This window comes from Papilio machaon, chromosome 10 (genome assembly GCF_912999745.1).
Source record: "Papilio machaon chromosome 10, ilPapMach1.1, whole genome shotgun sequence".
NCBI lineage: Eukaryota > Metazoa > Arthropoda > Insecta > Lepidoptera > Papilionidae > Papilio > Papilio machaon.
Genome location: NC_059995.1, coordinates 7808329 through 7920662, shown reverse-complemented (window position 1 = coordinate 7920662; position 112334 = coordinate 7808329). Strand labels below are relative to the sequence as shown.

Below are 112334 nucleotides of genomic sequence, written 5' to 3'. Positions count from 1 at the left end.
GTCAACGATAAGAAAAGAATACATTGTTTCCAAACGTCCAATAATTTTCATTATAAAAACAATTCAATATTTCTATTAAGTATTATATTTCAAGTGTAATTATTACATGTAATATCAATGATCATAACAGTAACAGAGTAAATGTTCAATCATTTAGCAATAAACTCGCTAAACTGCGATCTCGGGCATAGCTGGCGTGCTCCTTGCTTGGATGCGCACGCGCGTCAATGAAAATATCAGTTGCTTAGGTCAGCTCATAACGATCGCTTGTCTTAAGAATACCGCGCGAAATCGAAATATTTAAATTCAGTTTGAAAATCGAATGCATTATAACGTTAGAAGAAACGATTTTATGGTGTGTTTTGTTTTATAAAACAGTGCTTTGGATTGTGATCCCAAAATTATAATACGAAGACAGTTTTTACAGGTATCTTTGCATTATATGCTTTCTTTTATATACATATTAAGGTTGTGTTATTGTCGCTATGTATTGAATATTGTATACAAATTCATGATAACATTTTCAAGAACAAAATGGTTATATTTTCATATGTTATTTGTAGCGGGTATTTAAGGATAAATACAACAAAGCCAAGGTTTAGGATTTATTTGACTCAAAATTCGTTTATAGTGAAAAAGAATAATAATTAATTATAAAAGAAAAAACAGAGTAATTAACAATGATAGACGTATCTATGGTTATTCATGTTATATTAATATCTTAGTAGCAGTTGCCTGCCACTTCGTCCATGCGGAATTAAAAACATGCGATAATTAGTATAGTCTACTAGCTGTCGCCCGCGATTCCGTCCTCGCTCAGTTAAAAAAAAAAAACTTAATAGGGGTATGAAAAATAGATGTTGTCCGATTCTCAGACCTACTGAATATGCTCACAAAATTTCATGAGAATCGGTCAAGCCGTTTCGGAGGAGTACGGGAACGAACATTGTGACACGAGAATTTTGTATATTAGATGTCATCCGAGGATAGTGTAGCTTCCCAACATTGAAATATTATTATGGCTTTTCGGGATAATAATCAAATAGTATTTATAACATATGTTTTTCTAATGGCTAAAGATTAATTGAAATTGCTTCATTAGTTTCGAAGTCGATGCAAAATTAACATACAGATCTTTCTTCTTTGGAATGTAAATAAATCTCCATTGCCGCAACAACTGTACAAAATGTATTGTTTTCCCTTACATTCTCTTAAAAAAAAACATAGGTTACATAAACCCAAGGTTAGATGTAACTAAATGAAACGGGAATATCGATTACTGTCCTCATCTTATGTTACACAAGAACGTACTGTAGGATACAAGACGTCCTTTAGTAACTTGTAATATAATCTTGTAAATTGAAAAAAAAAACGTCGCCGTTTTTCGTTTGTTTTTTTTTTTTTCTTTTAATTTACCAAGAACGGAAATACTTATCATTGCTGAAATCGCATATATTTAATTTGTTATTTTATTTGTAATGAACGAATTTTACTTGTGTTATAAATATATGTGACCTTAAAGATCTCTAATCTGTTAAGTTGCGTACACATAATTTTATAAAATTAATATTACTAATATTATAAATGCGAATATGTAGATGGATGGATGGATGGATGGATGTTTGTTTGAAGGTATCTCCGTAACGGCTAAATAGATCTTGATGAAATTTAGTACAGACGTAGAACATTGTCTGGAAGAACACATAGACTACTCATTAAGTTTTTTTAATTCCGCGCGGACGGAGTCGCGGGCGACAGCTAGTAATAAATAAATTAAAAATCAAATTCTGTAAAAAAATATGAAACACGGAGTAAAACATTATAAATAATAGAACTAAAATAGGTTAATCGTTTTCTTTAAATTATAAGCTTCATTATATATTTATAATAATTCAACACTAAATTAAACTTTTGACGCTTTGCACTTGAATAAGTAAACAAATTGACCTAGAAATTGTGCCTGTCTAATGTAAAGGAAAATCGCCATAACAAAATTATAATTACAATTTCTCAGTATTGAACTTTATAATTCAGACCTACTTATTTTTCGAGGTCTTTTTATCGAAAGTCCAGTTTCATCTATGTAATATTAGAAATGGGAAAGTTTAGATGGATGTTTGTTCCAAGGTATCTCCGAAATGGCTCAACGAATCTTGATGAAATTTGCCACAGGTGTAGAACATAGTTTGAAAATACTTAGGCTACTTATTAAGTTTTTACCTAACTGACTATCTCTTTAGGTTATGGCCGTGATTTTTTTTTCATTTCAAGTTAAACCTATTTTTTTCTATTCAAACTTATTACTAACTTTAAGTTAAAATTTGATAGCTGATTAATAAAATTAAAGTTATCAATTCAAAGCTGAAATTTAATACGTAAACTTTAAATACGTAACCATTTCCATGCAAATCTTGTTGAGTTAACGTAATAAATTCTAACTCTATGACATCTTGAAATGCGGCGCCTTCAAGATTTGTGTTGAACTTTAACACTGGCTTTGCAATGAATCGAGCGAAGATTTGCATTTTGATTTCATATAAAGGAAAATAATTCTACAGAACACTATATTTCAAATATTAGGTCCTTACATATGAAATTGGCGTTTTTCGTACTGGCCACTTTAATCACGAATTTCTCCTCTTTGGTAAGGAATTCCAAATTCAAATTTGTACAGCTATAGACTCATGTATTTGTGGTTCGATGACCGTCATTCATTTGTTTTTTTTCTTCTGTTTTTTTCTGTTTGCGTCACTCATTTTACAAAATGGAAAACTTAAAATATCGCATTATTTACGAGTACGAGTTCCGCCGTGGCACTAGTGCTGCGGAAACGACTCGAAGGGTGAATGATGTGTATGGCGGTCGTGTTGCAAAAGAAAACACAGTTCGTTTTTGGTTCCAACGTTTTCGTTCTGGAAATCTCGATCTGCAGAACAAGCCCCGTGGACGGCCTGAGACTCAAGTTGATAATGAAGAGTTGAAGGCTATTGTGGAAGCGGATCCATCGCAAACCACGTCCGAGTTAGCTGCAGGCTGCGATGTTAGTGATAAAACTGTTTAAATTCACTTAAAGCAAATTGGGAAGATTAAAAACCTTTCAGGTGGGTACCTCACGAATTGACTGAAGCAAACCGGCAAACGCGCGTCGACTGTTGCGTTACATTACTAAACCGGCACAATAATGAAGGTATTTTAAACCACATCATTACCTGTGATGAAAAATGGGTTCTTTTCGATAATCGGAAGCGCTCAGCGCAATGGTTGGATCCTGGCCAGCCAGCCAAATCCTGCCCCAAGCGAAAATTAACCCCAAAAAAGTTACTTGTAAGCGTTCGGTGGACTAGTGCCGGTATTGTTCATTACAGTTTTCTCAAATCTGGCCAGACTATTACGGCTGATGTCTATTGTCAGCAATTGCAAACCATGATGGAAAAGCTAGCGGCTAAACAACCTAGGCTGGTCAATCGCTCCACGCCACTGCTGCTTCACGACAACGCTAGACCACACACTGCGCAACAGACGGCTACTAAATTAGAAGAGCTTCAATTGGAAAGTCTAAGACATCCTCCGTACTCCCCGGACCTTGCTCCAACAGATTACCATTTTTTTCGAAATTTGGATAACTTCTTGCAAGGGAAAAAATTCAACTCCGATGGGGCAGTCCAAATCGCCTTCAAAGATTTTATTGATTCCCGTCCGACTGGTTTTTTTAGTAAAGGGATCAATGAACTACCTATGAGATGGCAAAAGTGTATAGAAAATAATGGTTTATACTTTGATTAATTAAATATATTATATTAAAAAATATTCGACTTTTTGTTCCTCCCATACAAAACGCCAATTTCATATGTAAGGACCTAATATATACTTCCAAATAATTTAAAAATTAAAATTTAATAAACAAGAAACTCTAATCTTAAGGTGGGTATGGACTAGAGCATTTACTTGTAACAAAACAACGAGCCGCTCTTTGATATGTTGTGTATCCCCTTTCACGAACCAGACGTGCTTTGGAAACTATGCTTTTACCTGTATCATATCATTCGTTAAAACGTTACATTACATAGAAATGCTTATGAAAATGCTCTAGTGTATATTCACCTTTACTTCAATATCGATTCGAGAATAATACGAATTGAAAATATTTAAGCTACATTCGGTTACAATAATACGGATATTCATACAGACATGCATGCGTATAAAAAAATAAATTCGCTTCCCATTTAGGATTGTATACAATAAGATCTATGCCATCTATGATGCTATGACAATTTTTCGACCAAATTGCATTATAAGCATCATTTCCAATGACTTTTCATTAAAGAATAGGGCTAACGAGCGGCGGGAACAGAGACATGCCCATGGACAACGACAACACCAAAGACATTTAACTGGATAGGAAATAAACGTCCTCGACTGTATATATGTACAAATATACTAAAACCCTTTATATCGTAAAATTCAAAGTAGAGTAATAGTATATGCTTAAATCGCATTTGCAGTAAAACCTAAGTGCAAACCCAATCATGTTTTATGAGGTGCCCCGACGCGAGTCGCTGTACGTATAGGTATAATGTTGTTAGTGTAGGAATTATAGGTTAAAGCCTAGTCTAGACAGTATTAGGTTCGTGCTATATCTAGATCGATAATTATATTTTACTAATATTATAAATGCAAATGTTTAGATCGATGGATGGATGGATGGATGGATGGATGTTACAAGGTAACTTCCGAACGGCTGCATGGATCTCGATGAAATTTGGTATAGATGTAGAACACAGTCTGAAAAAACAAATACGCTTTTATTTTTCATCCCTGTTTTAAGCGGAGATTTTCGTCTTAGAAAACCAAGATTAATCCTTTTCAGATAATATGAATATTGAATAACTCAAAATTTATCTTTATTACTATAGTAATAAGTACTGGTTTTATCTCTGATTACTTTCAGATTCTAAGTCAGGCCTTCACTAATCCTACGCACTGACTTTCAAAACATAACCTTTTAGTAACCAGATAATTCTATTAAGAAATTAACGAGCAGTTTGTGTTTTTCACTGTCTTAACCACCGGAGACAACAACACACAGAAAGAGAATATTTTCCCTTTCCTATGCGTTTCCTCCTACAAATCCACTTCTCCTTCACTATTATAAAATTACGAATTACAAAGTTAGCGTATTCTAATTATATTAAAAATTAAATCCAGTCTGGGAAAATGATGGCCAATTACAACAATAACATTATAAACTAACTAGCTTTTAACACTTGTACTAGTAAAGTTGTATAAGATTTTATTCGAGTAGTTTCAGGCCAATTTACGTTTTGTACAAAAGTTCTGTGTACAAGTTTAGAACTCCAAAGTTTTACGATACACGTCTTCAACGTAGGAGAGTTGACATTGTTTCGTGATCTGTTCCTTCAAGTTTTCTTGAATCTACACCGTGGAATTTGTTATTAGAGAAATTTCTTACATCTGGCATATTCAACGTTGAAACTTGTTAACGAATAAAATTAACATTATTAATAAATCATGCAGAATTTTGTATATGATTTTTAATTAATTATAGAACTAATCAGTTCTATCTTACCAAATTAACTTCGAATCTTAAAATGTTTTTTAATTATAATTAACTAGCTATTCCATTAATTTGTCACACAGAAACACTTTGTTTTACTGTCTATATTGCTTGAAATTCTCAACAGTAAATGTCAAAATTCAAATGTTCAAATGACAACGATGGTCTTCGGCATTGGCTGAGAATTACCGTTACAACTGCAACCATCTTTGAAACATTTCTCCATTTCTCGCAAAAAAAATCGTTTTCACTTTACTCTTCTCCTTAAATTTAATCGCGTTTAAATATATAGCCTAAAGCATATCGTAAGTATAGGGTGTTTTATTACAAAAGTAATACTTCAAAAATATACCGTGATTTTTTTTATAAGAATCGTTTATTAAGGCAACAAAAGTATGGTAATTACGAAGTAATAGTGCGCCTGGTTCCTAAACTAGGTTCTAGACCCGTATTATAGGAGCCAGGACTCTTTCGTCTTAGTGGTACAGTTTGAATAATATACTATTCAGAATAGTAACATTATAAAAAGTACTTAAATGCCTAATTGCACGATTATCTAGACTTAGAAAGAGAATAAAATCAAAACTATTTACAATTAAAAGGCTTAATTAAATGTATCTGCAATGATTGCTACGATCATGCGTTATAAAGAAGTGTATTTTTAATATTTATTATATTTATATAGATAATCTGATTGGCAAAATATTAAATTGGAACTAAACAAACCAAAACAAGATGTAAAACTGTGTACGGACAGTTTGGTCACACAATTTAACTACCCATACAATAGTAATAACACATCTATAGCAATTTCGATTGTTTAGAATACAAAATAAACAAATGCTATACGATTGTGTTCGTAGAATTATGTGACAGAAAATACTACTAACTAGAGTATCGATCTAAAATAGGCCTTAGCCTACGAAAATAAGAACCCTTTTTCACAATCCCGCATCACCTTGGCCCAGTTTAAGAAGCAGAGATCTCTCAACCTCATCTTACAGAAAACTGTAGCATTATCTTACTAATATTATAAATGCGAATGATTAGATGGATGGATGTTTGAAGGTATCTCTGAAATGGCGGATCTTGACGAAATTTAGGACAAATGTGGAACATAGTCTGGAAGAACACGTAGGCTACTTATTACGTTTTTTATAACTCCGTGCGGTCGGAGTTGCCACGATATTAAAATATACCCGATAATCTCTATAGAGTTTAAAAGACGCCCCTTTTTCTATTACCTCAACGGTAGTCTTTTTGTCAGCGAAAACGGTTACAATAACTGTTTGCTTGATGACAAAGTTTTAACCGTTATATGATAGAAGTGTTAATGAACATATAATAACTATACTATGTTTTTCTTACTACACAACAACGTTCAGCCGTTCGGTGAACGCCATCAGATGTAATCTCGACAAAACATGGAGTAATTTTCTTACATAAATCTATTAGCTGAGGACTTGAGATTAACTAAACATAAATTGTTTTTGTATCCTCAGGTGGCTTGTCAAAGTGATGTGTTATTTTGAACCTTAAAATTATTATTACAAAAACATTATTAATTAAAAATTATTTAATAGTACATGATATTAAATTTTCGCGTCACAACGTTAGTTACCATACTCCCCCGAAACAACTTGACCGATTTTTATAAAAAATTGTACACGTATTCAGTAGGTCTGAGAATAGGATACTATCTATTTTTCATACCTCTAATAATGGTTGTAAATTTGCCACAAATGTATAACATAGTCTGGAAGAACACATAGGCTAATTATTAGGTTTTTTTGACTGCGTTCGGACGGAGTCGGCGGCGACAGCTATTAATATATAATAACTTTACGTTTCTTACATTTAGTACTTAACAAGTTTTCAAAAATTTGAAATGAATTAAACATCTTATAACAAGCGAAATATACTTTAAAACTTTCTTCAAAAGACAAAAGCTGTGTTTAGCGGAAACTGATTTTGAAAAACGATTCCAGATAACAATGAAAACCAAGCAATAGTTTACGTTTGTCTTGAAACCGGTACACAAAAAGTAATGTATCAGAAGTATTACAATTCAACGGAACCATTAAAACATATTTAAATATACTTTAATAGAAACACGAGTACAGCAATTATTTTACACTAGACTTGCATTACTCTGTGGAATGCATTAGCAACTTTGTAGTTACACTGTAAATGGGCGGCGAACCTGGAATTTGCGTCTCTCTGCCGGACAAGTAATGGGCTCGTAGTTTTTTATAGGAATGAAATTGTTTACGACTTTTAACAGTTTGTTAAATTCTTTCACTTTTACTGCACGTTTTAAATCTCTAAATATGGTAATATTAAGTCCATTATCTATGCGTTCCCTCATCAATCAAATTTCCTGTCCTTGTAAGAAAAGGGTGGGAAGATAAAGGGGACTAAAATTAGGCCATAAGATGTACCGTGAAATTACTTCATCTTCACGCCTGCCTTCTGTGTAAACCATTGTTAAAACTGTTATTATTTTACCGTCCATGATCACCTTTATCCACTAAGCGTCGGATGCATCTGTAAAATTCACCATCTTCACCACTTGCTCGTTTGCCACTTTGTATTAAAAAAATATTTGATAATATCGTTTTTGTTCCAAGTATTTTAGACGCTATAAGCTGATTTGAAATCCCTAATCTTAATCCATTATACCATCGTATTATATCAATCTTAAAAAAAAAGCTTGTTTCTTGCTTGATAATTTTATTATGATTCAAATCACCTATTCTTTTGATAATAAAACTTAGCCTCATTTCCTCAAGCTTTAGTTTCCTACTATCAATTTGTTATCCACTATTAGTGCACTTGCTATTGTTCCGTATATGTAACGAAAAGGAAGTCTCGAGACAGTCGCCTGTCCGTTTTGTGGACGCCACTTACATAACTAATGACCTAACTGCTGTGTGACGTCATTACTTGGCAAATGGGTCACAAATATAACAAAGCTTTCATTTATTATCCGGAACTAGCTTCTTAAGAATAGCAGCATGCGCTTGAATGAAGATAACTGTGATACAGCTTCATTTTCTTATAAACATCACAGTGAATACAAAACATAGTGAATCTCTCGTGAGTCTAACTCAGAAGGGTAGACAGAGATTCACTAACGTATTGAAAATATTAAAATTCGTCTTCAAGGTTTTTGTAGTTGTATTTTTTCACTGCCAAAAACCTTCACATTTTTTTTTACATTACCAGGTGGCAAACGAGTGAACGGTCACTGAGTTCGCCAAAATAGCGAAGCTATAATTGCCCATAGATATCTACAATTGCAGATGCATTGTCTTACCTTTAATCAACGGAGGAGGACGGGTATATAGAAAGGAATATATCTTTCTATGAGTCCTTTTTCAAATTCACTTCTTCTTACCATCCTTTTCTCACGAGAAAAGGATAGGAAGGGAAAGGGGACTAAAATTAGGCTTCCAGCACACAACTTTTATTAATATTATAAAGAGGAAAGATTTGATTGTTTGTTTGTGTTGATTAGACTCCGAAACTACTAAACCGATTTGAAAAATTTCACTATGACATAGGCTATATTTATTACTAGATTTATTTGTTGTTCCGCGCGGACGAAGTCGCTGGCAACTGCTAGTATCTGTTTAAAGTACAGACAAATTTGCAGCAAGTTATATCAATAATAGAGCAGTTTTAGTATAAATATGTAACTTTCACATAAACACTTTGTACGGACTAAAAAAAGTATCATTTTGCGTTCTCTAGACCGTAATATTCGTAACTTCCTTGTCACGGTAATCGAAGCGCAAAAAACTGTTTATTCGGCCTCCCGAGGTTTCTTTTCATCTCTCAACAAATGCGTAAAGGTTAGTTTATTCTTCAATAGTTCACTGAAGTGGAAATAATTCTTTTGTCTTTAACGACAAATGAAAGAAATTTGCCCTGGTTTCAATTATTACGAGTATAAAGCAATTTCCGTGATTATTTAGATTTCTATGTTTGCTGCTGTAAATATTATTAATACTACATTTGATACCGTTTCAAAAAGTAGATTAATCAACTATTAAATGAATAAATTCAACTGTGACAATTCTATGCTTTTACAAGGTACATTTTCGAAAGTAACTGGGGAAAGAAAATGTATTGACCTGCCTAAAACAAAGGCGTTATTGTTCGTTTTTAAACGGTTAACCGTTTTAACGTTTATCCTTGACACTAGTTGGGCAATAGCCTAAAATTATTGATGCCTAACTTACCAAAAATAACTTGTGTTAACAGCACATTTAATCTTAAAAAAATATTCGTTTTTTATTGTAATTAAACAGTTAATTTTTAATAATTCGAGTTTCGTTGATGAAAGTTTGAAAAATTTTTTTTTTCTTTGAATTGTAATTAATTTAAAGGTGGCCAAAGTTAAAAGAAAATGACGTCACGTGCAAACGCTCCGCGAACGGCTCTTTTCGTTTTATAGGCCGAACTATTTATCAAAATTGTAATAAGCTCAATTTTGTAAAGTAGTTTTATTATTGTATCTATATGAGTAAATAAAATTTCTAACATTTACCGTGGGTTTCTGAGAACAACATTTCTGTATAAAACATATAGTTATTGGTACAAAACAAACAGAGATAACAATATGTTTTAAAATGTGACTTCGGTCTCAGAAACCCACGGTTACTCTGTCTCTTATACGTCGTCTTTGTCGACAACGTGTTATTCAATAAATATCCGGTGTATAAAAACCTGTGTTTATCGAAGTCTGTTATTATCAAGGTAGAATGGATATGTGTGGCGATCTCGATGTGTTTTGCATTTACTTGGTAGCGAGAGAAAACACATTCAACACAATTGTAACTAATGCATTTCAATATTATATCTTTAATCAATTAAATTAATTTGAATAGGAATTATTTTCATCAATTTAATGTATAATTTTATGAATATTTATTGAAATTCATATATCATTCAGTCATCAAACTTTAATATTAACATTTGTGAGACATATTACTCTGAGGTACAGTCAAAAGGAACTAGTTACACGAGCAAAACTATAGAAAAGTGGTTAATTTATTATTACGTTCACTAGTCATATATCCTACAAACATATCTGACCCGGTGGATATAAATAAAACAAAGCGCTCAGTGGCGCCCCCAAGACTCTCTGCCTATAGCTGTCTGGTTTTTCTAATAGCAGGCTATTCTCATCGGGCCGCATATATATCTGTCGTACTATAGGCAAGTTATTGTTCGTGACTGTACCTTATAGAGAACTATCAGAGAACTGAACACAATATGTTTGCATTCGTCGCGGTACTAACAAAAGCCCGACTAAATGCATACCAGTACGCCAATTGAACAGGTCGGTGTTTGAACTAAATACAGTAACTTACTCTGAACTCAACAGTAAGATCCGTTAGAATCTTATATGACTAGCATTACTAACATGCTCTTACCTATTACTAGGTTAATTACCTAATAATAGGAAAGTTTAGTTACAACTTTAGTGATAAATACTATAGTAAACACTAAAATAAGATCATAATATACGTTAAAGATTTCCTTTAAAAAATACACAAATCTACTTGAGTATTTTTTTAAAGAAATTTCTGAATTCGCCAAAATGGCGAAGCGACTGCTGTTTGGAGACATCTGCAATTACAAATGTATTGCCTGCAATCGACAGAGGAGGGACAGAAAGAGAATATTTCCCCTTTCTACGTGTCCCCTCTACCAAATCCATCCATAAGAAATGGATGGGAAGAGAAAGAGGACTAAAATTAGGTTTCCGGAACACACACTCATCAAACAAAACGTAGTATTACTTCCACTTGACGCCTGTCTTCTATATGGGCGTGGTATTTCACCGGGCGATCAGACAAATGTCGTTGTTGTTAGTGTCTACCATTGTTAAAATACGTTTTTAAAAGTTGACTCGATAAAATATAGTAAATTTCATAATTAAATATGCATAAAGTTTACATAACGTTGATGATTATCGTATTATTTATTTATTCATATAATATTATATTTATTATTTGATGAATTAAAAGTTTAAAAGTCATGAATTTGTAGTAAACTATTTTGATTCGTATTGATATGAGTACGTCTTACATCTATATTTGAAATTCCTTTAACTAAAATTGCACTGTGATTTATCGTCCGTATAAATATTGTACGGAAGCCAAAGTGCGTCTTGTTATTTTCTTGGCGCATACGTAATATTGTATTTTCACTTCCACATCCAAGAAATCTAATTTTCACCCTATTTCCATATTAAATACAGAAAAAAATATGTAAATGTTTACCGAGAAATAGCAGCGATTGGACGCAATATCCTCAGGCAACTTTATCTCGTACTAGCTTTTACCCGCGACTCCGTCCGCGCGGAGTAAAAAATAGAATACGGGGTAAAAATTATCCTATGTCCTTTTCCTGGTTCTAAGCTACCTGCCCACCAATTTTCAGTCAAATCGATTCAGCCGTTCTTGAGTTATAAATAGTGTAACTAACACGACTTTCTTTTATATATATAGATATCAAATTCCTTATAACACTGTTTTCAAGGAATATTAAATGAGAATTATTTGAGTTCAAGATGACGTACATATTAACGAATTTATGTTCTAATGAATAAAAAAATCATGTGAAATAAGCACGTTATAAAATTCTCACCACGTAATGATGACGCAATCATAATATTAATTAGATTTTAATAATTATTTTAATAACAAAACACTAGCATTTGGATGCAGTCACTTTGTCAGCGCGTTGACATCAGACAAAATATCAATGCTACAGAAGGTTAGAATAAATATAATACGAGTACGTACTTTTTGTAACATTATGCTCACAATTATTCAGGTAAAAATTTAAAAACATTTTCCTATCTATACTAATGACATGACATACAAATAAATATTAAGTCCAACCATAAAAAAACAAATGACAACTTTCATTTTAGACAAAGAATAATTTTACCGCGATATCATTTTTTCGCAATGTTATTTTCGTATAATTTGATCTTGTTTTCTTTGCGCCGCTCTTTGCGAATTCTTTCTCACGATGTGTCGCATGCCGGCTAAATAATTAGGACGACAATAAAATGTCAATTAACGGATAATTATTTTATAATTTACTGGCTTATTTTTCATGCTCTCTGTTGGTATATTAATATTACGTGATAATAATAAAATAATATTACGTTACTTAAAACAACTTTCTAAAGCGTTATTAAAATTTTTACAGACTACTTCCTAAGTAAAATTAATAATTATAAAATGGCGAATTTAAATTAAAAATTTTTCAAAAAGTTCCCTAATAAGTTTTAATACTTGAAAAATAATCTTTACGCGATAATATTAAGGTTTTAACAATATTCGTTGTCAATTAACTTCATGGCTTATTTCAAGTATCGAGATGTGGTGGTTTTATGCAAATATTTCGATATAAAACTAACTGTTAGTCTGTTCGCACTATCTATGAGTTACAGCTATACCACGCTCCGCGGGGTTTTGATTCAAGCATATTTGAATTTTATTATTTTATAGATTCTAATATGCATTTCATTTAATTAATCGTACAGGAAAATTTATACATATAAAATCTTTTTTAGTATTCAACTATTTTGGTATTCATATACTTAACAACTCTAAATTCTTTCTCGTATCCCACATTTCTGTACAATTTCAAGTATGTATTCGTTAAAAAGTTCTACTCGTACAACTATAACAATGAGTGTTTTTAAAAAACGAGACGTCGATATTGTCATGTCAAATTTTAAACCCGCTACATACTTTCAATTTAAACTGAACTGTAGATTTAAAACTTATGAGTATCTGAAAAATTGAGAACTGTGCAGATTAAGTTTTTAACAGTGATAGACGCCAGTAACTACATCATCTGTTCCACGAATTATCTCGCCCGATGTAAAATCATGACCAAGTGGAAGCAATTCCGCGTTTCGTTTGATAAGTGTGGTGCCGATGGCCTAATTTTAGTCCTCTTTCCATTCCCACCCTCTTCTTATAAGGACAAGATGGGAAGGGGACAGTTATAAGGACAAGATGGGAAGGGGACATAAATTTGACGGTTAAGGGGATGCATAGGTAGGGGAAATATTCTCTTTCTGTGCATCCCCTCCTCCGTCGATTACAGGTAGGCAATTGCAGATGGCCATGGGTAGCAGTCGCTTCGCTATTTCAGCGAATTCAGGTGGCCGCTCGCTTATTTGCTAACTTATGTTATAAAAAAAACTAAGAATTCATTGCCTACACGACTCAGTTTTATATGCACAGTTCGACTATTCAGTCAAAATTGTCTAGTTAACACCAAAGGTTATATGACGCTTAAAAATAAAAACATTTAAAATTATAAGAAGCTATTTCGTTTTCTTATATACGTTCGTACTTCAATGGTCTCTTATATATAGAACAAATTAATATTTAAAGGTAATAAAAACCTATATAAGAGCTTTATTGCTTCTAAATATTCATTCGTATCAAATTTAATAAATCTTGTGAGACGTATTTCTGAATTAAATTGCTTTTATACATCTGAAACGGCATTGAGATATACAAATAGGCAAAATATTTTTCAAGTCCATTTACCAATGTTATTTATCATATGTACTTATTTCGTACAGAAATATTTTATAATTCATATAGAAATGTATTTTATATACGATTTTATTTCACTTTATTTAATAATCAATGACGTTATTTATTTCAATTAATGAAATATACATCTTAATATATATAAATCTCGTGTCACAATGTTTGTCCTCAATGGACTCCTAAACCACTTAACCGATTATAATAAAATTCGCACACCATGTGCAGTTCGATCCAACTTGAGAGATAGGATAGTTTAAATCTCAAATTTAGTTTTTTTTTTTTTTTTTTAACTGCGCGCGGACGGAGTCGCGGGCGACAGCTAGTAGATTATATATTTTAATTCAATTGTGAATATTGAATGAGAGTTTTCAATTGCAACTCTTTCATTTTCCTTTGACATGATTTTATATTTATAATATTTTATAACTCATTTTTATTATTAGTGTATTTTTATAAGTAACTTGAATATGTTTTTAATTAGCTATTTAAGTATAATTATATAGTTCATATTATATTTATTTTAAGATATTCCTCCCAAGTAGGGTTGGTGACAGACAGGCGGCTAACCGTAAAAAATTAAGTCAAAACTTTAAGGTTTATAAAACCTTGTGAACCAACCCCACGTGAGTGGTAAAATGCCAGAGAGTTTATTAACGAAGTTTCTCCGCTTGTTAAATTGATAAAATAATGCTCAGCAAGTAACAGACCTACAAAAGTTTTAGACAGTTATGTCTTTTATTTTATTTATAATGAATAGACACGGCATAGTCGTAAAACCACATCGATCAGTCATAAAAAAGAAAATTTATAAAATTTAGCGCTTCCGTGTGAAATTAACGAATAAAAATTATTTAAGTCTATGTTAGAAAGTACTAACTGTTGCCGATGACTTTGGCTGCATGTAATTAAAAAAATAACTAAGTTAAATAAATTATTTCTATTCAGTCGTTGTGGAGTTATGTTGTTACAAAAATCCTTACAACTAAATTTCTACATTTATAATATTAGTAAGAACTATGACAATTAATTTAGAAATTCTAGTAAATGCACGTTTATATGGATTTGTAGTTGAATTAAATTGTTCAAATAAATCTCCCTTAGCACTACTATTTTATTTTATGAGCATTCAATGCACACCCCAACCACCCTTCTAAGGGGTGTTAGAGCGAACCTGGCAGCAAAATAGCAAGCGTCAAACGTCTTGAAAACATTTTTATTTACTTTTCAAATATAAGATTTTTCCTTTTAGACACTGAGTTTATTCAACGTGTTAACTTTGCTTTGCAGTTTTCAAATGTGTATTAAATCAACCTGTATATAAATTATTTAAGAATATAAACTGTATTTGAAATTATAAAATACTAGCATTTACCCGCGACTCCGTCCGCGCGGAATAAAAAAAAAAAAAAGAAAAAGAAAACGGGGTAAAAATTATCCTATGTCCGTTTCCTGGTTCTAAGCTATCTGCCCACCAATTTTCAGTCAAATCGATTCAGCCGTTCTTGAGTTATAAATGGTGTAACTAACACGACTTTCTTTTATATATATAGATTATAATATTTTTTTTATAAATAAAGTATTTTTAGTTATGAAATAAATTACGATAATTTTTTTTATAATTTCAAATATTTTTTTTTCCATAATTTTTATTTAACATTACTAAGTACTAGTACACTGTAACACTTATATGTGGATATTTTCAAATCAACTGTATATCAAAACTTTCTCGATATCAAAGGTAATAAATCAACATACTAGTGGGTTTCATTAACAACAACGATAGAAATTATTAATTTTTTGCGCACGTCACGAGATCGTCAACAAAATCGATATCACATTTATGTATAAGAATATTCATGTAAATACATAATCGATTTTTGCACGCAATTTTTAATCGAATAATATTGATACTATTATAAAATGTTGAAGTTCAGGATTAAGAGGCTATGTAAACGGTAAAAAAAACTTGAGAGGTGTCAAGGGACACCCGGATGGAACGAAGTTCCTTTCTATTAATTAGTGAAGGAACCAATGTTTATCCTATGAATGAAAAACTTAAGTCTTCACAAGAAGTACATTTTATTTCTATGAATTTTCGTTATATATTATCACGTCGTTGCCATAGTGAAGTAGCGCTCATTCGTCGTTAACATACTTACTATAGAAAAAAGTGTCGTGACAACTTTACGAAAGAATTTTTTCCGTCTAGCCCCCTTTCACAACGCGCGATAAGGAACTTCGTTCTAATACAACGTAAATTTAATTGCATCTTATTTATTTCTATATGAATAAGAGAGATAACGATATGTTTTATACTAGTATTTCAGCAACGAAATCCCAAGGTTAAAAGTTATATTTGTGTAATTAATCCGAGTAGAGCCATGTTTCTTAATCGCTTTGAATCTCCCTAAATTGCCTCTTTTCTCAACATAATTAATTTGAACTTGGAATAATCCGCCCGTTCTAGTGTTGATGTAAATAATTTCAAGCCTCGAAGGGCTGTTTTGTTTTTAAATTTATTTGAAACAAGATAACGATTTAACAAGGTTTTACTTAATTAAAATTATTTGTATTTTGAACTTCTATTATTTCGTTGTATTTTTATTTTCATGTTACGGTGTAGTAATTATTGCATTTTTATACGACAGTTTAAATATTTTCTTTTTTTTTTAAATAATTATAGTGATGCAAGTAAATTTCAATATATCCCTAATTTTTTGTTACCTGTATTTTTAAATCAAAATTCGTAAAATTAATTTATGCACTCTCAAAATAAACTTCAATTTCCTATTTCAGAATCAGACGTCCATCGTTCGCCGTCGTCCCAATAAAAATGACAAAGTAATTCTAAATTCAAACGTGCCGGAAACATGGGCAGCGGACAGAGCAGCGCCACCAGCCGGAAATGGTCGGGAAAAAGGGAACCTCCGCCGCAAGCGGAATCTTCGAGAATCCTATTCCTACTTTATTTGATTCACAGAACTTGGAACATTGTCGTCGAACACGTTGATTCTAAAAGCTCGAGGCAAGTATATTTATTAAAAAAAAAGTGTGTTTACCTTCGATATTAAAAAGAAAGAAATCGATTAAAATTTCTTTTTAACATAGGACATATTTAATTATAATAGCTTTTTTGTTCATGCAAAGTGCAAGTGCAATTTTTCTACTTCATGTAAACCGAAATTTCAGTTTAAGTAATAGCAAAATATTCCCTTTTGAAAAAGCATCGCAAAGTTTATAATAAAACTAATTGCTATTATATTTCAGATGGCGCGGCTCCCACACAGTGCCGAGTTCGGGTGAAGGTCTAGGTCAAAGATTCGACTCCGTGAGCATCGAGGAGTCCGACCCTGGATCCTGTTACTCCACTTGCAGCTGCAGTTATTGCCGCCTTCGAGAATGTGCACAGGATTGTGTTAGGTGTGTTATTTAATTTAGTGTATTTGCAAAAAACCTCCGTTTGATTAAATGTAAATGTTAACTTAATATTATTAATTTACGAAATCATATTTAGTAATCCCATTACGTAGTTAACTCATGTTATATATTATTAGATGGCGCTATATACTTTCAAAATTTAGTTACAGTGAAACAATTAATGATTTCTTTTTTTATTTCAGGTAAGCAAATCTCGTGTTCGAATAATGCAGTCTCTGGAAGATGCATATACTAGCGAGCACCTAAGACTGTTTGGAGTTAAATAAGACTATATATAACCATTCTTAATAATTAAAAATAACATAAGAATACGTGACAGATAATACTTATAAATAATTGAATATTCCCCATAAATAAGACAAGTTTTATAAACACCTCTTCATTTACACTTCAACTTAATTTTTCATTTAGAAAAGGCCTTCTTTGAAAGTACATCGCCGACCCAGATATCTATCTGCTCGTAGTTATCTCGCCTTGATTTGCCAAAGAAATTCTGGACCTAATTCAAATTTCAACATCTATACCTTCGCTAACTTGAAAAGAGCAACGCTGTGTCACAGAGTAGGAGAATTTAGTTAATTTAAAAATATATATAATATTTTAATTCGCATTTAAAGATTCTTTTCAGCACATTTAAGTAAAACAAAGGACCGGAACGCTTCCCCAATTTCGAATTTTGATGCGAATACCTATGGGCGTCATTGATCACCTCGGTGTACCCACCTCTTGTTTGCTCCCTTCTCTCATAATAATTAATTTCGGTGTTATCAAAGTTATGTCTCCATCTTAATGCCATCCTCTTATATAATAATAATTGCTACATTTAACAACAGATTCTAAACAGTTGTTTCTACGTTTATCTGATAATACTAAACTTGTAACAGTTATGAATTGAAACGGCAAAAGCATTTGTAAAAAATAAAAATAAAAATTATAAGTGGTTCTTCTGTATTTTAATACGCTGTGGTACTGCAGTATCATCATTTGAACGCTAAGCACATTCAGATGCACAGTTCATGTAGTTACCTCTGCAATGTTCTAATTGATTAATGCATTGCAACTTCAGATATTGCGAGTTTCAGCCGATGTAAAACCACACACGTAAAACTTAAGAGGATGTTTTAAAGTTTAAAATAAGCTTTCCTAGAATACAAAGTGGTTTTCTTTTTAAAAAAAATTTTCTGGGCTGTAAGGGATTTGATATATTAGAAAAAGAGGCAACTAGTCGACAAAGGATTTAGTCTAGATCAAGTAAAACCTATTTTTATTAACAAATAGCAAGCTTTCGTAGTATCGATGTTTTAGCCCTATTACCTAGTTAAAACAAATTATTTTACTAATATTATAAATGCGAATATTTCTATGTATGTTGTATAGATGAATGGATGTTTGTTAAAAGGTATCTCTAGAACGGCTGAATGGATCTCGCTGAAATTTAGCACAGATGTAGAACATAACCTGGAAGATCTCATAGGCTACTTATCGAGTATTTTTTTTAATTCCGCGCGGTTTTTTAATTATTACAATAGTAACATAATTCACAGCCGTAACCAAGAGGGTAGGCAGAGACCACAAACTTCCGTTTATCGCGGTCCTGACACACTTCTCTTGCTTATTCTACAATTAATATTGGATCTTTCATAATGACTTGGTAATAAATAACTTGAGAAGTGTTAAACTTGTACCAAAAAGCTTTCTTTCTTATTTGAACTTAACAGTCATTATTACGTTAAACCTTTAAATATACCTATAACTTAAGTACCAAGATTGAGATAAGTGACCAACGAGCTGTCTAAGTTTACGACGATGCTACTTAACGACTTTGTCACTTAAGTTCAACAGAGTTTAGAGGTCACAGCAAATATTTTATAGACCTGATTAATATCGACTCGGCTTTGTACTTTATGGACAGTCTAATCGATTATAATTGTAAGGTTATTGACCTTGAAACAAAAGCACTTTAGATAAAGCGAACACCGTCAAAACTTCCTTTATCTTACAATTAGTGAAATTGTAAATGTTTGAAATTACCTTTCAGGAATTTATAATATTAAAATATATTCATTTAAACAACAACTAAATTCACAAACTTTTTAAAAGTATTCAAAAAGTATTTTAGTTTTATAACTTTGTTATTTTAATGTTACAGAAAAATTTTTACTTATGCAGAAATTTTTATACTTCGTTCATATTCAGATTGTAATTGTCTGATTGTTATTATAATGATATAGCTAAAGTAAACCTATTAAAATTATTATAGCCTTATTAGATCAACATAAGCTACGCCATTTCGTAAACATTTAAGTATAACTCATTTAAGTTGAACTTTTTACGCAGAGAACAATCCATACTTAGCAAACAACTGCATTCGAATTTAAAAAAATCAATTCAAGCGTGAAATATAGTCAAGAGTATTCAAGTATTTCCAGAGGTCAGGATTGAACCCATCCTTCATTGGAGTGGTCTGTATTCTTTTATTCTACACCCTCTTGTCCGTTTGCAGGATTTAACAAACCATTATTTAAAGGCTTAGAAAGGCTCGTAAAGACGTCGGAGGTATTACTCTTGAAACGTTATCGGCATCTGAAGCGGTTCTTTTCTACAATTCGATACGAGAGCTGGCCCTTAATCAGGGATACGTCGAAAATAATAAAATACTCGATGTGTGGTTTCCAATAACTACTATAATACCATTGGATACGTAGGTTTTGGTTGGTTTTATATTTTTATTAATAATGATGTATATGTTGATTTTAACTACATATTTCAGAAAACATTTTACAAATCTTTCTAGAAACAAATTGAATTCTCGTCTAGCAGCATTTACATCTTACTAATATTATGCGAAAGTTTAGATGGATGAATGTTTATTTGAAGTTATTTCCGGGACGGCTCAACAGATCTTGATGAAATTTGGCACAGATGTAGAACATAGTCTGGAAGAACACATAGGCTATTTATTTTTATTTTTTTTAATTCCGCGCGGACGGAGTCGCGGGTAACAGTTAGTCTAAGATAAATTAGCAGAACGATTCATTATTGGTTTAAAAATACAACAATAAATCAGTTATTCCTTACAGACTTTCATGTCTACCAAACACCAGGCTCGATTTCCTAAATATATTTGATCCCATCAATTTATATAAAAGACGCACAGAATTCGTTTGGTTTGTGATTGTACTTCAGTTTATATGAAACGAAATCTCGGCATTTGACCGAACAGGCGTGAACTTTTTTTATGTCACAGGAATAAAAAAGTTTCAGAATAATCTACAGGCGAGCTTGAAAGACTCTCTCGGGAAAATATTGCTTTTGAAATCGAAAGTCATAGGGTAAAAAAATAAGTGGTACCATTTGAAACGAACGAGATGAAGAAATTAAAACAAAATAAAAGCGCAGTTTGCGAAATTATCCCATTCGGTCAGAGAAGAAATTGTTACATTTTTGTTTTAAATCTAGAAACGATCAACAAGCAAAAAAAAATTCAACTTTAAATCAACTAATCATTTCATGACATTGTATTTACGTCCGGCATTTGCTTCGATTACTTAGAACTTACTTGCAAATACAACTTTTTCAGCTGACTTTTATATACTGTAACAATATTTATAAGTATTCGTGTCGAGTATTTTTGATATAAATGTTTTATGATCATCGCAGACAGACTTTCATAATTTAACTTTTTGATTTAAAAATTTTCCAAATGAAGTTTTTACCAAATGAAGCTATTTGTAAAATATGGTTTGAACTTTGTACGAATTCAAGTTATTTATCTAGTAATTTTCCGGCATCTTTGTAACGGTATATAGCAATACAAAAACGAAATCTTTATAAAACTGGTATCACCTTATAAAGTTAAAGATTAAATTCATAGATTTACTGCATGCTTTAATAAGGTTATGATAGATAATATAATGTTAACATTTTATAAGTATATCTTACTAATATTATAAATGCGCAAGTTTAGATAAATTAATGGATGGAAGGATGAATTAATATTTGTTACAAGGTATCTCCAAAATGGGTCAATGGATCTTGGTGAAATTTGGCACAGATGTAGAGAATAGTCTAATAGTCTAACTCATCATAAGCTACTTAATATGTTTTTTTTTTTAATTCTGCACGGTCAGAGTCGCGGGCGACAGCTAGTTTTATAGTATCGATTAAAATTTTTTTAGGAACTTTCAGCTATTTCTTTTACAATTCAACGCCATCTATCGCCATTATAACGCATCAAGAACGAGACGAAAGCGCGGCTTCTCTTGGATGAAAGTACGATTGTAGAGAGATGGTGTTATCGTAAATTCAGTGATAGTTAAATTTTTCTTGTTTCTTTTTTTTCAATAGAATAAATTATATTTCTACTTTATATCTGTCTAACTTCTATCTATCTACTGTGCTAATTAAATAAATTTAAACCTTTATTAAAAGTAATCTATGAGGTTTTAAAATGTTACCACACAATAAGCGATGGAAAAATTTTATGTATAGAAAATTAATTTATAAAAACTTGGCAAAAAGAAATATTACGATATATTTGTTACATTTTTATATGGTATAGTATAATCAGAAATAATTCTGGGGCCACAGCAATGCCGCGCAATTTATTGTCCAATATGGCTTATTTCAATAATATATATGGCTTACAACTCGTAAGTCATTTCGTCGGTCGTCAAAGAAATTAATTAAGTTATCATAAGACGAGATATTTTTAAAATAAAACACACTTGTGATATTATTACTAGAATAACAATAATTACAACAATAAATAATACCCGGAAAGTCTATTGCAATAGCCATAAACAAAATCTGTTGACAAAACGACGCCGCCAACAGGCAAAACAAGAAAGGGACGCTCTTGAAAATTCCAAGTTCAGCACGCCGTCTGCGCCAGTGTCGCTACGACTGCCCACGCGTGCGCACATGTCTACGATAAAATAGTACCCCATACAAAAGACATCAACGCACTAGATCTAAGATCGAAAGATGTGTTTGTAATTTAAATTCGTGTTTTTTTTTATTATTGCATTGTGAATGTGACTGTGTTCTTTTATGGCAGTGTAATTTTTGTATTTTTTAGACTTTAGTAAGAATAAGGTAAGTTCTTGAATGTTTATTTTTTATTTATTTATACAGTCATTAAACATCATTTAAATAGTTGATTATTTTTATATGTATCATATATGTATGTATTATAATATTTAATTAAGCAATTTTAACCAACGTATCCTTCATTATATTTAGTGACTTAGTGTGATTAAATTTGTTTAATTTTGTTTAATTCAAAACTCGATAGAATTTTCTTGTGAAAACTTATACAATTGGACTTAAGTTAAAGAAATGTGGTAATTAATAACGGCGTGAAAGATCTGTTATTAGTTAATTCGTAACTGCGGTTAGAATATACACCTCAATGCGGCTATCAATTCGTGCATATTAAAATTCAATCTGAAACCCAGTACTTAATTGAAATTAGTTCACCTAGATATAAAGCAACATTTTATGTTTATTTAACTTTAATTTGGTGCTTAAAATCTCAGTAATATTTAAGGGGGAAATGAGATAATTAAATATTAAATTATCTTAATAAATAAAATAAATAGCAGCTTGGAAGGAGTAAGAAATACTTATATTTGAGGTTTCGAAATACGCGTACTTAGTGAGTGACAGTACACTGAAATCTTTGAAGCCTCGTCAAGGCAAACAACAGCCATCGGTTAAAAAAAGTATAGCTCAATAATCAAATCGTCTACACTTCAAGGTTATTATTACACCATTCAAACATATACTTATGTAAGCCATCATTTTACTAATATTATAAATGCGAATGTTCGGATGGATGGATGGATACCAATCCATCATGTTTATTTGAAGGTATCTCCAGAACGGCTCAACGGATCTCGATGAAATTTGGCATAGGTGTAGATCATAGTCTGGAACACATAGGCTACTTATTATGTTTATTTTTAATTCCGCACGGACGGAGTCGCGGTTGACAGCTAGTATTATGTAAAAACGATTACTAAATGTAAAAAATCATTAAAATTAATAAATAATCATTCTTGTTAAAACGATTCATGTTGGAGTTTAATATATAGTCACCCGGCGTTAGCATAGCTTCCCAACAGTGTAAGAATTTTTAAATCGGTTCAGTAGTTTCGGAGTCTGTTCAATGCAAAACAATCAAATCTTTCCACTATTATATTATTGCTATCGTACGCGACTCCGTCCGTACGGAATTTAAAAAAAACGCTATGCCTATGTGTTTTTCCAGACTATGTTCTACATCTATGCCAAATTTCTCTTAGTTAGCTCTTCTGGAAATACCTAACAACAAACATCCATACATTCATACATCTAAACACTTGCAATTGCACATTACTAGTAAGATGAGTGAGAAAGTAAGATTATGGATAGGCAAAATTTTAATTTATTCTATATAATTTAAGGAATTAATTGGGAAGCGGCATAAAAAAATGAAAAACATATATTCACAGTAGGCTAGAATATAAATAGCTTAACCGGTAAAATAGTTGCAGACAGTTGAAAGCGGAAATTATAACGTATGTTCAATTTAAAAGCGTACGATTTTATGTATGCGAATAAAATATTTATGCAAAGCCGAACGTTTACGTTACTGAAACCTCTGTACAAAGCACATTGTTGTTTGTTCCAAAGAGAGTAATAGAGATAACAATATGTTTTTGTACAAATGTTTCGAAGGTGAAAACTTACGATTATTGAAGTTTTTTTTCTACTAAACATTATTTGAAAATATAAATATAAAGTGAATGAATTAAAACATTAATATAAAATTGAAAACAAACGCATAAAATTAATGGACTATATTAATGCATTTAGTATTTTCAATGTCGTAGCTCGTAAAATATTTATTATGACTGGTTTCACCGACAGATATAAACATCGGTTGACGCGAATCCACGCGATTGTGAAAGCACGCGAATTACGGTAGATCACTTTCTTAGCGTCTTCATATTGTACAATGGTATTATTAAAATGGGCCGTAAAATACGAGAGAAAACCGCTACTGACGTTGACAATTTGTAGAAGTACTTCGACGTATCTGACGAAATGAGTTACGACTTTTATATAGGGTCCATGACTAGCGATAATAATACAATAGGACTTTCTCTAAGCAAATGATTTGGCAAAATTTAAGAAGATACTTAACTCAAACTTTTGACCATGTGATAATTCACATTCTAATAAAGTTAACATAAATAAAGATAACGTTAAAACTAAAATTAACAACCTCTCCATAACAAAACTATTTAACATCCTACGCCTTACTGAAAAAATCTTCAGGCTACACCAGTCACTTATCACGTGAAGTGATTTAGTATTTTCGTTCCTGATTTAAATATATTATCATTACACTTAATTTGACGACATAAAGTTTACAGTCGATTGATCATCGAATTAACTTATTTACTTCGTTTTATTGTCAATAAAATTTTGAGACATAAAATAATTGTTTCCTTCATCAATAAATCGTTTGTAATCACGTTACAATAATTTTGAATATAGCAATAACACTTAACGCATGCATCGAGTCTTTCGAATATCGTTTCCATTCGACTAAAAACATCCAAGCACGCAGTCTTGCGTATAACTTTATGCATAACAACTTTAACGGTACGCTCTTAATTTATTGACCATAAATTAAATAAGTTGCATTTATTTATTCGATTACTTTCTTATACGGATTTTTAATCTATAGCAACCTACTAAATTAAGAAACATAAACACAAATAGTACCTAGATTTTGTTATGTAGGAGATTAGATTACAATACTATTAAGATGCCACACTAATGTAACTAAAAAAATAAACTTTAATAGTAGCTTATGTGTTCTTCCAGACTAAGCTCTACATCTATGCCAAATATATCCTTTGAGCCGTTCCGGAGATACCTTCAAACAAACATCAATCCATCCATCGAAACATTCGCATTTATAATACTAGTAAAATTAAAGTATGTTTTAAGAAATAAATCTATTAATTTTAATTTTAACCGAGGTAACGCAATATACTGGTTATCCTAATTTACAAGCATATACGAATATAGACTATAAAAAAGTACTAAAACTGACTCTCAGCCTTAATGTGAAGGCGTAATCATTTTAAGAGTGAATATAAAAACGCAGGTGTTTAATAGACTACTTTGAATTCTCTATTCAAGTTTTATTTACCTACGCTTGAATTTAAAAATAGCATTTAATGTACAGGTGAAGTTATAGAGCGAGACAGACTATGCTTCATTGCATTCCTGATGTGCGGTGCCCATTGTTCTTTGTGAAGGACCATATAAAGCCTGATTAAGTAATACAACTGTACTGTATTGCTTATACACGTATTAAGCTTATTTAAAATTGAAAATATCATCTCATGTCAGTCTTGTTAAAAAATATATAAAGCGATGAAAAATAAAATTTTTGTCAAATTTCACTATTGCTTTTTTTTGAGGAAAGCCAAAGGCTCCAAGACGAAGACCAAGAAGTTTAATTTTTTCAAGTTTAGTAATAAGTAAATTAATTGATTATATTATGTAATTTGTTTATATATTAAAACTTATATGTACTTAGTACAAACTTTATTCAAAGCATTTTAAATTAGATTCAACTTAATAAATAACAATCTTTAAAACTAGTTCGTAGTTGCGTAAGGTTTGTTAACATCACATGTAATTTAGTGCAACGGTTAGTCTGCATTAGCATGAATTCTTTAACTTATTTCCGGTTAACAGTATTCGACTTAACGGTCACAAGTTTATTCGTAACTTAAGATAACTTATACGGGGACTTGTGTCGGCACAACTGCGTTCACAAGACTAACAGACAGACAAACGGAAATCTTAAAACTAAGTTTTCATTATGCAAAAATACCATGTACGCGATATGTGAATTTTTTTAGATATTACAAACAGACACTCCAATTTTATTTATTATATAGATGGTTTGATAAAAGTAAAGAAAAAAATAAAATTTGAATGTAAAATCAACATGCATACATTACACTATACGACACATGACAAACAGATGTATGGATAACGATGTATGATATCGGCAGACAATCATACTGTTTTTATACAAGTGTTTTAACAATGGAAACCCACAGACAAATTTGCCTACGAAATAAAATAGTAATCTTACTAATATTATAAATGAGAATGTTTAGATGGATGGATGTTTGTTTGTTCCGGAACGGCTCAATGGATATTAAAGAAATTTGGCACAGATATAGAACATAGTCTGGAAGAACACATAGGAACACACACATATTACATATTTTTTTTAATTCCGCGCGGACAGAGTCGCGGGCGACAGCAAGTGTTTAGATAAATTTCAGGAAGTATTTTTAAAGCAGCATAGTTTTGCTTTGAATCTGTTACGAAATTATTCCTTTCTCGATAAATTATGTCTGATGAAATCATAAATTACAGTCTGCATTCAAAGAACTTGTCAATTTTTACATGTTATGAAACTCGATATGTTCAAACAAACAAGCATATTGAACTGAATCTTTGAACAAAAAACTTTTATTGATGTTATGTGCAAATATATGTAAATTTTATGTGGAAAAATATCCGTCAAGTAATAGAATATGTTGAATAATATCGTTATTCAATATTATAAACATATGTATAACGCTTTAAGTTTTTATTTATTATGCGATATAATACTTCCAGTTTTGTTACAATCTTACTAATTTTACATACGAAAGTTTAGATGGATGGATGTTTATTAGAAGGTATCTTCAGAACGGTTTGAAATTTGGCACAGATGTAGAACATAATCTGAAAGAACACATAGGCTACCAATTAAGTTTTTTGTTATTTGTTTTTGACATTTTTATAGATGACATTTATGTATTAGATTTTACCGAAAAAATTTAACTTTCATGAATTCGATATTTCAAATACTCTAATTCAATAACGCTTTATAATATTAAAATCTAAATAAAAATGTAGAACTTATATGATAGCCACAACTGATATTTGATGATACAAAGGATTAACAAAACGTACAACAATATGTTCAGATATCAATCAACATAAAAACGACCACGGCCCATTCGCACACCCAACAAATGATGTTGACCCAAAAAATAATTTTGTTGAATCTATATACATAAAAGAAAGTCGTGTTATAATAATAATAATAATAATAATAATAATGTTTATTTAATTCAGACTACAAAGATCCATATTATTATACTAGGGTTAGTAAAGACTTAATAAGTAATGTTAGTAACAAAAATAAAGAGAAAAAATAAATAAAACAAAATAAAATAAACTATAGACTATTCGTGACCGGGATATGGTTGTTACTCAGTGATACAAGAATACGCTAGTCTACATGTATATTTATCCAGCGAGCCAGCATCACTGAGTCCCACCTATCCAACAAAGCATTCAGGATAACGTTATGGCTGTCACGCATTCGGCGCAGTAAGGAGGCGCAGCGCTTTCGCATGATGGCATCGAACCCATCTGTACGAGCCTCCGCGAACATGCCGGAGGCGCTGCAGTAACGTGGCAGCCCCATTAACACCCTGAACGCGTTGTTATACTGAACCCGCAGATCGCTGTATGCCCTCCGCGTATAGTCAACCCACAGACCGCAGGCATAGAAAGATTGACAGTATGCCTTAAAAAGAGTCAACTTAACATGTTTGGTACATTTGGCAAATCTGCGGGCCAACATATTGCAGCGAACAGACAGCGATCTACGTTCTTTTTCAATATCTAGATTATCTTTCATATCCTCAGTGATCCAGTGACCCAAATACTTAAATTTGTCCACCTTTTTTAATTGAGTTCCACAGAGTAAAATGTTTGGCACGTTAGTGTAGCGTTTACGATCCGGACAGAAAATCATAAATTCGCTTTTCACTGCATTATATTTGAGTCCATGTGACACCGCATAGGATTCACAGATCTTAATAAGCTGTTTCAAGGCCCCTATCGATGGGCTCAGCAGTACCATATCATCGGCGTAACTAATATTATTAAGACAAACTCCGTCAATATGACAACCGATTCCCGTACTGCTAAGCTCATCGATCAATTTGTTCATGTACAGATTGAAGAGCGTGGGTGAGGTCAAACCGCCCTGCCGCACTCCACACTCCAATCTATACCCTTCCGAGAATGCACCTGCCCATCTAACTTTATTATTTTGATTATTGTACCAAAACTTAAAAAGTAGTGTTACATCATCTGTCAGATTTGTTTCGGTTCTCATTTTATTCCAAAGAACATCATAAGCTACAAGATCAAACGCCTTCGACAGGTCAAGATAACAGGCATATACTGGCGTTTTCCGTGCAGTATAGTATTGGACAGTCTGCTTGAGGCACATGATGGCACTCTCAGTAGACAGACCTGGCCTGAAACCGAACTGCGCGTCGTTGAGCGAGAAGGTACCATCCATGCGCTGGCCAAGCAGACTGTCCAACACCTTTGCAATAACTGTAGCAAGTGATATTAGCCTGTAATTGGACAAATCGGATGCATCGCCAGTTTTGTTTTTTATGATGGGTACAACAACAGTACGCATAAGTTTCTCTGGTAGGTATGAATGACCCACACATAAGTTAAAAAACAATGACAAACATTCCGGCAGTTGCACGCCAGCATGCTGCAAATGTTCAATGCTGAGACTATCAAAACCAGGTGATTTACCTCTCACCATCCCCTTTATTATTTTCTCAACTTCTGTAGAAGAAAAAATCACACTTCGTTTTGGAAAAGTTAGTTAGACTATTTATAACTCAAGAACGGCTGAATCGATTTGACTGAAAATTGGTGGGCAGGTAGCTTAGTACCAGGAAACGGACATAGGATAATTTTTACCCCGTTTTCAATTTTTTTATTCCGCGCGGACGGAGTCGCGGGTAAAAGCTAGTTTAATATAATTAAACTAATATTAAATTAGTAGTTAGAGCGTCGGTGGCTCAGTGCTTAAGCACTTGATTAGCAATCTGCAGTTCCTGGGTTCGAATCCCGCCATGTACCAATGTGTTTTTCGAGTTTTGATCTACACATGTACATTTCCGACGTTCTTACGGTGAAGGAAAACATCGTGATGCAACCTGTACATATCTGAGAAGAAATTCAAAGATATGTGTGAAGTCAACCAACCCGCACTTGGCCAGCGTGACTGGCCTAGTCACCCTTAACTTAGGGAAGGAGTCGAGCCCGTCAGCGGGGACATATAGTGAGCTGATGTTGAATGTTCACGTTATTCATCAATCTCTAGTAATTCATTCATTCGTTCATTCATTCACATTCATAAGAAGAACACGTTATTCTAGTTCCAACGTTCTTTATCAAACTCTAAACATGTATGTAACTAAATTTTAAAACTATAGTTAGGTATGTTGAAGTAAAACCGTAGCCGTTGAGGCAATTACAATATGTAACGAACAATCCGTGCACGCTTTTTCGATCTCCAGTCATCTGTGACGTAGAATGTGAGATACAGTAACCACGAACGCATGCCATCTCATGCTAATTATAATGATCTTTATTACTAAAGTAATTAGAAACAATGTCAAATAACATGAATGAGTTAATAATTAAAACTAAGAGAAAAATCATTTAAATTTTTGTCTTTCCACAGCATGCAAATTAAGTTGAATTGTTTGTTAAAATATCTTAGCAAAGGTGAAATTTACTTTTCATGTATACGTCATTTGTTTGTTTGATCCATTTATTTTATTTAAAGTGTACCGCTAACGAAATTCGGAATTAAAAAAAGCTTACAATAACCTCTTCCTTATGAAAATTTTAGAGTGAAACTATAATTAAGAAAACATAATAAAACTTTCGAATACATAGAAATTTCTATTTCGGTTAAAAACATCTAAAAGAACATGTTTTTATAAAATCACAAATTGATAGAAATATAAAAAAAATACTTTAAATATCTCACTCATTACGAGTATAATTAACATTTTTAACAAATCACATTAATCCAGCATAAAACTAAAAAAAAACACAATAACATTCCTTCAGTACTTCTCATCTAATCTTGTCTCAGTTCAGTACAAAGACATCCACGAAGTAAAACGGAAATAACTAATAAAGGACCTCCTTGCAGGCAAGCTGCGTACTCAGTATTTTAATTGGATATAAAATTGTCCGAGCCATTTATATCAGCAGTACGATAGAGCATCTTTTAATTAATTGATAAACATCGACTTTTATTTTCACAGATGGTAATTTACGTTCATAAAAATATGTGATGCTATTTTATATTGCATTCACCCAACAATTATAAACTTTGTTGGTTTGTAAACCGACTAGATAATATGAACTGACTGAGTCTTAGACTTGAACCAGTGGAATACGTTCTTATTATACCGTCACTAAAGACTAAAGTTCTGCATTCTTCCATTCAAACTAGCATCTCGACAATCACCAAGCCCACCTATTTTTTACTGATCAACAATATTATTTTGGTCTTTTATCTCTTTCAATAACGAAAATAGCTGTTAAAATTAAATAACGAACAAGACTTTACTCATCACCCTCAATTCTCTGTTAGTGTACGTTTATTTTCTTAAGCTTATGCTAGTAGCTTTATAATACCAAACGATGCCATATAATAATTAAAAAAACACACCTGTACACAATTTGAAATAAGAACAGTAATTTCAAACGCACACGTTTTAGCAATTTTTTTTTCTTGCCGAGGCACAGGAATGCTACGCTCGTCCTGTCTCCTTTCATGTGTAAAAAACTAAGATCTTAACGGGTAACACCTGCCTAATAAGACCTCTTAAGAGTTATAAATACTAAGGCGTACTTTATTTTTAATTATGGCCACACATACTTACGTCTGAAGCGACAGAGCTTGCAACTTGAAACGGGTATGTTTTGTTTTTATAGGTTTGAATAAAAAAAATTAACGAATATACTTAGAATATTATCCATAAAACTGTTAACATTTTCTAAAGCTCCTAATTAATACTTAAATAGAATTAAGGTTTCTATAGTTTATGGTATATACGAACAATTAACAATGAATGTCGTCTTTTTATTCTTGTTTTCGAGAAAATTAATTTTGTCGTATTGAGCGCTTAACACTTTAGTTTAATCATGTTAATATGTTCGACTCCATAGACTTGTGACTATGAAAATGGTTGATACGTAGCTCCTCTACACAGCAAAACTGGATTTAATGTGACGTAATTGCAGTAATTACAAGTCAAGTCTTATATCACGAGTAAGCAGAAAACCTTTCTTAGATTTTTATTAAAGCATTTCAGATTAATAATTGCTACTAGTCTAGACATGACTTGATTCCAAAATAGACAATCGACATCAGTATACGTGAAGACTTTCTGTCTCAATCTAATTCAATTCAAGATACGTAACATGAAAAAGAGCACTTAGCTTTAATCTAAAGATACTTTGTTGTAGATTGCAGACAGCCAAAGCATTCATTACTTACTTACTCGTAACATGTCTAATATGTATTTAAGAGTATGCATCTTATTTTTATTAAAAACTATTTATTAAAATTGTTAGTAACTAAAAGGTTTTTTAGTTACTATAGGATCACTTGTAAACCGAATCGTTGGGCTGGCGACGCTTGCCGTGGCGACGGGTCGCCAAGCTATACTGAGGTATACATATATATATTTTATGTGTTTAGTTTAATAATATTGAATATTTAATATTACTATTATTATTATTATTATTCCACATATTTATTAATTTTCTGATTTAAACAGTTTTCTTAATATTATTATTATTATAATTACTATCATTAAAAGTAATGAGATTGAATGTGGATGGCTATAAAGGTAGAGGAAGACCAAAAAAAGTATGGATGGATTGTGTGAAAGAGGATATGCGTAAGAAGGGGGTAAATTCAGATATGACGGCTGATAGAGATGTATGGAGGAGTAGTACATACTGTGCCGACCCTCCATAGGGATAAGGGCAGGTTGATGATGATGAACTAAAAGATTTTTTTAATGAAAGTAAGATGTATACTGACTAGACTAGAAAATCGTGTAATCTGTGTACATAAAAACAGAGATTTATTGGATCATTTCATCGTTAAATTTTATTCTTATAAAATTATACTGTACTTCAATATAGAGAAGGAATACCAACACATTTTTCTAAGCTCGAATGCCATGTTTACAGAACTCTTACTGTCATGTTCTCTCCCTAATTGGTCCCAACAAACCGCTAAGACTCCCAGGTGAGGCCGGTTTAAGGGATGTGCAACAGAATTATCGATAATTTCAAATAAATGAAATAAAATACGATAATGATTTTATTACCTATGAAAAATCACTATAATAAATAAACAAAATTAAAAAATTATTTTTATTTTATTATTAATCATTTAAAAGTAGTTGCTTTGATTTATTATAGCAAAACAAGACACTATAAAAAATAAAGGGACTTATCTTTGGTTTCTGAGATCATAAGCTCTGTGTAAAAGATATGGTTGTCTCAGTAATTATCTTTGACAAAGCAAAGATAAAAATATGTTTTGAACGGAGATTTGGGTTTCAATATATCTAATTTTGTGCCTTGGATTTAAAACTTTGTCCCTACCCCATCATATTTAAAAGGCATAAAATTACTGTACAATTTTCGTCAGAATACCGGAAGTACTTCCAAAAACTGTTATTAGAAGAGAAAGTTTTATAACTCTAAAGTTTTTATTTTATTTTATATTATACTACAGCGCGTTCCGCCTAGCCATCACTAGCGATGCGACGCAGTTAAAACGGTATCGCCGCTACTGGCGAAGTCGGCACGTATAAAACTATACGACCGCTTCAAGGAATAAATGTTTTAAGATACAGTTTATCTAAATACATTTTTATTATATTGAATTTTATTGTGTTTTAATAATAATTTAGTATAATATTATTAATGAAGTCTGCTTAATTTGTCTCCAAAGTTCTGTAGGTATTATAATTTAAACTCAAATTTATTTACATTTAAATATAAAAAATAATCGAACATATTATTAATCTTTGTGAAGAATAAAAAATGATAAATAAAATTAAATAAATTCGAATAGGGTAGTAAAAATGAGAAAAAAACCGCAGTAGACTAACAAAGATTGCAATCTTTCATCCAAGCGAAATTACTCTGTGTAATGGATCACAATGATCGAGTGGCAGAGGCAATCTACATCGAGGATTGGTATAATTGAATAAAGTGGTCCCTTGACCGCAAAGGTATGAGTTCATCTCAGATTATTTACGATATCTTCAGTTAAACATTGAACTGTTAATCCATCATTGTTGATTACTTGAAATTAAATTTTAAAGAAGAAAAAATAGCTCATGAAAGCCACTTCTACTATTATTTGATATTTACGAATACAACTGATGATAATACAATATTAATGCTTGCAGTTTGTAGCTATTAAGTTCTACTTAACAAAATAGTTAATAGACCTGTTAGTTAATAACTAGATGTATCAATGGAAGATATACCACTTGTTAAATATCTTCCATAGCTAATAAATAACATAACACAAACAGATGTAACCATGTCGCTTTAGAAGTAACCATCAATCACGCATGCACGGACACTCGGTGCATCTTTGACTAGCTTAACCCATGACTTCGTTCACATTGATTTTTTAAATATCGCGTTAATATAGTAACTTGTAAAATATAAAAATTTATTAAGTTCTTAAAATTTCCGAAACCTTTTTATGGGATAAAAAAACATCCTGTATCATCTATACTAATATTATAAAGAGGATAGATTTTATTGTACGTTTGCATTGAAGAGGCTCAGAAACTAATGAACCAATTTGAAAAAATCTTTTACTGTTGGGAAGCTACACTATCCTCGAGTGACATGCGCAATAAAAAATAGTAATAAATAACTAATTTTTTTTTGGAGGCAACGTCGCGGGCAATTGTCAGTTTTCTATACAATTGAAAATCTTCAAAATTTTAAGTGGTTAGAAGGTAGGCTTTCACCATTCATCTCAAGAAATTATAATAGCGTGACCACAAATTTAAAAAAACGTCACCATATTGCGGAAAAATGGAATACTAAATGCTTCGTGTACTTTTAGAAGGTATAAGGAAGGAAAAGATAAGAGCTCGGCCTAGACAGGTTTTCGATTTTCTGGTCAAGGTTTTTTCAAATCCAATTAGAGAGATGACAGTGAACACATTTTCGTAAATGTATTTCGTTAATGAAAATCCTACGGATACAAACATACAAAGTAACTTATTTTATTATCATATAGATATCGTTAATATCTATAGTCGCCAGGCAGTCCGCTATCTGAGCAATCTCGTAAAGTATCCTCGGCTAGCGCTGAAGGCATTTTACATTTTACTGATCGCCACTACATTTTACTATCTACGATAACACGCAGTGATGACGAATGAATATATGTAGACGGGGAAGATGGAAACATTATTTTATACCTATGCATTTTAGTTAGAATAATTTTAAATTAATATCTAATATATAAAATTCTCGTGTCACAATGTTCGTTCCCGTACTCCTCCGAAACGTCTTGACCGATTTTCATGAAATTTTGTGAGCATATTCAGTAGGTCTGAGAATCGGCCAACATCAATTTTTCATAACCCCCCCCCCCATTTTTTAACTGCGCGCGGACGGAGTCGCGGGTGACAGCTAGTTTATTTATAAATTCTAGGTATGCTTTTGTTTTCGTATGATTACCGTGAGTTTCCACTGTTGAAATAACTGTGCAAATACATGAAAGTGTTTGACTAATCTCTTGAGTTTTTGCAGTGGAAATATAAACTTATTGGACTCTATACTATTTCACTATCTTTATCTGTTTGATGGAATCAATAATGGTTTTAATTAAATCTGTTAAGGCTTTTGATGAATAATAAATCGAAAATTATTCTGCAAAACGTCAATAGGCAAAACAACGTTTTCCGTGACAGTTTAGGTAACCTTATACAATATAAAACTTATGTCAATAGTTTTTTTTAAACAATAATTTTCAATTGTAATGCAGACGTCGCAAGCACGCAGCTGTACTCCAACAGTATGCATCCGACGCGTTTTATCGCTAAAGGAATTCCTTGGGAATAATATGCAACAGGAATGTGATAATCTTTTTTATTCAATACAATGTATATGAAAAATAATACCTTTATAGATAGTATTTAATATTAGTCATCGGTGGACTGAACATAAATATTTGTAACAACCGCCATCGTAGCGTGATCGACAAATTTCGTATTAATTGTGCAGCGCCCCCTATCAGGTTTAAAGTACACTAAAATTCGTATACTAATTTCGACATGAATAATGATGAAGATACGAAGGCGCTTGTCGCAAATATCGTGTTAGGCCCACTATTCAAAATTCTTCTATATGTAAATGTTATTATTTGATTGCTTTGTTCTTGCTATAATTTCATCTGTATCGTTCGAATCACTTAGAATAAATTAATATGTTAAATATCTAACAATAGTTTTATCAAAGATAATGTCAGGGATGACGATATGTTTCATAGAGAGATTTTGATTTCAAAAACCGCTCATTTCCATTCCAAAATAAATGACGACACAGCTTGTAACGGACTCAATGTGCATTCCTAATTTGAATATAATAGAAAATTTCAAGATGGCTGACATTCTGACGGACGGACAATTTAAATGCAAAGGGACGCATCTGCTGTCTTTAAGGAAATAATTGCATTGGACGTTGGTTTTATGCATGCATGGAATTATGCAAAAATAACGTATAAAGTTTCTATGAATATTCCAAGCTTATTTTAAGAACTGGCAGCAAAGATACGTATTCGTAATTTATTTAAATTAACCTTTTAATTACTATGCTCGAGGGAACAGTAAAGAATTCTGCGTTGGGAGGAAAATTTGTTTTATTTAATAAGAAAAATTAATATAGACTTATTTTATAATTTAAGAAATTGTGTAAAATAATATAAGAGTATTTTAAGATTTGCAAATATTATTTAAAATTAACTTTTAATTTAAATCCTTTGCGAATCATAATTTTTAAATAGGTTTTCTTGTCACTAAAATAAAAAAATTATGAATACAATATTTCCTAATTTTCTGTACTTTTAAATTGCTGTAAGTGACGTTTCTATCCTCTTCGAATACTTTCTCATACTCTCCATTGAGAAAGTGTAAAGTAACAAAACCAATACAAAACCAAAGATTTTTAACGAGTCGTTAATCATCACATTTTGTATTGAATCTTCAGTATACAAATTATACAATAGCCAGCAACGTAGAAAACGAAAATCATTTCCCATCTCACTCTCACTTATAAATGTCTAATTAGATTCGTCTCTTTCTAAGGTCATCTTTTTACAAAGAGTAATGAGTCGTCAGATTTTTACTGTCAGAATACGTCGCCAGATGGCGCTGATTAGACGACAAACAAAATACGAATTATCAGATTTCTAATAGAAAATGTATTTAGATAAGAAAGATTTGGCTGGACATCTGCGATTGCTGATTCGTTAACTACCTTTAATCAATGGAGGAGGGGACGCACAGAAAGAGAGCATTCATCAGATCTGCTGAGCTGCATCAAATCTTCTGCCACTTCCGATCCTTTACTTATAACAAAAGGGTGGGAAGGGAAAGAGGAACAAAATTAAGCAGAGTCAAATCGTTACAAATTATGTAAAGGAAAAAAATGCTACAGTATTAACTTTTGGTGCACTCAAAAAGCTTTTGTTCACATAAAAAGCGAATTCATAACGATAATAGTCTGAAGTAATTTTACACATTCCTATGTTTTGGTTTCTAAAAAATTGAATCGTACGCAAAAGATGACTTGCCAATATAAAAATAGTTGATAGAAAGTGAAGTGATCAAATAACTCATCGGCCTTAAAGACGTATAGTATTATAAAATACCAAAGAATCATTCGAACATGTTGATACATATCTGTATATATATATCTATTTAATATTAGTTTTTCGGTGCATGATATTTTTGATTGCTTTCTTAATGTTTATATTAAATTTATTCATAGCAAAAAAAATATAATTAAAATCGAAAAGCACAACCGATATGAGTGAAAGCTATAAATAATGTTGTATATAACAAAACTCTTCTATCATAAATATACGATAAAATAGTTCTTATTCCGTTTGATGTAATAAATATTATTTGTTTTTAAATTCGAAACTGGTATAAGAATTATGTATGAATTGATATAGGAAATAATATCAATATAAATAACAAATATTGACGTTAAATAGGATAATAAACATATTTAGTACCATTGAAAACACTTTCTCTGACAAATTTGAATAAAATGTTTACGAAAACTATTTTACTTTCGAGATACTATTACGTTAAAGGACAAATGACAAATGATAGTGACATGATATACTTAATATTGAAATATGTGATACTGGATTGAAAAAAATACGTTTTCTATCTTACCAATATTATAAATACAGTCAAAATCTGTTATAACGACATCGAAGGGACTACTCATATTGAGTCGTAAAAACCGATAGTTGTAACAACCGGTGACAGGTATTAATAGGAAAGATATGTATATAACATTCAGCCAGGACCTTTGATTTTGGTAAATTTAACCGGTATGTTGTTCTAAACGATGTCGCTATAAACGGTTTTGACTGTATGTATTACAAATGTTTGGATATTTGTTTGAAAGTAACTAAGGAACCACTCAACGGATCTTGATGTAATTTGGCACAGATGTAGAACATAGTCTGGAAGAACACATAGGCTACTTGTTATGTTTATTTTTAATTTCGCGCGGACAGAGTCGCGAGCTAAAGCGAGCATTTTCTATTTTCACTTTTTATACCTCACTCTAAATATTCTTCAATAAAATTTATTCCGAAATATTTGTTCAATATTTACTGTTATGCATTGTTATATTTAATTACTATCTGTCGCCCGAAATTAAAGAAAAAAAAGTAACCTACGTGATCTTCCAGACTATGTTCTACATCTGTGACAAATTTCATCAAGATCTGTTGAGTCGTTCTGAAGATACCTTCTAACAAACATCCATCCATCTATACATTCTCATTTATAGTATTAGTAAGATTTTAATGATGATTTAAAATTCGCTAAAGCAAATTACAATAATCAAGTTCCAAATGAACTAAGTAGATAATTATGCAAAATAAAGACAGTTTATCGGAGTTAGAATAGTACAGTAATTTTGTTTAAAAGATGAGTAAACCTTATAAATGGCTACCATCTACGTGACCAAAATTAAGGCAGGATAGTCTCTTGTTGATTCGAAATACGAAGAATTTAGAGCTGCAGTTGCAAGTATTGAGATCGAATACTCACGGGCTAATTTAAAAACAACACATGTTTGTAACGACGATTTAATGTGAGATCCATTGTAAGTTCTTTATTTACGATTTGTTTTATTGTGTAGCGATCGTAGGGCTTTATTACATTTCTTTCTAGCAATGTTGATACTAATAAAAAAAATTACTTAGTCTTGTTAGGTTAGGACGCAATTTTATTAGTCGATAAAATGGTCGTAATTCAGCATGCGGGGAGTACACGCGCATGCTAAATTAAAATGATTGATCGATATAAAGAAAGCTTCGTGTGGAGACACAGTTAATGAGTATTATACGCGATAAGAAAAAGTAAGGACTATAGCCCAACGTGGGCCCTAACGACTAATGAAAACGGTTCTCGCATGACAGCACTGCATGCGTTAACAGGAAATCTCTCGCACCACAAATAACAAAACCTGCGCTCTAAAAGTATAAAAATGCAGCTTTAGATAACCGTCTGTTTTATTGTTTTCTAATCCCCAGAGAAAATGGGAACAAACATTTCACTAACTATTGAATTCAAAATTTTGACAAAACAGAGATAACATCTATATATATATAAAAGAAAGTCGTGTTAGTTACACCATTTATAACTCAAGAACGGCTGAATCGATTTGACTGAAAATTGGTGGGCAGGTAGCTTAGAACCAGGAATAGGACATAGGATAATTTTTACCCCGTTTTTTTTTTTTATTCCGCGCGGACGGAGTCGCGGGTAAAAGCTAGTATGTTTTAAAGAAGGATTGAGGTGACAGAAACACACAGTTAGTGACTTATGTCAACTATGACTAACTGAAAGCATTGTCATTTGATAATTTTATTTCTTAAGCAACAAACGCGTCACACTTATAATTCTCTTGCACACGATAGTGTATGGATCGTGTGAAGGAGTTTTCTCACACATTAATATCGTACCGGTGCTTGTTATAAATATTCACTGGAGCGCAGTTGACTGGACGCATGTCAATTGCACCTTACTTATATAACTAGCTTTTACCCGCGACTCCGTCCACGCGGAATAAAAATTATAAAACGGGGTAAAAATTATCCTATGTCCGTTTCCTGGATCTAAGCTACCTGCCCAACAATTTTCAGTCAAATTGATTCAGCCGTTCTTGAGTTATAAATGGTGTAACTAACACAACTTTCTTTTATATATATAAGATTATTTTTGACAACATTAAAGTTTGTTACAAAAGCTCTTTGAAAAACGACGATCACAAAAGATTATGGAAGATGCGTAGACTAACGAAGATCCGTAAATTAATACAAAAGTACAAAATACTTTAAAAGTGTAAGTACTTCTAAAGTGTAGAAAAGTTTTTTCATATCATCAGCAAGCGAGCAAGCGGTCACCTATGTCCGCCTAAACAGCGAAGCGACCGCTGCCCATTGTCGTCCGCAATTTTAGATGCGTTGCCTACCTTTAATAGACAGAGGAAGGAATGCACAGACAGAGGATATATCCTCTTCCTATGCGTCCCCTCTCCTGTCAAATCTACTTCCCCTTCCCATCCTTTACTTATAAGAAAAGAGTGGAAAAGGAACGTTGACTAAAATTAGACCTAATATTGGAAGTAAAATATATATCTTTTCCAGTGTTTTTATATATGTGACTATTCAACTAAAAAACTACTCCACCGATTTAAAAAAAATAACAACATCCCATAGTAACTTAAAAGTATATATGTCCAAAAAATACTTGATGTAGTTATAAATATAAGCCTTTGTAATATTAACTATATATTTCACATACAAAGCACTGAGATGTTAAAGTGAAGTGGGCTAACTTAGGTTCCGATGCGAACTGAATTCGAATTTCCGTTCCGACAAACGAATTCTGAATGAATTCAAAAGAGTAAACAACATGCGACCTTGATAGTGCGTGGTAAGAATATTATCAAGATTTGCAATTTTATTTTTAGAACATAGTCAAAATTAATGTTAAATGTTTTGTAATTAAAGAAAAGAGTAATTTAAGAAAACAACGCGAAACTAATCGCTTTAAATTAAAAAAAAAAAAATCTTAATTCCAATAAATATAACGATTCGTGAAGGAGGTTTTATGCATATTTCATTTTTTTAATACCAATACGGAAATAAGATATGAATATCTGTACAATTTGCAACAAAGAAAAGTTTAGGAAGTTCGCTTCCTTATCATTTGGTTTTTGTAGTGTTATTGTGTAAGAGGAAGTTTGAATATCAACAATTATATGGATTCTTACCGTACCAACCAGTACCAACGATTATGATGCTCTCTTTATTTTTGGGCTCAATATCTATTAGAGTTTAATGATATTAAGTCATCTATATTAAGATACGAATGTACATTTATTCTACATTATTGCCTCAAATATTTCTACAGATTTCACTTTATAAGAAGAAGCGAAAAAAGAACGCCATAATAGGAAATGGAACTTATAATCTATACTTTCCACATGGAATTATGCTTCAAATATATTTTTTTCTCCCAAAGATGGTACTGAAATGATCTATACGCCTTTGTTAATGTAACTAACTTTATATTATACTAGCTTTTTCCCGCGACTCTGTCCGCGCGGAATAAAAAATAGAAAACGGGGTAAAAATTATCCTATGTCCGTTTCCTGGTTCTAAGCTACCTGCCCACCAATTTTCAGTCAAATCGATTGAGCCGTTCTTGAGTTATAAATAGTGTAACTAACACGACTTTCTTTTATATATATACTAGCTTTTACCCGCGACTCCGTCCGCGCGGAATAAAAAAAATAGAAAACGGGGTAAAAATTATCCTATGTCCGTTTCCTGGTTCTAAGCTACCTGCCCACCAATTTTCAGTCAAATCGATTCAGCCGTTCTTGAGTTATAAATGGTGTAACTAACACGACTTTCTTTTATATATATAATAGATATAGATTATTCATAGTATCATTACGATTACAAAGTAATCAATCTGTTAAACTAAAGTTAAACTTTAGTTTAAATTGTTTTGTTAAAACAATGTCAGTGTTCCAATTAAAATAAAAAACATTGGCACCTCGAGAAATTTAATGTAATACGTTTTCACCAATTCCGCATACGAACACGCGATACGCCAAACATGAAATACCTTTAATTGAAACAAATCACTAGACAATATCACGCATTATACATCGCTGTTTTGAAACACAATTATTTTAAATACGGCGAAGAAAACACGCCGTGGATTTGTATAAGGAAATAGGATTGGAATTTAATTTTAATTAATTCAAGGCTTTTCTTATCTCGTGTATTTTTTATTGTTTTATTATCCAAAGCCAAAATAATTCAGAAATGCATCTGTAATTATATTACGTTTTCATTATTCAATACAACAACCATACCAATACACAAAATGAAACCCAATGCACAAATTACTAATTACTGTTGATACCAAATGAAGTCATTAACACACTTTATAAATAGCCGTCTAGACTATATAATAGATTCTAGACTTTAATGGATTTAACAATCACATTTAAATATAGTATTCTTACAATTTAATAAAGCGTTAGCCGTCACTATCAAGAACTATTGAAATGGTACGGACTTTCCTTTGATAATTAAAAAAAAACGGAATAACGGAACAATATGAAAGGTTCGCATGAAAGTGATCGCTAGAATTGTTAATTATACCAGATTGCCTTTTGTTTCTTTATAATTCTCATCACAAGCTGAATATGGTATTTGATGATTGATTCTTTTTTATGCTTTTGAATTTAAAAAAAGTATAGGAACTATAGATAATTATGTTTGACTAATGTAGTATGTGAATAAATGAATCTAATTATAAATAATATGGAAGTGTACGACATTATTACGTCATGTCATGTCATGTTATGTCATGAAATGGCATGGCATGTCATGTCATGACAAACTATAAGTTTCATATCTAAAAACTACGAAACTAATATATAAGCATTAGATCGGTGATTTTATTACGTTTAAATAAGAATCCTTGCAAACTAAATGAATAAACCTTAAACTTTCCACCCCTTTTTCGTCTATTATTATATTCTATTTTTAGCAAATCATAGAACAGAGTTAACGCACGACTTTTGGGCTTTTTAACATCCCTTAAAAGTGTTGTGGTAGGAATTCTGTTTTTCGTACAATAGATTTCTTATACATAAATCTGTAGAAGTTCCTTTTTCTACAGCCTCGTAATGTCAATTTATGAACTTGCAGTAGTGTTTATACTCTAGGACTTGTATACGATTTCTGGCTGCGATTGCTGATACGGCGCGCCTGCGTGCGGTCCCCGACGTGCGGAATAAGTGGACACGATAACGTTTTAATGGCAGACTAGTTGACAACTTCTTGGAGATTTATGATTTCTACCTACACTTGTTTTTTTAGTTTTATTTTATTCAAGATAACTAGACATTATAACTTATAACAGGGAGAAACAACTATAAAATTATACACTTACATTCATGCATGTTAACTTTGAAATCTTTTACAGAGCAGTTTTTAATCATCTTAAATATAAGGCTCGTTCTTCAACGCTCTTATTTAATTCTTATCTTAGTCCGTGTCAAAAACTTTATGAAACTTAAATAAATGTAGTTTTTAGATACTACAATCTTTTCTATTTGGATACGATAAAAATTAAACAAATGAAACCAGATGTGAAAACAAAAGCATGTTCCATTGTAAAAGACGATAAAGATGTTGCAATGAAGATATTAAGAAACATGTTTTGACGATGTAGCAGTTTTTAGATAAAACAAAACTGGAAGCAATAAGACATTTAGATAATAAGATAGACAGTAAAGATACTGTAGAACGGGTTATTTCCGAGTAGTATAACAGTCACCGACTAATTGTGAATTATTTAGACAAGTTATAAAAAGTCGACTGCATATCGAATGAATTTATTCACAAAGTGATATATTACATTTCGGTACTTTGGGGAAATTACTTCAGATAATAATTGCAGCTACTAATCTTCACATATCGTCGAAGTGCGAAACGTCACTTTGTGTCTTTTCGTTCGATATGCAATGCCGACTCTACAAATTGCTCAGTCAAATGTCGAACGAGCTGCATTCACAATCGTTCGGTGACACGTATGTTGACATAACTTTGCGTAGCATACTGACCGGTACTTCACTGAGGTCAGCCGTAGAAATATTAACTGAATAACTACTTATCTCAATGGTATGAAAAGATCTTCTTATCTTCTAAGAAAATAACTTTACCTTAGAAGATGCTGCAAATAATTTAACGTTTTAAATGTAAGATTTTTGTTCGCTATTTCTAAGTAATTTAATAAATTAATTATACTGATATTTTAAATGCGAATGTTTAGATGGATGAATGGATCTGTTTGAAGGTATCTCCAAAACGGCTTAACGGATCTTGACGAATTTTGGCACAGATGTAGAACATAGTCTGGAAGATCACATAGGCTACTTATTACATTTTTTTTAATTCCACGTGGACGGAGTACGGGCGACAGCTAGTAACTGCATATTTTAAGGAATGTAGCATTGTCATCAGAACTGAAGATTTGTATCAAATTTTTAAAAAAAGGTTATCAACTGATAGTGGAACCAAACAAATATAGCTCTACTAGCAGTCGACCGCGACTCCGTCCGCGCGCAGTTAAAAAAACTAAATGGGGGGGTTTATGAAAAATAGATGTTGGCCGATTCTCAGACCTACTGAATATGCTCACAAAATTTCATGAGAATTGGTGAAGCCGTTTCGGAGGAGTGACGACGAAAACTGTGACACGAGAATTTTATATATTAGATTTGGTAAAATAAAACTGTTTAAAAATATGTATTTATACTTCTTATAGACAGAATGAATGTAAGAGTATAAATAATACATTAAAAAATCAAATTTACATAACTATTATATAATTAAAAGTATCAAAACCATGTTAAGTGATATATTTAGCACAAACTTGTTTTAGGAACTCGATGAGACGTGAATAATTACTTGCATTTAATTGACCTAGTGTCATTTGTTTTAAAACCTAATCAAACTACTTCTTACTAATATTATAAATGCGAAAGTTTAGATGGATGTTTGTTTGTTTGAAAGTATATCCGGAACGGCTCAATGGAAAGTTGATGGAATTTGGCAGAAATGTATAGAACACTAGCTGTCGTCCGCGACTCCGTCCGCGCGCCGTTAAAAAAAACTTATTAGGTGTATGAAAAATAGATATTGGCCGATTCTCAGACCTACTCAATATGCTCACAAAATTTCATGAGAATCGGTCAAGCCGTTTCGGAGGAGTACGGTGACGAAAACTGTGACACGAGAATTTTATATATTAGATTTACTGGATGAACGTTTAGGTTACTTAATAAGTTTTTTTAAATCTCCGCACGGACGGAGTCGCGGACGAGAGCTAGTTTTTAAATATTTTAATTAATACAGCTCAATTAGTAATAAATTTTACTTCCAAACTTAGAGTCGCACGGTGGTCTCAAATCGGATTTGAGGGACTTAGGGTCAAAGTGTTCGTTACCAGTTTTTTCTTTATGGAAATGAGTAGAGGACATCAACCCAAATAATAGTTGTCATGTACATTTTTTGCCTAAAGGTTGTAGTTTGGACAGAAAAAAATAATCATCGTTTTTTTTGTATGAAACGCATCAAAAAATGTTAAATTGTAGCTAAGCCCTGTTTGATCCCGCCTTCAAACCTTTTTTTTCTTAATCCCTGTCTAGTCTACTATCGTTACACATAGTAAACTTGCGCAACTAGCTGCTACTCTTCGAGATTAAACGATTTAAAAATTTGCAAAATCAGGATTATTTTTAAAATATTTATTTTGTATTTACATATTTTATTTGCACCTACTTTATAAAGAACTGAATAAAAATGTATTTAAACTATGATTATAATGTCAATATCAAACATAATATCAAAAACTAGTGTCTAAACTTACTCACTATTGCTATCACCATGTTGCAATTGCAATGTATCTACATCTTGAAATTTGATTTCTGACTCTCTCGAAAAAGGTAGCAGCTCTTTGGCTCTTGGCGATAGAACCATTGCATTTTGATTTCTCATACGAGGTCTTAGCGCTGAAATCTTCGGATCAGACGACAACCTTTATTTACTTCAACCTTCTTGAATTTTGATGGCTCCGAGTGTTTCTATTTCACCTCTTATACTAGTTCTTATAGCTGCCACTGTTGATTTTGTTTCTTTTGTAAATAAAAAAAAAAAATAGGACGACAATAGAACGTTGAAGACGGTCGGTCATTTTCCCAAACAATACTTCCATCAGATTTCTGCAGCCTTATTGGAACTAGACTAGCCATAAAAATACTAGTCATCAAATTCTTCATCTGACTTCTGTTTGTAGTTACTTTGACGGGAAGCTCCATCTAAGCCCCATTTACTAATAAGCTGTAATTCTGCAGTAGAGTCCAAGTCAAAAGCAAGTACATCCAGAAGTCATGATACTGTCAAGTTCAGCAGGGGCTTGAAGTTTAATGGATGCTCCTTCATTAGTAATTGTCTTGTCTTCTTTGTCTGGATAACACTGTAATTTGGCTTGCTTAAGCTTAATAATATGACGGATACAGCTCAGAGCCAGTTTCGCCCACTGCCTCTCTAAAATTGATGTATTGCCACTTCGATAGTTTTAGGGAAACAAACAATGCTTAGATGGAGCTTCCCGTCAAAGTAACAGGAAACAGGAGTCAGATGAAGAATTTGATGACTAGTATTTTTATGGCTAGTCTAGTTCCAATAAGGCTGCAGAAACCTGATGGAACTATTGTTTGGGAAAATGACGGACCGTCTTCAACGTTCTATTGTCGTCCTATTTTTTTTTTAATTAACAAAAGAAACAAAATCAACAGTGGCAGCTATAAGAACTAGTATAAGAGGTGAAATAGAAACACTCGGAGCCATCAAAATTCAAAAAGGTTGAAGTAAATAAAGGTTGTCGTCTGATCCGAAGATTTCAGCGCTAAGACCTTGTATGAGAAATCAAAATGCAATGGTTCTATCGCCAAGAGCCAAAGAGCTGCTACCTTTTTCGACAGAGTCAGAAATCAAATTTGGCAGCTATAAGAACTAGTATAAGAGGTGAAATAGAAACACTCGGAGCCATCAAAATTCAAAAAGGTTGAAGTAAATAAAGGTTGTCGTCTGATCCGAAGATTTCAGCGCTAAGACCTCGTATGAGAAATCAAAATGCAATGGTTCTATCGCCAAGAGCCAAAGAGCTGCTACCTTTTTCGAGAGAGTCAGAAATCAAATTTCAAGATGTAGATACATTGCAATTGCAACATGGTGATAGCAATAGTGAGTAAGTTTAGACACTAGTTTTTGATATTATGTTTGATATTGACATTATAATCATAGTTTAAATACATTTTTATTCAGTTCTTTATAAAGTAGGTGCAAATAAAATATGTAAATACAAAATAAATATTTTAAAAATAATCCTGATTTTGCAAATTTTTAAATCGTTTAATCTCGAAGAGTAGCAGCTAGTTGCGCAAGTTTACTATGTGTAACGATAGTAGACTAGACAGGGATTAAGAAAAAAAAGGTTTGAAGGCGGGATCAAACAGGGCTTAGCTACAATTTAACATTTTTTGATGCGTTTCATACAAAAAAAACGATGATTATTTTTTTCTGTCCAAACTACAACCTTTAGGCAAAAAATGTACATGACAACTATTATTTGGGTTGATGTCCTCTACTCATTTCCATAAAGAAAAAACTGGTAACGAACACTTTGACCCTAAGTCCCTCAAATCCGATTTGAGACCACCGTGAGTCGGTCACTGAGGGAATCTTCTAGTGAAGAAAACTGCACTAACTGCTTAAGTAACAATTTGACGACTGTGAGTGTGGTTCTTCCGGTTTATTATCTAATAGTGTAGTGTATTTATTACTATACTGGTTTGTCACAAAATCAATGCACATGATTATGCCAGTTAGAATCTTGCGTGGATCGTCAATAAAGTTTGTTCAAGTAAAACCTTTACTATAGTTCTTTTTCACTCAGAATCAATATTAAACGGTATTATAGATCAAACGTTGTCTTAAACAGTGTAAAGAAAATATAATAAATATCAAATAGAAGCATTTTATAATAAAAAAAACTTTCAATCTTTCTAGAAGACTTTATTTGTCCAAATTATTCAATATCAACTTAAAAGATACTGGTACTACGCGGACAGAAAAACTCACAAACTAGATTATGCTGACTAATTCACTCTTATGTTATAGTAATAAATTCTATATTTGCTTAGCAAATGACTGTATAAGTTGGTTGGAATAGCGGTCAACCACCTCTTTTAGCGTTATGATAGCCTGGTAACGGACATTGTTGACTCGACAAAAAAACTCATGTCGGAGGCGTAATGATCGTCACGGCTCTTCAACTATGCACGTCTGTTAACTAGAAATAGTTCATGTACTTTCCTTACACGTTTAAATTGATTTTAAAGCAGAGATGCCCATTTTTTTTTCTTAGACCACTTTTAAAATTTTACCGATTTCAATTAACTTTTTTTTTGTAACTTTTGAAGCGTTAATTTTATTTCCAGCCATCATACAACCCTTCCAATTTCTTCACGGATCCGAGGGGTGAACCTGAGTCACTTTGGACGATAATAATATTGTTGTCTGTAATTGTTTCCGCAGTGAAAACCCGTTACTAAACAAATAAGTGTAACATGTTACGTAAAATAGTTGTTTTTATTACAAATAATAATGCAGTGTAAACGCAGCAACGTATACAATTTTGACAATTGCTATAATGACATAGGTAACATAAAAACAACATTAGAAAGTTAACATCTGGAGCAGATTAATTTGAAAATAAACGAATTAAATGATAATTTCGTAACCATCATTGATGCAATGTTGGAGGTAACAATCACGAATACGTGTTGGGTTAATATTTAAAATCAGACTTTTTCAAAATAGTTTGCAATTTTTTTTTTAGTAAAATTAAAAAAAACGTTTTAACAATGGTAGACGCAAGCAACAACATTTGTTGCACGAATTGGCCTGAGCAACTGGTGAAATATCACGACCACAAAGAAGACAGGAGTTAAGTGAAGGAATTTTGTGCGTCCCTCCATTAGAGGTAGGCAACGCATCTAAAATTGCGTCTATGGGCGTCGGTCATTTCGCTATTTCAGCGAAATCATGTGGCCGATAACCACCTTATTTTTAGTAAAAGAGAACCTATAACTATCCATTACTATATTTTTAAAAGGCTGAATTTCATGTGGTTTCCTGTGATCGTTTAAAAAATAATAACCGTTGGGAAAGTTTTTTAAATTGCTAGTTTTCTATATTTCAAAGCAACCAATAAATATGTTTCGATCAATGGAATTCTTAAATGTATTATTAGCGTACTTAGTTTCCCTCCTATATAAAATACCCTGACTTTCTATAACTTTCCTTTCACAGGAGTTAGTAGGTCTTAATGTTAAACATATAATTCTAACGGGAGATCGATATTTACTGTAAATTATGTATATTCTACACCGCAATCATTATTAGCCTATATTTTCAATATATAAACCAGTGATTATCATTTTTTTTTTACTTTTGCTCAATATTTATATTGAAATAAAACTAAAAGATGTTTAAATTATTACATAATAGCAAAATTTAATTCGTATAAATATTTAGAAGAATTAAATAATATCACAAATTCAAAATACAACTATATATTGTATTTAAAATTCCTTGAATTTAACCTTTCAATAATATTCCCATACAATCGAGTACACAAGAGCTTTAACCAAAAATACAATTTAAAATCTTTTCAACAAGATCTCACAATAGAAGACTCTTTTATATTTAATTATGTAAAAAATATTTTCTTTATGTTTGAACTCCTTATTCTACAATACAAAAAATATATTAAAAGCATATACAAAGTAGGAATTTCTTTTTATATTTTGTCTGTATCGGATTGTTCTCACACTGTGTCAACGTTAAAGCTTTTAGTTTTATAGTCGCGCTAAGAGCATTCCTAGTTCCTAGTTCCAACACAAGTATGGTGTATGTATGTTGGAACTAACACAAGTATTGGATTCACTACCGAGTGGAAATGCGTGTGAATGTTTAATTTGTAATTTAACATCAGAGTACATTGGCCATTGCAAATACTTAATTGATAGAGTCCTGATATAAAATAGATTACATTTAAAACATATTTTAGTGGTTGAAAAGCTCCTTAACATTGTTTTATATTTTCTTATCACCAATTATATTCTTCCGATCTGGAACTCGCTAAAAGACTAAGATCCACTCCTCAATTAAAAGCAATTTTTTTCATGAAGTATTTTGATATCATATAGCATAAACACTTATGATAGGGACGATACATGTAAGAAGCAAACGCGACCATCAACCGTGTGATAGTTTGACAAAGCGCCATTGTTTGATGTTTAGCCGGTTAAACTTTACTGAGGTCATCGGTAGCTTGTAATATGCTATCACCAAATCGATCTCAATGTTGCAAGTTAACAATAACAATGAAATAAGCTTGTACTATAAATAAACATTCAACAACACACACTTATTTATGTATATGAAATTGAGGGAATACTCAAAAGTATTTCTAACATTCATAAAGATTCAAATAACATCATCAAAGCAGTCATAAAATGTAACTTAAGGTAAATAAAAAAAATGGACAACACATTTTTTTTTCAGCCAATTCATATATTGGTTACTATACAACTTTACAATACACAGTGGCAGTACAAAGTAGAAACGAAACAAAAACAACTTTAATGTTACTCCGGAAAAATTATAACTTATGATACTATAAGTAGAAGTTCCGTATAATATTTTTAAAGTAAACAAAACCACTTGGAATAAGACGTGTTTAGTTTTCATTATTATTACCACTCATTATAATTTTTAATTGACATATTTTTAATAATATTAAAGATGTTAAATTTTATTAAAGGCTCAACGTCAGTTAAAGGACATTGAAGAAAATGCCAACACTGCTACCAAGCCTGAATTTAAAACTAAAATTTTTACATTTAAAAAAAACTATGTATCTTAAAAAATTTAACAATTTAATCACTGCCAAATACATATTACATAACATATAAAATTGTAACAATAACATAAAAAATAATAATTTAATAAATATTAATATTTTTATAACGAACCCTACAACCAGAAATCTTGTTTTAATTTCTGACACGTATTAACTTGATGCCGGAACGGTACATTTTGTTGGGTCAGTTATGTTGCTCTTAATGTGGGAATGAGTACCTCCTTCATTCCAATCTCAAACTTAACTTATTATTATTATTACATCCGCTAGTTAAACTCTTCGATGTTCATATTGAAGGCCCATATGCAAAACAAAATGGCAGCAAATTCATATTAATTTCGATTTCAGGTCTTGTTTCAATTGTAATGTTAAATGCTAAAAAACGTACCAAAAAAAATTCTTAGAAGACCTATAGAATTTTTGCTACATTTTTGCTCTTCTACTAAAGCACTCAGAGTGATTAAGGATCACTAAGGTCGATAGCTAATTGTGAATAATATAAAGCTTAAACTGAACACCGTTTTTCTAAGAACATAGCTTTGGAATATGAACTAAATTATTTTTTAAATTAACAGTTATAACAGTTAATTTCGAAACAGCTTATCATATGGCCGACATCAAATCATCGCATACATAACGGCCTCCGATTACGTTACAGATCCAAACATTCATTAACTAGAACAATACGGATGTACAATCAGAGAATTAAATTCGCTTCCCACTCTACAGCAACTGCCATTAGAGTTATAACAGCACGAATGTATATTGCTATGACAATGACAATTGCAATAGCGTCGAATGTTATTTCATCGAAGTGGGTAGGTAATAAAATTCCTCGACAGTTTTATGTAGACATAGGAAGCATCGATTCGTTGAAAGTTGAACAATGACGCCCCGTGTCATGTAACGCGTTCGGACACAATGAAACAATGATGAAAAATAATGCCTTGTTATCGAAACCAGTATCTGGAAATGAAATTATGTCAACAAGTTTGATTGTGTTGATTGTTTATATATATTACTAGTTGACACCCGCGACTCTGTCCGCATGGAATTAAAAAAAACAAATAAAAAGGCTATGTGTTCTTCCAGACTATGTTTTACATGTATGCCAAATTTCATCAAGCCCCGTGGATTGGTCTAAAAACAAACACACATCCATCTAAACATTCGCATTTATAATATTAGTAACATGTACATATTTAGAAAAACCTATATTATATAATAATAATAATAAAGGGGATAGATAGGATTGTCTATTAGTTTGTATTGAATAGATTTCGAAACTACTAAACCGATTTGAAAAATTCTTTCACTGAGACCCTACATTATCCCCGAGTCACATGAGCTATATTTTTAACAAACGGTCAAACGGTCTGATCTTTCTCAATAAAATTATTGAAATGAAGTAAAGGACGTCTGTAATATTGTTAATTTGTTGATTTTAAAAACTAACTAACCAACCGGTGTGTACACTTACTGTGGGTTTTTGTACTGCTGACTTATCTAAATTACATATGTTTCTAAATTGTTTTTTTGTACAGTAAATTTAAAAAAAAAAAATAAGTATATTATTAGTCCAAAAACAAAACATTTTTATAAGATTGCAAATGAACGACCACCTGAATTCGTAGAAACAGCGAATGCTGAGATGTTATTCTATTCGATTTTTGAATCATATAATTTGTGAATAATTGCCAATGCTATTATTAGTAAATTTAATTTGTAACGTGTAAAAACGTAATACTGGCAGATATAATCATTAGAGAAAACACTTCAGTTACTCTTCCCTACTGATATAATGCTAACAATAGTATGAAGTAAAAAACATTCCAAGAAATCTAAATAAAAAGATCACAACGAACATGTTGCCACTAATCAAGATCTATTATAAAAATATGTTACAATGTACTGGGAAATTTTTCTACAATGTGAAGGAGAAAAACAAGGAAACATGCAACAATTAATTTAATGTAACACCAGATGTGAAAATGTTGCTAAAAATAGTTACAACGAAATGGACAGACCCTTGGACCAGAGATGGTTTGGAATATAGGTTAAGGCGAGTTTTCACGTTGAGCGATCCCAAACTCGTTGCTTTTGTCTTTTAAATTAGACATCTATTGAAATTACTCCATAATATTAATCAACTACATTGAAATAATCTAGTATCACTCAAGCGAGTAGCAAGCTATATGAATATTTAATAATCTTCAGAAGTATCTAGTAATATTCCCAAGTAGGTTTGATGACAGGCCGGCAGACGTAAAAAATGAAGCCAAAACTTTAAGGTTTGTAAAACCTTGTGCGCCGACCACGTGAATGGGATAAGGCCAAAGAGATCAGTAATATTCAGAAATAACATATCGACGCTGGAAAGCATAAACGCTGTAACCCTTGAAATCGCGAATTTGTTTTTCACACGTTAATAATTTCAACCATTATCAAACGATAATGATTTTATTATAGGTTAGCACAAACTAAACAACATTGCTAAATACCGCATGCTTGTAGGCCGTATGATTTTTTGGCTCTCCTGTAAAGTTCATACTTTCCGGGTTACAGCGTTTATGCTTTCCAGCTTCGATATGTATATTTGCATTAAAAACAACTAAGTAACGTAATTTATTATTAATCTAAAGATTTCACCAACGACTTTAAGAAAATCTGTTGCTAATGATCATCACTTGTATGACCATCTTGTAGTTTCAAACATTAGCAAAAACGTGTTCATTACACAATTGAATGATGTGTATATTTCATTTCATATTACTGTTCATAGTAATATCGAGAGATATAGTTATGTTTTAGACATAATTATATGGATGAGCAATATCTCTTACTTACGCAAATTAATCTTATTACTCAAGGTTACTTTGAACAGTGGGCCTAGCACAAATGTTTGTGACATCGAATTAAAATCTATGCAGCGCCTCTATCGGAAGAAAAGTACAGCAACAGCAAAAGACAATACGAAGGTGATTGTCGAATATTCTTGCTTTGTGCCTTTCATCCCTTCAGTTTTATATCTTAGATGGATGGACGGATGGATGTTTGTTGGAAAGTATCTCCGGAACGGACCAACGGATCTTGATAAAATTTGGCATAGACTTAGACTTAGATCATAGTCTGGAAGAACTCCTTATTACGCTTACGCTTTTAACTACTACATACTTGCTTTTTTTTTAATTGCGCGGGAACAGAGTCGCGGGCGACAGCTAGTTTTGTGACTTAAATTCTCTTATACTCGTGTAAAAACATCATTAGCAAGACTATAAAATAGAATAATAAAGAAAGAAGAATATAAAATACAATAATAAGTTTTTTTATGAATGCATTGAGATATAGTTTTATTTCGTACTTAAAGTAACATGCCGTGTGGATAAAGATGTCAGAGTGGATGTACGGTCCACAGATAAACTAAAATGGAATAAATAAATATTTAATGAATAAAAACTTTACTAGCAATTACTTGAGATTTTTACAGCTTGGTGATTCTTACATTAACATATTTCTTTTTTTTTACATCTGTGGAATTTTGCGTAACTAACGGGATTTAACTTTTTTGTTTTTTTTTATAAAAGTTTCCATTATTATTATAATGTAGTATAAGCTCTATGTATTATGTTTTTGTTTGACTCAGCAGTAGAAATCCACACTTACATTAATCCGTAATATAAATCAACAGTAATTTGGTTTATAGTTAAATCTTACCTTGAAGCCCGCTGCAGAATTCTGACAGTTTTAACTGAACAATTGAATTATTCAGTTAAAAGTAAAACGAGTCGAAACTGAGAACTGTTCAGTTCAACTGACGAACTTATCAAAATGTCATTAAGTCCGTAATAGACATTCATCTGCAGTGAGCATAAGTTTTTATTCCTGACAAACTATATTTACATCTTAGGTTTTAACATCTGATAATTAATTCCTGCCTAAAAAATTAATCAAACCAATAGCGTACATTTCTATCACAAAAATTAACTAAGCATGTACTATTATAAATATTTTGTTCCGTCATACCAAGATAATAAAATCGTAAATTAGTGTTGTTCAGTTTGTCAGCGATAGAAAATATAATTGATTAATTAGTTTAGTTGCTATAAAATGAATAGACAAACTTGAATACTGAACAAAAAATGCTTACTCAAATGGACTGCATACTAAAGTGTAAACTATTTGCAAGTCATGGCCAACACTAGTTATTCATTAAGAACGGAACACACAAAGTAAGCTTCACCAATTTGTCTGCAGTGGATTAATAAATTGATTCGCTTTCTAGTGAGACCATAATTACGAGTATGTTATGTTTTTTACTACTTTTGTGATCTTTGTGACCTAGATTTGGTGTTTAAAAAATTTACTTGTAGTTCAGAATCTAGTTTGTATTAGTTTAAAAAAAAAACTTATCGTAAATCTTGATTGTTCCAAATTCGAAAAAACAATTCATACCAATCTATGCAAAAATACTCCTTCATAAATTTATGTGTGGTGTAAATTTCGTCTTTATTTGTTTTTCACTAACCTGTAAAAAATAAATTAAATTGCAATCCTACCATAAATTACAGTACATCGATAAATAACTTAAGAGACTATTCCTGATTGCTGTTCATTAGTATCTTATCGTTACCTAAAACATTAAAGTTTTTTTAACAAACTCGATATGTCGATAATTCACGTTCACATCCCTATTTATAATTCCATACGCTCCTTATAATTACTATCAATACTGTGTAGAATTCAATGCATCCTCGTTACATTTAGTGCCGTAAGATCTTGCCGACATCTATTTTAATTAGCAAATAGTGAATGTATTCGCTTGCCTGCAGTCTGCTACTTACGTATCCTATACGTATCTTCAGTGGGGTCTAGTACTAATATTTGTGATAAATGCCATGTTATTTTTATCGACAAAATTTGTGCACCTATCGTGTGTCCATTACACTAAAAATTTCAAAATAAATTTCACATAAGACGGTGACGATAGATACTAAGCCACTAGTCGTAAGTGTTCGTGCTAGGTTCACTAAAAATATATCTGTATTAATTCTTCTTAAAACTTTTGTACTCTTAATTTGTAACACAAATATGAAATCGCGTGACTCCCATATTCGTTTTTTTCAACATCTCACCCAATCGTGAGGTTCGCTTTCTACTGAAGGCTTTGGTATGTAAACCAGTGCCAAGCTATCGCATGTAACTGTACCAATATGGGTAAGCTCATTGTCTCGCCAATGTGACTTGGGCTTTTTGTCACAAGAACCAGTTTTTTAGAAATATATGGAATTATATACTTTATGCCATTAGAATAAGGTTCAGTATCTACTGAACATTTTTAACGGTGAACAAGGTTATCTTCCGCTAGATTGAGGAGCATATTTTTTTATGGAGAACAAAAAGAACGCAAAACAATTTCTAGTTATAATATAATAAAAACAACTCTGAATTATACGTGCGATAACATTTTGATTCTATTTATTTCATAGACAATTAAAAAAAAAATTATAGCTTACTAGCTGTCGCCCGCGACTCCGTCCGCGCGCAGTTAAAAAAAAATTAAAAATAGATGTTGGCCGATTCTCAGACCTACTCAATATGCTCACAAAATTTCATGAGAATCGGTCAACCCGTTTCGGAGTAGTACGGGAACGAAAACTGTGACACGAGAATTTTATATATTAGATTATAACGTTTTATTTTGAATATTCATCTTAATTTTATACCCGAAGACGATATTCAATCATTTCAGTATGAGAATCGCAACGGGAATGCATAACGAATCCTTCTCAAGTCGGAATCGAATCCCGTACTCAACTAGGCTATAATATATGGTCATCGGGGCATTCGAAACAGCTTGCAATCATTTGTCACCTTGCAGTTCTTAAGTCAAATGCCTGGGTACTGCGGACCCCTGCGTGTTAGATCTATGATATTTGTCTGATTCCATATAAAGATAGGTAATTGAATTCATACGTATTATTTATTGTACATGGATTAAGTTTGAAACTATACATAACTCACTCAACGTGGGTTTCTAAGAACAAAATCACCATTTAAAACATATTTTTATCTCTAATTTGTCAAAGATAATGAAAGGGATTATGTTTTAAGAGATTTTTAGCTAATAAATCCACGGTAAGTTTCAGTTGCAATTTGATAATCGTCTAAAATTTGAATACTTCTTGTTTTTTTAACGACGCTTTTATCAACGATGTAACAAAAAAATTTCTTCCAGTCTAATTCAGTTAAGTCATTTTTGGAAAATTCCAGCTAATCTTCATCTCAACTCAGACTGTTTTCAAGCACTTATCATGCTCGTTTATATTTTAACTGATCATGTCTAGTCTAGTTTTCTAGCTTTACTTTCTCCACCGGGTTATGTCGTAGGATGTCGTTATGACAAACCTGTTTGGTAAAGATGACTCGTTGATTAATGTTTCCATTAGACCAACTGAGAGAATTTGAGGAAATTGTTATTGTCGATATAAATTTAAGAGGCAATGTTGGAACTTATAAATAGTTATTGCCGACGTTCTTTGTTAGCCCTCTTAACGTGATTTTGTCAAAGATAATGGGATGACGATATGTTTTTATACAAATATGTTTATGCGGCGTCGGATCAAATAATTCTCGGTCCGTTGCTCGTTTGCCCCCATCTCCCCCGTCTTTAACTTTCGTGTAATTTTTTATTCCGCGCGAACGGAGTCGCGGGTAAAAGCTAGTGTTAGATATATCATGAATTACGACAAGACTTCGGTATGCTAAGCCTATTGGCATTCCACCTTAATACTTACTTTTAGCAATTCAATTAAAATTTTTAGTAAACATATTGATATGGATTTTACTACGTTGTACTTTAGTGCATCAAGATCCAAGCCGCCGTCACAGAATGGCGGATTAGACAGTTCATATCTGTTATATACTTGTCTTATTATGTAGCGTTTCTTTCTAACATAAACTAACAAAAAAACATTTTCTAACATAAAAACATTTACTCACAAATGTCGTCAATTGTTACATTTTGTTAGGAACTGTTACATGTTATAAGTGCTCCTACACTAATAGAAAATGTTTACTAACATTTTATAACATTTAAAATCTGGTATTGGCTCGCAGTTTGTTTGCGTTCTGAGAGCGTCTACACGAAAATGGAAGATGATTTGCTCATTGGAATGGCTTAAAGTTTTTGTTTAAAAAAGAATAAAAGGCGCCCTTATTCGATGCGCGAAACGCTAAAAGCTAGAGGAAAATATAGTACCACAGACTATCTCAAGGATTTGGGCATTGATGGTTGCTTAAAAGATTAGTTGAAAAGAAAGTTACACATGTTTTATTTTGTTATAATTTGTTAACTTAATGGTGCTCCCACATTGCCGTTAGAAAATGTTTATAAACATTGTTGTAAACATTTTCTAACATGAGAACATTTTTAACATTTGTGATTAAATGTTTGCCAAAAAATGTTTACTAACGTTACTAAACTTTTTCTAACGGCAATGTGGGAGCACCATTAATGTGTAAACAATTACAATTTTATTCAATTATTTATTAATATAACCTGATTTTCATTTGTTTCCTTAAGGGTACTTAAAATGACTAATATTTTCGATAGTAAAATAAAAGACAAATCCCATTAATGAACGAACTAGCATTCAAATATAAACCTTATTAAATGTCTATTCCCACAATATAAGTACAATCTTATGTTTTGCTTCTCGGCATTATTTCTATTTAAAACATTGTCATAAACAGGACCGGATATAAGATGTCGCACGATCGCATCCTGCAGACCTGTTACAAACGAGCCTACATTTTACCCGCATATTATGGACACAATATCCCGTTTTGATCTCAAATGCTTCTATAAACTATTCTTATCGATATAGTCATCTTAATAGAAGCAGGACATAAAGAATTATAATTTAAGGTTTCACTCTAACGCAAAATTAATTCTAGATAAAGTATGCCTTTACTTTTCTTGTTAGAAGTAACAGCTGTTTCATAACAATTGTCATATGACTGAGGAAGTATACTAATCTGTCATAATCTCATAATAGAGGTCTAACTAAAAGATAGTTGTATTATTTTCCGTTTCAATCCCCTACTTTTTTCTGCTCCTTTTATTGTACTAAAAATTCTTGTTAAATAAAAACATGGTTATATTTCACACCACTTTTCAGAAGTACATTTTTAAAATTACATCCGATAGTGGTATTTTTATAATTTTTTTTATATCATAAGGAGGCAAACGAGCAAACGGCCGCATATATTCGCCACAATAGCGAGGCGACCGTTGTCCATAGACATCCGCAAATGCAGATGCGTTGCCCACCTTTAATCAACGGAGAAGGGGACGCACAGAAAGAGGATATTTCTCCTTCCTGTGCGTCCTCTCTTCCGCCAAATCCACTTTCCCTTCCCACCACTTCCTAATAAGAAAAGGGTGGGAAGGGAAAGAGGACTAAAATTAGGTCTCCGGAACCACACTCGTCAGACGAAACGCGGAATTGCTTCCACTTCACGCCTGTTTTCTGTGTGGTCGTGGTATTTCACCGGTCGACCCGGCCACTTCGTGCACCCAACAAATATTGTTGTTGCGGGATCTACCACTGTTAACATTATTTTGTGATCTCAGTACTGATATTTTTGTGACCAAAGTATTCTATATTTAAAAAATATTTAACAATTCTGAGCTTCGTTTCGCATGAAATGAACATTTTGCCATTTGTTCCAGCTTCTGGAATTACAACTAAACGTCGCTGGTGTTACCCGGAACGCTTAATATCCATCATTAGTGGGTACATTCACGAATTACTATGATCACAAGATAGTAGCCGACCACCACTGTATCCCATAGCTCATGACGCCGCTACGTAGCAATTTTAACATGATATTAACAATCACCTTAGCATTAGTACACAATGTGGTGCGGCAACCGGTTTAGTGTAGTGTTTCTCAAACCATTAGTTATTCTTAAATAATTATAAAACGAACATTTGTATTTTGTTTCTTTGTTGACGTTGTTTGCTATCGGGGACGAAATCTTCATAAGATACCCTGCCTTTTGAGAGAAAGATAGGGTTATATGAGGTTCCGACTCACTAAAACCGCCTCGGTGGGTGAGCCCAACCTCAAGTGCGACTGCGAGGGTCCCGGGATCTCCAATGGAACGCACCAGGACTTAAAATATTTACCTTAATTTAGTCTTCAATCTTTTCAACTTATTGAAAGAACATCCCACAGTTTGAGTGTCGTCTTCGTAGATGGATACACGTGATAATGGGCGTAATCTACACTCTCGAGCAACCAAATCGACTCACTCCTTGACGGCGCCCTTATGCATTGATTTTACTAAAACGACAAATGTCAATTGTAAATATGATATGTCATTCGAAAGCTGAAGATGTCAGCTTTAATTTGATGTCATTTTTATTGAAATCCATTAATTATTTCTTAAGTTAATGACGTCTGAACGTAACAGTAGGAAAAATCGGAATTTATGAATTTATGAAAAGGTCTCGTATTTTGGAAATTACACAAAAATTGGTAGAAATTAAAAAAAAATATATTAAATCAATATTTTGTATTGCCCCCTCTAGCCTTGATTACAGCCTGCAGTCTGTTTTTCATTGAAATGATCAATTTTTTTACAGTCTCTTGAGGAATGCCGTTCCACTCCTCTGACAATGCTGACTTTAGATCATCTACGCTCGAAGGGACTGGATTCCTGGCTCGAACCCTTCGTTTGAGCTCGTCCCATAAGTGCTCGATGAGATTCATATCCGGGCTGAGCGCTGGCCAGTCCATCGTGCGCAATTCGACCTCTTCAAGAAATTGCCGAGTGACTCGTGCCGTGTGACAGCGGGCATTGTCGTGCATTAACACGAAGTCTTCGCCGACAAACCCTGCGTAGGGCACAACATGACTCAGTAGGATGTCGGTGATGTACCGATCAGCTGTTAGCCCGCCTCCTCGGCCGCCCCCAGGCACGAAAACAAGCTCAGTTTTTCCCTCTAAGGAAATACCAGCCCACATCATGCAGGAACCGCCGCCATACGCCACTGTTTCAGCAAAACAGCATTGGGAAAAACGTTCCCCCGGACGCCTGTAGACTCGGCTTCTCCTGTCACTGCCATGCAAACACATTCTGCACTCATCAGTAAACAGTACCGACCGCCAATGCGTAATGCTCCAATTGAGATGTTCTCGAGCAAAATGAAGGCGCGCTTGACGGTGGCCTGCAGTGAATTTGGGGCCCGTCGCAGGCCTTTTTGGCCTCAAATTGGCTTCCTTCAAGCGTCGTCTCACCGTCCATTCGCTTACAGCCACCCCTCGTGTATGTCTCAATTCCTGTTGCACATCAACACCCGTGAGGTGTCGATTGGGCAGCGAGGTTGAGACAATGAAACGGTCGTCTCTCTCTGAAGTGCACCGGTGGCGGCTCGTTCTTGGTCTCCGATTAAAGGCACCAGTCTCTTGGAACCGTTTGTATACTCGGGACACTGCAGACTGGCTCAATTGGAGCTGGGCAGCGACTGCTCGCTGACTTAACCCTTGTTGCAACAAGGCAACAACTTGAGCTGCTTTTTCTGGCGTGGTATCCATGGTTCCACTAAAACTTTTAATGCAATTTACTGAGATGTGTACCGGTCAACTTGTGATAAGCGACTGATAGGGTAAACCGGATGTGGGCGGGTTTTATAGCGGGGAAAGGTAGCGCAACTCGTGGATACCTTATGGAGCAAATTTTCTCTGACGCCTAATTAAAATGCGTCATTAAATCAGCGCTTCAATTTTTTTTAGGGTATTGATGTTAAATGAGAGTATCAATCTTCAGCTCACGAATGATATATCATTTTTATAATTGACATTTGTCGTTTTAGCAAAATCAATGCATATGTGCGCCGTCAAGGGGTGAGTCGATTTGGTTGCTCGCGAGTATAGTTGCAAAGTACTCAAGCTATGGGAAAAGGTAATCTTGCCATTAAGTGCACTTAATTTTTTCTTACTTTGCTTTTCTACAATGTATGTACAAGGTAGCTTAGACTTGTCTATTACAATATTCTAACGAGAGTATGTTTTGTTTCTACATCATGTTGTGACATCAATGTACGTTTTTTTTTTCTTTTATATTATACGTACTTACTTATCTACATTTATGTTACAACTTTGTATTAACAGTTAATAAAAAAAATATTGATATTACGCATTTATCTATCTTCACAATTTACCTAAAAAGCTACGTAAGTTCAAGTTATCAAGACTCGGCCGCACAAAGCTTGAATTATATGTCCCTATGCTTTTTTATGCATTCAATTATTTATTTATTTTTTATTTACAAAAGGAGCCTCATTACCAAACAATACCACGTCAAACAAACATTCCGTATAAAAAAAGGAAATCGTTCAATTTATGATGATATCAAAAATTATATTTGTATGCAATTTTAAGTTCATTGTTTTGAACAATAAATGCCTGCATTCCTCAGTCATCATGTGTACGTGAGTAATTGTACCGTGCGCTGCGACAGGGTCCTTGATCTTTACGCGACACTAGTGTAGAGTGACGTCATTTTACAGTATTTTTGGGATATTCAATTTGTATCTCAAATTCATATATCTGAGTTTAATAATTCTTAAGTTATTCAATTACTACATTATATGTATAGGTTTATTTTCAATTACATTAATAAAAAAACATATAAAATAACAGATAAAACATTTTTTTATTAATTGAATAAAACTGAAATATTAGTTACCAGTGAATTATAAGTCATGTAATGTGCTTTGCTCGGGAAAGACTATTTTTTGTTCATGTTATTATTAATCAAGATTTATGGTCACCATATCTAGTGATTTGTCATATTACCTATAGTTTACACCAAAATTATATGTTACCAACATTACACATATTTAAATATCTGTCATGATGTACTTAAATATGGTGGTGGTGCTTAGTATGACATGAATTTTACTTTGAAATTCGTTAAGAAGAAAACCTTATGACTTAAAAGTCAGTCTGTTTCCAGAATTCCAAATTTAAAATCACACTTAAACAATAACTCTTTGGTTCCCATGACTAACTGTTGGCTTCTGAGACGAAAATCTCTGTAAAAAATATATCGTCATCTTTGTCATTGTCTTTGAAAAACCAGAGATAAGAATATGTTTTAAACGTACATTTTGGTATCGAAAACCTACTCTAAGTGTGTGTTTTGCAGTTCCTACAAATGGCTATTTAATTTCAAGGATTGGTTTCAAGGAATGCAATTCTCTTAAGGATACGTCTCATACGATACTGGCTATTTTCAAAGGAATTCCGAAGAGTATAAATTAACACATTCTTATAAAACACGTAGGCATAATGATCACATTTTTTTTTAATTTTGTAAATTAAAGAAAGAGGATAGGTTCTTATAGATATCAAGAGAGTTAACGTTGTGGATATAGAGCATCAAAAAGGATTTCTTGTTACAAAACGTGTTACCTTAATATGTTTAATTATTAACTGTTAATTAAATTAAAGACTTCATTCGCCAACGTCCATACCACGTTGAATACACCGGTTCTCGTCCGATCACCGAAGTTAAGCAATGTCGGGCGCGGTCAGTACTTGGATGGGTGACCGCCTGGGAACACCGCGTGATGTTGGCTTTTTGTACCACTTTTATACTAACAGTCTTTTTAATGAAATTCAATGAAAAATAATTATATCGTTTACTTTTAAAATTGAAAAAAATATATTGCACATTAAATAAGTAACTTTGGCCATCAATGTCCATTAACTAGAAATCGCTTTATGTTTCCTATCTCAAAAAGTATTATTACAATGTTATGCAGAACATATTACCTTGACTCTTATTTTTCTTACTTCTATCTTCACAAAATAAAATCATTAACCGAAAATAATTACATTAAAATGCTAGTTTCAAACAAAAGTTCTCACGTTGGCCGAGAAGAATCATTTTCATACTTTCAATTTAGATGAAGTGATCCATTTAAGTTCGTAATGACGAAAACGTGACTAATCAATTAATTATATAACTGATTATTATTTGTAATTAATTTTACAAGCTTAAATAGAAATCGAGATTTTTGAGGACATATGCCTAAGATGTTTTCAAAATTTATGCAAATAAAAATTAGTTCTGGATTGCAATATAATGCTTAAGTTCAAATCAACACGGTAACTTTTGCTATCCTGATGATTATATGCGAAAAAATTAACAGAAATGTTTTGGAAGAATTTGACAGGTAAAAGACCTTAAACGTCGTCCTATCAACCAAACAAGGCCAGCCATGAAAATATAAAGAATGGAAATAAGAAGTATACAAAGAAGATAAAAAAAAAACAATTTAAAATTTCTCGATAAACTCAATAAAAATCTTAATTCTGTTTTTTTTTTTTGTAAATTATTGTCCCCTTTACAGTTATATTTTGCCATTGCCAGACATCAATAACTCATTGGTCTACAGTAATGGTTACACATTACGCGTAATATACGCATAGATTAACGTAATGTTGATAATATTTCAACTATAGAGGGTCTATTCTGAGATGTAATGTGTTTATTAGCTCTCACCTGCGACTTTGTTTGCATTAAAGTGTGAAGTTATCATAAGACCTACGTAAGTAAAGAAAGATAGTATAACGGAGAATATTACAGCATTTGTGTGTTTGTCAGGCATTACTCCGATAAAAATTAAAATTTTTACATACAAATTCCCATTCAATGAAGGTTTTGTATCATTGCTAATATTAGAAACTAGCTTTTTCCCGCGACTCCGTCCGCGCGGAATAAAAAATAGAAAACGGGGTAAAAATTATCCTATGTCCGTTTCCTGGTTCTAAGCTACCTGCCCACCAATTTTCAGTCAAATCGATTCAGCCGTTCTTGAGTAGTTAGTAGAATAGTGTAACTAACACGACTTTCTTTTATATATATAAGATAATTATAGTAAATTGTAAAAATTCCCGAAGTGGTAATTATTACTTCAATTATGCCTTACAATTATTAATGAAACGTTGAAAATGAAATGCCTAATAAATATCCCGTATTTCCGTACCTTTGGTAAGTTTTGTTTTTAATCGCAAATATTGTACATTTTACTGTACAATATTCTATAAACTGTACAATTTTGAATCAAATTATTAACAGACATACTTTCCTTTTCCTAATATCGATGTGTTATTTTCTAACTCATCTATGATCATTATCATTCCAACAAATGACTGTAGAAAACACAAAATCTTAGACAAACATAAGGAAAGCCGTGACGGAACACATAACACACAACGCCTTAATACGCCGACCTAACAGCACTCGTAATCGAGTTACGGGACTTGTTGCACTGTCAGACGAATGCTCATACGAACTCGACCTCGATCGATAGGATGCCAGTTCGATTCCTAGGTAGTTCTTTTTGTTTATAATGCAGTTAAAAAGAAACAAGAAATCTGACGTAGGTCATAGAGTAATTCATCAAGCTTTATATAGTCTTTCGTTGGACAATCGAGATAACTTCGCTACGCAATACTTGCGATGCAAAGATACAATGATAATTTGCAAGATTACGTTGCCTTGTGTACGAAGGGCCTAAATCTTAAGAAGAGGCAGTCTTAACAAATGCGATAATGTTTTTCGCCCATTTTCCCACACTTCAATGCTGGAGTTTTTAAATCAATCAAACATTAGTGTCAAACGAGCAAACGAAGCGACCGCTGCCCATAGACATCTGCAATTGCAGATGTGTTGCCGACCTTTAATCGACAGAGGAGGGAACGCATAGGAAAAGGATATATGCGCTTTCTGTGCCTTCATCTCCTCCCGTCAAATCCACTTCCCCTTCCCATCCTTTCCTTAAAATAAAAGGGTAGGAAGGGAACGTGGACTAAAGTTAGGCCTTGTCACGCACAGTCATCAGACGAAACGCGGAATCGCTTCCACTTCACGTCGGTCTTCTGTGTAGTCGTTTTGCACCGGTCGACCACGGCCCATTCGTGCACCCAACAAATGATGTTGACCCAACAAATAACTTTGTTGAATTTAATATAAATTGATAGTTAAAGCATAAATAGTAAAATAATTAAATAAAAGAATCTTAACATGTAACCCACATTCAGAATAATGATAGAAATTGTTGACTGTTAAACTTAGCTTGTTAGTCTCGACTATGAAGACATTTAATTTTATTACTTATTATATTCTATCGAACATAAAAAGCTGAGTCGTGACTCAGAAATATATTGAAGAAAAGTCCACAAAATCACGACGTCCAGTAAACGTGACCGGCGGCCCTCACCGGCGACAAATGCCGATATTTTATTCTTATAATAATGTCATTAGAATTAAATGCATTCAAAAGTCTACCTTATCAAGTATACAATAAGGATTTTTTTGTTGTATTCAAGCCACATAAATTAATAAAGCTTCAATTATGTTATTGTACGTGTGATTTTTGAACTTAATTATATTAAATAATTCGTCGTAAAATCGTTGCTATTGTACTAGTATTCATTCATAATTCATTAATCATTCGAAATTGGCGTCAAAACTCGTTCTAAAAAATTTAAGTGTTTTTTTAAATCCAAAGAAAGTCGTCAATTGCTTTTAAAACATTAATCTCTATAAATGGATAGGCTATTCGACGTTGTATTTTGTGCCTATTTGATTTTTACCATTTTGGCGTTAACAGAAGTTTATAGTGGTTTTGATAATTCGAAGTAAAAAAAAGTTTGAATCAATAGACGCGTTTAAAGTCGGAACGAAGCAAAAGCTGTCATTTTCAAGCAATGATCTATCCATTTATAGAGATAGTGTTTTGAAATGAAACCAATCGTTCTATCTTACTCTTATTAATATTATAAACGCGAATGTTTAGATGGATGGATGGGTGGATGGATGTTTGAGTGAAGGTATCCCCGGAACGACCCAACGGAACTTGATAAAATTTGGTACAGATGTAGAACATAGTCAGGAAAAACACATAGGTTACTTATTAAGTTTTTTTAGTTCCGCGCGGACGGAGTCGCGGGCAACAGCTAGTAGACAATAAAGTACTCGACTAATTATCATTGACACATAAAAGTCTCAATAAAATTAAGTAACGTAGAGCTTTTGAAATGAACCGGGTAATAAATCGTACGCGTAGATTGCGGTAGGTCACGTAGGTAACGGCACCTCGATGTCACCTGTTCGCGCTCACAGCGAAAATTGGCAGGCAATTTCTTTTATAACTGTTATTTCACAGCGAACGGTTACGTCGAATTAATTCATTCTTATTTATTTATATGATTTATGTTTCGTAATTCTTCTCAGTTTCCATTATCGAAAAATCTATAAAAAATATCAGCCATTTCTTTTAGTTTCTTTAAACAAACAGTAGCTAGAGTATGTTTTTGTACAATATTACGAGTCTTAATATGATTTTCTTTCATAATATTGGAATGATTAAAAAGAAAAATTCACTTCACTTCATTAACAAATGAAAATGACATTTACGGACAATTACTCAAACGTATCCATTTTCCATAAAAAGGAAATGTATAGGTACTCACGACTTGGAGATGTATTATATTTATTATCAAATCAGTTAGACGCCGGAAATTGTAAGGCATTCTACTCCATATCTTCGTTCATACAACAACGTTAGTCGATTGTTTAGTGTGCGACTTTCCCATATTTATTTTCCAATGACTCTTAAAGGACAGGACCTGTCAAACATATGTATGTCAAAAAAGTTCTTAACTTGCTTGCCTCTGTGCTCGTATTGTATGAGTAAATTTTAGATTCAGTATGCGTCTTAATTTTATGTATGTGATTGTCATCTTCGACTCAAACACCGTGAAGAGTGGTAAAATGCAAGTACAACGTCGGCTCTATACCTAGTCCATTTTTCCATATTCAAAGGACTTCAATATAGATGTATTGTAGGTAGCATATTGTATACCGTACGAATAAACGTACACTCGATGTGAATACAATGTCGCTTCTACGAACGCTATATCGAATGCTTTCAGAATGATTAATAGGATTATGGAATGCTTCAGTAATAGAACCCTTAGGCGATAAATCTACTTACTTGTTTGTATACGGTATTTTATCAATACGTTCTGTTATGAACAATTGACAGTAGGGCGTAATTGCCACACCTGCAGAAACCCCCTAACCGTCACTAAACGTCATTGACGTCATAATGTGTATAAATTGTCCGACTCGCGGCAATACTTAGAGCAGTCCATAGAGCATTCCATCCAAAGCAGTCGATTAATAGCAGTGTATTTATAGCTTTCGATTTAGAGCAGTAATGTAAATGTGTTTCCAATAAAGCAGTTTAGCAAAGTGTAATCATTCGTTTTTTTTTTTTAAAAAAAGGACGCACGGACGCCATCCTTACAGTTCGTACAAAATGAGATTGCGGTAATGAAATGTAACAGAATAAGCGGAAAATTTATTAAGAACATTATTATTTCCGTTACAACCCGCCTCCTATATGTTATGAAGCTACGTAATTTATTATATTAATATTTAATTATTGTTAGGAATTAAACAATTCTTTGGTGTGGAAATAGCTATTGAAATTGCCTATCATATTAGATATTAACCATAAAATATCTTATAGATTGTCTCCTTATAACTGCTAAATAATTTTAAGAACATAAAAATCAAAATATCTGCATGCGTTAACATTAAAACTATGGTTCCAAAGTATAATAAAAACTGTTAATTGATTTGTCATATGATAAAATAACATCCTGTATAAACACTCATCTTTTGTTTCGTTTCTATTTTAAGGAAATGAAAGCGTATGGAACATCTATAGTTAAACGATTCCAGTAAACAACAATTGTAATACTGCACGAAACGAGGTTCATTTACTTCGTACGCTCCTGTTCTACATTCTTAATGTTCGACCCACTGTCATGATTTAACTTCCTTATTTTTGACAACAAGAATATATGATATGATATTATATGTGATATTATATATGTAATATATGATATTTAATGATAAATGATATATTATGGCACGGCAATAACCCCGCCGAGGAGTGTACATCAATTTTTTATTTTTTTTTACTTTTAATAAAAATATCCAAAGATTATTTATTCTACGTTTTTCCGGAATTATATCTTCGCAAAGAGAGAATAGATTTAAAATAGTAGTTTTATTTTTATGTTAACCTGTTGTTTTCTTTTTTCCAGTGAACTAACGTTGCTGGAAGGCATGGCCAACTGCGGGGGATGGAGCGAGGAACCAGTGTCAAAGGTATCTACAAAATTTATATTACGAATACATATTAATATGACGTGAACCAATGACGAAACTTTACAATAATATTGACATTTTGTAAAAAAAACCTGAAATAACAATATTTTTGTATATGTCTTTCTGCTGTGGGTTTAGATCGTCATTTAACGTTGATTCATACCCAATAGTTTTTGCGGTACATTGTAAACAATTATCATTCGATTATCGCTATCGCTAGTAGACTCGGCAAAATGTATAAGAAAAGTACGTGACATGTCGGAAGTTATTGTCACTGCCATACATATTTGACTTTTCAATTCGCGACTTTGCTTATCCAATCTTACTTTGTCTAGCCCCCACCTTTACTAGGGCCCTAGGCGTGATTTCTACGGCGCCCTCTTTTTACCATAGATTAAATAGACTTACAGCTAATAAGTAACAATAATAAATCTATCTATCTATATATATAAAAGAAAGTCGTGTTAGTTACACTATTTATAACTCAAGATCGGTCGAACGGATTTAGCTGAAAATTGATGGGGAAGTAGCTTAGAACTAGGAGACGGACATAGGAACTTATCTTGTGTGCATTTTTTTATTCCGCGCGGACGGAGTCGCGGGTAAAAGCTAGTATATTATAATTAAACTACAGTGATTTATAATTCTACGCTTATACGTGGGTTTAAATAACTAATGTGCAGACATGTTGTACCCTTTTCTGTTCAGCGGCCTGGGCGTCAGCCAATGGCGCCCTATCCTAACGCCGGCCCTGTTCATATAAGTACCTCCAATGACGTCATCAAATCGGAAATTGCACATTAAAATTTAGCAGAACAATTTAAAATAGCGTGTTGTAACTACTTCTCTTAAGACCTCGCAATGAAATCGAGAGCGTGCGACCGATTAATTAAGATCATAATTGTACAGTGTGGCGGAGTTTCGTCAAAAATCCGACACAGATTGCATAAACTGATACGCTATTTTAAATAGAAAATCTTGTAAAAGTTACCTTAACTGTTATAAAAGTACAGATTTAATTAACCTATAATGTACTTACATTACATTACAATCCTGAATATTTAAAGACCGACTTACACGAACTGCACCGTCGTACAAACTAATCGTATAAGTAATACAGTCGTAACAATTGTATTAATATATATTGCTGTCTCTTTTTCATCCAAGAGAATGAACACTATAAGCAAGTTCTACAGTAAAGCGGTCAGTGTACAGCAAAAATTATTTCGCCTTTAAAATCATACTATGACATTTAAAAAATAAATATTTAATATCAACGTTTTAAAAGCCAACCAAAAGATGGCGCTATCTCATTAATTATGGCCAAGTCGGACGAGTTGTTGTTTTTTGTTATTAATGTTAGGTTATTTATTTTCAAAACATTTGCCAGTACAAGTATTAATTAAAATGTTGATTATAGTGTACTATACATTGTTTGTTAGTAACAACCCATAACACTGGAACGTGTGGGAAATTCGCATCAATTTCAGACTAACACAATCGTATGCACGATTCTTATCAACCCTGTATACACCGAATCAAATTTATTTTGACGTCAAGTGTATATTTTTAATTTTACTAACCGGAATTTATAAATTTGTAAGAAGCCTATACCAAAAAGCACATAAAAACACAACTTAAATTATTTATTTTTACACTGTGTAATGTGCAATTTCTGAAAACATTGCTTAAGTAATTCATAAACTTGAAATAATAACAGTATTTTTATTATTTAAATTTCATCAATTATTTCTCATGCATTTTAATAGAATTTAGCGTGTTAAACACACATTTCGTCGTATGTTTCCTAGGCGGGCAGAACGTTGTCACAGAGCAGTGGACAGTGCAGTACTGCTATTATTTCATCGCACATGCCGCGTAGAACAATACTCCTTTGATAATAAGTGTTGACTAGTCTGACTCACTTCTGCCCTCGTGTGAACCTTTTTTTTTTTTTTTTTTTTTTTTATACAAGGAGGAATGCTTAATGCATACTCCGTGCCTCGGGGAAGACACGCGAGTTATGTGAGATTCTCTCCCCGAATGGGAGCATACCCACTAAACCTCCTTGTTCCCTCATGGCCATACTGTGGGGCGCCACGGGATCGCGTGAGCTTGCCACCGCGACGCCCCACTGACCGCCCCGGGAGGGGCCCTCTCTGCGCCCCAAAGGGGCGCTGCGCCCTTAGGCGCTCCTCAAGACGACACCGTGCAATGCAGGTTCGGAATCCCCGCCTCCCCCGCTGGTGCCGCCAGGGTTTATAGAGACCCACCTCTTGGCCCCCGTCTTGATCAAGACAGGGGCCCGCGGTCCCGGTGATCACCGGGATTACGCGCTGGGACGCAGGATCACACGCCATCGAGTGACAGCTCTGTAAGCAGAGTGTCACTGAGGTCGTGCTCCCACGTCCCGACCGGCGGCCACGACCCAATGGGTCGCGCCCCCTCTGCTAGGCTTACCCTCCCCTTTCGCTGCCCTGAGAAGGGCAGTTACTCAGTTTGGGTTCGCCGCCCTCGCTACTGCGGACCCACAAGTGGGCCCGCACCCTACCTAACTAGCCTAGCTTAATCTAGCTTATTCTACCTAACCTACAGGCTCGCCCTCACCTTTCGCTGTACGCGCAGCAGCTACTTGGCTCGGGCTCGCCTCCCTCTATTACCTAGCCTATTCTACTTAACCTATAGGTTCGCCCTCCCCTTTCGCTGTCAGTCATACCAGCTACTCAGTTCGGGCTAGCCTAATAGGCGCTCGCCATATGGCGAGACGCCGCCCTCGTTAACCTAACTAAACCTAGCTTATTCTAACTAACCTCTAAAGGCGCTCGCCTAATGGCGAGACGCCGCCCTCGGTGGCGAGCCCACAAGTGGGCCCGCTGGGGGGCTGTGGCCGGCGCGCTGAGCCGGCAACCCCGGTTGCCTGTGTATATATATGTATACATATATATACACATGGTTGTCGGCAAGCGGCGTAACCGGCCCAGCCACCAACCCCAACCCCTCATCCTAACCTAACTAACCTAAGTTACCCTAACTACCCTACCGGTGTTTGGTTCGCGGGGCCGAAGCCCTACCCCGGCATAAAGCCGGGGCGTTCCCCTATCCACCACCCGGGGACGCGCCACGTCGGAGTTCACCTCTCCGCCCACTCGGACAACCGAGCAGGTCCGTGGCCCTCGTGTGAACCTAGCACAAGTGTATAAAATACACAAACCTTCATTTAATTCATTCAGCATTGTTTGTGTAGCAGCACATTTTTATCACGTATCACGAATGCAGTTCACTCAGACGATAACCCTGGCGATAAGTGACAGGTGGCTAATTGTCGTACTTGAGACCAGGGATAAACTGGTACACTGCGAACAATTCATACTCTTGGGGGTCTAGATTGATTGCATCTATTTTAAAATATAGATAATAGAGCGTCGGTGGCTCAGGGGTTAAGCACTTGACTTGCAATCTGCAGGTCCTGGGTTCGAATCCCGCCATGTACCACTGTGTTTTCGATTTTCGATTTACATATGTACATTTATCCGACGTTCTTACGGTGAAGGAAAACATCGTGATGCAACCTGCACATATCTGAGAAGAAATTCAATGATATGTGTGAAGTCAACCCGCACTTGGCCAGCGCGGTTGACTATGGCCTAGTCACCCCTAACTTAGGGTAGGCTCCGAGCCCCTCGGTGGGGACGTATAGTCAGCTGATGATGATGATTTTAAAATATACTGACCTTGACATCGTCTTATATTTACATAATACTAGTAACTTTAAGTCATGGTATTTCTCAAGTTTAAATAAGTTGAGTATCTTACTAATATTATGTATGCGAATATTTAGATGGATGGATGTTTATTTAAAGGTATCTCCGGAACTTGTAAACACCCGTTCCGGAGATCACGATGAAAATGAATCATGATGAAATTTGGTATAGATGTAGAGCATGATCTGGAAAAACATATAAGCTACTTATTAAGATTTGTTTTAATAACGCGTAGACGGAGTCGCGGACAGCTAGTAACTAATAATTGTCAATAATTTGCACAGTGAATTAATTTTCCTTCTCTTTTGTAATTTCCTCTCCCTCTTTTGTATACGTTTTACACGTTATTAACATTTGGATACATAAAAATACCATTTACTTAATATCAGATGAAATTAGGTAGTAGTTAATTAATTATAAAGGGTGTAACCACTGTTTCATTTACACTATAATTATCATAAAACAGTAAAACCACTGGTTCTATAAAACCCGTTACGTAACAAACTGGTTGTCGTATAAATACGTATTAATTTCTAACCATGCGCTAAACCATCACAGCCAGTCGTAATTACACGCTTAGAAATACTGAGACATAGATAATCTGTCGCCTTACGCAGATTACATGGTAAGACTTGATTTCAGTGTTATCGATTTTTACTACCAGAGGGCGTAGTACTTATAATGTGGGTAGTATAAATTCACAGCGATCAAATTTGACCATAATTATGTTATAAATAGTCATTTTTACTAAGAAGTAAGTTCGGAACTTAATTAACAAGGTGCCTAAACAAAGATATAGATAATCATCACCATTCTCTTTAGCATAATTATAGTATAACTCAAAAAACTATTATGCCCAGGAAGGCAGAATATTGATGCAGAGTAGTGGACACTACAGTACTGCTATTGAACAAAAATTTACTACAAAACAGTGATGTTTGCGTATAGATTTTAACAATAGTGTTACTGCATTGTCTACTGCTCTAGCTCACTGTCCTGGTGTGAAATTAGCATTAGTTCTTTGACACCCGCACCACCGTCTGTTACATCAAATCTTTGATAACATCTTAAAGTGAAAATACAACGGATGTTATTACTGATGTACGTAAAAAGTAAAAAAATTCTACGCGCTTTTGTAAAGTCTGCTGGCGTAAGACATAAACGGTAGCGATTCCTTACACACGTTATTATTATTATTTATGTAACCATGGATTGCTTTGAATACGTGTACGGATCAATATTACCATCTCTGTCGTTCTCTTTTGAAAAACACAAAGATAGCAATATGTTTTTGTACAATTTAGCGGTGATACGTTTTTACATAAAGAATGTTAAGGAACGAAACAAACGCTACGGTCTATAGGTCTTTAATTACACTTAAGTTCATTAACCCCGCTAAAAATAATTCATTTGCTTTCTTCACTTAGCATTTCATTTAATATATTCTGTTAAATTATGTATTACATTTTTATAGGTATTATACATAGTAATAGTTCCGTATTCAATCGTATTAATTAAAATTTAAGAATTTTCTCTGAAACATTATCAATTCGAATGTTTGAATGGATGGATGAATGTTTGTTAGAAGGTATCTCCAGAACGGCTGAACGGATCTCGTTGAATTTGGCATAGATGTAGAACATAGTCCGGAAGACCACATAGGCTACTAAATAAGTTTTTTTTTTAATTCCGCGCGGACGGAGTAGCGGACGACAGCTAGTTAAATATATAACGTTGTTAAATAGTATATATAATAAGCCAAATTTCTAATTTAAATTCAATTTTAATGAATTACTGATTTAAACACACAAAATACAATTGTCTAATGAACATTAAACTTTTTTTCCCACAATAAAAACCAACTAACTTAATGTTGAATGATGTTAGAACTTTCTTCTATTTCTAAAGTGACTTCAAAAACACATCTCATTATTAAACACCGAGAAAAAAGAAAGGCTTTTGTGATGAAACACAAAAAAGCTTTTAAATACATTCAGGGTCAGGGCCGGCGCGACTGGGCGACTGCCCAGCGCGCTGGACAGAAAGTGTGCGCCTCAGTTCTGCGAATTACACAGTCTCACGTAACTCTGTTAACCTTCCCAAAGGCATGGTAAAAAGGAGGGCACCTTAGTAATCTCGCCCAGAGAGCTAGTAAAGCTTAAACTGTTATTCAGGGTACAAATTGTAATGTAATTTTTGTATAAAACTGTACCCCTATGATTCTTTACGGAAGAATACGAACCGAATGAAACTTCACTCTTCACAATCGGTTGAATCGTTTAGGCTACGGAATGTCATTAAAATAATTAACGTATTCAACAGTGGTAGATCCCGCAACAACAATATTTGTTGGGTAAATGAATGGGCCGAGTCGACCGTTGAAATACCACGACCACACAGAAAACAGGCGTGAAGAGGGGGCAATTCCGCGTATCGTCTGATGAGTGTGGTGTCTAACGCCTAATTTTAGTCCTCTTTCCCTTCCCACTCTTTTCTTATTAAGAAGGGATGGGAAAGGGAAGTGGATTTGGAGGAAGAAGGGACGCATAGGAAGGGGAAATATCCTCTTTCTGTGTGTCCTCTTCTCCGTTGATTATAGGAAGATAACGTACCTGCATTTGCGGATGTCTGTGGGCAACGGTCGTCTCGCTATTTAAGCGAATTCAGGTGGTCGTTTGCTCGTTTGCCAACTTTTGATAAAAAAAATCACAAATCCGCATACATACATAGCCGCGAAATAAACTACCCTTCACGGCATTCGGGTCAAAATACGATAAAAATTACTCACGTAATAAAAAATTAAATCCAACAAATGACTATCGATTCTCAACCGTTACTGATTGACTATTAATAGGGTTCGGAACTAAATTATCATAACGATGGGGCAGAGTGGCTCCCCTAAGCTTTTCAAGGTCATTTCACGCTTCACGAACTAGGGTAAACTTGAACTTGATAAATTATTATTTCTTTTGAAACACTACGGTGGAGCAAAGATTTTTACTAGAATGCCAGAGTAAATAAAAAAAACAAAAACAACTACAAAAATAAAAACTTATTTTAGGCAAAGTTATTTGTTAAGGATACGTACGTTGTTTTTTTTTATTTGTATTCTACTGTCTTTGGAATGCTATTTAAACTATTTTATTTGTTGGTCTATAAATTATTTTTTTACGGAGTTAAAATATCTGTATCATAATTCTCTTGTGCTTTTCCAGGAGAAGCAGCGTCCACCAATCTACAATCCTGAAGATTACGCCACATCCCTCAAGAAATGGGGAAAGAAAACTGGTTCCGGGAGCCTGTACGACCTGGATCCAGGGCAAGATCCTAACAAATCTAGAACTTTGCCCACACAGACTAGTAAAGATTTTAGGTAATGTACAAACTACACTTAACTTACTTAAGTAACTATCCTTTCTATAGTAGTACCGGAGAAAAATATTAAAATTAACTGTTGGTCATTTTGGCAAACTCAATATGATGCGAAATTCTTAAATAAGCATAGATAAAAATTACTGCTGTATACAAAGTAGTACAAATATACTATTGCTTCGATGAACATGTTTATTGCTACCGATATCTTGGTGCCGATAAATTGTACCGTAAGAAATGCAATCACTATAAGTGCGTAAACAATTTGTGTACCGCAATCAGTATAGTGTCACGTTTAGAATGTCGGTTGATCAACTGCTACATCTATGGTATACAGGTCTACATAGAAAAAGAAGGAATTTACGTAATCTTTGATACATATCAATTTAGAATTTACGTAATTGCTCCACCAAGAACTGCTTAGTTCTAAATTATGTTGATGTTTAACTTTATATAACATAAACTCCTAGTATATACGTTTATAAAGATGTAGGAATTTATCGAATTTATAAATCAATTTACTTTTTATTTTCGGCAAGGTCTTAAAATGTTCTTCGTTGTCAACTCAAAGATAAACGTTACTGTAAATGTTTTGTCTCAATATATCTTCTTTTTACAGGAACCCTTCGTTAGGCGTTGGAGAAGAGATGAGCTTGCGTCAATTCGGCTCTCCCAGTGAACTGCTGACTAAATTGAGAGCTGACCTTCGACTATCTTTTCCCAGGTATTTTTTTTTTTTGTTAATTTGTTAAACTAAAATGAACACTTATACAAATATTTAATTCTTATTCATCTAGCACTGGTTATTCTGTGTCTTGTGGGATTTTATTTAATGGTTACCATAAAGCGTTTGGTGACTTTCTGCTTACACGAAAGAGTTTTATTTTTGGAATCCTTTTCTCTAGCATTCACCAGATATACGAAATAGATGTGAATCAAATTGTTTACTAGCTCCGGAAGTGCTTAACAATAGAGGTATTAATAAATATAAGTAAGTCAGAATATTAATTTTTACCGATTTGTTTCTTTTTCCAGCTTTGTACAAGAGTTCGCCTGTGATCCGTTAGATGGCGTTACCTTACTGCTAGAACTGCTGCGCAACGTGCAACTCAGTCAGACTGGTGAGGGTGCCCGTGGACCACCGGCTGTGAGGAGAAGACCACTTTTAGATGAACTCGCTTGTCTGTTAGTATATACAATATACCTGAAAATTTACTAAACTTAAGGAGCATTTCGCCAGATACATTGCTCGTGAAACAATCTTCTAGTGCGAACATATAGGGACCACTTAAATCTACTAATAGCATTACTTTAGATCTCGTGCACGATGAACCGAGAATCATATTGAAAACAATTCCGTAGTTACAGTTTAAAACAACTCTACCTATTTCATGGTGATGTGATTGATTTCGCATTAATCTTTATAATCTTTCTTTAAAGTTGTAGCCTCCAGTCATAATTAGAATGCATAACGTGATACATGCAGCTTGTTCCAATTCTAAGCCATTCTCATCACTTTGTAGCTGCCCACACGTTGATTTGTCTAACGAGCTAAACAAACTAATCCTAAAATTTCTTTTGTGTCTTAGGCAATGTCTTTGGAGCTGCTGTACGAGATATACAGACTGCGTGCGAAAGCTGGTGGCTGGCTCTAACGGAGTGTACGCGCTCACTGTTTGCATCATGTCAACCGTCAATAAGACAAGAGTATTGGCTTTGCAGGTATAAATTACGAGAACTTATTTTATAGCATTACTAGAAAGAAGCTCTTTCAATACCTACATTGTAATTTTCAGCTCCTAACAAAGGGCTGCTACCCACCAGCAAACGGGCATAGTATGATATCAGAGGCATTATCAACTCTACGCCTCCGCTACGGCGAACCGGTCCGCTTCAGGTTCCTGGTCGGCATGCTGCAGAGTACTGGAGGCTGTGGGGACTTACAGGCAGCCGGACTTGCATTCATTAATGCGTTGTTAGCCAGCGCTCCCACTCCACAGAGGAAGCTGTACATACAAGCTGAACTCGAACAAGCTGGATTCGATATTATAACTTTAAAGAAGGTAATGGAATAGTTATATCCTAAAATATTCGTGAAGGACATAACATTAAATTTTTTCTCGCTACTTGTTATTTATGTGTAACTTACACTTTCAAACATTTTGCAGCTTTTTGCTTTTTCAAACATCATCATCCCTTGTTAATTTTACTACTTTTACAGCTACTAATTAAACTGTTTAAAATAAATATATAATTAATGATTTTTAATTGATTTATTTCAGATAATTTCTAAACTCCCAAACACAAATGACAGCGTTATAAAGGAGATTGAAGATTACGAAAAACAATTAATAGATATTGATACATTAAGTGAAAAAGCAAATGAAGCACAAAAAGAAAAGGATGACCTCAAACACAAATTAGAGCTACTTGAGAAACGCGTGAAGGTAAAACTATACTTTGTTTATAAAATACATTCGATTCGTATTTTTCCCCTAAGACACTTAAGGGTCATACTAAGTTGATTTGTTTTTATAAATCAGATTATCTTCTTATTAATTTTAGATTCTGCAAGAAGAGAAAGGAATCCTTTTATCCTTGGAGAAGTGTCTAAAAGAAAAATGTTGTGAACTACAAGAAGAAGTTACAACGTTAAGAACTGAACATGGAAATTCAAATCGTAAGAAGACATTTGTTATTAAAAAAAAGAATATCGCACACAAAAAGAGAGGTATATTTCATTTGCTACATTATTTAATTTCACTACGAACAGAAAATTTGTTACACAAAACTTAGACTCCTTGAAGATCTGTATTATTCTTCTAATTAAAAACAATCGTCATCCTCTTTTACAGATGAGTCATCACCCCCAGAAGATGAAGGCATAAGTTCTTCAGAAAGATCTTTGAGTCCCGAAGCAGACCCACAACGAGACGCCATGGTGTACGAAATGTTTAATGTTAAGAACGAGACTTATTACGACGTGCTCCGAAATAAGAGACAACCCAAAAAAACAGAAACTAAGGTACTTAACGATAACAAAAAATCCTCAGACGAAGATGAAGAAACCACTATAGATGAAGTTATTCAGGAATTACGTAATATAGTAAACCATGCAGAATCGGAACATTATGTAAAATCCGATCAAGCAATATTTGAAGACAAATCTTCCAGATGTAAAGATACTACAGACTCTAATATTGGAATCAATGGTGAAGTTAAAAATCATAAACCTTTAGAAAAGACTGATTCAATAACAAGCACAAGACATAGTATACAAATAACTAGTAGCACGGAGTACCTCAATGAAAATAACGACGATGATAATGATGAAGAAGAGGAAAAAACTCGATCTGTTCAAAGTAAAATTTTCCCATATCCACTTAAGAAACCGAATAGCTTATCTCATTTATTTGTCCCACAAACAGATCAAGGTATTCTCTTCAATAGACACTCAGATATGTTTGAAGATTATTTTTCAAGTGATGATGGATCCGACTCCTTACTAAGTGCATCACATTGCCAAAATAGTATCGACAAAAAGTCGTCGGTGACGAGTTTCGATTTTAAGGAATGTCAAGCAATTTTTAATACAATAGCTGAAAAAGATAAGGAAGAGAATAGAAATAGACTATCGAGAACTCGTTCTAGAGAAGAATGTAAAAAACCATCAGTTAAACGAAGTGAATCGTTTCAAACTACTGAAAAAGGTTCTCGTCAACGTGAATATATTGACAGTATGTTCTACAATGAAACTAATAAGCCTTTATCAGTAGATCACGCATCTTTACAACGAACAAATTCAAAATGTAGTAGAGTAGATGAAATTGTTAATCTAATAGAATCGAAAAAACTTACCAAAAGTCTTGATAGGATCGATGAAGGTTTAAATACGATGGTGGATATTGTAGTTATGAAAGGACCTCTTAACAAGTCTTCCAAACATTACGAAAGAAGACAAAGAACGTGTTCAGTTACAAATAGCGACGATAATGCACCTTTCTTTCCTCTGATGCGATCTAATAGTAAAGGTAGCCACACTTACAAAGCATCAAGTCAAAAAGGAAACAACGACTTGATTTCTAAAGCTGAAGGACAACAAACATTTGGATTGCCACCTTCTAAATTAGGCCAAGGAAGTTTTAAAAATAATCATTCGTCTAACTTTAGCAACACTTTTATTGTGAAACGAGGTCATAGTAATTCTGGTTTTTATACTGGTCAAAATCTGTTACGTGATGCTCCCGCTAGTATGACAAGTCTTGTGATGAACGGAACGCACTCTTTCGCCGATTTCAAATGCACCCTTTCATCAGTAGGTTCAGTAAACGACTATGGAGTTCACAAACTAACTGATATGCCATCGGGTTTATATTGATTGTTATTTTCGATTATATTTAATAGTTTAATCAAAACCAACGACTAAATTAAGATTTTCGTACCTAAATACTTTGAATAGTGCAATATTATATTCTTTATAAGTGTATTTAAATTAAATTAACTTGCGAAAGTTCACTTTTGTATCTTAGTAATTTTGTTCATAGGCAAAATTCGCTTAAGATCGTTTTTTTTGCACTCTTCTGAACTGTGAAAAATAGTTTAAAATATTTCCTATAATACATTATAACGAACGTGTTTCAAATTGTCCAATATATTGTAATATACATTACTTAGGGCTTTATCTTAAACAGTACTTTAAATAAAAATTATTATAATATACATCTTTTGTTTCATTTTCCTCTCATAAACTCGTTTAACTGATTCCAGAAAATTTTGAAGCTATATTCAAAATCTACTAGTCTTCTAATTATTTAAAAAAAATGGGACCCATCTGCAAGCACTTCCTTTCGATTAAAATAATTTTTATCAAAATCGGACTACCAGGGACGGAGATTCGCAGTAACACACATGAAAAAAATACAGTCGAATTGATAACCTCCTTCTTTTTGAAGTCGGCAAAAAAGAGCCTAAAGGCATATGATGAATGTTGATCTAGGATCTAAGGAAATTAGCCACGGAGACTACAGTTGCTCCATTATTCAATAAAAAAATATTAACAAAATTTATGAATATTCGTTCTAAGTACATTAGTCCAAATCCTAAAAATATTAAAAACTAGATTTTACCCGCGATTCCGTACGTGCGGAATAAAAAAAAATGCACACAAGATAAAAAACGTTCCTATGTCCGTCTCCTAGTTCTAAGCTTAGTTCTAAGTTAACCTCCCCATCAATTTTCAGCCAAATCAGTTCGACTGATCTTGAGTTATAAACTATGTATATAACTAACACGACTTTCTTTTATATATAGGTATAGAAAACGTATATTTAACAAATACAGTATTTAAGAACAACGAGAAAAATAATACATTAGAAGAATATAGTGCATAATCTAGTTTTATCAGAGTTACGAAAACGTATAAAATTCCCAATCAAAATATGTATTAGGTAATATAGAGGATGTAGAAAAAGTACTGATCTGCAATGAAGTAGTCATGAAAGAAGAAATCAAAGATATACTAGATGTAATAGGCTTTAAAAATTCATTCTAATATATATGATTCACCCCCCTTCTGCTTAATTCCCCTCTCCTTACATTCCTCTGTAATAAGGTTTAGAATAGTGGAAAGGGAAGGATGACCCTAATTGACTTTTGACACTGAAAACATAAGATGAAGCGTGGAATTAGTTACAATTCACGCATTCTTAGTTGACTATTCGAGCAACTCATAGGCGTCACCAAGCAGAGGCAGCTGCCCCCAGTGTAAAGAAGAAAAAAATAAGTATATAAACCATAGGTAACCTAAAACGTACTGTTCAATTCTACAATGAAAAACTGACTGTATTCACGTTACATTCACATAATAAACGCTTCCTTTGGAATAAAATAATAATTTTACTACTAATGCCCCCCCCTCCACTCTAGATATAGCGAAGATCTTTAGCTGGTGACTTCCTCGCAGCAGCTAATGCTGCTACGCGCTCCATTGTTAAAATGTCAGGTCAACCAGTCTTCCTCATAATGACAATCTGGATTGGATTCATCACAACAACGTCTTCATTGTATAGTTATTTGTAAATAAAAACTATTGACACACTGTAGTAAAAACAATACACAATCTATGCTCATACTATTGTTAGTAAAAAATTTGTTTGTCCGCGTGTACATCATGTATATTGTATGGTGATCGGTTTCATGGTAAATTAATAGATTTATGAATTACTATGTGTCACCCGCGACTCCGTCCGCGCGGAATAAAAAAAAACATAGTAGCTTATGTAATCTTCCCAGCTATGTTTTACATCTATGACAAATTTCAGAGAGATCCATGCAGCCTTTCTGGAGATATCTTGTAACAAACATCCATCCATCAATCTCACCATATATACTTTCGCTTCTCTATCTATATATATAAAAGAAAGTCGTGTTAGTTACACTATTTATAACTCAAGATCGGTCGAACTGATTTAGCTGAAAATTTATGGGGAGGTAGCTTAGAACTAGGAGACGGACATAGGAACTTTTTATCTTGTGTGCATTTGTTTTATTCCGCGCGACTAAGTCGCGGGTAAAAGCTAGTTTATTATATAAGTAATATTAGTTAATCGATTTCAAAAAGTAATTAATTAATTATAACATTACAAAAAAAATACGGAATGTGTCTTATATTCAATTTGAGTCTAATGGAAACTTAAAAAATGATAGCGAGTAAACCAGTATCACATAATATGTATAGTAGAGGTGTTGTATTATTGCAGTTGTGATGCGACCTATCTAACCAAACAATAGTTTTATTCAACACAACACAACCTGTCTGCGTTCATTTAGCTACAGTATCGCAATGGGGAAGCATTTGAGATTTTTAGTTTCCTTACTCGTCGAAATTCTCCTCTTTAAGGAAGGAACATTTGATAATAAACATATGGATGAAGAACTATCCATTATCGATGTCTTCGATTTAACAACGGCTACCACTTGGAAGGATCTTATGGATTATTATGGAGCTATTGAAAAACATTGGTGAGAACATTCCATCATGAAAATTTTAATTTTAAATACCCTCATTCACTGAACTACCTACTGAATTACGAATCGTAACATTAACTTATATAGGAACGGCTAAAACACTCACGTATATATATCCGGTGTCGTCACCGACTGAAGAAGCCCTGACCCTGATGAAGGACCCCCGAAGGGCTCGAAACTAGTCGGTGACGACACCGGATATATATACGTGAGTGTTTTAGCCGTTCCTATATAAGTTAATGATAATGTCTCACGAAAGTTTGAATAATTGAATCGTAACATGTTCAATATCACTATGGTCTTTACGTATAAAGTAAACCAGGTTGAGCAATAATACCAATATCTGACTTATCCGTTATTGAAAATGCTAACCAAATGAAATCGCAGCCTACAGTTTTGGATTAATCATTAAAGTGCCTGCGATATGTGTTACCGTCTAGGTTATTTAATCAGTTATGATTTTTTGTAGGAGGATATGCGTTAACTGTGGCATACCTACATTAGGCACGGCCATACACCTCGAGCACGCGGGTTCCACGGGCTCTATGCAACCCGCTGTAATACCAACTGAATATCTACTCACAAGATGTAAGGATTCTAGAGACTCCTATCACTATAATTTCATTTTCTTTTCTTCAGGCACTAATTCACTAATGATTAGTTGAACTGAGATTAGATAGGTACCTAAGTAAGAAGAGGAGTCAACTATGTCCTATCTTATATTCAAATATATAATACATAACAGAAGTCGCGGTACAACTAATGTAATATTCTTAAATACTTATCGTATGTTACTATGTGTTCTACAGTAGAGATAGTGGACTTAACGTCTCACATCAAGTCGCAGCAAGCCGCAGTCATAACTCTGGACATGGCACTCCAGTGGTCAGCTCTCAAGCACGATCCTCGCGAACCCACGCTCATACTTTTCAAATTCGGTTGGAAGCGATCTCTTGTAAGTGACAAGAGACGATGCGTTTGTAAAATACCTGGTGAGTTATGAAACTAAGAATTTAAAGTTAGGCAAAAAACAATATTTCTCAAGTAACATCTAACTAAAAGTAGGTATTATAAATGCGAAATTTTAGATGGATGTTTGTTATTAATAATGCCCAGAAGAGCTAAACGCAGCTCGCTGAAATTTGGCATAGATTTAGAACGTAGCCTGGAAGAACACAAACGCTACGAGTTAAGTTTTTTAGTTCAACTGGCAAGAGAACTGGTTAAAGTAAATTTATAACAAACAATAGTATTAGAAAAAAAAACAAAAAAATGGGACCCATCTGCAAACACTTCCTTTCGATTAAAATAATTCTTATCAAAATCGGACCACCAGGGGCGGTTTTCGCGGTAACACACATAAAAAAAATACAGTCGAATTGATAACCTCCTTCTTTTTGAAGTCGGCTAAAAAGTGGCCCAAACTATACGTATATAAGTACTTAAGAGCGTGCACTGGTGTACCATGATTATTGATACCAGCAGATGTCCAATTGCTCGTTACACTGCATTCTTTATATTCTATCATTAAAGTTGGTCATAAATAAGGTACAAAACACTCGTAATTTCAGGTCTAAGCTACGAACTGGCGGAGTGGATAGCTGCGAACATGAGCCACGTGGTGGGCGTGGCGACGGACGCGCCATCCCTCGAGTCAGAGCAGACGCGCGAGTTCACCAGCCGGACCATCGCTAACGTTCTCGGGAAAAGTGGTATCTACATGATCGAGAACGTCAACATTAAACGCAAGATGCCTGGTAAGGACACCAAAGACCTGAATGTTTGACACTTTTTTATAACAGAAGGGGGCAAAGGAACAGCGGGAACACTTAGGTGACCATAGACATTTGAACCACTAAGGGAAATGCAGATGCGTTGTCGGCCTTTGAGAAAGAGGCTCGATTTTTGCAGCACTCACACTGACAGATTGGCTTAAGGCTTGGCAGAATTTGATCCTTCTTTGATTTTTCTGAACTATTTTCAAATCAGAAAACTGCAATTTTACACCAAACAGATACAGATATTCACTACACAAAACTAAATAGAAGAGTTTCGTTATATGTTTTTTTATATAATAATTTTAGAGCGTGGCTGCATGGTAATAGCGATGCCGTTGAAGATGCTTAGTGCCAACTACGTACCCACACGCCTCACAGCATTCTGTCCGTCTCAGAAGACCGACCAGCACGTGGCAATCGCACTCAAGAAGTCCACATACACCACGCAGATCGTAGAGAGTAGAGTCTATGATGTTAACTTAGATGAATTGGTATAAAAAAAAAGATTCTAACATATTATTCAGATCTACAATATAGAATGCATTTTGTGTCAATGTAGTAACTAGATTAATATACATATCTTCATAAAAAAATACAATTATTAAATTTTGGGAATATTTGGTTTTGTGTTGTTGACAGATATAACACAAAATACAGCATTTTGTATTTACAAAAAACTTATTATCTACATACTAGAGTTAGCCATTTTAAGAAAACCTAACTAAGTGGCGATTTAATAAAATATATTCCTATATTATATATAATACTATATAAAATCAATTGTAAAATTATTTTATTGATGTATTTGCAATAAAAAATTACAACGAATTTTAAGTTTTACTTCTTACCTTAGTGATACATTAACTTTTAACGACAGTGAAAGTAGATAATAATCCCGGTATTTTTTTTTTTTTTTTGGAAATGTCAACTTCGATTAATATGACACAAATTTTCAAATTTCCTGTCTGTTTATAATTTATCTGAGAAAATTTTATTAAATGCCACTATAACAATATTAAATGCAAAAGTTTAGATGGATGGATGTTTGCTAGAAGGTATCTATGTAACAGCTCAACGAATATTGATGAAGTTTGTCACAGATATATAACATATAGTGGAAGAAAACATAGGATACTTTTTTTTTAAATCCTCAAGAACGAAGTCGCGGGAGAGCTAGTGTATAGTATATCTATATCTATATATATAAAAGAAAGTCGTGTTAGTTACACTATTTATAACTCAAGATCGGTCGGTATCTTAGAACTAAAAGACAGACATAGGAACTTTTTTATCTTGTGTGCATTTTTTTTATTCCACGCGGACGAAGTCGCGGGCGACAGCTAGTAATATATAAAAATAAGACAATATTTGAATAAATAAGCTTTATTTTTGGCCAAACTATTACACTGCATAAAAACTTTACACGACTATTGTAATCATAACTTATTACTGCTCGTAATAAATACAATCAAATCCAATATAGCAAGAAATAAACGCTAAAGAGACAAAGTTATTCTATGACAATCGAAAATGAACTCTAATGTTAATATGAATAGAATCTAATTTACTATATAAGCTCAAATATATAGAAATTCTATACAAAAAAAGAATTTTAAAATATTGAATTCTAACTTAAATGTGAAAGTCAATCAATTAGTTTACACAAAACGCAGTGTATTCTAACGTAATTGGCTAAACCGAAAACAGAAAATACAATCGTAAATGTATAAAATAATACCTTCCTATAATATTTCATCATACGAATCAATTACTTTTTTTGGTACAGTCAGCACAATCATTTCTTATTTAAAAATACATATTTAAAATACAGAGTAAAACGATGTAAGAAATTCATTAATTTTCTTAATATATAACTTACGAATTAACAGATTTTATATTGAACAATTTTAATTAGAAAATCGGTTACTGTTATAAGGCTGATAATTTAAAATCTAACCTTAAAATGTTTATATCAAACATATCTGACTGTACCGATAAGTTCAGTACATTAAAATTACTTAAATACAATTTGTGAGCCGTCCGATACCGGCGTGGAGCACCAGCGATATACTGAAGCACCTTATTATCTTCAACACACGCCAAGCAGAAGCTTCTTAGCCCTAAACCATGTTCCAAATCAAGACCTAAATATTGTAAATAAACGTTACTCAATATGGCCTCCGAAAATTTCAAGAATTATTGGTGAAAACATTTTCAAAACGTCGTTGACAAAATTTGTTTTAAAAATGCAGCGTCTAAAAAGTACAACAAATCTCGTAAGAATGTTGTCGATGTTACAAATACGTTCTAGGAACTGTCACGAAAATATTCGTGATAGACCCCTCTGCACCCTTTATACGTAATATTTAGGTCTTTATTTCGTACTAAACCCATACGGCCATATTATATCTGAAGGGTCAATGTACTTGCAGGCTTAAGTTCTAAATTTTCTATTTAATGCACAATAATACTTTTTTATTGCCAACTCTTACATAACTGGCACTATTTGTGTTTACAAGCTATATGTGAATTATTAAAAAATAGAATTTCAATGCATTCAATTTTTAAATACTATATTTTTTTAGTATTTATACAAAAAGGTAGAAAATATTAAGAAATATACATCTACCTATCGTACTGTAGACTGATTTACCTCGAATCCATTGAGCTTTTAGGAAACATTGAATATGTAAATTGAAAGTGTTCTCAAAAATAAATTACGGTATATAATTAGATATTAATGTTCAATGGAAGCCATGTATAATTTATCACATGTTAACGAGACAATATCGCCCAGGGAACGTTGTTTTAACTTGAATTAAAATATGATTGTGCGATGAAGAGAATACAAGAATGTTTACCGACTGAAGAGACATTATTTAAAGAGTTTTAAATTAATCATTACAACCATATAAGTAATGCCTCAAGCAGTCAGAGTAAAGGCAAACTGCCACAGAGACGTCTGCAAACTGTCAACTACGTAGAGCATTCGAAGCATTGTTAGGAGGTCTTAAGTTTTTATTACTTGGTCGTAAAAAAAATTGTGGAATCAAGGGAATTAGAACAAGTGATCATAACTTCTGACTTGAACTAGTTTGGGTCTAGATTTATTATTCGTCGGAATATATTTTAACGTAAATTCTATACCAAAGTTTTCAGTTATCATTGCAGGTTATATAATGGAGAGTTAAAGAAGGTGGGAGGAATAAAAGTGACATAGGAATAAAATAGAGACAGTAATAAAAGGAAGGAAAATAATCAGACAGAACTTTATACAAATCTACGTGAAATATTTGTAAAAAGTTTAATTTTTATTCATTTTAAAAAAAAATTGAAATTTAATCTATTCTAGTTATATAAAAGTCCTTATAAAATGTTTTATTCAGTAAAAAAAAAAACAGAACTAAATGTATATAGAAACTGACATACTAATAGAAGAAAAAAATGCCTAAATGACCAACATGCAAAGAGGAAGCACATTATTTTATTATTTATATTGTCTTTCATTATTGCAATATAAGCTTACTTATGAAGTAATTTTTTTTTTTGATCAAAAAGCGTGAACTCAAATAGAGGTCATTGACCTGTTCCACTTATTCGAATATAAAAGGTAAATGTTTTGATTTTAAAGAAAATGGAGGTATTTATGAAAAATTTAGGAATAATTTCCATTGTCTCTGTATAAAAAAACAGAATTTGTATTTCAATTTCTGTCTTTGATTACAAAATTCCTTCCTAATCCTATTATTTTGTGGATGATATAAAAATAGTATTACATATCACCATCTCTTTCACACTCATTGACAAAACAGAGACGACTATATGTATTAACACAATTGACTTGTGTACAAGGTAAATAATTTGTATGAAATTCGGTTTCTGATGTTTAATTTTCTTAAAGATGACCAAAAAATTAAGATATTTTTTTTTTTATTCATATCGTACAAATTTGACATTCAGCAACGTGATACGAAACACTATAAGTGTGACGTCACGCCGTGGACGACGACATAGTCATTGTTGATTTTCATAGTTCCAAAGTACAGTACAACAATGCAAGTCAGTACCACAACAACATACGGGCATACAATTCTGCTCTACATCACGGCATGACGTAACAGACGCCATGACAGATTATCAAGTTTTCACGGGATTTTGAAATAAATTTTTAAAAACACGAAATACACAATTTAATATTTTTTTAATAAAACTTTCTTTGCTTCACAGAATTGAAAATTTTATCAAAATTTAATACACAATCCTATTGTCACTGCAGTTGAATTTCTATTGTTCTTCAGATGCAACATGTATATAAAAATCGGTTTTTTTTAATATATAATCAATGTAAAAATGCAGTTATTTTCACTATGTGTTTATTTTATTCTACATACATAATGTATATTAGTAAATCGTATTCAATCAATTGCACAGATATACAGGATGATATTTAACCACACATCGGTAAAAAAAAAATTGTATACTAAAAATTAATCAAAATAAGTAATTTAGCACAATTCTAATAATATGTTTTTTTTTTTTTCAAACAAAACATTTCAACTCAAGTTATTACTAAATGCATTATGCAAAAAATCCAACATCAGTTTACTCTAGGTTAAATTTTAACATAAATTTATCGTGTAATAATTCATCTATGATCACACCCTGTGCGTTTTTTTTTATAATAGCTTTTTCCGCATTATCTTTAATTGAATTCAAATTTAATATTCATCCATTCGTTCAATTACTTTAAAAAAGTGTAACAAAATTTTCTTTCATGTATAACGTGCAATTAAATATCACCCATTAGAAAGAAAATAATGTAAAATTACATACTAAAAATGCTTTAATTCCCGGGTTTGAATAAAAAGGGACTTTGATATCTAATGACTCTTAAATTCTAGACAATATGCTATTCATTCAGTCAGCAAACACTATTATTTAGATGGCGGAATCACAACTATTGCAAAAAATATTACAATCTCCCTTCTTTCAAAGAGAATGAGAGGGACGTCCATATGTACGAGTGTTTCTATTATTTATAATCACGTCTAATCATTCTGTAATTTTCACACTACATCAGTTATTTTGATACATACTTCTATGGTTTTAAAGTTTAAATTCCTTTGTCGCAAAATGCATGTTACAAATATGAACTACCAATCATATGTTAGTTAGCACGACTAAAGATGATTGAGACTGGAATTTTTCAAATTAATTTGCGGGTAACTTGTTATATAAACTTATAAATCAAACTGATATTTTTTTAATTTATTTAAAAAAAACATATTTTAAATTTCTTCCTTCCAAGGATTATAAGTACAAACTTAGTAAAGTTTTGTCACATTTCAAGTATCAAATTCTTTTAATCCTTACACATATGTTAACTTACGTTGCAATCCCGCCATCTAACAAACCGAATTGGACATTACAAAATTCCATACAGAATGTACAAAACGGAATCATCGCCTGTGTATTTTAGTTCAAAATGTCTCACCTAATGTCCAATCCTGTTTGATCTCTTTATGTCATTCTAATCCTTCCAATCCTTCTTAATCTCGAAGCTCCACTCCCATTGGAGATGGATGTTCTTGTCATCATCAGTGAAGAGGCTGTTGACGGTGTAGGAGCCACGCGCCATGAGACCAGACGGTGCATCCTCGGGCGGAGTGGTGTAAGACTGGATTTCGGTCTTTGGGGGATACGAGCCAACCATATGGGTCATTTTGTCCACTGGAATATCGAAAATAAATCTTATCTGTCTGTAATGTATTAGTTTTAATATGCACATTAGAAGCTAAGATCGAAAAAAAAAGACGTACAGTTCTTTCATACACAGGAAAACTGACAGTTGTCATAGATTGCAAAAAAAAAACACCTGCTACATATAGTAAAACAAGCTGTTACTGCTGTTTCTATTATTTATCTTACTAATATTATAAATGCGAGTGTCTAGATGGATAGATGTTTGTTTAAAGGTATCTCCGGAACAGCTCAACAGATCTTGATTAAATTTGGTACAGATGTAGAACATAGTCTGGAAGAACACATAGGCTACTTATTACGTTTTTTTTTAAATTCCGCACGGACATAATCGCTAGCGACAGCTAGTATTTATATATAAAACCTACTAAAGACATAGAACATTACAAAAAAGAAAAAATGAAACTGTTCTGTTCTAATCTCTACTGTTCTAATTAAATATTTTTTAAATAGCAAGTATCAAGATGGTTTATATCACTTCAAATATTATTCTAACGATCTTAATGCATAGGTTTTCTATGTCCGAATGAACTTGAGTCCTTGTTATGCGACAATAGACCTTAAAAACGTTATACAAGTGACAAAATCGCCGAATATAGTCCACCTCATTGCATACAATACACGAGACATATTTATGTGCGCAGGCGCATATTTATAGCGATGTTAATAGCGCAACGAGATGTGAATATAAATTTGTACGTACCGGGCGCTGTCCAGTATTCGATGCGTGAAACAAAAACAACTCTAATAGTACGTTATTGATACTAAATAATAGTTATTTTGAGTATTCAAATTTGTCGATATAAAAAAAAAACTTTTTTTTATTATAACATGGTGCGAACGACCACTTGAATTCGCCGAAATGGCGAAGCGACCGCTGTCTACCTTTAATCAATAATAATACTAGACAACGATACATCTCTCGTCCGTAACTCTTAAAAGTATCTCACCAATTTGGTCGATATAATCCCCATTTGAGACAAACCCTATCAACAGTACCACTAAGATTAGTAAAATCCTACTATTATTATAAATGCGAATGTTTAGATGGATGGATGGATTTGTTTGAAGGTATCTTCGGTACGGATCAACGGATCTTGATGAAATTTGGCACAGATGTAGAACATATTCTGGAAGAACACATAGGCACTAAGTTTTTTTAATCCGCGCGAACGGAGTCGCGTGTGACAGCTAGTATAAAACAAATTATAAGAACTTATTGTATTTACCGGGCACTCCCATGCGGTAGGTCTTCTGCACGTACTTGAGTCCGTGCACGATCTCTCGCTGCACAATAAAATCGATCCTTATCCGATACTGCACACCCTCTTTGATAACAAACACCTGAAAATTAAATAAAAATCAACAAATCAACGATTGATTTAAAAAAAAAAAGTAATACAGAGTTTGAAAATATACACAAATAAAACTACTCTGGAGTAACTATCCATTTAATAACGCTCAAGATTTACCTTACCGTGGGTTTCTGAGACCATAATATCCGTATAAAATATATCTTCTTGACAAAACAAAAACAATATATTTTAAAAAGAGATTTTGGTCTCAAAAACACACAGTTAAATGTTTAATTTAACATGACTACACTTTGCGATAAATAAAATGTTTTTGCGTGAGTTATTCTGCAGTGGTTATAAAGTACGAAGCAAAAGATACATTTCCCTTCCCATCTCTCATTTTCCAATTAATTTCTCTACGTCTCTATAATACACATTACTAAAATACATGACACAAAATCATAAAGTGTCATGTACATAGCAATATTTATTACATGTCATTTATTATCTTCTACAAATCATAGTTACATCACAGGTACGCAAAATCAAATTAACAAGAACGAGGCGTGTGCCATTCAGTAATTATTTATACCAGACGTTAGTCATGGCTCTTTGTACACAGCGTGTTATAAAAATCCGAAGCCTTTGTAATGTAAAATACGGAAACTGAGAACTCTGATTGCGAGGTCGTGAGATAAATAGATAGGACTTAACGGATAACATGGTTTTGCTGTCACTTTAATATTCGATTTTTAAAACGAGGAACAAGTATCAAGATGAATATTTCTTTTTCGTACCTACATACAATATCGAATTTGTATTATTAAAATTGTACCGATATAAAAAAGGGCCTAGCCTTATATAAAATCTCACACGAACAACATAGTGGCAATGTTAAAAATATTGTACCGGAACTAAGGATAAAATATCAATAGACGTTTACAACAATTCCGGTTATTATCAATCACACGTCTATTAAAACTAAAATAAAAAATGTTTTGTATCACATTGTTTTTGGTTCAGTATTTTAGTAATATTTATCTTTCTGTAAACGAAACAATTAAATAATACATAAATTTATAACAAAACTTTAAAAGGGTAGGGATTATTAATTATAAAATTGTGACTAAGAGGAAAAATCCCTATGGGGAAAATAGAGCAATAAACACATGCAATTAGTAGTTTAGTAGTAATGTAGTAGTTTCCTGCTAATAGGCGAAACCTAGAAAAATGTCAAACGCCTGTATACGAATTATCTCGAGACCACAACGTCTTTTATACGAATATATAGTTTGTTAAAACTCACGGTATTAATTTAAAAAAAAAATCAATACAGAAGATCCTAAAATAACCAAAGAGTATTTTGCTAGTTTTACATCATACAAAGTAATCTTTAAACACATAGGAAAAGAACATCCTGTACACGATTTGTGCTGGACAAAAGCCAAACGCAGTGAATTCGTATCGCATCTCGGTAATTGTGAACGACGCAGACGGTTAAAATCAAGTGACGTATATTATAGCAACTGTCAGGAAGATCACCAGACCTGTCTACTTCGACAATTAACAGATTAAAAATAAAAATAATTATATTAGACCGTTACATAAATTAAACGGAAATTTAAACATAACGTTTTATAAAAAACGTGAGAGGTGTCAAGGGACACCCGGATGGAACGAAGTTCCTTTCGATTATTTAGTATTAGTGAAGGAACCAATGTTTATTCTATGAATAAAAAACTTAAGTCTTCACAAGAAGTACATTTTATTTCTATGAATTTTCGTTATATATTGTCACGTCGTTGCCATGGTGAAGTAGCGCTCATTCGTCGTTAACATACTTACTATAGCAAAAAGTGTCGTGACAACTTTTCGTAAGATAAGGAACTTCGTTACAAAAAAAGGTACTACGACAACCAAAACTTAAGACAATAGACTTGTACTATATCATATCTAATCTAGAAAATATTTCAAGCACATCAACATATCAAAACACTGAATATAATATACAAATATTGTATGTATGTATGTATTTATATATAGCCTAACCCATCCTGTACTATTTAACTACAACATCTAATATTTTCTTAATTGTTTGGACCGGACCACACAATCTAAAGTACTGTTTGCCCTAATATGCAAAAAAGTATGTATAAAAATCTACTAAAATTACACACCTGTTTCTTGAGGTCTGTGAGGTCCCCGGAGAGGTCCAGCTCAAGGTCATCCCGCTCCGTCACACAGAGTGCTAGCTTCTTCACAATCACCTTCCGAGGGTCATTCGGATCTGTTAATGAAGAATTAAGTTCACCTTTGTATTTATTCCTTATTTTTGATATCATAAATGCATTTATGCTATGCTATGCAGCCCAATCCACTTCCCCATCACATCATTTCCTTATAAGAAAAGGGTAGGAAGGTAATATAGACTAAGGCCTACATCATGCACTCATTAGATGAAATGCGGTATCGCTTCAGCTTCACACATGTTTTATGTGATCATGGTCACCAGTCAACCCGTCCATAAAGAAATATATATTTATTTTGACAATCTGATTAAATCGTCAAACTCAACTACACATCATGTTTAAATAAAAAGTAGGAGTTGATGCAACACTGATAACACTTATCACACAACTAGTTATCTCAACAGATAATGTCTGATAATTTAGTAAATGTATTATACCAATATTTTGGAGCCAAGTTTTGTAAACAAAATAATGCAGCTACAAACATAACTTAATACTTGTATTATAATTTGAAAAGTCTAGATTATTGACGTATAGAAGTTTTTAAAAAATATTACAAACTATTTAATAATCTACCTATCCTGGTTTTATTCGGGCAATTTGATAGATTGTTAAATAAAAGAAAATAGGCTGAACAGAAAGCTATATAATATACTAGCTTTTACCCGCGACTCCGTCCGCGCGGAATAAAAAATAGAAAACGGGGTAAAAATTATCCTATGTCCGTTTCCTGGTTCTAAGCTACCTGCCCACCAATTTTCAGTCAAATCGATTCAGCCGTTCTTGAGTTATAAATGGTGTAACTAACACGACTTTCTTTTACATATATAGATAAGATTAGAAATTTTCATATGGTGAAAAAAATAATCAAATGTCTTTGTGCAATTCAGAAATGATTGATTAACTAAAATTATTCTAATTATCTTACTAATATTATAAATACGAATGTTTAGATGGATGGATGGATGTTTGTTTTAAGGTATCTTCGGAACGACTCACTGGAACATAGTCTGGCAGAACACATAGGTTACTTATAGTTTTTTTAATGCAGCGCGAACAGAGTCATGGGCGACAGCTAGCTAATTATTATTTCAATAATAATACTTATTTTATTAGAGAAAAATTATAGGAATTACAATATTTTATATCATTCATATTATTCCTAGAATAACTAAGATTACATCAGAAATCTACGGTTGCAGATTAAATGAATCCGGTATTTCAAGCAAAGTAGGTTAAGGGTGAATGTCTATAAATAGAACTAAACAAACTGTAACAATAGTATTAAATATCTATCATTTTGTATATTGATTTTATAATTAAAAATATATAAATCAGTGTAAACCTAACATATCACTGTTTTGATAATAATATTGGACCAATGACCTGGTCAAAGTTGCGGGAGTGCACTGAATGCGGCACAGTACCGGTCATTGTGGCAGTTGATGGGGGAGGCATATGTGCAGCAGTGGACAAATTCAGGCTGATTATGATGATAGGGCTAGCTGTCTCCAGCGACTCTGTCCGCACGGCATTAAAAAAATACTTTATAAATAGCCTATGTGTTCGACATCTACATCTATGCCAAATTTCAATTTCAATCAAGATCCCTTAAGTGATTCTGGAGATAACTTCAAACAAGCATCCATACATCTAAACATTCACATTAATATTAGTAAGATTAATGAATATCAAACACCCAAACCAATACATTTATTATGTATTTTATATGTTTATTTTGAATATATAAGTAGAGGTCTAAGATAAAATGGATGCATGAGGTAATATGATTAATTACTAGTAATGACAACTGAAATGAAAAGATCTATTTTAAATTTAAAAACTTAATAAATCTCTACATAGAGTGGGATAAAGACAGAAAGGATAATGATGATTTTACTACAAAAATTCCTAACAAAACTTACCAACAATAACTGTTCCTGCTTGCGCCTGTCCTAATAATGCTTCCTTGTATTTTCTCAATGATTCATCTTCTTGATCTGCTGCTAAAATTTCCTCAATAGTCTTTTCTGGTGGTGGCCTGTATGAGGACTTGATTTCTTCTTCTTCCGTCTCTTCACCTTCAGGAGTGCGTGCTACTTCAGGTTCACCAGACATGTTAGGAAGTCTACAAAAAGATTGATAAAGTTAGAACTTTAGAAGCTTTAGTTAGATAAATAAATAAAAAGATAAAATAACCTATGTTACTTTATAGTAATAAGATTGAATTTGGATGGCTATAAAGGTAGAGGAAGACCAAAGAAAGTATGAATGGATAGTGTGTAAGAAGGGGGTAAATTCAGATATGATGGCTGATAGAGATGTATGGAGGAGTAGTACATAGTGTGCCGACCCTCCATAGGGATAAGGGCAGGTTGATGATGCTTTATATAAAAACACTCTTTTGTGATTTGAAATGATTTCAAAAGCTGAATTGTATTAAAAAGAATGTACAATGTAACTGTGATTGTAATGTGGCTTTGATTTACTTATTTTTTATACTATAATATATTTATTCGTAAATAATATTTAGATTGTGAAATATTTTAAACACATTAAATATATTATTAAGTGTGACATAAGATTACTTTTCAAACAGGTTTCTAGTTTTAATATTCAAACAACTATTGTGACACTATATGACTAATAGTGATCAATAAGGAAGACATGATTATCAGCGCTGATCTGTGGTTACCGCAAACGTGGTGATACAAGGAACCGCCCTTTCAATCTAATAAAATATTATTATTCATGTAATAATTTAATTGAAAAATTATTTGATTTGCAGTAGTTTATGAGGCGTTAGGATATTTATATCTATAAGAGTGCAGCGACACTGACGCATGCTCCACCGGTTCTCTGTCTCAATAACATTTTAATCGGCATAGTCATTTAGAACTAGCGATGCAGGAGTCCTCCACACACTTTTACAGAAAATAAGCAAACAAAACTCACGTTATAATGTGAAATAAGTGCACCAATAACAGCAGTAATCACTGCAATTAAAAAATAGCACCAAAATTAATAAACGTATAAACCAAAGAACTAATAATTTCTAAAATCTATAGAACATAAGACTATAGATCAAAAATGACTGACGGACAAAATGTTTCCGGTTGGCGACAGCTACAAAACTCTATATGCTGGTCATTAGCTATGGTACAAAACAAAACATGAATCATTATTTCAAAGAAAACAGCAAAATTCATTCTTCCATCACAATTTTCACGTCTATACAAAGACTATGCTTTTTTATTTAATTCTTTAAGAAATTACGATTTTGAGAAAAAAATTCATCAATCAAATGTTATGACATCTGTCAGTCTGTCACCCATTATCAGTTGTCAAAAACAGCCAAAATATTAGAGAAAAAAAAAGTTTACAAAATCTCCTACTTTTACAATTTAATAATATAAATACAAAGTACTTTAAATTTTGAGTAATGTTTATAATACTTCTCTTAATTACGCTAGTAAATTGAAATCACTATGCATGTAAGTGCGTTTTTACACCTTTAATCTATGTTTTAGGTATTTATATGTAGGAAAAATAATTTTCAGAAATTACGATTGAGAAGTTTTATACCAATATTATGGAGACATCAACGATATAATTTTATGTGCACAAACGAATCTCAAGTAACTAATGATGAAAAAGAAATTGAAATTAAACGAATCAAGGAGAATGTAAGTATGGTTGTTCAGTTCATTTTAACTTTCCATTTTAATTCATTCTTTTATTGCATATTAACGTCTCTTTTTTTTTGCTGCTATAACAGCTAGCATTAATTAGAATAAACACATCAGAAATGTTGGAAATCTTTAATTGTTCAGTAATACAGTAGTTGTAGTCCTAATAGAAGACATAACACAAGATGGACTATTCTTGTAAATGTAGGATTCCTATTGTATTCTGGTTAGTGTTGCCACTGAATTTTTTACCCGGCCATGCACATTGTGTTAAAAAGCTATGTTTGTATGGAAGATCACCCATGATCACTTAGAAATGGGAAAAAATTTCGACATTCGCCAAATGCGATGTTTTAACGTTTTTAACATTATTGAAATGTTTGAAAATTGTCCTTCATTTTTATAAAAAGCACTACTTTCTTAAGCATTGACACTTTAGATAAATTTCATTATTTCCGGTACAAATCATTGTGAATCAATGACCACTTTTACTTGTTTTTCATTTAGAAGCTATTTACGGAATCATATTCTTAGTATTTAAAAGTGAACACTTTATTAAGTGGAATCGATTAATATCTGTGGATTTTCCAAAAACTGTGGAATTCACTTTTCTAATTTGTTGGGCTGAAAGTTGTAGAACACGGTAATTGCCGTAGTGTTGACAACACTGATTCTGATGGACTTTATTACATTTTTTTTTACTACTGGCCACAAGCACAATTTTTTTCAGGCATCATTAGATGAACCACCCACTGCTTGCTGTCAATCAGGATGTGCCAACTGTGTGTTCATTGTCTGGGCAGAAGCATTAACTTCAAAAATGGAAAATGCAGGACCAGAGATTATAGAGAAGATAATGAACATGGTGGATGATCCATCTATGAAAGCTTATCTAGAAATGGAGTTAAGAATAAGAGGATTGAAGAAATAAAGATAGAGAACATATTTATCATTTAAAATTTGTAGTGTTAGATATTAACAGTTTTGTTGAATCTATTAATTTCAAAATTTTGAAAAGAATCCAAAACAAGAACAAATTTTGATGATGTTTGTATAAATATGTACAGTTTTATTAATTATATAAGAAAAATAAAATCATTATGAAAAAAATTATTGTAAATGTATGTAAATAGTTTATAGTCAATGAAATAAATTTTTTTTACAATTATTCTTAGATTATTATTTTAAATTGTACTTATAAATTATAAATATAAATATTGATAAGTTCCCTCAAGTGGCATTGCTTCTCTTAACAATGGGGTGACTAAAAATTGTATCGCGTCTCGTCGCCGTTATTGCTTATCTAGGAACCAGGTCAGGTAAAGGTGATGCATCCCAGTATAATTTTGAACTTTCCAGTTCCATAAAATTGCGATGACTAACAGTTTATAACAAATACTTTCGTGGTACAAATTTACAAAACAGAAATTGATTTGATTCGACCTCGTAAAGGTTGATTTCTGTAATATATTACAGTCAGTCTGCGATATAAAGGAGAAAAAATGTTTTAATTAAATCACAAAATGGCCTTTCGGGTGCCATAAATCGTAACGGATCTTATTTATGTTTGTTTTTATTGAAATACAGCAATAGCGAATGTGTATGGATTTTTTTATTGCGTTGGAAATGCCTACGCATATTTGACCTTGGGTGTGGGAGAGAGGTAAGATCGGATTATGTCTGAATCAATAAAACTAAAAACCATGTTCCGCCAACCTAAGGCAAGCCCTGTCCCTGGGAAGGATCTCCTCCATAAAGACGCCTCACATTCACATAGACCCAAATGTGACCCAAGGTGACGTATTCCTCCGAATCCGCTACCTCAGGGCCATCGACGCCATTCTGTCGGGCGCCCGGCCCTTCCAGCTCCCAGCGGCAGATCTTAGACTCCGTCGCCTACCTCAAAGACTGCAAAGAGGCAACGTTAACAAGTACCCCACAACCACAGTCGTAGAGAACAGGTAGCGTAGTGCTTAATAATATCAATACTCCTTGTCGTCCTTGTCTCCTCGCCTGTTGAGACAAAGGGTGCTCCTAAATTCCCCGGAGACACCATCGTGCTCCCAATGCTGACTCATTGAATTCCACTTCGGTCGGCCATACACCGTCCTTGTTAAAATTATACTATTTATAAACAAAGCCTGTTATTTTTCAAAAAATTATGCAAGCAATAACACAGGCTTTGTTGGTCCATTTCATCTCTGCACAGGTGGGCACAGTTAATCGAAAAGTTAACTTCGTTAATCGTTAATTCGTTAATTAAAAAATTAACTTCTTTAATCGTTAAAGCGTTAAATTCTCGAAAATTTAACGCAAGTTAAAGTTAATCGTTAACAGTTAACCATACCAAAACTACTAATATCAAAATACATACTAATTTCACAGTTAGTGTGGCGACATTTGTTTAAAATATTAATTTGACTATACATTTATAGAATGTACACATTAGTATTAGAGACAAGTATAAATGCATTATAGTATATTTCATTACGAGTGTGGAAAGCTTGTCATTGCAAAGAGTTTCGACAAATGTCTACCCGAGCCGAGGCGCAGCCGAACGTGACGGAACAGTCGGAACAAGTTGTAATGACAGTTCCACACGTGTACTAAACAACTATTTTTAATACAGTTGCGAAAAAATAAAGCAACTTAATAGAATAATAAAAACACGGTAAACTCAACTAACTAAAATGTTTGAAAAATGGTGCCAACCGTAAAAGAATACAAACAGAGATTTTTTTTTGTTTTCTTCACCCATTCTGGGTAGGCAAAGGGAACTATGCCCAAACGGCAAAGTCTTCAATAGATTATTTTTATTGATATGAAATGAAAATAAAATTTAATGAGATGAAATAAAATGAAACCTAACCTAATTCATTGAATCAAGTCATTAAATCTGATATTGTAACAAATTAGGAACTTCTTTTTAGAAATTATTTGCTTATTTGCATGAATCATAAAAACTTCAATGATTTATTTTTTATAAAACTTCGTGGTTGTTTTTTTTTTTAATAGACATTATTTTGACAGTTGGGAAAGAGAACGCATGAGTTTGGAAAAGCTAAAGAAAAAGCACGAGTAAAAAAGTGTTTTAATACAATTGCTCAAAAAGTGGCGTATTGCAGGGACGAAGAGCGTTCGGAATGTGGGCTATTACATACTCGTGCTTTTATATACTCGTAATGAAATATACTATTTCGAACCTTCTTTTAATTTTGTCCTGTTGGTCACGTCTTTCCCGAACGCTCTGATGCATCACACTTGCACGCGAACTTCACATATATCAATTATTAATTCGTTCTTTCACCATTTGAGTCACCGACAGTCGCCCAACATAGTTGAACTTAGGAGCGTGGCGTCTCGCGTAATTTAAACAAAATGACAGCACGTCTCCAAGTTTCTAATTTAACGATTTACGGACTTTTATTAACGGAAGTTAACAAAAGCGTTGACACTTTTTGAAGTTAACTTAAAAGTTAATCCGTTAAGCAAAATGTTAACTTCGTTAATTAACGATTAACGGATTAACGAGTTAATGCCCAGCTCTGCATCTCTGTCTAGACAATATTATTATGCATAAGATACGAAATTGCTCATCAGTTTAGGTATTAAGTTTGAACAAGAAAAACAGTGAAAACTTTCTTTTGTACCAAACACTTGCTGTAGTGCGTAGATTTAACTTTTTTTACGTGTATTCTTGTGCCGTACGAAATAAACACTTACTTTTATTGTGGCTGATCCTATGACATGTTAAAATTGCGATATACAACTTTGTTTCGGGTATTAGTAAATATTATAGTTATATTTTCTCGGGATGATATTTCTAAATAAATGAATGTCTCCATTACAGTTAATAAAACGAGATATAGTCCGGTCGCGGAGCAGGAAGAATTTCGTACAATGACCTCTTTATCTACTGACAGAGGTTCCAAACGTTTTTGTATTAAGTGCGGTTTACATGAATTATTTGAAAGTGAAAGAAAATTTACCAACTTATAAAATATAGTTATTACTATATAAATCATTTATTTAGATTTAATAATACAAGTAAAAATAAAAATCTAGACAAGTATCTAATAATAAAAAATCAAAAAACAGAATCTGATTCCTCTGTTTCGGAGTAACTGTTACTTTGCTCTATTGTTCAATTTCGAGAAGTGAAGAATTCATTTGCTTAATATTTTAAAACCAAAAATTAATTATCGGAAAGCCGGCAATAAAATAGATGAATGCCTGCACTTCCGTCTTTCAAATATTCGTTTCGATTGTTCATTTCGAACTAACCAATAATTAACCTTTTCGGTAATCCTTCTAACGGAGCCCATAAAATTTTTATTATGCAAACAAACAAACTAAAGGTTTAGAATCCCTGAGGACGGCGGCCTTTGTTTCTGTGCGAGCGAGACTCATTGTAATTACGCGGGAGCGACAGAGACAGGTAATGCGAGTTCAATGTACGAAATTCTTCCTGCTCCGCGACCGGACTATATATTAAGCCCGTCACGTGATCCAAATGTTTTGGCACTTCTCACGTTTTTTGTTACGTGGAATTATTTGCTTTTAAAATAAATGTAGGATAAATTTGTACAAATGGATTTATTAATTTTATTTTCCGATCACTTTTAGTATTTTAATTCTCTTTTTTGAATAATACCTGGCGGAATGGTCAGATTTTTTTCTTTTTTTTTTCGTGAGAACCAGCCATTGTATTAACAATTTGGGACTTAACCTTATTTTAAGAGTATGGTGTTGCTACAAGCCATTTCAAAGCCCGGTATGTTTTAAAATTTGATAGTAGATAGATTAGTAATCCCGGCTCTCTTTAAGAGAAACAAGCTTTAGTCTTTCCGCAATTCCTGTATAAGATCAATTTGGATTTGGATCACTTTGAGGATTTGGGTACAATTAGGACGGCAAATAAACGTGTTTCTTTTCTAAGAATAACAAATAGAGGCTTATAGGGATAAAATCGTACGATACAAAATAAGTTCCTATTAAGAATTTTTATTTCGAAGAATTTCAAGAATATGAAGAAGAAAATAATGAAAAAATTATTAAACAATAAACACAATACAGGACTAAACAAAAAACAGTAACATCTTTGATAAATTAAAATTCATTACAATTTTGATAAGGAAAATTAGAATTAGGAATTCTTTCTGTTTTGCGAAATTTACAATGATAAATATTATTACCAGACTGACAAGAGGGTTATGTTTTTCGCATATTATTCCTTAGCTAAGAACGCTGCATAAGTCATTTTTATCAACTTTACAGGAGACGAAAAAAAAAACTGTCTGTTAAAAAAAAATTTTTTTTAGTTATTTTTTTAATAAATACGCTATTAAGCAATTAATAAATAATTATTTCTTTTTCTTTTGTCGATTTACTTTATTTGAACTTTTTTTACCTTTCAATTTTCATGTGACCAATGGTTAGACGCGGAATGAGAAGCTCTATCTCATGGCATTCGACTTGAGCGGTGTTGTAAGCTAAGGGACGATATGTAAGTTCGGCCAAGAGTCTTAACAACTGATTCTGACGAGTGAGAGGTTCTATTCGATTTCTATCACGGAATTACATAGGGTCTATTAAATTGGCACAAAACTTATACAGTGAACGCAAAAAGAAAGAAGAAAGTGTTTTATGTAGAGTTGGAATTTTCTTAATTTAAATAAAAAAAAGAAAATCTTTGTATTGCAAAGCAACCAATAGATGGTGCTATATCATCTATTAGAGTTAGAGCCTAACAAGGTAAGGTTTTTTAAAATCGTAGAAATTGCTTCTCTATTGATCTTTTCGCTTTGCCTATATTTGTTAAAAAAAAATTAAAAAAGAGAAAAATTCCTGTCCTAATGATCTCACGGCAAAGAGACCACAACAAATATAAATATAGAGTGAAAAAAAATCTTGACTCGTTAGCTCATTTACATCCCCACAAAGGGGCTCTGAGCATACCCCATGTTAAGGGTGACTTCAAAGAATATATACAAATAATAATTTCAAAACTGATATTTCAAAAATCAAAGTTACTAAGAATTTAGGGGCCTACATTTGTCTTCAATGAAACTTTATGTAAGTTATTAAGTAGTAAAGTTAAAGTAAGTCAAAACCAAGTTGAATGTCTACTTGACTTACTGATAAAATTTGAGATAAATAAAGAGATTATTTGCTTTGTGATCGGGAGCAACCTAGGCAATTTAAGTGATAGTTTTTTTGTTTTAATGTGTTATATTCTAGACTTTAATAACATTTATTTATAGATAATTTTTATCGCGAACTATAACTAGTTATCTCAAATGTCGCTTCTTAGAAAAAAGTGTGCTTAAGTTTTATAGGCAATTTGATCTCAGGTAATTTATTAATAAACTTTTCATTGCACCAAAAAACGCAAAACATCGATTTGGGAACTATTGCTGACTTTGATTTTTTTTTCAAATAGAGTATCGTTTTGAAATTTTCAGGTTTCAAATACACTAATATGCAAATGTTTAGATGGATCAATGGATCTGATCTTATCTTCGGAACGTCTCAGCGAATATCGATGAAATTTGACTCTTCCTGATTATGTTCTACTTTTTTTTTTTGATTCCATGTGGACGGAGTCGCGGGTGACAGCTAGTTTATTATAATTGTTTCATACTTTTCTACCAATTTTCATCTCTATGCCAATTATTGTGGCTTCAGTACCTTAAATTGTCCGGAGTAATATCTTATGAGTTTTTCTCAAACCTTGTTCGTAGCACAAAGTACCTATGTATATTTGCACGAGCATTTGTATACACGTGCAATGTCAAAACTATTCACATTAAATTACATGCGTTGAATTTTGATGCTGAAATGTATTAACATGCATGAGACTAGTTCATATTTTCATGTAAACTAAAATTTTAAAATGTACATCGCTTGCATTGCTTTATACCTTATCGAAGTTTGCGCAGTTTTGATTTTAATAACCAATTTTTAATAGTTCCTTTGTCTTAAAAAAATTGTTCTTTAAAACCTTCATTTGTTTTCGACGCAGGCTGCATCACGAGATTTTCCTGCACCGCAGCAATATGTACGCCTATGTAGATTTGAAATAAAATAAATTAATTCTATTTTCGCGATGTGATTTACGCACGTATTTTGCTTTGTTTTGCCGATCCGGTAAAATAAGATCGCAAGTGTTTGGACCAAATATTACAAACACCTCTAAAAGATTATAGAGGTACAAATGGAGACAAGAATGGATTTAGCGAGGGGGGAATGTATAGGGAGGGGAGGGATAAATATATCCTTTTTCTGTACATCTCTGTGTTATTTTAAAGAGTATTAAAGGGACTACATTAGGTCTGCGTACGTGAATTTCGACAGTGGAAAATGACGGTTAAAATCCGTTGTTTGTTCATGTCTAATTTTAGAAGTACTTCGCCATAAGCTCAGCTAAGATGAACAAAAAATCGATGTAATGGATATTCAATCACTAAGCTTATCACTTTCACACAGATTAATCTTTTAACTCGGAAGTAAAATTTAACAAAGTGTGTGGATTTGCCTAAAATTACATTTTGTTTTAACAAATATTGGAATATTTTTGACGTCATATTTTTTTTGTAATTATAGTACTTAAAGAAGGGAATAATAACCAAAAGTTTTATTCTAAACTAGCTTTTACCCGCGACTCCGTCCGCGCGGAATAAAAAAAAAAGAAAACGGGGTAAAAATTATCCTATGTCCGTTTCCTGGTTCTAAGCTACCCGCCCACCAATTTTCAGTCAAATCGATTCAGCCGTTCTTGATTTATAAATAGTGTAACTAACACGACTTTCTTTTATATATATATTATATAGATTAATACTCGTATATAAATACAGATAATAAAAGTAAAAGTTATACAGTCAATCTCATGGTAACCAAATCTAAACAAAAGCAATTTTTATCCATTTTCAATTTTATTAAAGAGCTGATATGAACACACAACTTTTTTAGTCAAAAGATTCATACCTATATAGAGCCTTCTGGATAAGCTAAGATTAGAATAATTAGTTGAAGATACAAAGGATTGATTGGTTAATATTAAAAAGAAAATAGCTGTTACAAGAATCATTTTAATTAGAAGTGATTTATCTTTGATAAAAATAGATTGGCACTTGATTTATTATGTAAAAGTTCTGGAACAGCGAACAGGAAATAATACTGTTTTTCCAGTAGAAGGAATTAAGACATTCTAGCAATTTTAATGTGGAATGGAGGCTTTTGCTATTGATAATGTTATGTTTTACTTTGTTTCAATCTATTATTAGAATATAGGTAATATTTTCAAGTAATGATCCAGAAATACACGCTACAGATTAGGCGTCGGTTTTTCACATCGCTGTAAAATAAATAATTTTAAAGACAGGAGAAGCCTAAAATTGTAATATATACTTTTTTTCCAATACAAGTTCCCATTTATTACTTTTTATAGGACAAGGTAACAAACGAGTCATTTTTAGGGTTCTGTACCTCGAAAGGTATCAAGCTGAAATTCATATCAAATACTCAAGTCTACTCTCCCTGGAGCTGTAAAAATCAAACATTTAAGCCAGCGCGATTACACTTCTTTATGCCTTACATACCTTCAGGTTTGTACGGAACTCTCCGAAACTGTCCGACTCGCACTTGGCCGGTTTTTTATTTTGCAATATTTTTCTTAAATACGTCACAGTAGGATAATATTGAACCCTAGATTCCATTAAGACATGTCTCTTATGTCGAGATGAGAAAAGACGAAGGTCATTACACATTTAATTCTTGAAAGTAAAGTGTGTAAGGCAATACTATATTGACGTGACCTGCAAGTGTCAAGTTACGCCTAGATACTAGCGAAGTGGTACTTTTCTTATACAAGTATAATGAAAAGCATTGCTTTTAATTCTGAGAGAAAATATGTAAAACTAAATATATCTATATAGTGAACAAAAAACTTAACAGTGGTAGACGCAAACAACAACATCTGTTGCACGAATGGACCGGGTCGACCGGTGAAATACCACGAGCACACAGAAGACAGGCTTCAAGTGGAAGCAATTTTCAGTTTCGTTTGATGAGTGTGGTGCCGGACGCTTAATTTCAGTCCACTTTCCCTTCCCACTCTTTTCTTATAAGGAAGAGATGGGAAGGTGAAGTGGATTTGACGTAGGAACGCATAGGAAGAGGAAATATCCTCTTTCTGTGCGTCCACTTCCCCGTTCATTAAACGTAAGCATCTGCAATAGCGGATGTCTATGAGCGGCGGTCGCGTCGCTGTTTCGGCGAATTCAGGTGGCCGTTGCTTGTTTGGCAATAAATAAAGAAAATGTATTTATGTTCACTAATTGTTACAGTTTTATTAAAATAGATTTGATTTAATTTAATTGAAAAATAAACTATAGAAGATACAAAATGTTCTTTTTATAGTATACTAGCTTTTACTCGCGACTCTGTCCTTGCGGAATAAAAAAAAACATACAAGATAAAAAAAATCCTATGTCCGTCTCCTAGTTCTAAGCTACCTCCCCATCAATTTTCAGCTAAATCAGTTGGACCGATCTTGAGTTATAAATAGTGTAATTAACACGACTTTCTTTTATATATATAGATAAGATAGTAACATATAGGTTAGGCTAAAAGCTTAATATTTTTATTATTTTAGTCTGTGATTAAAATTGTATTTAATTTATAACAGTGTATAAGGAAAGTTATGTTTAATAATATTCATACAAGTGTAGTTTAGAGGGAAATGAAACAAGTTTGTGCAGTGTTTGTTATGTGCGTTTGTCAGCGATCATATCCTTCATATAATATTAAAATTGTGTAATTTAACTTCTATAATACTCAGGCTAACGTCGTACATAACAAATAAGTCGTACTACTAAAAATCATTGAAGTTGTTTTGTTTATTTATAATAGTGGTCACCCATCGGTTGAAATACGACCATAAATTATTAAAAAAAATCTTAACTAGATTTTTTTTTCATAAATATAGCTTTATCCAATTTTTCGAATTAATTTAACCGTATCAAATTAAATAATTATTCTAACAAACATCCATCCACACACACAAACTTTCATATCTTACTCATATTATAAATGCGAATATTTAGACGAATGGATGGATGGATGTTTGTTTGAAGGAATTTCCAGAACGGCTCAATGGTTTTCGATGTAAATTGACATAAATATAGAACATAGTCTGAAAACACATAGGATACTTAATATATATTTTTTTAATTCCGCGCGGACGGAGTCGCGTACAGCTATTTATAATATTTATTAAATAGAAATGAGCAGTACTATTTTATGACCCTGTAAGAATGAGGAATTACATCTATCTAGAAATTCTCATTATTGTCTTTTTATCAAAATTACGGAAAGATAAAATTCAAAGTTTACCCTCTTTTCTTTCCTGTCCTCGTATTTCTCACATACCTATAAAAATGTAACAGAATCGATACTGTTTTACAGTGGAATTGTTGAATTATTTATAACCAAAACCAAAGCGATATCTATGTATGTGTTCACGCTATTCACAAGGCAATCACTTCAGGCTATTCTAATCAATGTATAGTTTTCTTGTAACAAGAAGTTTATCTGAACTAATACTCTATATTTACTCGTAATATCAAAAAATATATTGCGTGCACATGTGTTTGCGTTTGTTAAAAAGATGAACCAATCTTACTTCCTACTAATATTATAAATGCAAATGTTTATATGGATGAATGTTTGTTTGAAGGTATCTCCGGAAGGCCTCAACGAATCTGGATGAAATTTTGCATGGATATAGAACATAGTTTGGAAGAAAACATAAACTACTATTATTTTTTAAAATTTCGCGCGAACGGAGTCTAATTTTTAAGATTTTTGTCTGTCTGTCTGCAAGTACATGTTTATTCCAGGTAATCTCCGAAACGGTCCTAGTGCTATTTTGACGGAACTTTTATTGCAAAGTAACAGACGTATACAGGAGTAACTCATGTTATTTTTTTTTTAGTTCCAGAATTCCTAAGTTGCGAGTAACAGCTAATTTAATCTATTCACAGTAGTGAATTCGTTTATTTGACAATACAATTTTTTATTCAAGTGGCGATTAATTTACTAAAGTCACTGCAGGGCTTTCCAATTGCGGTCCGCACGTGATCGTGTTATGTCAACTGAAAATGGAATTGGATTTGTAAGGAGGGGGAGGTCTGGGAGAAGAGCGAAATGACACAGCTCTGCCAGTCTAATTGAATGTCGCATGATTGCTTGCTTGTTTGTTTCAAACACGTCCCAAACTGTACGATACGCTATTGTTCGCTATATACTCACATCAACATGGTCTAGGGATATTTCAATTAAATCTAAATAACTAAAATTATATTAACTTTTTGTAAAGACACCCATACATTAACACAAACCTTGTTTAATAGCTTATCTAATCTGATAATAAACTTTTAGATAAAGTTAAATTAAAAAAAAAACTTAGAATACGAGAAAAAACTCAGACAAAATTTCAATCTTAACTTTATTTTTGAAACATCAAAACCTAAACAAAATAACTATTTTTTTATAAAAATTGTTGTAACCTTAAAATTAATAATCCGTGGATCCACCTAAGACTCTCCTGGCACATCTGCAGCGGTTCTGTATACTCAAAACAAGGGTGTCAATATCCTGTTGTGGAATACTATCCCAAGTCCTGCTTAGATGCAAGAAAAGCTGGTTTTCATGCACAATATCTTCAGGTAAATTCCTAAGAGCTCTTCTCTGAAGCATCTGAAGTCTGAAGGCTGAAAATCGATTCAGACTTCAGATGCGTTCCGACATAGCAACCAAGCAATCGTTAAAAATTCGTACATAAAAATGGATAAAATAATAAAAATAAACAAAAGCCTATCTAAAATAATAAAGCAATATTTTCTAAAGCTCACAGACAACATCTTCAAGAAAAGAAGGATTTAGGGGAGATCGATCCGCACTCAAAGAGCTTAACAAATCATTGACATCGCGTCAGAAGAGGCGCGAACGAAATGAACGAGGCGTAAGTTACAATACGAGACTAATTTAAGCATTCGTTGAATTCGAGATAAATTTGTGACGTTTCCAATAACTTAATTTACTACATCTTACTTAACATTATAAATGTGAAAGTTTAGATGGATGGATGGATGGATGTTTGTTCGAAGGTAACACCGAAACGGCTTAACGGATCTTGATGAAATTTGGTACATATGTAGAGCATAGTATGAAAGAACACATAGGCCACTTATTAAGTTTTTGGAACGAAGTTCCTTATCGCGCGTTGTGAAAGGGGGCTAGACGGAAAAAATTCTTACGAAAAGTTGTCACGACACTTTTTGCTATAGTAACCATGGCAACGACGTGACAATATATAACGAAAATTCATAGAAATAAAATGTACTTCTTGTGAAGACTTAAGTTTTTTATTCATAGAATAAACATTGGTTCCTTCACTAATTAATCGAAAGGAAATTCGTTCCATCCGGGTGTCCCTTGACACCTCTCAAGTTTTTTTAATTCCGCGTGGACGGAATCGCGGGCAACAGCTAGTTATTTATATGTGACAGTAATATAAGGATTTCATTAGGCAAAAGTTTTCAATTCTTTTGTCAATACATCGCTAGATTATAATCTGACGAATATTACAATCAGTGGGAATCAACACAGAGGGTATAGTACGAAAATTTGCGAGAAAGTAATCGTAGCATTAAAGTCAAAATTTGTATTATATTTGTATAGCGTGTATTGAACGTACAACGACAAATCTCACATAATTTTGTCGATTATTTTACGAAAACGGATATCGCAAATATACTTAATAGATCCTCTGTAGACTATCGTTATTATAGTCAAGTGACTATGATAAAACAGTATGATTATGCCTACTATTCACAACAGAGTGACTTTTTTATCACATTTACCAGTAGTTTTCATCGTAGAAATGCTTTCATATTTATTTACGTATTAATAACTGAATAGCATCCTTACAGAATAGATCAAATTTAGTATACTTACTTTACATAATAACTTCGTATGTAATAACAGTAAATAAAAGAACGTGTTTTTGTACATTGAAAATTCACAATCAGCAAAATATTTGACCGCTTCGCCCCAAAGTACATTGTCGTGTCTCGTTGTTTTTTTTTAAATACTAATTTAATTTTTATAATTTCAATCGAAGTTTTTCAGAAGCAGATTAAATTTCTCAACCCATCAATTTTGATTAAGAGTTTAGAGATAACATAAAAAATAATTTAATCTCAATTGAAAAAAATCACTTTAAATCTGTTTTAAAAAAGAAATATAAAGGTATAATATTAACGTTGTTTCTACCACTTTATTTTTAATTGTTAATGTGTTATATAAATCGATTTTTTTTAAATATAGATTATATGTATTTAATATCATATAGACTAGACAATATTTAGACCTCTCTCGCTTATCCAGTTCTCACTTATCCAATGCCTGTAGAGAAAGTCACATTCGGTTAATGATATCGCTGGTAGAATCAACAAAATGTGTCAAAATAAGAATATGTATATACGTAACAAGCAAATGACTCAGGTCATTGCCAGCGCCTTATCTTATAGTGTAAAGATGGGAAAGGGAAGTGGATTTGATGGTGGAGGACATGTATAGAAAGGGGATATATGTCTGAGCGTCTCTTCTTCAGTCAATTAAAGATTTGCAACTGCGGGTCTTGATGGGAAGTGGTCACTTCGCTATTACGGTGCGTTTAAGTGACCATTTGCTCATTTGCCACCTTATAATTAATATTAAATTATCTTACTAATGTTATAAATACGAATGTATGTATGTATGGATGGATGGATGTTTGTTAGAAGGTATCTCCGGAATGGCTGAACGGATCTTGATGAAATTTGGCACAGATGTACAAAATAATCTGGAAGACTACATAGGCTACTTATTACATTTTTTTTTAAATTTTGCGGACGAATTCGAGGGCGACAGCTAGTATATTTATACAATTAAATATTATTTTTTATGGCACAAGGTGGCAAACGAGCAAACGGCCACCTGGATTCGCCGCAGTAGCGAGGCGACCGTTGCCCATAGACATCCGCAAATGCAGATGCGTTGCCTACCTTTAATCAACGGAGAAGGGGACGCACAGAAAGAA

General features: G+C 32.9%; 4 protein-coding genes and 1 non-coding gene across 6 annotated transcripts; 4 read left to right on the top strand and 1 right to left on the bottom strand.

The window, feature by feature from the left end:
• The first annotated feature begins 254 nt into the window (after positions 1–254).
• Positions 255–80864, top strand: LOC106718232. Of its 2 annotated transcripts, none has more exons than XM_014512267.2 (12): positions 255–427; positions 16975–17203; positions 17446–17598; positions 69195–69258; positions 76235–76392; positions 77011–77115; positions 77427–77576; positions 77981–78113; positions 78188–78454; positions 78674–78838; positions 78957–79071; positions 79247–80864. In XM_014512267.2, the coding sequence occupies exons 2-12, from the start codon at positions 17049–17051 to the stop codon at positions 80767–80769; spliced, it is 2988 nt and encodes a 995-aa protein (XP_014367753.2). In that variant the 5' UTR covers positions 255–427; positions 16975–17048; the 3' UTR covers positions 80770–80864. The 2 variants fall into 2 exon arrangements, with proteins under 2 accessions (XP_014367753.2, XP_014367752.2); XM_014512266.2 differs by having other exon boundaries at positions 78957–79122; positions 79247–80863.
• Positions 63525–63643, top strand: LOC123721351. Its single transcript, XR_006756217.1, has one exon. It is a non-coding gene; the product is annotated as a 5S ribosomal RNA (ribosomal RNA).
• Positions 80865–83232: 2368 nt separating the features above from the next.
• LOC106718192 lies at positions 83233–85692 on the top strand. The gene is made up of 5 exons (XM_045679832.1): positions 83233–83411; positions 83887–84005; positions 84227–84409; positions 84989–85174; positions 85502–85692. Exons 1-5 carry the CDS (start codon positions 83233–83235, stop codon positions 85690–85692), a joined length of 858 nt encoding a protein of 285 aa, XP_045535788.1.
• A 4795-nt stretch (positions 85693–90487) lies between these two features.
• Positions 90488–97598, bottom strand: LOC106718117 (rho GDP-dissociation inhibitor 1). Its single transcript, XM_014512122.2, has 5 exons — positions 97455–97598; positions 96425–96627; positions 94428–94537; positions 92185–92299; positions 90488–90925 (listed from the first exon to the last, which is right to left on the bottom strand). Exons 2-5 carry the CDS (start codon positions 96615–96617, stop codon positions 90726–90728), a joined length of 618 nt encoding a protein of 205 aa, XP_014367608.1. The 5' UTR covers positions 96618–96627; positions 97455–97598; the 3' UTR covers positions 90488–90725.
• Positions 97599–97906: 308 nt separating this feature from the next.
• Positions 97907–99155, top strand: LOC106718174 (oxidoreductase-like domain-containing protein 1). Its single transcript, XM_014512184.2, has 3 exons — positions 97907–97993; positions 98060–98185; positions 98919–99155. The coding sequence occupies exons 1-3, from the start codon at positions 97988–97990 to the stop codon at positions 99117–99119; spliced, it is 333 nt and encodes a 110-aa protein (XP_014367670.1). The 5' UTR covers positions 97907–97987; the 3' UTR covers positions 99120–99155.
• Positions 99156–112334: the final 13179 nt, after the last annotated feature.

Excerpts from the sequence above, each read along its gene's own strand:
- LOC106718232 (XM_014512266.2), top strand. The coding sequence starts at position 17,049 with ATGGGCAGCGGACAGAGCAGCGCCACCAGCCGGAAATGGTCGGGAAAA. Across the intron at positions 76,393-77,010 it reads CAGACTAGTAAAGATTTTAG|GAACCCTTCGTTAGGCGTTG; the intron begins GTAATGTACAAA and ends TTCTTTTTACAG. Across the intron at positions 78,455-78,673 it reads ATATTATAACTTTAAAGAAG|ATAATTTCTAAACTCCCAAA; the intron begins GTAATGGAATAG and ends GATTTATTTCAG.
- LOC106718192 (XM_045679832.1), top strand. The coding sequence starts at position 83,233 with ATGGGGAAGCATTTGAGATTTTTAGTTTCCTTACTCGTCGAAATTCTC. Across the intron at positions 83,412-83,886 it reads GGAGCTATTGAAAAACATTG|GAGGATATGCGTTAACTGTG; the intron begins GTGAGAACATTC and ends GATTTTTTGTAG. Across the intron at positions 84,006-84,226 it reads TGAATATCTACTCACAAGAT|TAGAGATAGTGGACTTAACG; the intron begins GTAAGGATTCTA and ends TGTGTTCTACAG.
- LOC106718117 (XM_014512122.2), bottom strand. The coding sequence starts at position 96,617 with ATGTCTGGTGAACCTGAAGTAGCACGCACTCCTGAAGGTGAAGAGACG. Across the intron at positions 94,538-96,424 it reads AGCAGGAACAGTTATTGTTG|ATCCGAATGACCCTCGGAAG; the intron begins GTAAGTTTTGTT and ends CTTCATTAACAG. Across the intron at positions 90,926-92,184 it reads CTACCGCATGGGAGTGCCCG|TGGACAAAATGACCCATATG; the intron begins GTAAATACAATA and ends TCGATATTCCAG.
- LOC106718174 (XM_014512184.2), top strand. Across the intron at positions 98,186-98,918 it reads TTAAACGAATCAAGGAGAAT|GCATCATTAGATGAACCACC; the intron begins GTAAGTATGGTT and ends AATTTTTTTCAG.